A 144,179-nucleotide genomic window follows, 5' to 3' on the forward strand; every position below is an offset into this window, starting at 1 on the left:
ATTACACGCTAAAGGTCTGTCAGATATTCAGTCATTCCAATTAATCCAATAATCCTTGATCTTCCAGAATCTGACTTTTTATCTGAACTGTCACAATAGTTGGTGTAGTGATGTGTTGTGAGAGCAAGGAACCAAGTGCAGGCAGGTGTAGTCGGTGTTGAGTCTTTAATAGACAAGAAATAAACAAACACTGAGCACAAAACACACAAAAGCAAAGGGCTGACTAAAGCAGCAAAAACGACAATATACAATGGAACACGTACTTACAAACAACGGCAACACACACAACATCCAAACACAACAAAAACAATGAGCCACCATGTGGGGAGCAGAGGGGAAACATACATACACATACAAATTAGCTAGATTCGGACCTGGTGTGGAAGATTGGAAACATGTGACAGTCCGGGATGTGTTCTTGAGATATGGGAACTGAGAAACTATGGCACGGTGGCGCTGCTGCTCACCGCACCATGACATGAACATAACCCAGAATCTAATGATGCTTAAGCCTGTTCTGTTATTTGTGATTTATTCATGTTTTTAATTGCTTCATTGTTGAAATTGGCAATTACTCGAAAAGGGTATTGACATTGTTGTATATCAAAATTAAGATATCCCTATCTTTTCGCGCATAAACTCAATCTGCAGTAGTAGATGATTTGCTCCACAACCAACATTGTCTAAATGTTGCAGAAACCTCCGGCATGCGAATGCACGTTTGCAATCGTGAACACCCGCATAGAAATAAGATTTATCCGCGCGAACATTACCTGCGATTATTATGGCTACCGGTGATGGATCAAAATGCAAATGAAATAAATAAACTGTGATTATAAACCTGCACTCTTAGCTTAAAGTAAATGACGTCAGCAGCCAATGATAACCAATGAACACAATCAGAGATTGAAATAGAAGAAGAGGGCAGGAAATGTACAAGTATTTTGATATATTGTATGCTCTAAGTGGAATGTACAGTGGGGAGAACAAGTGTTTGATACACTGCCGATTTTGCAGGTTTTCCCAATTACAAAGCATGTAGAAGTCTGTTATTTTTTTATCATAGGTACTCTTCAACTGTGAGTGACGGAATCTAAAACAAAAATCCAGAAAATCACATTGTATGATTTTTAAGTAATTAATTTGCATTTTATTGCATGACATACGTATTTGATACATCGGAAAAGCAGAACTTAACATTTGCTACATAAACCTTTGTTTGCAATTACAGAGATCATACATTTCCTGTAGTTCTTGACCAGGTTTGCACACACTGCAGCAGGGATTTTGGCCCACTCCTCCATTCAGACATTCTCCAGATCCTTGAGGTTTCGGGGCTGTCGCTGGGCAATACAGACCTCTATATGCTTTGTAAGTAGGAAAACCTGCAAAATCGGCAGCGTATCAAATACTTGTTCTCCCCACTGTATAGCAATCAGGGCAAAAAGAATGCAAAAAAATTATGCAAGTACAATGGCAATTCTAAATGTGCAGTGCAGGCAAATTGAAGGTACAATGTGGCATGTGCAACTGAAATGCAGGTATAGCGGCAATGAGGATCCCAAGATGGCGGCCTAGCATCTACCCAGCTATTTCTGCTAGTTATGTTAAAGCATTGACGTCTTAATCCGAGTAATAGACAGTGGTGTAAAGTAACAAAGTAGTAATACTTTGTTACCGTACTTAAGTAGTTTTATGGAGTATCTGTACTATGCTGTACAAAACTGGAATAAAATACCAGAAGATCTTAGACGTGCCCCAAACGTATCAATTTTTAAATTCAGGTAAAAAACACTTCTCTCACACGCCTATGACTGAGCACTTCAACTTGTTGCTTCCTATGTTTTTATCCCATTTTTAATCTTTATATGTTTTCTTATTCCCCTCCAAGAACTGCCACCTTAACGTGGTGGAGGGGTTTGAGTACCCGAGTGACCGTAGGAGCTATGTTGTCTGGGGCTATATGCCCCTGGTAGGGTCTCCCAAGGCAAACAGGTCTTAGGCCACGGGTCAGACTAAGAGCGGTTCAAACCCCCCTTAATGATGAAAAAAAATATTGAGTACCGTGACGTCGCCCGGTATGGCGCAGCCGGGGCCCCACCCTGGAGCCAGGCCCGGGGTTGGGGCTCGTATGCGAGCGCCTGGTGGCCGGGCCTTCCCCCATGGGGCCCGGCCGGGCTCAGCCCGAACGGGCGACGTGGGGCCGCCCTCCCGTGGGCTCACCACCCACAGGAGGGACCATAAGGGGCCGGTGCGAAGAGGATCGGGCGGCAATCGAAGGCAGGGGCCTAGACAACCCGATCTCTGGACACGGAAACTAGCTCTAGGGACGTGGAATGTCACCTCGCTGGCGGGGAAGGAGCCTGAGCTAGTGCGTGAGGTTGAGAGGTTCCGATTAGAGGTAGTCGGGATCACCTCTACGCACGGCTTGGGCTCTGGAACCACACTCCTTGAGAGAGGATGGACTCTTCACCACTCTGGAGTTGCCCATGGTGAGAGGCGGCGGGCTGGTGTGGGTTTGCTTATAGCTCCCCAGCTCTGCCGCCATGTGTTGGAGTTTACCCCGGTGAACGAGAGGGTCGTTTCCCTGTGCCTACGGGTCGGGGATAGGTCTCTCACTGTTGTTTGTGCCTACGGGCCGAACGGCAGTGCAGAGTACCCGACCTTCTTGGAGTCTCTGGGAGGGGTGCTGGAAAGTGCTCCGACTGGGGACTCTATTGTTCTACTGGGGGACTTCAACGCCCACGTGGGCAACGACAGTGACACCTGGAGGGGCGTGATTGGGAGGAACGGCCCCCCTGATCTGAACCCGAGTGGTGTTCAGTTATTGGACTTCTGTGCTAGTCACAGTTTGTCCATAACGAACACCATGTTCAAGCATAAGGGTGTCCATCAGTGCACGTGGCACCAGGACACCCTAGGCCGCAGGTCGATGATCGACTTTGTTGTCGTCTCATCTGACCTGCGGCCGTATGTCTTGGATACTCGGGTGAAGAGAGGGGCGGAGCTGTCAACTGATCACCACCTGGTGGTGAGTTGGATCCAATGGCGGGGGAGAAAGCTGGACAGACTCGGCAGGCCCAAGCGTACTGTAAGGGTCTGCTGGGAACGTCTGGCCGAGTCTCCTGTCAGAGAGATCTTTAACTCCCACCTCCGGCAGAGCTTCGACTGGATCCCGAGGGAGGTTGGAGATATTGAGTCCGAGTGGACCATGTTCTCCACCGCCATTGTCGAAGCGGCCGCTCGGAGCTGTGGCCGTAAGGTCTCCGGTGCCTGTCAAGCTGAAGAAGGAGTCCTATCAGGCCTGGTTGGCTTGTGGGACTCCTGACGCAGCTGACGGGTACCGACAGGCCAAGCGGGCTGCAGCCCGGGTGGTTGTGGAGGCAAAAACTCGGGCCTGGGAGGAGTTCGGTGAGGCCATGGAGAAGGACTATCGGCTGGCCTCGAAGAGATTCTGGCAAACCATCCGGCGCCTCAGGAGAGGGAAACAGTGCCCTACCAACGCTGTTTACAGTAGAGGTGGGCAGCTGTTGACCTCAACTGAGGATGTCGTCGGGCGGTGGAAGGAATACTTCGAGGATCTCCTCAATCCCGCTGTCACTTCTTCCATTGAGGAAGCAGAGGATGAGGGCTCAGAGGTGGACTCGTCCATCACCCGGGCTGAAGTCACTGAGGTGGTCAAGAAACTCCTCGGTGGCAAGGCACCGGGGGTGGATGAGATCCGCCCTGAGTACCTCAAGTCTCTGGATGTTGTGGGGCTGTCTTGGTTGACACGCCTGTGCAACATCGCGTGGCGGTCGGGGACAGTGCCTCTGGGATGGCAGACCGGGGTGGTGGTCCCTCTTTTTAAGAAGGGGGACCGGAGGGTGTGTTCCAACTATAGGGGGATCACACTTCTCAGCCTCCCCGGGAAAGTCTATGCCAGGGTACTGGAGAGGAGAATACGGCCGATAGTAGAACCTCGGATTCAGGAGGAACAGTGTGGTTTTCGTCCGGGCCGTGGAACACTGGACCAGCTCTATACCCTCTACGGGGTGTTGGAGGGTTCATGGGAGTTTGCCCAACCAATCCACATGTGTTTTGTGGATTTGGAGAAGGCATTCGACTGTGTCCCTCGCGGCATCTTGTGGAGGGTGCTTGGGGAATATGGGGTCCTGGGTCCTTTGCTAAGGGCTGTCAGGTCCCTGTACAACCAAAGCTGGAGCTTGGTCCGCATTGCCGGCAGTAAGTCAGACTTGTTCCCAGTGCATGTTGGACTCCGGCAGGGCTGCCCTTTGTCACCGGTTCTGTTCGTAATTTTTATGGACAGAATTTCTAGGCGCAGCCAGGGGCCGGAGGGTGTCAGGTTTGGGGACCACACAATTTCGTCTCTCTGCTCTTTGCAGATGATGTTGTCGTGTTGGCCCCTTCTAACCAGGACCTTCAGCATGCGCTGGGACGGTTTGCAGCCGAGTGTGAAGCGGTGGGGATGAAAATCAGTACCTCCAAATCCGAGGCCATGGTCCTCAGTCGGAAAAGGGTGGCTTGCCCACTTCAGGTTGGTGGAGAGCGCCTGCCTCAAGTGGAGGAGTTTAAGTATCTAGGGGTCTTGTTCACAAGTGAGGGAAGGATGGAACGGGAGATTGACAGACGGATCGGTGCAGCTTCTGCAGTAATGCAGTCGATGTATCGGTCTGTCGTGGTGAAGAAAGAGCTGAGCCGCAAGGCGAAGCTCTCGATTTACCAGTCAATCTACGTTCCTACTCTCACCTATGGTCATGAGCTTTGGGTCATGACCCAAAGGACAAGATCCCGGATACAGGCGGCCGAAATGAGCTTTCTCCGCAGGGTGGCCGGGCGATCCCTTAGAGATAGGGTGAAAAGATCGGTCACCCGGGAGGAGCTCAGAGTAGAGCCGCTGCTCCTCCACATCGAGCGGGGTCAGCTGAGGTGGCTTGGGCATCTTTTTCGGATGCCTCCGGAACGCCTTCCTGGGAAGGTGTTCCGGACCCGTCCCACCGGGATGAGACCCCGGGGAAGACCTAGGACACGCTGGAGGGACTATGTCTCCCGGCTGGCCTGGGAACGCCTCGGTGTCCCCCCGGAAGAGCTAGAGGAAGTGTCTGGGGAGAGGGAAGTCTGGGCATCCCTGCTTAGACTGCTGCCCCCGCGACCCGGCCCCGGATAAGCGGAAGAAGATGGTATGGTATGGTATGTTTTCTTATTGACAAAAGCAAATGCCAACAATGCATACAAGAAAGTGTATCAATCAACGTTTAGTAAATGTCAAACACTCTGGAATAAATGCGGAAGATCTACTCTAGCAGCCGAAGACATGGAAGACTCTTGGTCCCTCCAGCTGCAATGACCAAATCCTCTCTGTGCAAACGCTCCTCAAGATAAAGAAAGACAAGGGAGAGGTGGCCATGAGAGTTGTTTGTGCAGACTTGAATGTTTGAATTATTAGGTGACTTCTTTTTGTCCTTTTTAATGTATGGTAATGCCTATGTGTAATGGCTTCAGGTTATGGAATGTCCCTGACTCATATCCAATTATTTCATCATTTGAACAGTCATCTAGGAGGAATTAGGAAAAAGGGGGTAATAAGGGATATGGTGGGAACACGGAGAGAGAGAGAGCAAGAGGAGAAAGAAGTTGAGTGATGGAGGGAGAAAATAAAGCATAGTGTGGAATCTGAGCATTAACAATTACAATATGAATGTACGTTTCATTGGAAGTGAATGTGCCTAGATAATGAGAACAACAGAAAGCTCCTTGTTTAGATTATCTCTCTGTAGGTTGTGCTCTAATGACCAAAGGAATGTTTACGATGGCCATTTGGCATGGGGGTTACGGTCTTGGAAACCTGATCTTTGCTAGTTAGAAACGCCCTTAATGTATAGGCTAGCTGGTAACCAACATTACAGTGAGAAGATAGAACGTTCACCGAATGACATCTGTGCTGTAATTTTCCAATAAACGTGAGCAAACTTCTCCCTCGATTTGATACGGGTTCTACATTATTTGACCACTATACGAAACCGCCGATTTCTAACACTTTGGTGCCGTGACCTGGATGGTTGGAGATTTAGATTCTACAAAAATACAGTTTTTTGTTGTCCTGAGACGAAGCTGGTTGCGCGCACCCGCAAGGGAGTCGGTCTTTGTTCATGTTTCTTGCAAACAGCTGAATGGTTGGTGAGTCTGAAATCCACACCATTTAACGAACAAATCGAGTAATTCAAGAGCACAGGTAGTGATAGGAGACCTAGTTACTCCCTGACTAGGCCACGAATTGCAATCGTGTACAATATTTCTAGGGGTGGATAAATTGGAGAGAAGACCTAGTTACTCCCTGACTGGGCCACGAATTACATTGTGTAACGTGCAAAAATCTCTAGGGGTGGATAAATTGGAGATTAGCGCTAAACTGTATTTCGTTGACAATGCGAATTGCTTTAGGCGATAATACAGTGACTTGTACAAGTAAAATATAATGCCGTCCAGTTGTACAAATACGATGGGAAGAGGAGTGCAGCCTCTGGCATGACGCGTTCATATTTAAATAGCATGGCGCGAATAGGATACCATCAAGAACGAAAAGGATGCCTGGACTTGAAATGGACAGAAAGAAAAATAACGTTTTCCGGCTAAACAAGATGGATTCTGAGGAAGTTGTTTATGGACAGATGGAGAGTGTGGTACAGACGAAGAGATAAGACAGAGGAAAGTTAAGATGGCTGAGAATGGACAACAGTCGAAAGGTGGGAAAGGAGATAATCATAATGGACGAAAATTCATACTGTTTGACCACCTGGCTGACCGACAGTAGTCTCAAGATGGAGTCTCTCTTATGGGATCCTGGAATCATGGATGATACTAGAAACTGACGTGAGCTTTCATAAACATTGATTTATAGTTCTTAAATGTTTATTTCCTAAAATGTATCATACCTAACCATTAAATTAAGCTGGAACTTATCAAGGAAACCTGATCACCTTCCTTGGTAACAGCCAAGCTTATTTAAAAAATATTACATGTAGTTTGAGAAGCACTTGAATGTTATATAGCATATCTTAATGGGCATTCGAAATAGCCTGTTTTGTTCTGTCATGCTTGAACATGTTTTAATGGGTAATCAAGAAATAACCTGTTTTGTTGTGCTTTGTCATGTTTATTTATGTAATTTTGAGTCAAACGTTTATTGCGTTGATTTAAAACCGTAAGGCCTCAAGGGGGGTCTCACGACAATGTAGGTAGGCCTTAACAAAGGCCCACCACGTGGTAGCCGACTGTTGTGTGCTGAGCTGTTCTCTAGCACAAGTGGGTACGTCTGAAACCTAGTGATGAATTAGAATTTGGTACAATGATTTTCTAATCTGGTAAAATAGTCTCATGGTTAATATATATATATTGTATAAGTGGTAGAATGAAGAATCCACATGGTGATAGTCTAAAGTTAAGGAGACACATTGTGTTCCATGAGGACTGCATTTGAATCCAAAATAGTCATAGCCTATAAAGAGGGTTAAACAGCCAAAGCAAGTTTATTGCCCACAAAATTAAATAATTAAATAATTTTGTACTTTTCATACTTTTTTACTTTTACTTTTGACACTTTAACACCAGATAAATAATTCTGATACTCAAGCACATTTAATACTTTAAGACTTTTACTCAAGTGATTTTCTTATTGATGATGTTCACTTAAGTCACTTAAGTAAGATGTCTGTACTTTTAATCAAGTATGAAAATCAAGTACTTTATACACCACTGGTAATAGAATACCTATTTTTTTCTCTGCTCGACAAGGTGGTAACAGTTTCTCAGAGGTCAAACTACTATATCTCCACTGATCAAAACTGGAAAGTACACATTTTCATTACCGCCACTTGCTCCATTGTAGTGTCGCTACTTGGTGCAGCTCCGGTGTAAGGTGAGAACTCCACTAGCCGATGGTAGCCCCTTCGCCCTTCGGGGAGTATGCAATACCAAGGCTCTCCACTGACCAATTTTTCCTGTTCAGTTCGTTGCAGGTAACTGCCTCTGGTGTTGAGTACTCCTCCCTGCATGTGTTGCCCAGTTTTTTCCCTGCATAGCGGTGAGTTGCTACCTCCAACATCTTGGACCTGCTATTCTCTGCTGCTCAGGTGGACCAGCTCACTGGATGAGTAGGTAGAGGAGTACAGCCCCACCAGATATATGATATATTTATCTGGTGGGACTGTATTTAAAAAGGACATGTTGCCAGTGTAACTAGTTATATCTTGTGTGTAGCCTATATACAGTGGGGCAAAAAAATATTTAGTCAGCCACCAATTGTGCATGTTCTCCCACTTAAAAAGATGAGAGAGGCCTGTAATTTTCATCGTAGGTACACTTCAACTATGAGAGACAAAATGAGAAAAAAAATATCCAGAAAATCACATTGGAATTTATTGGTAAATTCCTCTGTAAAATAAGTATTTGGTCACCTACAAACAAGCAAGATTTCTGGCTCTCACAGACCTGTAACTTCTTCTTTAAGAGGCTCCTCTGTCCTCCACTCGTTACCTGTATTAATGGCACCTGTTTGAACTTGTTATCAGTATAAAAGACACCTGTCCACAACCTCAAACAGTCACACTCCAAACTCCACTATGGCCAAGACCAAAGAGCTGTCAAAGGACGCCAGAAACAAAATTGTAGATCAGCACTTGGAAGACTGAATCTGCAATAGGTAAGCAGCTTGGTGTGAAGAAATCAACTGTGGGAGCAATTATAAGAAAATGGAAGACTAACAAGACAACTGATAATGTCCCTCGATCCGGGGCTCCACGCAAGATCTCACCCCGTTGGGTTAAAATGATCACAAGAACGGTGAGCAGAAATCCCAGAACCACACGGGGGGACCTAGTGAATGACCTGCAGAGAGCTGGTAACCATCAGTAACACACTACGCCGCCAGGGACTCAAATCCTGCAGTGCCAGACGTGTCCCCCTGCTTAAGCCAGTACATGTCCAGGCCCATCTGAGGTTTGCTAGAGAGCATTTGGATGATCCAGAAGAGGATTGGGAGAATGTCATATGGTCAGATGAAACCAAAATAGAACTTTTTGGTAAAAACTCAACTCGTTGTGTTTGGAGGAGAAAGAATGCTGAGGTGCATCCAAAGAACACCATACCTACTGTGAAGCATGGGGGTGGAAACATCATGCTTTGGGGTTGTTTTTCTGCAAAAGGACTAGGACGATTTATCTGTGTAAAGGAAAGAATGAATGGGGCCATGTATCGTGAGATTTTGAGTGAAAACCTCCTTCCATCAGCAAGGGCATTGAAGATGAAACATGGCTGGGTCTTTCAGCATGACAATGATCCCAAACACACCGCCCGGGCAACGAAGGAGTGGCTTCGTAAGAAGCATTTCAAGGTCCTGGAGTGGCCTAGCCAGTCACCAGATCTCAACCCCATAGAAAATCTTTGGAAGGAGTAGAAAGTCTGTGTTGCCCAGCGACAGCCCCAAAACATCACTGCTCTAGAGGAGATCTGCATGGAGGAATGGGACAAAATACCAGCAACAGTGTGTGAAAACCTTGTGAAGACTTTTTGACAAACGTTTGACCTAAGTCATTGCCAACAAAGGGTATATAACAAAGTATTGAGATGAACTTTTGTTATTGACCAAATACTTATTTTCCACCATAATTTACCAATAAATTCATTAAAAATCCTACATTGTGATTGTCTGGATTTTTCTTTCTCATTTTGTCTCTCATAGTTGAAGTGTACCTATGATGAAAATTACAGGCCTCTCTCGTATTTTTAAGTGGGAGAACATGCACAATTGGTGGCTGGCTAAATACTTTTTTGCCCCACTGTAATACCCCAATAATCACAGCTATTCTATTTCTTTTCTTTTTCTTCTAAGTGGTAAGTGGATAAAGTATGTCGACAGGACTAAATTCACCCTCAGATGAGGTGGCTTTGGGCCAGTCTTCTCCGTTTTCGGCTGTCACAGAGGGTCCTGGGCTAGGGAGAAAGAGGGCTGGGAAATGCAAGTGGACGTAGGCCGTCCCTGACCTCCACATAGCCTTGCTAGAGTTACAAATGCAGGAGATGAGGGAGTTGATGGGAAATATGTCTGCCACTCAGCAAAAGCTCCTTTCCATGAAAAGGAGGGATCACTTTAAGCAGCCACACCCGGAAGCCATGTCGATTGTGGCATCAGACAACCTCGGGCACCTGGGGGAGTTAGAGCAAGGAACTAGCGTCATGTTGGCAACATTAGAGATTCCGTAGCAACAATAAGACTTCCGGTTTTCGGATTCAAAACCCAGGTCTTCATTCTCACTTTACTGACTTATTTTGACCGGGGATACCCTCTGAGTACAGTTGAGTTGGTCTGAGTGCTAACTTCCTTTAAGAAACAAAACAGAAAAGTGTTTTGCCCTTCCAGGACCAACATTTTGCAGTCCTGTAGTATATTTGTCTCCAAGCAAATGTTCTCGTTCTAGACAGACGGAAATAATATTGACTTTTCAGTCATGACAGGAATGTCATGACCGCAAAGAATTGGCCACATTCGTAATACAATGCCCATCCTAAGCATCATAAACTCTAAGACAGCCAAGACGGAAGGAGATCAACTTGGGTAGAAAGTTGAGTAACTGGTTTGATTAACTATATGTACTGTGTACCCTATCCTGTTATGATTTAGTACATCATCTTTTATATTGGATGTTGTTTGATGTAAGTTTGGAGTTGTAATGCCCCATATTAGTTGTATTTAGATAAAACCTAACAGCCCACATTTAGAATTTACTTTGAAGGTTTTAGGATGCACATATTTTCAAATAATTATATATATTTTTTAAAATTAATTATTGGGATAAATCTCTAACTTTCTTTCCTTTTAATTTGTCCTGGTCATTGGTAATTCTCATCTCCGTGCCTTAGTGGATAACATTGTCCCCATGCCAAATCAGATTGATTCCACTGGTCGATCTACCATGGCTTTTGGCTTCATGTCCACTCCTGGAGCAAGAGTTTCACATCTGATGGCAGATGTTCGTGGGGAGGTGTTACCCAGAGGCCTCGTCCCAGTCATAGTATGTCTGATCATTCCTGGTAACAACCTTGAAGCCAGCCCATCCATCTCCCAGGCAATTACCAAGAACTGCTGGCCCTGGAGTATGAAACCCAAGCATGGGATCTGGATGTGACTTACGGATTGGAGACGTCCAGGGCCTTCCAGGCCCTATGAGCAGTGGCTAAAAAGATTCATTTGAACAATGATTTTGAGATGCCAATTATGGCTACCCTGATCAAGGACACTTTGTTTAAGGAAATACAGGTAATTGATTCAACTAGACCTCGTTGTGCTGGGGTTCAAACTCCTCTTTGCAGATCTTCTCCAAGTCGTTAAGGTTTCGAGGCTGACATTTGGCAACTCAAACCTTCAGCTCCTTTCACAGATTTTCTATGGGATTAAGGTCTGGAGACTGACTAGGTCACTCCAGGTCCTTAATGTGCTTTTTCTTGAGCCACTCCTTTGTTGCCTTGGCCATGTGTTTTGGGTAATTGTCAGGCTGGAATACCCAGCCAAAACCCATTTTCAATGCCCTGGCTGAGAGAAGGAGGTTCTCACCCATGATATGACGGTACATGGCCCCATCCATCGTCCCTTTGATGCGGTGAAGTTATCCTGTTCCCTTAGCAGAAAAACTCCCCCAAAACATAAGGTTTCCACCTCCACGTTTGATGATGGGGATGGTGTTTTGGGGTCATAGGCAACATTCCTCCTCCTCCAAACACGGCAAGTTGAGTTGATGCCAAAGAGCTCGATTTTGGTCTCATCTGACCACAACACTTTCACCCAGTTCTCCTCTGAATCATTCAGATGTTCAATGGCACACTTCAGACAGGCTTGTACATATGCTTTCTTGAGCAGGGGGACCTTGGGGTCGCTGCAGGATTTCAGTTCTACACGGCGTAGTGTGTTACCAATTGTTTTCTTGGTGACTATGGTCCCAGCTGCCTTGAGATCATTGACAAGATCCTCCCGTGTAGTTCTGGGCTGATTCCTCACTGTTCTCCTGATCATTGCAACTCCACGAGGTGATATCTTGCATGGAGCCCTAGACCGAGGGAGATTGACAGTTATTTTGTGTTTCTTCCATTTGCGAATAATCGCACCAACTGTTGTCACCTTCCACACCAAGCTGCTTGGTGATGGTCTTGTAGCCCATTCCAGCCTTGTGTAGGTCTACAATCTTGTCCCTGACATCCTTGGACAGCTCTTTGGTCTTGGCCATGGTGGAGAGTTTGGAATCTGATTGATTGATTGCTTCTGTGGACAGGTGTCTTTTGTACAAAATCAGCAGGGGATGAAATATTTTCTTTCCTCACTGTCTCATTTAAAACATGTATCTTTCAATATAAGGACAAATACATATTCTTTTTACAAATTAAGCTAAGGCTGGAATGTAGTTGCAATAACATATATCCTTCTAATAAGTTGACTTATTCTAGTACGTAATAGTTGGATATTGGTTATGATTTGACTCTGTTGTAAAAATTTGTTTGCTAATCTAAAAGGTATAAAACTGTAAATGGTCTTTTGGACTCCCCTACATCTCTAAAGGTGGTACAACAGGTTAATGACCAGTTAATATATGTCATTGACAACTACATTAGATCATTGGCTGAATTGTTAAGTAATCACCAAGTGGTGATAATCACCTCCATTAACAAAAGGAATAATGGATCTAAAGGCTATTCAGCTATTTGGAATGTGGCCAATGGAATGGGTGGAGTAAAACACCAACAACAATTGCAAATACAGAGTGCCCCTTGATTTCTTTGCATATAATCATTCTATAGTCTCCTGAACATTTCCTACAATACATTCACCGCGGCGTGTAGAATAGTTTTTTTTTATAGGCCAATATGTATTTCATATCCATTGAGTTGCATTGTGGCCAATGGGGTGGGCGGAGTAAAACACCAGCAACAATTGCAAATACAGAGTGCCCCTTGATTTCTTTGCATATAATCATTCTATAGAGTCTCCTGAACATTTCCTACAATACATTCACCGCAGCGTGTAGAATAGTTTTTTTTTATAGGCCAATGTGTATTTCATATCCATTGAGTTGCATTGTGGAAAAAGAGGGTGTGGAAATATTGTGTTGCTAGATGTAGCACACTGTTCCCCATGATTAGACAGGTTTGTCTTACTCTACACATTCTCCTGGACATTTCCTACACTGCTTTCTCTGTGGAATATTCAATAGTTTATTAGTTATGAGGCAATATATATTCCATATTCTGTCATTGGCATTGTCTGAATTTTACCCTTGGAACGTGTTTTAACACCCACTAACACCCACTTTTTATCAAAATTACTCTTAAATATGATCATATTTGAATTGTTGTCAATGTTTTGAGAGGTACATGTTCTCAAACAATTAATAAACTCAATTTATCTCAGTTTTTAAGTAATTCGTTGGTCTCTTTTATTTTTTTAAATTCCAGATTTTCGTGACCCGGAAGTGTTTCTTTAATGTTGCTCACAAGACGCAGATGAGCAAGGATCATCTGGTGATGAAGGTGATGCGGACGACAGGGATTTGATGCCCTTAGTGATATGAAAGCAAATACTTTGGATAACACTATCAAAGGAGTTGTAGGCAGCCTCGAGAACTTATGTCCTTAAGGTGGGCCAGACTTTTGCACTCCTTGCAGGTGCCACAGCCTCTAGCGAGCATGTGGTCCCCCAGGACGCACGCCACCTGATCAAAAGGTGTCGTATCACAGACAGCCAGGTTCTGAAGAGCTTTCACTCATCAGCCCTGGCCATCCGTAGGCTGCCCTTGAGAAATCTCATAAGGCAAGGGAGAGGATCTGGGCCATGCAGCAACCCTGTTTCCATAGGGCTGCCCTAGGTGGGGCCCCTGTAAGGCATTTCAATAGAGTCTCACCTTCCTGCTCTTATAGGGGGCAAGTAGTGGAGCAGAGCTCTTCGCAGGTCCACAAATCAGCTTCAGCCTGTCACACAGCAGCCTCCCCAGCATTATAGGCCACAGCCCCGTTCCTGTCCTGTGATCCAGTGTTCAAGCTTAGGCTGCAGCAGCACTCCAAACTATCAAGGGCCTTCTTCTTGGATATCCACCTCTCTGTTTGCCGCCAGTGCACAACCTCCCTATGGGGTCATCGACCGGTTATCGTCTTCAGTTCAGGACCAGTGGTGGTGGTAAAGGTACAAATCCCGTTCAGCCGCCTTGGCAAAAACAAGCAATAACACTTGTGCCCCCGAATGAAAAGAGGGAGGGGTTTTATTTACTTCCTCGTCCCCAAGATAGATGGAGGTTTAAGGCCTATTCTGAAACGCCTCAATAGCTTCCTAAAGCCTCTGTCTTTACAATTGCTCAAGCTCACAAATCTATTTCATTCAATCAGGGATGGCAATTGGTTCACAGCCCTTGGACCTTTGCAACGCATACTTCCATATTCCATTCAACAAAGATCGTTGGCGGTTTCTCAGGTTTTCCTTTAAGGGCCAAGCGTTAGAGTATTCAGTCCTTCCCATTGGGCTGGCCCTTGCACCTTGCACATTTACAAAGTGCATGGATGCTGCGTTGGGCCCTCTACGCTGTTGTGGAATTCGGGAGACAAACTACCAAGATGACTGGCTGATCTGCGCACAGTCAGAGGGCCAGGCCAAACAGCACACAGAGGCTGTGTTGATACATCTTCACCACCTGGGGCTGCAACTGAACAAAGACCATGGCAAACTAACCCCATCACAGAGCACAGACAATGACAATGACAATCAGTTCCTCTCACTCAGGAGTTGAGGGCGGTGCTTGCGGAGAGCCTTTTAAGCATTGCCTCCAAAGAGTTGGTGACAGTAGCAGAGTGTTAGAGGCTACTGGGCCTGTTTGCAGCTGCTTCTCAGGTGGTTCCACTAGGCCTGCTACACACCAGAATAATGCCACGCTGGGAGGTTTGCCCAGCAAGGGACAAAGCAAAACAGTTGAGTTTAATGAGAATGTGCTATGAGACTCTGGAGTGGTGGTCGAGGTCTCACTGGGGCCTGTTGGGGGGCTGTGTGGGAGGGGAGGTTTCTCTGGGGTCGATGGAGCCCTCTCAAGACACGGCTTAACATAAACCTCCTGGAGATGGAGGCTGTGCGTTTGGCTTTGGGGTTCTTCCTCCCTGTCATGCAGGGGAAGCATGTGCTGATCCTGACAGACAACTCCTCAGTAGTGTCATACATCGATCATCAGGGTGGAGTGAGGTCCCCCAGTCTCCATGAAAAGGCTCAGTACAATGCCATATCTCTCAGGGTGATCCACCTTCTGGGTATGCAGAACGTTGTGGACGATCTCCTTTCAAGAGGAAGGTCCACATGGGGGGTGTGGCGCCAACCGCCTCAAGTGGTGTTGGGAATCCAGGCTCGTTTTGGCACAGCAGGGGTTTACCTCGCAGGAAAGCACACACTGCCCCTTGTGGTTTTCCTGGGAATCGATGCAATGAGCAAATGTTGGCCCCAGACAAGGTTGTATGCTTTTCCACAAATTCCGCTCCTATCAGCGGACTTGACAAAGAACAGGGAGTTGGTGGTCAGGGTGTTACTGGTAGCCCCAAGTTGGTCCCACAGGCTGTGGATGGCCAATCTGAGGGAAATGCTGGAGGGGAACCCCTGGGCCCTCCCACTCAGGGCGGACCTACTTTCTCAGGCCCAAGGCTTAATCTGGCATCCGAAGCCATGTTTGGGCCTTGAACTGGAGCGTTTGCAGAAGGTTGTAGATACTGTACAGGCATCTCGAGCCCTCTCAACAAAGATTTTGTACAGATGGAAGTGGAGGAGTTTCCTTACTTGGTGCCATATGGTGGGAGAAGAGCCAGTTTCATGTCCCATGTCATGTTCTTTTGGATTTCCTCCAGTCTTGTTTCCAAGGGGCTGGTGGGGGGCTGGTGACTCCGCCCTTCTGGTAAATTCCTACTTCCGTCGTGGGATTTGAGTGGTCTTTGACACACTTTGCGACCCTTTCAGCCATTGATAGGGATGGGACTAAAAGTGCTCTCCATGAAGACAGCTCTCCTTTTGGCGATTGTCAGCAAAATGAGTCAGTGAACTGAGCGTTAATGTCAGTTAATGAGGCGTGTCTCAGATTTGGGGTTGCTTGGTTTTCCATCCCCCTCCCCACTCATCAGAGAGAGGCTTCACAGGCTGTGCCCTGTTAGGGCTCTGAGACACTATGTTGACTGCACCAAGACACGAGACGGTCTGTCCAGCAACAGCGCACTTCAGCAGAAGAGCAGACTGGAAGATTCTGCTAGCTCACGCATTATGTGATGACACAGGGTGGCCAGACAGGGAAAAAAGATCTCCAAAGGGTGAAGTGGATTCACGAAACAAAAAATATTTTATTCCTACTCGCAGATGACCTAGATCAGATGTAGACCAGACCCCCCAAAAAATATTTTATTCCTACTCGCAGATGACCTAGATCAGATGTAGACCAGACCCCCCAAAAAATATTTTTAGTGCAGAATTACACAATTCACATGGATGACCTAATTTGAAGTAAAAATAGAAAATTTCGCCAAAAGTTGACAAGTTTGCACCCCTGTAAAATGTTTTTTTTATGTCCCCTAGTTTGCTTCCCAGGGGTAGTGTAGTGGTACAAGACTATGTGTGTGTCTCGTTCCATTCCGGTTGTGTGGTGTATCTCTCTTTTTTGTTGAGTTGATCCCAAGGAATGTGTTGCTGCTGTTTTGAGGTATGGTTTTTGGAAGTTGACAGGTTTGAATTCTTAATTCATGTTTCAAATGTCAGTTTCCTACCTTTTAACTTATTTGGTACTTGTGGGGCCGTAAATGTGCAATCTTACTGCAGAGAAATACATAGATGCTAAATACATAGAAAATACTAAATAGCATCTAGATATTCAGCACAGCAAGCATTGGATTTGGTCTCAATCCCCACTCCGGACTGAAGCAAAATTTTTTTAAGACTCCAGAGGGTTTTAAAATTATATTAATGACGTTTTTAGGTCAGCGGACTTGCGTTAACGGAAGTTAAATATAACAGAAGTATATTAGTCCAATAATGATTTTCACAGTTAATTTAAACATTAAATCGTTAATAAAAATTTTAACAATTAATTTACGGTTGGTGCCCAGCTCTGGTTGACACTTATGTTATTTACTTTGTCTGATCAGGTTGGTATACTGCTTGGAACTCCAGGGAACACGTTGCACATCCTACTGGAAGAAAATACTAAATAATCATTGTTTTCCCAGAAGCATTTTACTCAACTTGAAAGGTGATAAGACAGGCTACATGACATTATTCACAAAATCATGAGAGCGAGTGGGTATGCAGTCTTTAGCTCCGAACATAGGCTGTATTCAGATCTCACATCTTCACATCTTTTTCCTTTCCTAGTGACTACTACCCACCCCCAAGGGTATAGGAGCCATATAGCATTATACCAATACACATCAGTCTGTTGGTGAGGGAGTGGAATCGTGAGATCAAACAGGAGTGATCTCACGATCTCACAAAGTAAACCATGAAACACATAAGGTAATATGGGAAAAGGGGCTGAGCAAGACCAAAGCAATGTATAATTGAAAATCCCCTCTTACTGATCTAACTTCCTGTAGAAAAACTGGTCTCTCTAACTACCCAAAATACAGACAATGGTCCTTCCAGGATCTTACCTAGTGTATACAGACAAATGGATTCTGCATGCAGAATGTAAGCTCATGGACATCGTGCATATATGTACTCCCTATGTTCAGTCTCTTCCCCCAGGGATAAACAAAAATAAGGAATGTATGACAAATGAAAATAATTAAACACTGAGTGGTTAGACAGACAAAACAACAATAAGTAGATCAAACACCAGTAAACATAATTGGTAGCAGTAAGAGAAACAACATGTTTTACATAGCCTACCCGCACAAAAGACAGGACAAACTCTGTCTACCAGGTGTGTGTGTAATTTAAATGTTGGAATCTCTATATGTTCTAAATGTTCTGTTTAAAAACAGAAATGAAAAGTTAGAAAAGGAAAGTGTTGTAATGAATCACACCATCCTTGTTTTTTAACTGTGTCACTGTGATTTCACTACGAGAATATGAAAGATTCTTGTCTAACTGGAATGTGCTTTTCTGGGGTATAAATAAAGCACACAACTTTATTTTGAATTATACTTTACCTGTTGTTATTTATGTGTTCAGTGCCAAATACAATGACAAGTGTATTCATCAGTCAAATGAAGACAAGAAGAAGCTTTTAAAAAACAAACATTTCCAAATGTGTATGCTACCTATTATTAACCTGTACTTTGACCTCCACTTGAATGTACAGAATGAAATTCAAGAAGATATCCCAGACGACCAGGAGCGAAAATCTAATATCAACTTTGGAGGGGACAATTACATGACATTTTCTCAAGAGCAATTCTTGAGGGTGAAACTGTTTCAGTTTCCACCATCTGTGTGCTCGCTACTATAGCTTTGCAAATTCAGCTATTGCCTGTGTGAACCCTACCAGCATAAAACTTACTGAATTAACCTCACATTAACTACGTGCATTGAGTGCCTTTCAGACGGTAGACACAGTCACATTGCCAGCTAAGGAACACTTCATATATTGCTTTGCAAGCTTCTCTCATTGACTTGAATTCAAACAGCTGCAAACGCTGGTTGATGAAGATTGCTAGCAAACGTCAGCTAATTGCTAGCTAACCAAGTGTGACCTGTAATTCAATGCAGCGAAAATCATGCACTGTACCTGCACAAAGTGCCACTGCTGAGGGCTGGGGGCAGTGGTTCAAACTGTTGTTGCAAAGGGGGGGGGGGGGGGGGTTTCCGCCTATGCACACGACAAAGCCATCATTTAATATCCTTATTAGGAAGAACAGAAAGAAAAAAAAAGAAAAAATGTCAAGGATCTAGGTACAATACCATACCGGTAACTAGATCCCAAAAGGACAGTTGGTAGGCAGAGTAATAGTTTCCTGGTCTGATGACATAAAGCAAGGGGTGGAATGTGGCCTCTTATCCTCGCCTAGACTACAGAGTGGATGACACCTGCAGCAGGGTTAAAGCAACATAGTTCATACATTTTGAACTTTTACAGGTCTATTTCATTTAAATTTCAAGCGTAAACTATGATCTAAAATATAGGGTGAAATAGGGTACTATAAAGGTACTACTAAAACAGTCCAGTAATAAAACTGTAAGATTTTTTTAATTAAAGAAATATATAGCTTTTTGTGCCAAGCTGTAGGAGCTGAATTGACAAATACCTCAGTAACAAGTAAACATAGGTAACAGAAATGATCAGACATTATGATAGTACACTGTACTTGTAACACAATCCCCTGTTGACACATTCTCTATTGGTATCTATTTCTCATTTAGAGCTGTGGATACTGTGACACTACACGGTAACCAGATCCCAGCCTCTGATTGGCTAAGGTGTTCATCTTACTGAGAAGAGCTGTTGAAGAGTTGTGCCCTGCCAAATGGGCCTATTGTTTCCATGGCAGTCCTGTTTACAGTGAGTGCTGGAATTATTGGCCAACCATAGAAGTACTAGAGTAAATAGTTAACATGCCTGGTGTGTTCTCCAGGTACAGTATATCTAGGAAGCAAAAACATTTCCCTCTGAGAAAAAAAAAATGATTCTACTGAAAATCTAAATAGAACACAATATACAGTAAACTCCTAAAGTATTCGATGAGTAACACTTTTATTAAATCTGTATTCTACCTTTTGGATCTTAAATGACTCAATGATTATGTGTAAACTTTCTTTTATTTGAGGGATTTTTCATACAAATCAAATTTACATTTTAGAAATGACAGCACGTTTTGCTCATAGTCCCCCATTTTAAGGTAAAAAAGTACTTAAGATTACCATTATATACATTTAAGTCCTCTTCAGTACTTGAATTGATTTATTCTGATATATCTGCCTAATTTTGGCCAGCTTGACTTTTATTGACACTTTACTCCTCATGTTATTAGACACCAACACAACTGTGACACTGTCCTAATACTTTTGGAGTTCATTATAATTATTTAGTAACTACTCATTTTAAAACATTTAATAATTAAGCTTATTAGTGGATAACTGATTAGAAATTTGAACAACCTTCTGTCTCATTGCCTCAGACATATTGATTAAAACATTTATTATACAAACTACAATATTTAAATAAGTATACTCAAGTGTTGGTTTGGCAATTTAACACTGAGGGTTAGGTCCAACCATTGTTGAAAAGATGAGTCACTCAACATTATCAGTAATTCATACCTATTTTCCCACAACAGGTTCAGACAAAACCTAACAGAAATGGCCAATTGAGTAGGTAGGTAACAATTTGCTTGGTCTTTATAAAGTCGGGTGTGTCGTATTGGGCAGGGAAAGCAGGTTTTCCAAGTCAGCATCTCTGTTAAGAGGAGCACCTGCACCTGTTTTTCAGTCCATTCGCAGGAGCACAACTATGGCGTCAACTTCAGCAACCATGGGACATTTACCCAGTGGAATAGGAATATGCACGACTATTCCAGACATTCTCTACCTACCGGAGCTTGTGAGTTACAATTACTTAGGTTTCTTTATTTATAGGCATTGACGATTGATTGTACACAAACGTGAACGTGTTTTTAATGATGTCAATTAACTCACATGCCATGATCTTGAATTTTGCGCGCGTTTGGTGATTCAATATTTAGGATCATTGCAACAATGATGTATGGACTAAATGGCGTTCCGTTAAAACACATTTTGTTTAAGGAAGTAATTTTTTAAGAAGTAACATTTAAGAACCGCGTTATGAGTCGGCTCACATCAATCCTGAACTGTCGCGTTATTTGAGTTTCAAAGTTGTGTTGGTCACATACACCGGTTCTTATCGCGGGTGTGGACAGTGAACAGTAGTAGCCTAAAATTCTAACATTTATTAATTAATTCATACGGAAAATCTGCGCGTTTAAAGCCTACTCATCCAAGTGCTAACTTAACGAAACGAAAATATGACGTAAGCTTAATTGAATGGAAATTATTTGAATAAACGCAAAATCCAAAAAGCATTAATTACTTGGGCCAAAAAATCAAAAATCCGCACAATCAAACACAGCTGTCTCACAACATCACGAAATGCGAAGATTCTTCGCAAGGGATATCGAACAATAGCCATCTCAGAGTAAGAGTCAGGTTGTATTAAGTTACGATGGGATTTTATGTAAGATGGTTTTGACAACGAAAGAGTGCAATATTGGTGTTCATTACTTCAAAAACAGGCAATCTAGTTTCTGAAGTAGGCTGAACCTATGGGCCGTAATAACCGTAGGCTAACGCGCAATCTAACAAAAACCTAACAAAGCAACATCTGAATGTGTATATGCGTGGTTGAATGTGTGTGTACGTTGAGTGTGAGAATGAGTGGGATAATAGAACATTATATAGAATAGACGTGAAGAACAACAAATTTGTTCTTGTTTCTGAATGATACTGATACCTGATTGCAATCACAGGTTTACTGTACATCCAAGTATTTACATTAATGCTGGTATCAGACCATCGATGGAAATGTTGCATTCCTACGATAGCATCGCCGTCTTCCTGACTTGGCACTGACACGGTAGCCTGATCACACATCCGCATGTGCTATTATGACAAGGAGCGGCAAGGAGTGACGTGATAGTACAAGCAGGCTGGTTTCCTGGCTCCTAAACAAGGGCTATCAAAACCACTCACTTTAAAACTAGACATTTCATGACTAACTATGGTTTGGTAGAGATTCTACTTATATATTATGTGCATATGAATAACATATTACACATCCAGCTAAATATGGAAGTTTTAAAGAAAATCGTTTATTTGCAAAAGTCCTAGGCTGCATATAGTTAAGTGGCCATCTAGGTTTTCCTGTTTCACTAGCGTATGAACATGACCTGACACACAAACAACAAAACAATGTTCATATTCCACAGCAACCTAACTAAATTTTTCATGCATGTTTGGACCTGTGATCCAATAACTATAATTGATTGAACTCACAGGCGCCCAAGCCACCACAAGGAGTCACAGAAAAGCGTTTTGAAGCAAGTTAACCAACTTGATGACTAATCCTCCCAAATTTAACATTTTTGGTCAGTTGCACCACCTTCAACATGGCCCTCTGGGCTAATCCTTGAGCAGGATTTAAACACTGGTCTTACAATAAATATTTTGAACCTTTGACAAGCCAGCAAATGTGTTACCACACAGACCAATTAAAAAAGAGCATGACACACACATCAGAATTAATTTGCTCCCTATTCACAATAGATCAAGTTTGGGTTGCCTAAACATAGGTCTTCCTAAATGAACTCGGGATGCAAACCTTTACTTTAGATTTGCCCAATCTTCCCTAGGATTGAAAAGTAGACAAGATAAGTGAAATGAATAGAATGGGTCAATACATCTCAAGATAATTAATGACCAGCTGGTTTGGTTAGCAACTACAGAATTTCCGAGAACTGAATATTGTCTTGTATGGTTGGACACAAATATGAAGTATAAATTTTAAATAGAAATATTTTGTATAATTCTTTTAAAAATAAGCTTGGTAATTGAAAAAAATATTTGGCACTCAAAGACAGAAATTATTCTGCAATCAAGTGATCTTGTCATTCCTCCTGTTCTCATGCCTTATTGTTTAATTATGTAGCATGTTATTTTTGTACTCCACCCTAACATGCTCCAGCAATCCAAACAATCTCTGACCTTTTTACACAAAAGGAAGATGTAGGTGTGTATGCAGGTGTGCGTCAGAATCCACCTGCAAAAGGCCTGTTAATTTTGGTATGAATGCATAGAATGTGTGCAGATTACATGAATGTTGTCACGTAGCGCCAAGGCTGGTGAAAATAGTCTATGAAGTTACAACATTTTGATACGGAGACAGATCAAGAATGACAGTACAGTACATTTAGCAGTGGCGAGCCATGACTCTTGGAGCTAGACCCTCAGTAGTGGAAAAAGATCTGACGTCAAGCATATAGATAGAGAACACGGATGCCTGTGTATACAGAGCATTACTTGAGACGGTCCTAAGCCACGTCTCAGCTGTAGCCCACAGATGCAACAAAGTTACACAACGGTTGCAAATATCAATAGCAGGTATCATGTTAGAAGAAAATACAGTTGGGTCATTTCAAAGAAACATTTGCCAAAACAGTAACTCAAATAGTGGCGGAATAAATTCAACGACACAAGTACTCACATTGTTTCAAGACCACAGACAGCATATTCTGTCAGAGAGAAAAGGGTTGCCCTATATTCGATTTCCAGACTGCAACAATAAAATAAAAAAAGCTCTGCAACAAGAAAAGTCATGTACCAACTACTTCTAATTGGAACATCATTACCTTTGTTTTTACCACATCTAATGTTGAAATAATATTTTACACTTTGTATTCAAAATTATATTAATGAGATAGCAACAATAAACAAGCTGTAGATGAAAAAAACATTCCACTCACCATTATGTTCATCATTTAAATACCAAGTCCATTCTCCTGGCCTTTATGAAATTGATAATGGCGGGTTCATGTAGTCTTCTGATTTTGAATCCAAACAAAGTTATTTTGAGATCAAAGCCAGGGCTGACAGCCGGGCCATCCCCATCCTTACATATACTCACTGCAAAAAGCAATCCCGCTAGCTAGGCTGAAGCCTGAGAAAACAAGATAAGGCTCGCTGTTGGCTCTGAATTAGTGATGTATATTTAGGCCCTCTAGAGTGCCTTGAGGCATCATACAATTGTCCCAACTATTACATATAATTTCTACCAAGATACTACAAAAGAAATATTCTGATTGATATATTTTTTTCTCTTGGATATTAACAATTTTTCCATCACAAACTGAAGATATTGGAAGATCATTACAATTAAGACAAGAAAAGGACAACACGGGACAAGATTACTTTTTACCTTGAAATGAAAAGGTCTCCACAAATGGTTTTATTGCCACAAATGTTTTAATGCCATGGCGCACCTGTCTGTACAATCATGACATCCCTGAATCCCAGAGTGCATCTTTAAGAGTTCCTCATGAATGGGATGAACTTAAAATATACAGCTCTGGAAAAACTTAAGAGACCACTACACCTTTTTCTTTCCTTTCCTCATTGATGCACGTGGGTAGCGAAGGCTGGCCCATGTGGTCTGATCCAACAGACGAGCTACTGTTGCTCAAATTGCTGAAAAAGTGAATGCTGGTACTGATAGAAAAGTGTCAGTGTATCGCAGAATGTTGTGTATGGGGCTGCATAGCTTACCAAATTACACTGACTGGCCAAAATGGTCATAGTAATCAAAAGAAATGTTAGTAGTTTTTTGTCCAAAGGGGTTACTGCATCATTTATGTGAGAACATGTGTTTAATGTTGACAATGTTCTAATTGAATAGACAATTAAACACAGTCCTGCAATTATGTGTTTCAGATATTTGGAGGTCTGGTTTGGATCCTGGTGGCATGTACATATGTGGTTCCCGCCAACCCCCAGGGATGGGTCATGTTCGTTTCTGTCTTCTGCTTCACCATGACCTTCATCTGGATGTGCATCTTCGCATGTGGAGTGCATCAAAACAGCAGGGGATGGGCTACCGCTGTGAGTCTTCCCATTCTTTTGCAGGAGCAGCATGTTTTTTTTATCCCTTTTTCCTGATAGGCAATTCAAGTAGAAATGTATTTGTAATATTTACATTTCATGAAAAAAAGAGAGAATCCCTGTGCATATACTGACTTTTAGCTAGGCTTGAATTGAAACAAAAGCTGTTATCCCATTTGGGAAATTTACAATTTATTTTTAAATATTGCTTAAGATTGAAATTAAAATGTCTTAATAATCATTCTCATGCTAGCACATTGTAGTAGTCAAAGAGAAATGCCAATGACATTCTGGGTTTGGTTAAAACAATGGATGGGCTATACCAAATGGATACCTGTTGAGAGATCAACCCTACAGTAGGAGGTACTTCCGGTTGTAGTCTGTGGCCTCTGCACCCTACATCTCCTGGCTGTCTTCCTCCACCTCTGTCATGCACCCCTGCATGATAACATCTTCTATGTCTGCCTCGACCTCAACCTGCTTCTGACAACGTTCCAATGGGAGGTAGCTGTGTAGGGGTGGGAAGATTCTGGAAGCTGGCAGCTTTGTTTGGGGATGTTGGGGGAATGCTGAAGGAGCATTTGTGGGCATGTTTTCACCACCCCAAGCAACACACCATGCCCCGCTGTGTGTGCAAGCTTCTGCTAGGGCACTGCCGGGACTCTGGGTGCCTTGTCGGGCTCTGCTGTTGTGTGGGCCACAGTCCCTTTTGGCCTTCACTGCTTATGCGGTCTAGGCAGATTCTCCCAGTCTCAGCCTTTGCCCGCATGGTATCTGGGTTTATGATGGCCTGTCCAGGATCCAGGCGCAGCTCTGTTGGGTGAGGGCTGCCGTCAGCCAATTGGTGCTCTTCAGTGGATTCTGGAGCGCACCATCAGGCCTTGGTAAGGGTGAGAGGGAACCATCAACCCTGGCCAGAACCTGTGTCTTCAGCCTGGGACTGTGTCCACATTCTAGACCAACAAAACAAGGACAAACAGAAGGAAAGGACACCCTTGTGACAAATCCAAATTGATTTCAAACATAAAACAGATTTAATGTCACATTACATTAACAAAAAGGTTAATTCCACCGTGTTTTGCCCAGTGGGATAGCTCTCTTTGTACAAAGTCCACTATATGCACTATGTCATCATCACCATTGACAAATAAGATAGTGGGTGTGTGCAGTTTCAGAAAGTATTAGAAAGAACCCTAAATTGGATCCATAAGGCTTCCCAATGGATTTTTGGTGGACTCCCCATCATGTACTATTAACATACATGATTAAACAAATCAATGAATCACCACCCTGTTAATCAGGTATGTTAGTGGTGAGTCAGAACAAGTACACAACCCTGGGGCCCTGCCAACAATGGATTGGGAAACACTGGTCTAATTTCCACAGAGAAATTAGGATCTTAAGTTCTTATCTTTGGATAATCTCAGGCTCTAAAAATCGGTCACAGTGAACTGTTACTTTCACCCAACCAGACCTATTTTCTATGATGCAAATGCAATGTATATAATTTCCTTATCTTGCTTTTCTGTCTAACTCAGGACTTTGTATACCATGGTGTGGCTGCTTTCTTCTACCTCAGCGCATCAGTTGCTCTTGCCAAAGTGACCATTGATAAGAAAGATGACACACTCTTCAACTATCGACTTGATATTTCTGCAGTGGTAAGTATTCTACAATATTGAATCTTAGTGCAACATCAGAAAGCACAATACGAAATATACAGAGATGCTAAAACTATAACAACTGTTCATGTCTTTCCCACAGTAAAAATGGTCCTCTTAACTACATTTTAAATCTTACATTGGGTGATAATTCATAATAATAACAGTAATAACATTATCTTATTTCAATATATTTTTCATTATGTTGTAGTTCATTTTCCCTTTTGCTCTTCACATCTTTTCTCTAACTCTAATTATGAAGCGTGTTTATTGTGTCATTTTCTTAAAAGTGTCTGGACTGGAGTCAAGTAGATAAGATCCATAACCTTAGTTATGTAGATTTCATTAAATGCATTAGTAGGCCTCAATTCCAAAGGACAGCCCCAAAGTATCATGTACAATATATATATAATAAGCCATTATAGCCGTGCCTCGTCACAACAACTCTACAGTAGGTACAGGATAGTCAACCACCGGGACGCTTTCTTCAACAATATCCATAAAGCCCATATCCATAATATCCGATATCACCCTCAGAAAAATGTTTAAGTATTAGGTATTACCTACTAGGCTTGGGTACCTTTATGGGTACCGACAGAATTATGTCGGTACTACAGAGTACCGATTCACATAATATCACATTTCGGTACATGAGAGCACATCTGTGTGAGAGAGTTGAGAGAAAGAGAGAGAGCAAGACTATGAGAGCGAGATTAGGCTACCTCACCGATGCCAATAAGGTATATCTGCAGACCGCAAGTCAAGGGCGTTACTTAATATGGGGGTTCCTGAATATTAAGTTACGCCAATGGAATATTAAGTTAAGCCCACTGATGTTTGCCATTTGTCAGTTTGGGGACATCCTGATTTGACACACAGTTGGATGCTAGGTGTCATATGTGGGTATGACATCATTGCACTGCGTGTACTAATGGAGGAAGAACAGTTAACTAACGTTACAACTTTATCTCAGAGTCCATGTGATTTAATTCAATATCTTTTATCAAGATATAACACTAGGTTTAAGCGGTTCAAGCATTGATATAGAAAACAAATGTGTGTTTGCTTTGACTACATGTTGAAAAAGCGCCATAGTCTGATAATGCTTGTACCAATTATGTACAATTAAATGGTATTTTCCAATACCATTTAATTATATTTTGTTTCAGGATAAAAAATGTTGATAACATACAACTGAAATACATTAATTTGAAGACTGAAGTGCCTCTAAAAATAGTTTTAAATGTTTTGGTTACAGTCAAGAATGAGACACTGGTGGTTTAGAAAGCTGCTGCTTAGAAAGCAGTTTTTCTTTGAGTAGCCATTGCTTGGTTCTATGTGATACAGTAGAGGGCCATCATTAGGAGGTTGATGGTTGAAAATGCTGTTTATTGCAGTTACAATATAGTTGATCTGAGCTCTACATGTTACAAAGTGAAACAGGCCTCCCATTTGCACAAGTTAATACAGGATTACAATTTATGCATTTTCCATAGATTCAACATATTAGACAAATGTGAACATGCTGTGTAAGGTACATTGTGCGGGCGACCTGGGAGCAACAACTTGAGTGTCAGCTAAACCATGCAGTGAAGAGCCTTTGCCGAGACCTGTGGCTTCAGCTGTGTAGATCTGACCAGTTTTCATACAAATCATTGTAATGGTTTCTCCTTCCTTTGATTTGCACTGTTAACTATGTCTAATTATATAGCTAGAGGTTGTCATATGGAAGCGCTTACCGAAATCTTCATCATTGACCCTGTAATTCTTCCTGCATAAACGCATGCACTTAATTAAAAACACCACACCAATGGAAACCGTCAATGGGCGTAACTTAATATTAAGGAACCCCCATATTATGTTATGACCCCGACTTGCAGTCTGCAGACATACCCACCTCACCCCTGCAGCTTGTTCAATGTTTAACACCAACAGTACAAATCCCTGTTACCTACCAACACTTTGAATCTCTTAGCGTAACAGCTGGGTGTTGGGTTGACAGTTACTGGATACAGGTTTACCCCCTGAAACATTGCAGTGTTCATATGTTAACTGTTACCTCTGATTATAGCTGATCTTTGTTCCTATTCTCTCAGGTGTTCTCGTACATCGCCACACTACTTTACTTCATTCACACCATCTTTTCGGCCTGGAGGTGGAAGTCCTTCTAAAAGCGATGTGCTTCTAAACTACAATGATGCTAAAGATGTTAGGTGAAGAGAAGAACATAGTTTACTGCTTGAAACCAAAGACGGCTGTGGTGCAATGTACTCGGTCGAAATCCTGGAGAAAGAAGGCATCTACCTGCTCTGTGTCTCGCTTCTCTATCATTTTCCTGAAGATGGCAATCCTCCCTATTTCTGAAGAAGCATACTTTTGGTTGGACTAGAGGGAATTGCCATCACAGGCCTACATTTCCTTTCTTCAGAAATTATCTAAGGGAAGTGCACATTTACTTTTCACTGGTAGAGATTTGAGACACGAAAGAAATACCTGGAACTGTAAAGTTATGATAGGTCAGAAAGTAATTTACATTTATGAAAATATGGTAACGCAATGCAGTTCCTTTATACACTCAAGAAAATGTTAATATTTGATTTATATTAATTGTAAGTTTTTAGGTAGAATAGTTTGATCATTTTACAGGCTCACCATTTTCAGTAATATAGCAATAAAAAGGTTTAGTTTGAGAAAAAAAAATTGTACTTTTAGAATTTTCTAAATGAAATTACTGCATGTTATTGAACAAAAAAATTATGTCAAATGTAATACATGTTCATATTGAAAGTTATATTGGTTTTGGGTGCTTTATCTTTGCTACTAATAGCATTTTTTTAATAATTTTCACTTGATAGATAATTTTGCTATTCTACAATAAATTGCAATTAAGTTAAAATATATATTTTTTTAATGTTTTTTTTAATGGTTTTTGGCCCCTGCTGGGATATCTGGTGAATGATCATTCCAGAGTCTGTTTTGTCAATATCTTCATTTGTGTGTCACACAGTTTGGGTGCATTCTTAACATACAAAAGACGGTGCTGTGTCTTAATGAGCTGCCTTCCCGATAAAGGTAAATCAATCTTATCTCCAGGGACGTCACTAGAAAATCATGGATGGGGGGCTAAGCCTTGTTATGGGGGGTCTGGACATACTCCCGAAAACATATTTTTAGAGTAACAACAGGCTAAAGCCCCCCCCAAAATAAGCCTAGCGACGTCCCTGCTTATCGCTATGGACCTCCCTATTTCTACCGTCACTGCAGTGAATGTGTTTTACTTTTCGCGTGGGCAAATGCTAGACGTTAAATAGATGTATAATAAATACATTTTCAGGGTGCCAAGAATGCACGTCAGCCATGAATGCATGCAAAGACTGGACACATTTAACATGGCTTTCATGTACATTATTATTTTGAAACAAAAAGTTTAAGTTCTTATAACTTTATAATGCTGTTTTGATCATTATAATCTTTGCAACATACCTATTTTGGAATACATAATTTCATTGGAACAAAAGCTAGTTAAATAACCACTTCACTGGTTGTTTTTATGTATAATGTTTAAGTTGTTTTAAAGTATAATGCAGTTAATTTGAAATGATGACATATCCATTGTTGGAGAAAGGTGAAAATAGTTTTGCACATTGAACTTATCAGGTGTACGGCAGAAATATGAATCAAAAAAGAAAATGATGACTGATATGCTCCCATGTTGTGTAAACGGTGCCTTTTCTGATTCTCTGTAGGAACTGTGTTCTGCTACCAACATGGCAAATGTCACCCTCGAGCAGCAATGTTGGCAAACATAGAATAGGGTCTATGTAGGCCAACAATTTACATTAGCCTACAGTTAATTACACTAGTCAATAGTACATTTCATAAAAAATTACTGCTGTAATGTGTTTGCAAATAATATTCTTTTTTTTACTAATGCAACCTGTCTCAACATGACTACATGCTTGTACTAGGTGGTGTGGTGTACCTTTTATTAGTAATAATATGAGAATGTGAAACTTTCGCCTTTTAATTTTGATTGGCTACAGAAACTTCACAAGCTTGCCAAGATTGCAACACCATTTTGTCACAGAAACATGATTGGCTGTGGATCAGTAACAATTCCAAGGGAGTATGGGGAGGGGTGCAAACTATAGTCTGATTTATACAGAACCAGAATAACCTGAACTTGAATGTCCTTGAAGAGTGAATAAACACAGGTAAGACATTTAAATTTAGGGGCAAGTTAGCTTGTGCACTCATTCCATTGGGACCCACTACCTCTTACACAGTAATACATGACATATTATAATTAAGTCATTGGTTATAGCCTTTGTGTTTACTCAACCATTATTTGAAGGTGTTGCCTATAAAACAAATAGAAAGGTTGGTAGAAAGTTCATCTTGAGAGAAAAATACTATCAACTTAAAATTGAAAGGGAACAATAGTCCCCAACATGCTCCTCCATCTGAAATCTCCCCTAATCTGAATGCCCCAGGCTTGCCAAAAAATGTGTTAGTTGATAAGACTACTTAAGAGTGACAACTGATTCTAACTCCGTGACAGAGCGGTCTCCCTCTCCACATAAACTGCTGCACACCTGAACCTAATTTTAATTGGGATTGGTGGTGATTTGTATGTAACGAGGTGAGATTCCTTATAAAAAGTTGTTGGAGTGGCTTGGCCATTTTAAAGAACTGACCAATTTACTAAAGGGAAGCCAGTTCAGACAGAAAACCAGATGGTGCTTAGATCAGGCAAATCAGGGGCTCACATTCATTTTCAAACTCAAACAGTAAATCTAAGTAAACAATTGAAATCACAGGCGTTACCAACTTGTGGGAATTTCATCAGCAACTCATAATGTGTCTCAGTACTGTGTATGGCCTTCACGTGCCTGTATTCACTCCTGACAACGTCTGGGCATGCTCCTAATGAGATGGCGGATGGTGTCCTGGGGCATCTCCTCCCAGACCTGCATCAGGGCATCAGTGAGCCCCTGGACAGTGTATGGCGCTACTTGGTGGCATCGGATGCACCGATACATAATGTCCCAGAGGTTCTCGACTGGATTCAGGTCTGGGGAACATGAGCGTCAGTCAATGGCATCAATGCCTTCGTCATCCAGGAACTGCCTACACACTCTGGCCACATGAGGCCGGGCATTGTCTTGCACCAGAAGGAACCCAGGGCCCACTGCACCAGCGTACGGTCTGATGATGGGTCTGAGGATTTCATCCTGGTACCTAACAGCAGTCAGTGTACCGTTGGCTAGCACGTGTAGGTTTATGCGACCCTTCAAGGATATGCCGCCCCAGACCATCACTGACCCACTGCCAAACCGGTCCTGCTGGATGATGTCTCCAGACTCTTTCACATCTGTTACATGTGCTCAGTGTGAACCTGCTCTCATCTGTGAAGAGAACGAGGTGTTGTGGTGGAAAGGAGGAACCAGGCGCATGCAGGCAGAGTGGCAGTCGATGTTGTAATTTTAATGGAAAATAACACTGAGCACTAACACAAATTGAATCAAAAATAAAGATTTAAACCAAACGAAAATGAAACAATCACCATGTACACAAAACATGCGGCGACAAGGAAGAATGACCAACAAATGAGGGGCGCAGAGGAGCAACATTTAAACAAATACTGATTACTTAACTGGGACCTGGTGTGAGTGACAATTGGAGACAAATGAAGGAGTCCAGGGTGAGTTCATGAACCTTGGGAAACCGGGAAAAGGGGGAGATGACCTGCCAATTCTGGTATTCTATGGTGCATGCCAGTCGAGCTGCATGATGCTGGGCTGTGAGCACAGGTCCCATTAGAGGACGTTGTGCTCCAATGCCACCCTAATAGAGTAGGTTTCTGACAGTTTGGTCAGAAACATGCACACCAGTAGCTCGCTGGAGGACATTTTGTAGGGCTCTGGCAGTGCTCCTCCTGTTCCTCCTGGCACAATGGAGCAGATACCGGTCCTGCTGCTGGGTTGATGCCCTTCTATGGCCCAGTCCAGCTCTCCTCATGTAACGGGACCGCCTCCTGGTATCTCCTCCATAATCTCGAGACTGTACTGGGAGACACAGCAAACCTTGCGACGGCAAGTATGGATGTGCCATCCCGGATGAGCTGGACTACCTGTGCAACCTGAATGGGCTGCAGGTACTGCCTCATGCTAACAGTTGTTACAAAATGCAAATCTAGAGAAGAATCAGTCAGGAAAGATAAGGAGAGAGCAATTGTCTGTGGCCACCTGTCACGGCTTGGGACACAGGACACTGGAGTATAGGGAATACATAATTTTAAGTTTCTTTTAACCAAAGTGAACCGAAAACAACAAAAAGAGAGTATGACCGTAAACTGAAGAGCAGCAACACAAACAACTGACTCAAAACAATGACAGACAACTAAGGAACACACAGGGCAACTTAAATAAGATCTTAAATAAAATCCCCAGTTAGAGACAACAGGCTCCGCCCCCTAAGCAGGATGGGGCGCCGGAGCAGAGGGAGGTGGTGGCGACTGGAGGGGCTCATCAGCCGGCCACTCCAGAGGCAGTGGCAGCAGTGGCTCGTAGTCCCACCCCTCTGAGGGAGGTTCAGGGCAGAGAAACTGTGCAGGAGGCTCCGGGCAGGGGACCGGCACTGAAGCCCTGGTGTGGGGAATTGGCACTGGGGTTGTAGGATGGGGGATTAAGGTAAACCCCTTCAAATGCTACTGAGTGGACAGGTAGGAAGAGTAAGTGCAGAGAGAATAAAAGACCTGCGTGATAATTTAATATCTAATAATTTGACTCCATATTGTTTGTAAACATACGCAAAACTCAATGACCATGATATGCTGGAAGTTCTTAGTAAAGGTAGCTAATCTTTCATCACAAGCCAAACATTTAAAAGATTGTATGTTTCACGACCTACGTTATCCTCAATGCTCCTCATTAGTCAAGTCCAGAAGACAAGGATGGTGTAGAAACCCGGAACGATCAGTCTGGTCACTTTGATGTATGTATGTGAATGTGCCTATATCAGTTTTAATACGCACCCATAAGGTGTAGGTCGTTTAGAACAAACCATGGAGTAAAATGGTGTGTTCCTGGGTCCAAAGAAAGTCAATTATACCCAATGACTCAGTTATGACTCAAAGGTCAAATGTTCCTGGGCCTAACCAAACTGCTTCGAGAATTCCAGGACTCAGGGACTCCAAGTCTGGTCACTGAGACTTAGTTACGTGTGTGTGATTATCAGTCCTATGAGCTTGAGTATGGAGATGAACAAGGAATGCCGTAATAAACTATATTCCAAATAACACAATTTATTCCAATCAAGTAATAAAGTTACAATACAAAACATATTTACATACAAACACAATTCAACGTCCTCCCAACTAGCCTAACGGTCTATTAATTATACCTTAAGTATTTAGGACACTATAGCACAAAGGTGTGCTAGGAGCTTCTGTTAATGATAGACTCCAAGAACAAAGTCAAACTTCCGTATTTCTCCCACCCAGACAGACTGATTACAAACTAACCCATTGCATCTGTAACAGGATCACCTCACCTTGGATTAAACAATGAAAACAAAGAAACCTGCATTCCCAGGTTAAGACACCAGACAACACGACACCTTTACAAACCTTCCAAAACACATCTTTCATTACACTACAGGGGCTCAGGGCTGGGGACTGGCACAGGATGGGTGGCCAGGCTGGATGTTTCCTCCTCGACCCCTGACGGGTCATGGAAACCAGGGCCTCAGACGTTCCCTCCCCATCTGCTTCCGAAGCTCAAAGGCCCCTTCGTCCTCCTCCACTGCCGTAGTGGCGCCCTGGCGCCCTTCCCACCCTTCCGACAGGCCCCATTGTCCCCCGCAAAAAATATTATGGATCGCCAAGCTTGAGCCCGCAGATTCTGTTCAATTTACATCATGGTGCCCGCAGACACTGACACTATATCATTTTGTCTCTGTACGCCACCACAATGGATTTGAAATGAAACAACCGAGATACAATAGAAGTGCAGACTTTCAGCTTTAATTCAAGGGGTTGAACAAAAATATCATATTAAATGTTTAGGAACTGAAACCATTTGCCCCGTCCAATCAACTTCGCTGAATTAAACTGAACCTGAGCAGACAATAAAATTTGTGCTCATAAGTTTGCATACCCAGGCAGAAATTGTGAAATTTTGACATTGATTTTGAAAATATGACTGATCATTCAAAAAAAAAAATATTTAAGGATAGTGATCATATGAAGCCATGTAATATCACAGTTGTCTGGATCCTTTTTAAATCATAATGATAACAGAAATCACCCAAATGTCCCAGATCAAAAGTTTACATACCCTTGAATATTTGGCCTTGTTACAGACACACAAAGTGATACACACAGGTGAAAATGGAAATTAAATGTGCATTTTACACACCTGTGGCTTTTTAAATTGGAATTAGTGTCTGTGTATAGTCAATGGGTTTGTTAGCTCTCACATGGATGCACTGAGCAGGCTCGATACTGATCCATGGAGAGCAGAAAAGTACTGTCAAAAGACCTGTGTAACAAGGTAATTAATCTTTACAAAGATTAAAAAATATATCCAAACCCTTGCAAATGCTAGTCAGTACTGTTCAGTCACTAATTAAGAAGTGGAACATTTGTGGATCTCTTGATACCAAACCAAGGTCAGGTAGACCAAGAAAGATTTCAGCCAAAACTGCCAGAAGAATTGTTCAGGATACAAAGAAAAACCCTACAGGTAACCTCAGGAGAAATACAGGCTGCTCTAGAAAAAGGCGGTGTGGTTGTTTCAAGTAGCACAATACGATGATACTTGAACAAAAATTAGCTGCATGGCCGAGTTGCCAGAAATAAGCCTTTACTGTGCCAATGCCAGAAAAAAGTCTGGTTACAATACGCCTGACAACACCTTGACATGCCTCACAGCTAGTGACACACTGTAATTTGGAGTGACGTGACCAAAACAGAGCTTTATGGTCTCAACCATAAGCACTTTGTTTGGAGAGTGGTCAACAAGGCCTATAGTGAACAGAATACCATCCCCACTGTGAAGCATGGTGGTGGCTCACTGATATTTTGGGGGTATATGAGCTCTAAAGGCACAGGGAATCTTCTGAAAATGTATGGCAAGATGAATGCAGCATGTTATCAGAAAATGCTGGCAGACAATTTGCATTCTTCTGCACAAAAGCTGTGCATGGGATGCTCTTGGACTTTCCAGCAGAACAATGACCCTAAGCATAAGGCCAAGTTGACTCTCCAGTGGTTACAGCAGAAAATGGTGAAGGTTCTGGAGTGGCCATTACAGTCTCCTGACCAAAGACTTTGTAAGATCTGGAGACATTTTGTCAAGACGAATGGGCAGCTATATCACCTGCACGAATTTGAGGCCTCATAGACAACTATTACAAAAGACTGCATGCTGTCATTGACGCTAAATGGGGCAATACACAGTATTAAGAACAAAGGGTATACAGACTTTTGAACAGGGGTCATTTCATTTATTTCTTTGTTGCCAAGCTTGGTTTTGTGATTGTGCCATTCTATTATGACCTACAGTTGAATGTGAATCCCATAGGAAATAAAAGACGTGTTTTGGCTGTTTACTCGTGTTTTCTTTACAAATGGTACATATATTATCAATTCTCCAAGGATATGCAAACCTTTGAGCACAATTGTATTACCAATTCTCCAAGGGTATGCTAACTTTTGAGCACAACTGTTCATGCCTTTTTGTTTATAATTAGACAGATGGCTGCTCAGTTTTTTCTTGGCACAGTGTGTGTTGTTGCATTGTTAGTTCATGCAAAAGGGTAAAGGTGACTCTAGGTGTGGTATTTGCTAGTCTGTTACAATTTTCTCTCAACGTGAAGACCAGAGAAGAATTCTGTAATGCAGGCCTTCTTGAGGCAAACAAACTGGTGGACCACAGATGAGCACTGTAGTGGATGCTTGCAATTGTGGAGAAAAATATTTTTCAACTGGCAAACAGATCAAAGACACACTCTAGGATAAAGACATGGATATGAGTAACATAAAGTGAACACTATATTAGCATAACCTCAGAGGGTTTACCCCAAGATGCAAACCACTGGTAAGCCTAAATAACAGAATGGCCAGGACGCAGATTAACCCCAAACATTCTGCTAAAGCAAAACATAGTTTTTCAGGGCCAAAAAGTGAATGTTCTTGAGAGGCCAGGTCAATCAACTGATCTGAATCCATGCGTTTAACTGAAGGCCAGTCAATAATGCCCTGCAACAAACAGGAACTGAAGATGCAGTACAGGTCTGGCAGAGCATCACCAAGAAATGTACCCAGTAACTGGTAATGTTCCGACAGGCAGTCATAAAATTTAATAGAATCTCCAACCAAGTACAAAATATACCAAATTAATATAAGACTGTTCTCTTATCCAATTACTTTTAATGGCTTAAAATGGAGGGACTATGAATAAAAAGGGCTGTAGTTCCTGCAAGCGTGGAATTTCCCCAATCATGGTTTATGGATGTAAAATGCCTCAAATTCCTTGTGCTGGGGTACTGAGCCAAAACCACAAAACTTGGGTGTCACAGTGCATGTCCACTGATCCGGCATTAATTTGCTTGTAAAGGCACCGTCTTGCCTCACATGGCTGCTTATGGGCGTATCCGCTATGGGTGCTTGTTTTTTGGCAATAGAGGGCTGTGACATTAGTAACCTAATAATTGACATCTCTTTGTGAACTTGTTTTCATTTAACACGAAACCAACCCCCCCAAAAAAATGGGGAATATAAAAACACACGTTATCATGAGCATTATGCTAGCAGGCAGCATGTTTCTGTGGTGCAGCCATATAAAACATACTCAATGCTATAATATAGACACAGCACATTTTATAAATTTTACAGTGCTAATTCACCCGAGGCGCCAACCATCTCTATCACCATCCCCTAAGCATTATTGTGCTTGTCCCCCATTGTAATTAGCTTTTCCCCCAGTTGGTAGCCAAATGTTTCACATGGAACAAATTTCACATGCCATTGCAATACAACAAAGGATCAGCAAAGAAGACCCTTTTTGTATTAAATTATACTGAAACATTTGATTGGAATGGGCCCTGTGTTATCTTTGGTTTGATTTCATGTGTATTTGATTAATCCAACTATATGCCCTGTCTTAATTTTCGTTTATGTGATTTCATTAATTCCATTAGAGGAAGAATCACCCCCTAACTTGACAGGCAATGAAGAGTCACTGAGCACTTTATCAAATGTTATCAGTCTCTTTAGTCTCCTGAGTTGCTCAGTAACACCACTGACACCGCTTTCAGACTGACCATGTCTGTAGCAAACAGTTCAGTGGTTGTATCACTGTGGATACAACTGTGGATAGATTTGGTATGAATTTGAGAGGATACATAACATCCCAATTTGTAACTGGGGCACATTCTGGGGCAGACGTGCGTTAATAATGACTCAGATTTGTGATTTCTGCTGTGATTTGTGTCAAACATATTTTAGATCATTCCACAATGACAGAAATCTATGTGATTGGCTGTCCCTACCCTAATTCCTAACCTTAATCCCTAGCCTTATCCTAACCATAAATGTTTAAAATATTTAAATTGTATTCTGAGTTGGGACATAAGCTCCGCCCTCTATATTGAGTTATAGAATCAATCACATACATTTCAGCCTTCAGGACAGATCTGCCTCCAATACATAATAAGTTAGTAGATGCATGAACATTCCATGTGGTCTTTCAGGTGATATCTGGGTTTGACAGCATGAGGAGTACCTTCACACACATGCAAACAACCTGAATATAGACTTCAATCACCTTTTAAGAATATACAGTTGTTGAATTGGCCCAGGGCCTCCACATCCTTGGAGATTAAAGCCTTACTTGAACCTGACCACATTGATTCTCTAAACTTAACTTGCAGTCTTGCCCTGACACCTCCCCTGATTCTGACTCCTTACTGAAAAAAGATTATATCCCACTGGGTGTTGTCACCGTGAGCTGTCCCTGTGGGGTTTCAGTTACTTTGTTCTAACAAATAAACAAATTTGCTCCTCCCTTAAGACTTCTCTGCTTCCAGATCCTGACAGTGGCAACTGAACTGTCCAGTTGTGTTATATCTCTTCAGGCATAGCTGTAAACTGGGGTTAAGTTTGTTTGTTGGTATTCCAAAAAAACAGTTAGTGCTTCTGCCTTGGGACTCTGCCACCTGCCATGTCTTTGCCTTGTCAGCTTAGCTGTCCATTTGGGTTATATCCCGCCGGGTGTTGTCATTGTGAATTGTCACTGCAGTGTTTGGTTCCGCTGTATAAAAATTCATATACCAGACGCTCTTATCCATATTGACTTACATGGTTTCTCTTGACCAATAGTTTATCTGCCACCCACTCATACAAGTCTTGTACCTCAGGCATGAAAAACCGGTTGACCTAGTAATTAAAGTAAAGCTTTAACCTCAGACACTAAATGTTCAAAAGGTAAAAGCTGTTCCATTCGCATACTCAGAAAACTATTGATAAAATGCTTGTCCCACACAATAATAAGTTTTATGATAAGGTCTCACAATATATTATTCCCTGCTGACATTAGTAACCTAATAAATACTGCGTTGAACACACTGAAAACAAAGAAAATAGTCAGTCTGCTGTGTCCATTAATTCAGTGCATCAATAGAACTCCAAGGGGATCTACAGAGGTTTAACATTCAGTTTTACATAGTAGGCCCATCTGTCTTCCTCCCACATCTGACAAAAATGTTGGATAAGCTTTCTTGAATTATTTCAAGTCATATGGTAAGACTGCTGAATTAATGATGTTCCAAACCTTTCTGATCATTTTCCAGATTATGTACCTCATAATGGCTTCTTCAAGTTCAGTGACACCTTTTTGGTCCTCATGTTAACATACACTAATAGCAGACTCCAAAGGCAAACAGAAACCAAAGAATCAATGGTAGTTATTGACAGCTCTTTTAAGATGATGAAACCCACATGACTAACCAGAAATACAATTCCGCCAATTGTCCCAATACCTTAAATATTGCCCTAAAAATATATATTAAAGGTGTTTATACTTTTATCTTTCTATTCAAATTTTGAATTTGATGCCAGCAATACATTCCAAAAAAGTTGGGACAGGGGCATGTTTGCCACTATTTTGTTTTCTTTTAACAATTTTACTACGGAGCCATGCTTTTGTAATACATTGGATATAAAAAGTCTACACACCCCTGTTTTGAGGTGTAAAAGAATGAGACAAAGATAAATCATGTCAGAACTTTTTTCACTTTAAATGTTACCCATAATGTGAACAATTTAATTAACAACTGAAATCTTCGATGGGGAAGAATAAAACATAAAATCCTTACAGTAACCTGGTTATTGACACCCTGTGAGTTTTTTCAGGTAAAGAAGTGGACTATTCTGCAATGGCCACATCAGTCACCTGATCTCAACCTGATTGAGCATGCATTTCACTCGCTGAAGACAAAACATATGTCAGAAAGTTTTTGTGTTTCTGTAAGCAGTTTGTTATAGTCTCTTAGCAGTGGTGCTACTGCATCTCAGTGATGACTCTGCTCAACACCCTGCATCTAGATACATGCATATACAGGAACCCAATTATACTCAAGCTCACATCCCATTATTACATTTTTTCATCAACCATTGTATATAGTTATTTGTGTATTCTCTCCTTAAATGTTTTCTAACACTTGTAGCACTAACTATATTAAGGAGTAGACAAGGTAAAAAAAAAAAGCATGTTTGATTATTTCGCAGCTATGTATTCCAAGGCAGGTTAGCTGTTTATTGACCAGGCATTCGAAAACTTTAGACAGCCAAGGCAGGATTGAGATTGAGGCTCATAAAAGTTGAGGTCAAGCTTGTGCCCCCTTTGAAAAGAGGAATGGCAGTAGCAGTTTCCAAATTCTGTTTCCTCCGGATTAAAGATGCTTGTAATGAAAGGTTTATTAACAGGCAGGCAGACTAAATCAAAGTAGACTGTCTTAAATAAAGTGATCCAAATTATCCAGCCCATCTGGTTGGTATGTTCCAGTTTTAACACCTTCAAAATCTGAATCAGTATTTGTTAAATGGAGAAATGGGGGAACTCTAGGTGCTAGAGGAAGCAATGCATGCTCAATTAAATATTTGATAATCAGTCAACACAACAAATTAATTTGACTGCTGTAAATAGATACAATTTGGATTTAAAATTTTATTTAGATTTTATAGTGAATTCTTTATGGATTTTGCATTCAGTGCTTTCATTGTCCACTTTAATATTTCTCAATGATTCATACCCAATCATTGGTCATATTTTTTCTATAGAATATAAGTTTAGCTGCTGTGTTTTGCCTTTGTATGTTAACACTTATTTGGCATCAAGTAAACACTTTTCCCTGCGTACATCTTAAACAATACTATTGTCCAACTCAAGCCTTTGAATGCCTAGTCATTTAAAATATTTAAATGGCTGCAATTTGTTGTGTTTCAAGCTTCATAGAAATCTGTGTCTTTGAAACCTAAACATAACTTTGTTGCTCTCAACTTTCTAAACACTCCTCTGAGTTTTGTCTTTTATAAACCAGTTTTTCAAGTTTGTACCCTTTGAGAACACAACACAAATCAAATATGACTGCTTCATTTTGCTGCTTTCATGTAATTCTTTATTCATTGGCCCAGAAACAACAAATGAATGTTCACATTACTACTACAGGTGCCACCAGGTGTTTGCATACACTACTACAGACAAAGTAGTATTGTATGTAAAATTCACTATAACAGACATGTTTAAGTTTCAAGTTTATTGTCAAATGTGCTGAATAACACAGCATCGTCCTGCACAATGAAATTCTTGTGACATGGCACCTGACATCTACGTAGCAAGAATTATGAAAAATATAACCAAAATATACAGCAAAAAAAATATAATAAAGTGATATTATACATAACACTGTAAAACTAGCAGCAATTTAAAAAGAGTACTGAAAAAGCAAATGGGTAGTAGTATTAAATATTACAGATACTGCAAGTATGGCAATAATATACAAGTGTGGGAATAATATACATAATAGACTTAACAATTTAGGAGGAGTAGGATTGGGGAAATGCATTATTGAAATAGTATTAAATATTATAGATACATATAAGTGTAATATGCTTATGAATGTTCAAAGTTCAATAGTTCATACATGCATTTAAGTGCACCCACATTATCTAGTCCTATCAGAATTCATGAACATTTAAATCACTACTTTATAGGGATATAGGATGGTCATTTTGCAAGTTTGCTACAGCAATAAAATTATCAAGAATTAAATGTTTTCAATTTCACAGTCAATTTCCCAGACACACACTTATCCATTGTGAATGGCATGTTTTAAAAATAATCATTACTTACTGTAAGTACTGCATGTGAACCACACAATAGAAAGCATTGCTTCATCTGTCTTCATTAATGTGAAATTACATCATATTGAGTCTTGTAAAATAACCCTCAAGCACCACCATGTGTTAGCCCATCCACATTACATAAAAAAACAGTGATGAAAACCCAGCTTTGAAGTAAAGAGAGTGAAAACATAAATCCCCATTGAAGAACTTTCTTTAACCCATTTTTTAAAGTTTTAGAAGTTTTTTAGCCATGTGTTTTGGTACATAATTGATGAAACCTGTGGGGAGGAATCCACCATTCTTGGTGCCTAGTGCAATTCAGAGGAAGTGTTGGATCATAGAATGTTAACTAATCTTGTGGCTTGTCATCAAAACTTGCAGACTGCTAGTTCCATTTTGCCCTAGGGAACAGGCATAGCCTGTTAGATTATACAAATAATCTATTCCTTCAGTTGTATGCTCTTACTCTGGAGGTCTTCATATTCAGGTCAACCATGCAATGAAACTTCAAATACAAATGAGAGAATAAAAAGTTGTCATCATGTTTATATTTTGAAACGTCATTTATGTAGGATGAATTTCAGTTGAAGAAGTTTGATCAGAATAACTTAGCTTGTAAATACGCCACTTGAAACAAGCCACCAGTTATGCCCAAAATAACTTTAGTGTCCAGAGACAGTAGATAAGGCTATGGGGGTATAAATCAGTAGGTGACTGGGGATTGCCTATATCCACACAACCATTTGTGCAATGTGCACCATCTGCTTTACTGTAACACCACATTAATTGTCAAATCAAAATGTACCCTTACTTTCAGATGTGGTCTCTTTCTGTCACTCAGCATGAGTCATGAGGTGTAATTTCTGGTGACAATTTTATCCCTTAATGAGATATGCCACCGCTCAACTGGAATGTTTCTTCAAGTGCCTGGCATTATTTATTCATCCTGTTAAAATTCCTCTTAAATCCTCTTTTTGTCTCTCTGGCCTTCCAAATGATTTAGACATAAGGACTGTCTTGTTACACAAAATAGTGTTTTTGGGCATCTCCTCACCTCAACTAGTGAATTATTATTATGAATGTTTTTTTTAAAGTGGCCAGAGAGTATCAAGAGAAATTTGAAATGGGTTCGAATTTAGAGGAATGAGGACATTTTTAACAGGTTCTACTATGACGCTCAGGATTCTTCAATGTGAAGTTTCTTTAGCCAGCTAAAAAAAGTTTTACTGATACTTTAACAGATATGTTAGGAACAGTTGATTATTTACAGCAATGACCTGGGATAAATCAGGATTTCAATTTTGTTTAATATTTTTTATTAATGGATACAATGTCTTTTATTTTTTTAGATAAATGGTAAAGTTGTTAAAACTACAGTATGGGGTATTGGAATCTATGTAATGATCTTTTTTATTCTTGGTTAATACACTCACCGAAAGGATTATTAGGAACACCATACTAATACTGTGTTTGACCCCCTTTCACCTTCAGAATTGCCTTAATTCTACGTGGCATTGATTCGACAAGGTGCTGAAAGCATTCTTTAGAAATGTTGGCCCATATTGATAGGATAACATCTTGCAGTTGATGGAAATTTGTGGGATGCACATCCAGGGCACGAAGCTCCCGTTCCACCACATCCCAAAGATGCTCTATTGGGTTGAGATCTGGTGACTGTGGGGGCCATTTCAGTACAGTGAACTCATTGTCATGTTCAAGAAACCAATTTGAAATGATTCGAGCTTTGTGACAAGGTGCATTATCCTGCTGGAAGTAGCCATCAGAGGATGGGTACATGGTGGTCATAAAGGGATGGACATGGTCAAAAACAATGCTCAGGTAGGCTGTGGCATTTAAACGATGCCCAATTGGCACTAAGGGGCCTAAAGTGTGCCAAGAAAACATCCCCCACACCATTACACCACCACCAGCCTGCACAGTGGTAACAAGGCATGATGGATCCATGTTCTCATTCTGTTTACGCCAAATTCTGACTCTACCATCTGAATGTCTCAACAGAAATCGAGAATCATCAGACCAGGCAACATTTTTTAGTCTTCAACTGTCCAATTTTGGTGAGCTCGTGCAAATTGTAGCCTCTTTTTCCTATTTGTAGTGGAGATGAGTGGTACCCGGTGGGGTCTTCTGCTGTTGTAGCCCATCTGCCTCAAGGTTGTGCGTGTTGTGGCTTCACAAATGCTTTGCTGCATACCTTGGTTGTAACGAGTGGTTATTTCAGTCAAAGTTGCTCTTTTATCAGCTTGAATCAGTCGGCCCATTCTCCTCTGACCTCTAGCATCAACAAGGCATTTTCGCCCACAGGACTGCCGCATACTGGATGTTTTTCCCTTTTCACACCATTCTTTGTAAACCCTAGAAATGGTTGTGCGTGAAAATCCCAGTAACTGAGCAGATTGTGAAATACTCAGACCGGCCCGTCTGGCACCAACAACCATGCCATGCTCAAAATTGCTTAAATCACCTTTCTTTCCCATTCGGACATTCAGTTTGGAGTTCAGGAGATTGTCTTGACCAGGACCACACCCCTAAATGCATTGAAGCAACTGCCATGTGATTGGTTGATTAGATAATTGCATTAAGGAGAAATTGAACAGGTGTTCCTAATAATCCTTTAGGTGAGTGTATTGTGACTGTTTCTGGCAAGGAAAAGTTCATCTTCACACTAGCCAGCAATTGCTCAATTCTTATGATTCTCTGAAATCACATTGGTGGTGCGGTGGCCATCCCAGTCGAACTGCCAGCACAGACCACTCAGAGGTGAGTGGGCCCATTTTACACCATTCACTAACATCTCTCCCTCTTTCCACATCTCTCTCCTCAGGCCGGTGATTCCTGGTCCACTGGGGGGATCCGGTCCTGAAGTGAAGCCTTCGCCGCCAATGGAGGTAGCTGGGGTCAGACCTACAAGGTTGAGGCGATTCTGGACTCCTGGCTACAACGGGGCCAGGCCCAGTACCTGGTGGACAGGGTGGGGATACAGCCCTGAGGTTCTGGGCAGTTGACATCTGCAATCCGTCCCTGATGGCCATGTTTCATGCCCGCTGCCTGGATTGGCCGCCCGCTCGCCCCCGGGACCGCCCTGGTTCGTCGGCAGGTGGCATCATCAAGAGTTGCACCTAGGGGAGGTAGGTACTGTGACGGCTGCTCCGCGTGGCGCTGCATGCTCTCTCCCTCTCCGGCGCTCCACCTCACCTGTGTACTAACCGCCGGCTGGAGTAGATGTGCAGAGCACCCATCACACCCTGACAACTGTTTTCAGTTAGCCATTATGATGTCTATTCAGGTTCCTCGTTTTCACCCGCCCCTCACGTGTTATTGTGACTATAGCTGTTAGCAACTGTGTGGTGCTGTGAGCTTTTACTATTCTTCGTGCCAGTGTTGTTTTGTTACTTTTTTTTTTGCACTCGCTGAAATGGTCCTAGGATTGTTTGATAAAGCTTACTATTTCTATGTGTCAAAGAATTTGTATTTCCATTCGTAAATAAAAATGTAGGATTGTTTCCACACATGCTTGATAAATGAGGCCCTGATTTGACGGATGGAGATGACAGTATTAGTTTGGAATGCAAGAAATAGGGGAGAATTCTAGATGCAACTGCAATGATTGTAATTAATAGTTACAAAATAGGATACCTTACTGCCAGAAATATACATTGGCATCAAACCTTTTTGAGTAGATTTTTGAGTGGGTCTCTTGTTCAAACAGTTCAATGAGTGAAAAGAATAAATAGTTCTTTACAATACACTTTGATATTTACAATACCGTTTTAATACTTTATAGGGGCTCCCCCAGTTTAAAAAATAGTATACTGCAAGTACCTTTTCAAAACCCTTTAATGATGAGTAACATTTCGAGCACTGTGACGTCGCCCGGCATGGCGCAGCCGGGGCCCCACCCTGGAGCCAAGCCCGGGGTTGGGGCTTGTATGCAAGTGCCTGGTGGCCGGGACTTTCCCCATGGGGCCCGGCAGGGCTCAGCCGGAACGAGCAACGTGGGGCCGCCTTCCCGTGGGCTCACCACCTACAGGAGGGACCATAAGGGGTCGGTGCGGAGAGGATCGGGCAGCAGTCGAAGGCGGGGGCCTCGACAACCCGATCCCTGGACACGGAAACTAGCTCTAGGGACGTGGAACGTCACCTCGCTGGCGGGGAAGGAGCCTAAGATCATGCGTGAGGTTGAGAGGTTCCGACTAGAGGTAGTCGGGATCACCTCTACGCACGGCTTGGGCTCTGGAACCAAACTCCTTGAGAGAGGAGGGACTCTTCACCACTCTGGAGTTGCCCATGGTGAGAGGCGGCGGGCTGGTGTGGGTTTGGTTATAGCTCCCCAGCTCTGCCGCCATGTGTTGGAGTTTACCCCGGTGAACGAGAGGGTCGTTTTCCTGCGCCTACAGGTTGGGGATAGGTCTCTCACTGTTGTGGTGAGTTGGATCCGATGGCGGGGGAGGAAGCTGGAAAGACTCAAGACCCAAGCGTACTGTATGGGTCTGCTGGGAACGTCTGGCCGAGTCTCCTGTCAGAGAGATCTTTAACTCCCACCTCCGGCAGAGCTTCGACTGGATCCCGAGGGAGACTGGAGATATTGAGTCCGCGTGGACCATGTTCTCCACCGCCATTGTCGAAGCGGCCGCTCGGAGCTGTGGCCGTAAGGTCTCCGGTGCTTGTCGAGGCGGCAATCCCCAAACCTGGTGGTGGACACCGGAAGTAAGGGATGTTGTCAAGCTGAAGAAGGAGTCCTATCAGGCCTGGTTGGCTTGTGGGACTCCTGAGGCAGCTGACGGGTACCGGCAGGCCAAGCGGACTGCAGCCCGGGTGGTTGTGGAGGCAAAAACTCGGGCCTGGGAGGAGTTCGGTGAGGCCATGGAGAAGGACTATCGGCTGGCCTCGAAGAGATTCTGGCAAACCAGCTCTATACCCTCTACGGGGTGCTGGAGGGTTCATGGGAGTTTGCCCAACCAGTCCACATGTGTTTTGTGGATTTGGAGAAGGCATTCGACTGTGTCCCTCACGGCATCCTGTGGAGGGTGCTTCGGGAATATGGGGTCCTGGGTCCTTTGCTAAGGGCTGTCAGGTCCCTGTACGACCAAAGCAGGAGCTTGGTCCGTATTGCCGGCAGTAAGTCAGACTTGTTCCCAATGCATTTGGACTCCGGCAGGGCTGCCCTTTGTCGCCGGTTCTGTTCGTAATTTTTATGGACAGAATTTCTAGGCGCAGCCAGGGGACCACACAATTTTGTCTCTGCTCTTTGCGGATGATGTTGTCGTGTTGGCCCCATCAAACCAGGACATTCAGCATGCGCTGGGACGGTTTGCAGCCAAGTGTGAAGCGATGGGGATGAGAATCAGTACCTCCAAATCCGAGGCCATGGTCCTCAGTCGGAAAAGGGTGGCTTGCCCACTTCAGGTTGGTGGAGAGTGCCTGCTTCAAGTGGAGGAGTTTAAGTATCTAGGGGTCTTGTTCACGAGTGAGGGAAGGATGGAACGGGAGATTGACAGATGCAGCTTCTGCAGTAATGCGGTCGATGTATCGGTCTGTCATGGTGAAGAAAGAGCTGAGCCGGAAGGCGAAGCTCTCGATTTACCGGTCAATCTACGTTCCTACTCTCACCTATGGTCATGAGCTTTGGGTCATGACCGAAAGGACAAGATCCCAGATACAGGCGGCCGAAATGAGCTTTCTCCGCAGGGTGGCTGGGCGATCCCTTAGAGATAGGGTGAGAAGCTCGGTCACCCGGGAGGAGCTCAGAGTAGAGCCACTGCTCCTCCACATCGAGAGGGGTCAGCTGAGGTGGCTTGGGCATCTGTTTCGGTTGCCTCCGGAACGCCTTCCTGGGAAGGTGTTCCGGTCTCGTCCCACCGGGAGGAGACCCCGGGGAAGACCTAGGACACGCTGGAGGGACTATGTCTCCCGGCTGGCCTGGGAACGACTCTGTGTCCCCCCAGAAGAGCTGGAGGAAGTGTCTGGGGAGAGGGAAGTCTGGGCATCTCTGCTTAGACTGCTGCCCCCGCGACCCGGCCCCTGATGAAGCGGAAGAAGATGTATGTATGTATGTATTTTCATTTTACAGTGAACAGAAATAGGATATTAAATCAGTTTTCATACATGGTCCAACCAAGTTTAGCCTTTTACATTTGCCAAAACCCTTTAGAAATGCTGTAGAGCTTTCACAATAAGCAGAACAACACTTTTGTCACCCTGCTAGCTCAGGGATTTAATCAGTAACCTTTTTGTTATTGGTAAGATGCTTTAACTGCAATGTTAACTATGCTACAGAAACAGGACTAACCTAACACTAATGTTGTGTGGTGGGTGAGTGTATTCTCACTTCTCTAGGCCCCACTACACCACTGTCAGAAGTGTTTTTCAAAATCGTATGTTTGATTTGAATAGGATACATTCTAAAAACGGATCAGTTGAGCTAACTCAATTTTGTTGTGGAAATCCGTTACCTCCCATTGATCCCGATGGCCAGTCTGCTACTGTTGCCAGTTAAAAATCATTGGAATGCAAACTGATTAATACTATTTTAGAAATATGTAGGCACTGTGTAAAAGTTGTGTAAAAGTATCTAAAACAAAATCCCTAAATGCTCTAACAACCAGGTCTCATGACACTATTAAGTTTACATAAGTTCATTATTATTAACATTACAACACAGATAAAGTACATTTTACTTAAATATCACCATGTCTGACTCAACTACTATTGTATAAGTAAAAGAAAATATCAAGGAAGAATAACATTTATTTTAGATAGACCTCAAAGTATTAAATAATCATAACTAATACATTTTATATTAGCAGAATGCAAATAAATAAATGTATATTTATTTTTACAACCATCTATTTGTCAATTTATAACCTACTCAAAAATAATAATTGATATGATATAATATTGACATATGATTTAATACCACTTTTATGATTCAAGTTCCACTGACCTTTATAGATGTTTGAATAGTATATTCAATTACATTTTTGAGTTAAGCAGTTTATTGTGTTACATAATTAAATCAGATGTATATAATTAGTTGTATTTGCCACTGAAAAAGTCCATCAAGTGAAATGGAAAAATAAAACATGCAAATGGTTCTAAATGATTTTAAACAGAAATGAAAATACTAATAAAACAGAAAAATATTTGATTGCATAGGTATTCACCCCTGCAATGACACACTTGAATAACCTGTGCCACCAATTATCTTCAGAAGTCAGGTAATTAGTCTCCTTCTCCGTCTCCCACAACATCTCACAGACCTTTTCATGGCTGGTAAAACATCCAGTAAAAGATATCTCAGGCTATACTGATTCCCAATATAGCCAAAGTAATTCCATGGGAATGGAAAATATGAGATGAGTGGGATTCATCCAAATAATCCTCAAAACATTTATTGTCTTGTACATCAGGTTTCACAAAGGTCCCCAGTCAGATAGCCTTGTCTTATTAATCTGCTCTGCAATGTCAATGATGTTATCAGATAACCATATTGCACCTTTTACATTGTGCTGTGTAATAGGTAGTGAAACAGGGAATGGATACAGAGGGTGTGTTCAGGGCCCTGGCTGGAGTTTTATTAACCCAACAGAAGTGCAAGGGGAAGAGGTGAGACAGAAAGCAAAAGCAAAGGTCAAACCCCATTTCAGCTCTGGGGTAGCTTCCCAGGGGGCAATAATGCTATGGGTTGTAGCTCTAGCGGCTGCACTGGCACCCTCCGTCTCCTGGCTCCCTCCAGCTCTATGTTCCAGCCTTGTCCTCTTCAACATCTTTGCTTCTGGCCTACACCCCAAGCTACTCATAAGGACCTCCCCTGATGAAGTATCAAGGGGTGGGGCTTCTGGAATTTTCCTGAAGGTAACTTGTGGGGGTGTTGGTGCGACGCAGATTTGTAGAGTGCGGTCCTGTTCACACCACAGCTGTAAAAGTCATTATTCAATCTTCGGGTCCCCCAATAGTAAGCAAGGTAGGTAACTTAAGTGCTTCACTTAAACAATATATATTATTTCAACAGTAAAATTTAAACATATTCACCACATAAGAATATATAACATAATCCATCAGTTGGGTATGTAAAAAGAAAAAGAAAAGGTTCTTGCATTTTGGAATGTAAAATGATTATGCCAAGAAACTTCCATTGTAACCTATGGATCCCAAGGTAGTAGCAGAGACCATTGTGTGTGAACTGGATAAACTCTAATCCCTGAGGATGGATGACATATTAATGATGTATTAAGACATCCTGCTTAAAAGAACAGGATTATCTCAATCAATACACTGAAAGGTAACCTGATCCTTTCCAGGGGTGCCAGAATAGAGGAGAAAATAGACCAGTGCACTAGGCTAAAATTATCTCTATCCTATAAACAATTGTGTAGCAATACTGATGTAAATTATACTGATGCCAGGAAATGGAAACAAGAACACTCACAGACTTGATGTACTGGAGCTGGTTGACATTTCACACTTGCCAGTTGTAGCCAGATCATAAAAATAAAAAAAATAAAAAAGTGCTCACTAACACAGATTTAGATAGATTTGTTAACAATATTTGAGAGAAATAGGCCTTTTGTGTTTGTTGAGAAAGTCTTAGATCTTTGACTTCAGCTCATGATAAATGGGGGCAAAAACAGAAGTGTTGCATTTATAATTTTGTTCAGTTTAAAACTTTAAACTTGATGCCAGCAACACTTTACAAAAAAGTTGGAACAGAGGCAACAAAAGACTGGAAAGGTTGTGTAATACTAAAAAGACTAAACCTGGTGGAATATCACACAACAAATTAGGTCAATTGAGAACAGGTCAGTAACATGACTGGGTGAAAGATCATTCCTTAGACTAAGGATGGGGAGTGGTTCACCATTCTGTGAAAAACTGCGCAGGCAAATAGTCCAACAATTTAAGAATAAAGTTTCTCAATGTAAAATTGCAAAATGTTTTGGGATCTAATCATCTATGGTACATATTATCATTAAAAGATTCAAAGAATCTGGAGAAATCTCTGTATGCAAGGGATAAGGCCAGAAACCAGTATTGGATGGCCGTGGTATTCGAGCCCCCAGATAGCACTGCATTAAAAACAGACAGAATTCTGTAGCTAAGGAACACTTCCGAAAACATTGTCTGTGAAAACTGTATGTCGCGGCATCCAGAAATGCAAATTAAAACTCTAACATACAAATAAGAAACCGTATGTAAACAAGATCCAGAAATGCCAGTGCCTTCTCATTTAAGATGGACTGAGGTGAAGCGGAAAACTGTCCTGTGGTCTGGCAAATCAAAATGTTAACTTCTTTTTGGGAATTATGAATGCTGCGTCCTTCAGACTAAAGAGAGGGAACATCCGGCTTGTTATCAGTGCACATTTCAAAAGCCAGCATCCATGATGGTATGGGGGTGCATTAGTGCAGATGGCATGGATGACTTGCATTTTGTGAAGGCACCAGTAATGCTGAACAACAGATACAGGTTTGGGAGCAACATATACTGCCATCCAGACGATGTATTTTTCAGGGACGGCCTTGATTATTAAGACAATGCCAAACCATATTCTGCACGTATTACAACAGCATGGTTCTGTAGTAAGAGTCTGGGTGCTAAACTGCTGCACTCCAGACCTGTCACCCAATGAAAACATTTGGTACATTATGAAATGAAAAATACAAAAAAAGAGACCCCAAACTTTTCAGCATGTTGAAATTACAAATAGAGATACATGATTTGCACATCACTGCATTCTATTTTTATTTGCATTTTATGAAGTGTCCCAACTTTTTTGGAAACCGGCATGTACAACCAATGTATGTTAAGCAAAACTGATTTTTTTTTAATTCTATAATCTGAATAATGCAATAATCAGTATGTGGAGGCATAAAAACGTAGAGGGAAACAGATATCTATGATACTACTGTAAGAATTATGACTCAGAAGCAAAGGTTTGGTCCCAATTGCAGAGCGGGCTGATTAAGTTTTGATTTAAGATCCAGAGACGGGCAACAAACTTGGTCAGGAATACAAGCAGAGGTCAGTACTCAGAAAGACTCAGGCAAAAGTACAGACTAGCATTTGGCTAACTAAAAAAATAAAAAGGCAGGTTAGGGTCAATAATCGTTATGAAGCTATCACACAACTTTAATACAGACTTAGTACATACCTCAGACAGAAAGGTGTATGGACCTAGGCTCTATCCAGAAGGGGTGATGAGGAACAGGTGTTTAGAATTCCGGTTATTGAGAGTGAGGAGGAATGGTGCGTTTGTGGGAGCTGGAATCTTGGAACTCGAAGGCTGTGTCATCCTGTTGAGGTGTTTGCGGCCTAGGGCAATATGTAGACTTTACAACCACACTTCTCATTTATTTCATGTTGAATATTTGAAAACATTTGTATTTCAATATTATATATTATACTTTTTTTCAATATTCTACTTTATTTGAAATAATAATCAGAAAAACAATTAAAAAAATTATAATCATGGTTGCACGGAATTCTTTATTATAGGAGAAAATTTGAAAAATCCTGTAAAAAATTAAAAATTTGGAAAGTAATGTATTTCAACAAAACCTGAGAGAGCATAGGTAACACTCAAGAGAACATAAAAGGTTGTATATCTTATTCAAAAGAAGCCTTTCAGTAACTTACCTTGTTTACTTGTTTACTAACCTACCTTGTTTTACAAAACATTGTTGATTGTATGATTTAATAATGACTTTTACAACACAATGTTAAAAGTTTTCTACGGTCACATGATCCCTATGTTGATATTATCAAGCTCCTCCAAAAACAGCTGGTCTCTAACTTAGCCCCAGGAGAGGTTATAGAACCACTGGGCCTAGCTCAGGTTTATCCCCAACAATCACAATCAAAAGGAGGTTCAGGTACGTAGCAAATGTTTTGGAAATGGGAATGAACTGGTTTGTCTTTTTCAAAATGCTTCTTCTTGTAAATCAATGAGTAAGGTGGAAGAAAATGTCACTTGTAACGAAAGCATGGATTCATTTTCTGCATCAGTTTTTGATAGAAAGTTTAACATTTTTGCAATGTTTAGAAGATGAAAATAAGCAACTCTTGAGACATATTTTAAATGTTCTTCAAAGGAGAGGTCAGGGTCAAGGGTAACGGTGAGGTTTTTTACAGTTTTTTGGGATACGACCATGCAGCCGTCGAGGTTCACAGTGAGATCTGCTAACAACGCTCTTTGTTTCTTGGGTCCTAAAATGAGCATTTCTGTTTTCTTTGAGTTTAAGAGCAAGAAATTCTCTGTCATCCACTTCCTAATATCAGAAATGCATGCTTCCAAAGTAGTTAATTTAGGGGCTTCTCCATGCTGCATTGAAATATATAACTGTGTGTCATCAGCTTAACAGGGAAAGTTTACATTGTGATTCCAGATTACATCGCCCAGAGGGAGCATATATAGTGAGAACAATAATAAGCCCAGAACCGAGCCTTGAGGAACACCAAAGCATACCTTTGTCAGAGGATATGCCATCCACACTAACGAACTGATATCTTTCAGATAAATAAGATTTAAACCAGGCTAGAACATGTCCACGTAGCCCAATATGGGTTTCCAATCTCTCTAAGAGAAAGGAGTGATCAATAGTGTCAAAAGCAGCACTAAGATCAAGAAGCAACAGGACGGATGCGGAACCTTTGTCTGAGGCCATTGGAAGGTCATTCGTTACCTTCACGAGTGCAGTCTCAGTACTATGATGGGATTTCATAAATGTTATTTGTCTTTAGGAAGGCATTCAGTTGTTGGGAAAGAGATTCAGGTTGGAGAAATAAGCTGATCGAGCAGACGTGAGTGATTTTCGGGTTTGTAGTGTACTGTCTATCCAGGCTAGTCTAAATACTTCCAACTTGGTGGAGCGCCACTTTCGCTCCAATTTTCTGGAGGCTTGCTTAAGTGCTCTAGTATTGTCTGTGTACCAGGGAGCAAGTTTCTTGTTGCATATTTCTTTTGTTTTTAGTGGTGCACCTGTGTCTAATGTATTTCGTAGTGTTGAGTTTAACATGATTGAAGCTAAGAAGATTAAGGGGATAGGAAGCAGATTTGGATATTAAATGAATTCATAATGAGTATGTGTGCGTTTGCGCACTAGCAAATATGAATGTGTGTTCCTCCATATGCTTGCATGCATGCAAAATCGAAAGAGATCTTAGTAATAATAATGGACTTTATGAACAAGGTTCACAATTCATTTCATGCATAATCGAAATCGATACCCTAGATTGTTGACACATCTTCTGCAAGAATAGGAACCCTGTCTTGTTATAAGAATGGCTTGTCACCAGTAATTGGGGTACAGTACTTCATAAACATAAATGGTATAAAGCATGCAATGAAAGCGTTAAAATATAATTGAAATCATTACTATTCAATGCCTCATAACAGCCCAGCCTAACAACATGTTGCCTGGAGTTTTTCATGGTTCTTTTATATGTACATTTGTTATTCATTTTTGTGGTGATCCTTTCTCTGACAGATTGTCCTATTTTTTTAATAGGTCCTTCAAATATTTGGAACGTGAGACTTTTTCCAGAGCATGTTTTTCTAAACAGCCCAAACAAATCCATTCAAACACAGAGATCCTACATCACTTTACAGGTAGCAAGAATGAGATTGCACAATTGGTTCATTCTGATGATGTCTATGTCTGTTTGACTGTCAGTTGAATGAAGCCTGTCTGTTTGCCTTTCGCGACCTTCTACACAGTGATATTATGTATTTAAGAAAAAATCCTTGTTCTCCCCACTGTAAATTCTTCATGTGCCTTACAACTTCAAGCCCAGGATAGAGGAAGTTATCTTACCATTATTCTAGTCTGTCTCATCCGTTCCATCTTTCAAGATTACCTTTTTGCAGAACTCTGCAAGGATATTTTAGCATTTTTTTAAATCATACTGTTTTCAAAGCCAAATGAAATGGAGCTTGGGTGGAGATTCAGTTCCACAGACAGGGAAGGTAAGGCATATTTTTAAGGGAAGCATCCAGCAGGAAATACATTACTGTTCAAAAGTTTAAGGTCACTTAGAAATGTTCTTGTTTTCCATGAACATACATGAAAGGAGTTTGAATAAGAAATATAGCTAAATGAATAGGAAATATAGTAATTGACAAGGTTAGAAATAACTTTTAATTGAAATTAATTGTATCCTTCAAATTTTGTTTATGCCAAAGAATCCTCAATTTACAACCCTTGGCATTCTAGTTGTCAATTTGTTGAGGTAATCTGAAGAGATTTCACCCCATGCTTCCTGAAGCACCTCCCAAGTTGGATTGGCTTGATGGGCATGTTTTATGTAACAAACAGTCAATAGGGTTAAGATCTGGTGACTGTGCTGGCCAATCCATTATAGACAGAATACCATATGACTGCTTCTTCCATAAATAGTTCTTGCGTAGTTTGGTGCTGTGCTTTGGGTCATTGCACTGTTGTAGAAGGAAATTGGCTCCAATCAAACACTGTTCACAGGATATGGCATGGCATTGCAAAATATAGTGATAGCCTTCCTTCCATCACATTGCCTCCTCCATGCTTGACAGATGGTGTCAAGCACTCCTCCTGCATATTTTCATTTGGTCTGCATCTCACGAATGTTCTTCTTTGTGATCCGAAAACCTCAAACTTAGATATGTCTGTCCATAACACTTTTTCCAATCTTCCTCTGTCCATTGTCTGTATTCTTTTGCCCATCTTAATATTTTCTTTTTATTGGCTAGTCTGAAATATAGCTTTTTCTTTGCAACTCAGCCTACAAGTTGATGCCTGGCAATGTGGGTGGATTGATTTCCTGCCTGTTTTGCCCTGTCTGGGGCCTCCCCCGGGTAGGGCCACAGTGTCGCCAGACCCCCCCGTCTCAGTTCCAAGGTGTTACACTGCTATATTATTGTGCTGGGGGATATGAGGAATGCACTTTCTAACTTTTCTCAGTCTCCTCCAGTTAAAAATTTTAGGAGGAGATGAGGTCCTGGTCCACACCTGCGGAGTACCTGGTTTGGGGGGCCCGTTGCTGTCCCTGTCCTTGTCCGCCTGGTCATACTTTTGACCTAGTCTAAAATCAAATAGACTCTGGATTAAACACAGAGAAATGTATTCATTATTCCAATTGGACTCTTAATATCTCACCCGGCACAGCCAGAAGAGGACTGGTCACCCCTCTGAGCCTGGGTTTCTTCCTAAAATTCGGCCTTCTTAGGGAGTTTTTCCTAGCCACTGAAATTCAACACTACTGTTGTTTGCTCCTTGGGGTTTAAGGCCGGGTGTCTCTGTAAAGCACTTTGTGACAACTGCTGTTGTAAAAAGGGCTTTATAAATAAATTTGATTGATAGAAGGCCAGCATTCACTGGTGTTTTGTGGGGACTATTTAATGAAGCTGCCAGCTGAGGACCTGTGAGGTGTCTGTTTCTCAACTAGACACTAATGTATTTCTCCTCTGGTTCAGTTTTGCACCGGGGCCTCCCTCTCCTCGTATAATATCTTCAGTTTCTTGGCAATTTCTCACATGGAATAGCGTTCATTTCTCAGAACAAGTACATAGTGACAGAGGAGAGTTCTTTAAACAAGCATTTTAATATGTATTATTAGAACAAGCACCACACTTTTCAGCTTTGCTAACATAATTGCAAAAGGGTTTTCTAATAATACATATTAAAATGAATTGGAATTAGGAAACACAATGTTTCATTGGAACACAGGGCTGATGCTTGCTGATAATGGACCTCTGTTTGCCTATGCATTCCATAAAGAATCTGCCCTTTCCCATCTACAGTAGTCATTTACAACATAAACAATGTCTACACTGTATTTGTGATCATTTTGATGTTATTTTAATTGTCAAAATGTTGCTTTTCTTTCAAAAACAAGTACATTTCTAAATGACCCACAACTTTTGAATGGTAGTGTAGATCTCTGCAAATACTTTAATGCAGAGTAAAGGAAAACAAAACAGTGTTGAACTTATTTTTTATTTAAATCCTGTTAATAGCCAAAACCCTTTTATGCCTGCTACATCTCCCATCAATTTCTCTAATCTGGCATCCCTAACACTAGACCAAGTAGAAGATATTTGTTATCAGTGTCCTCATGAGACAGACAGAGATACATAGTTAGGTGTGCCATCTTTCTGAAATAAATTTCTGTCTGCCTCTTGCCCCTGTTTATATTGGGAATTTGTTGGTTTCATGCTAGAAAAGTGAGAATCATCAGTCAGAATAAAATGACACTATCATGAATTAAAATGTGTTTGCCAGCAAGTGGTCAACTTTCAACTAACATGAATGTACTGTAGAGAGTAACATTAGAATACAATCATGTCAAACACATATTGGGTTTACTACATTTGGACAAAAAAAAAAAGAATTCCTATCACAGAAATCTACCTTAAGCCCTAACCCTAAACCTAACCATAATACCTAAAAACAAACCTTTTTCATACCAAATGACCTAATTTCTTCAGACACACATGCACACTAAAGCTAGCAAGTAATGGAAATCCATCAACCCTTCCAAATGTATTCATAAATCTAAACCTTTAACAAATTAATTTCAGAGAACTGAAACACTACATCAGTGTTTCTCAACCTTGCTCCTGGACACCCCCCTGCCCTGCATGTTTTAGATCTCTCCCTGCACTACACAGTACAACACCTGTTTTTCACCTGTCCTCTTTAGATCCATCTCGAATTCCCACAATCCCCTATATCCCTAATTTGGATATCAATACAGTCAGTAGTGACATCTATCTTCCACATATTACTGACACAATCTGAGTGCCTGGGAACAGTGGAAAATCACCCTGGAGGGAAACACTTATCCAACACATTCCTCCTTTGGGAATGGGGGGAAGGGGCAAAGTTGACAGAAAAAGGTCCCCGCTATTGAAACGCTCCAAACCCTTTATCTTGCACGAGCTGGTGGCGACAAGGAGCTGCCAGAATGCTGGCCTACTCCAGAAACCCTGAGTGACAGAGTCCATCGACAGAGTCCTTGTATGGCAATGGATTGGGCTATGGAAGACGATAAGCAGCAGCCCGCCCAGCTATGCGGCCCATGTTTAGAGAGACTCCATGGGACTGGGAGTCCACAGAACAATGTCTGTTTCTGTTAAATTTAGAGTGGCTATCGTGCACAGTTCTTCCCACTAGGCAGTCCATCTTTCTCAGAGCACCACTGGGACTAGCAGGGGTGAGTAGAGAGATTTTTTTTCGGTTGGTCATCCTGTTCAGCTATGGAAAGAAATCTATGAAATGTATTGGTTGTTAATACAGTCTTCACAATGTCGACAGGTTTAGGTTGAGCCTCGGGTTGGCTTTGGTTTTGACTATGTGTGAGTTGGATAGATGGTGGGATTTTCATGAAAGTCAGTCACCTTGGGAAGAATGATGGTGGGGGTAAAGTCAAGTAGTATAGCTTGTACCTTTTTACTGGATTTTCTCAATGAAATTATAGATTTGTTCAGGGCAGTGAAAAAGATCCATTATACTATGGAACATTACAATGAATAGGAAAACCACACCATGAGTTTCTTAATGACTGTTAGCCCCTGTATCCAATTTATTGCATAAGCATCTATACCAAAATCTTTTACGTGCTTTGCATTTCAGGAAATTTTACATTTCAGGGTTTTGGAGAATTCTCATTATTTAGAGATAATTAAGTGAGCTCATACACTAAGTAGTTGTGGGAATGTTAATGACCATGAAAAAACAAACATCCATAAAAAGGAAATACGAGTTAACATTTAATGGGATTTTTCACTTAAATTCCAAATGTAAATAGTTTCCTTACCTTGAAAGGAGTCTGCAGAACCGCACAACTGCAATTCCGTTAAGGTAACAACTGTCAACAACATTTTCATTTTCAGCATTTTGACGTCAATGTTTCCCAGTTAACATGAATGCAATGCCATGCAGTTAACAGACTAACTCTCATTCTGATGAATTATTGATTGGACTGTTTGGAAAATTATTGGAAGCACAATTGAGGGAGACGCTCATCCACCCACCCAAGTTTAGCACCCACTTGGGTGAAGTACGGCAGCCAGTGGGGCACTCAAATGCTCAAATCACACATCTGGTAGAGAGGTGAGAAGTGATATACTATGAGAATTAGAAAAAAAGGGGATGATTACATGGCCATGATGAGAACAGGGTCATGTTGAGAATTTAGACACAATACTGGGGTTACCAACCCAACTCTAACAATAACTACCAGGGATTTTTTTTAATGACCCATAAGAGTCAAGACACCTGTTTAATATCAAATTTCTAAAAAGGTGCTCTACACAGGGAGATGTTCTCATCACTTCTCTAAGGCTATGTGATTTCAACTTTAGACCAGAGGGAAGACAGCATCCTACTGGCCGGCCTGGCAGCATTTGATCTCCCATCCAGGGACTGACCAGGACCGACCTTAGCTTCAGACACCAGGCAAAAGGGTTCATTAGAAAATACTATAACCCTATGTTTTCTAATTTCAAATATGAGCAGCAATCATTTCAGAACCAGTGAAGATTGAGAAGGAAAACCATTTTAGTGGCTAATTCCAAAATAGAATATTTGATATCTGCAGTATATAGGAAGGGTTATAACTTGTTCCATTTAATCCATTTCCATATATTTAACACATTTATTTACATTTGTCACACAGTTCCAAGGGTTGTAAGAGAAGGCATTGATTGTTAAGAGGTTAGTTCAAAACAGATTCCAAGAAGCTTTTGATGGACATTCACAAAGACGGACACACAAAGTGATACAAATTAATCCAACAGTATGGTAAACTAAAATTATAAAATATGAACTGAAAGGATCAAGTCAAAAACTGTTGCTCTACTATGCATCTGAAACAATCAGTTTCTAATGCAAATCACTGAAACCAGCCATAGCAGATTAACCCCTTAAAATAGTTTCTAAATAAATATATCTATTGCCAGATGGTGACAAAATAACAAAATACAGGGACATTTTGTAATAACAGCTTCCATAACAAGAAAAATAACAACAAAAGATGTCTACACAATTGTATTTTCTGCTAAAATGTCTCTAAAACTAAATTAGAGAAGATAATGCTGGTCCAAGGTTACATGAATACAATATGTGTTGTAATTGACTTACATTCCTATCAGCCTGTTAAAAGTGTATCTCATCTGAATTAGGGAAACCTCATCGCTTATGTCCGCAAATGTATCACTAACTTTGAGAAAGCAATATAAATTAAGGACATGGACCCATGGGCCAAACATCCGCTCAGACTGATCATGATTTGACTAATTGATTTCTGTTCCATGCAGGCACCAGTAACAAAGTACCAGTCGGCATGCTAAAATGGAAGAGTGGGCAAACTTGCCAGTGGTGATTTGGGGTAAATCTGTCCATGCATGGCCAAGATTGAGTGTATAACTTCAGTTCCCTCTGAATATAATTGAATAATGCAGATAGCTAACATGGAAGCTTTTTAACATGAAATTATCTGTAAAACTGTCTGCAAACTTAACTGATAGAAACAAAATGCACATGGCTATGTGTCTGCTGATGTGTAAGGGAATGTATTGTGAGCAAAAAGCAAAAACAAGACTTACTCAACTGTGCGTCACCCGCATTGAAGGGTATAAAACTCACTTTTGCTATGCTGAAGAAATCTAAGATTCCCACTACCGCAATATCATCATTAATACTCTGCTGACTCAGAATAAAGTCAGGTTTATCTGCATGCGGTTTAATTTGTAGGGACAAGCATCTATAGTTCAACAAAAAAACAAAATGTATATACCATGCAGCATATAAGCCTATTTGGGGAAACGTTAACATTAATGGAACCATATCAGCTGTCGCCGCTTCCTTGAAGATTAGGCGAGCCTGCCATAACATTTCCAAGCCGAAGCATTAAACAGTGAACAGGAATGTGTATGTGTTGTGTGTATTGCATGCAGAGCAGTAATTCAAGGAGTGACTGTTAAAACATGAGCAGCTATTAATTTAAAGAATGACTGTTATAATTTGCCTGATCTGTTGGCCTCAACTGGAGGCTATGAGACAGTGTTAACATGGGGAAACAAAAGATCTCTGAGAATAACATGACTTGGCATTGCAGTGACTCAGGTTATTTGAAGAGCAGCAACCTCCTTTTCCTTTAGTGAATTATTGACTTAAGGTCATCTAAGCTTCTCTGTAAACCATCTACCTTATCCAGCCAAACATTGATGATTTTGTGTAAAGGTGAAATGCATTCTACAACAAAAGGTTGAAAATATTGTGACATTCTTTACAAAATGTTTCTGCAAGTGTACTTCCAAAAGATAGTGCCCATTTGATGAAATATGGCTCATGTTCAACTGTTAGTGGTTCATATACATATACATTAAATGTTTATTCAAAACAGCAAACCAAATTCTCTAATACATGAAAAGGAACCTGATCTCTTAGTTTCGATAAATATTAACGCTTTACTTGAGAGACAATGTGCAACGACAGATAGATCTTCCTGTCGAGAGACTAGATAGTGTGAGACAACGAGCGAGTGAGAGCGAGAGAGACAGAGTGAGTAAGAGAGATAGAGTGAACGAGCGACTAACAGTGAGAGAGAGGAAGAGCCAGAGACCGCACTAGTTTGTTGAGTCGATCGGACCGCAAAGTCTTGGTTAGGCTAATGCGCCGAACCAATTAGTGGTATTTGAATGGAGAGTTTACCTAAACATCAACATAACTCAAGATTTTTGAACGATGACGCAACTTACCTTACTGTTTTATAAAGGGTTGAGAATTTCGCAACGACTTCTGTATCCTATCTGCATCCACAAATGATTTTTCAGTAGCCTATACATTTCGTTCTCTATACGTGTATTTAAAAGGTAAGTTAGGTTTGCAGTTGGGCAACCAGTTTTTCTCTTGTTACACATCAGGGAGGCTATATATCGGCTGTAAATTCAACCTTTACGGATGAGTTAATATACCTTTAGAGCATGCTCGTATTAAATTGCGCGGGCTTAATTGGTTTAACTTTTGATTTCTACAAAATGATTAGCAGTTTGGATCTGGTACAGAATTGAACATTTCGAATTCATGTTTTTATAGTAAATCTGAATCATCACTAATGAGTGCTGTCTAGACTGGAATTACTAAAATGATAACGTATATGTAAAGAAAGAAAAAAGTAGAACTCACATTTGACTAAATGCACACGTTTTTGTGACATTATTTCTTGGAATCTCAAATTTGTATTAATTGTTCATTTTTTTATTCTAAATTATAGTTTTTCACGGCAGTATGAGAATTTCATCGAATTACTGACTTTTTGTTATGGTAAGCCTAGTTAAACGGACACATTAGCACATAAGCATGCTAAATCTGGTGTCGAAAGCAAACAGGGATTTTTTTTTTTACTAAGCCATATATATTCTGCTTATTAATGATATGGCTAAGAAAATGCTTAGATTTTTGTTCAGATGGGAAGTGGGTCTTTGAAAACATTTACTTGAAAAAGGTTTTAAAATGTGAATTACATAATACAATACTGTTTAAGTAAACTAATAAAAACTACATTATGTTTTGTATATAATTTCCTTTTTGGATCTGCACTCGTAGGGTAGGCTACTTGTGCTTGTTATTGCTTTTTTGTATAGATGATGGAGTGATACTTTTCAGAGCTTGGTTTTAAGTAAACCACACTCCACTATTGCATAGTTTTTTCATCAGAAACAGTAAGTTAGTCCTCTTCTTGATTGAACTGAGCCAAACAACTATGTGTCGGTCTACGGCGAAACTAGACGAGACGTCACGTAATCGTCGGCTCATTATGGTTATCTTGTGGTCCTGCGCACAGCTACAAATCAGTGAAGCAAGTGAAGTTGGTTGCCCCTGCTCTGTGCTGTTGTTAAGCAATGGAATTTACAAAAATGTAGCAATCATGCTCATTATGAGGCTAATATGTTTAAAACAAATACACCCGTGAACTGTGCGTTTGTGATGACCTCTAAACCTTTAACCCTAATTAGCACAATAATCTGTAAACATATGTAGCCTATATATAGCTTAAACTGTTGGGCAGAAAGAGAGAACGCAGCTCTAAAAACCGATGGTGATGTATAGCATTTCAATATGCCTACAGGGTAGCAAAACGGTAGGAAAGATTTTGTAGTTTTAACTAAATTGCAGTTTATTGTTCCTTAACTAATTTGCTTCACCAGAAGCAGAGATTAAACAGAATAAAATTGGTGTCAACAAGAAACAGTCATAATATGGATTTATGACAATAATCATATGGGCAATTTAAATATGTAGTCTTCCACCGTCTACAACAAATAATCACATAAAATTATAAACATTTTAGTTTGTGCAGGGTGAATTTCAGAATCTGCCTATGTCATTTTATGATTATTAAGAATGTTGTGAATTTATATTGGATTACAGTTTTTGCTGCATCTGTCTTCTCTCAGCAACGCTTTTGGAAGCGTAAAATGACGCTACATTGGTCGAGCCTCGCCTAGCAGACACCGCACTTTGGTTTGCGGCGTAGCACGTATAAAGATCATGATTAACTTAACCCAGCCACGCGGTGTGGAAATGGCACTCCCTTAATTTCCAGTGTAGAGTCGTCAAGCGATCTGTGCTGCGGGAAGCGGAGCGGCAAGAATCAGAATTGGAAAGCAGTTCAATATTTTAACAATTAGGCCTACATGATTTCGCTCGGTGATAACCAATAACTGGTGTTGAGGTCTTGTTTTGGTGGAATCTCATCCATTTTGGACGATCCCAAATCGCCCTTCACCATTTTCAAGCAAACGAATGCTCAGTCTGAATGAACACTTGGCTGCCCCTGTCATATTTGGAATGAATGACATATGCACTGGTTTGGAGCCAAATTGAGCTCCAATGTATTGACTGTAAGAAAGTAAAAATGGTGAACAAAAAAAATGTCATTATTAAATTTCAGCTTCAATCTTTTAATGCTTTCAGTTTATCAATAAGTGGTTCGTGTGGGGGGGTTGGAGCCTTGAATCAGTCACTCCAAGAACGCGCACAAAGCACACTATCGCAATGACAATATCATAGGGTTCCATACGGCTAGACGTTGCTTGTCGTAGTTGTCTACTTAACTACAATATAGTTGTCCATAGTTTTTTTTCCCCCAAATGACTCAACTAATGGACGAGCCGAGTGTTGCCGCAGTCTAAATTTAAATGTAGGCTACTTCAAAATGTACATTGTAGGCCTATTAAAATATTGGCCTACATCTAGCATACAGCCGGCTATCTTGTGTTAGCAGCCAAAGCAGCGGCGACGTCTGGTTAAACTTACCATTAAACCGGGGAGTTACAGTAACGCTGAAGGGACAGCTATGTGTTCATTCAGATTGAACATTTGTTTACCTGGAAATGGTGGAGGGTGTTTTGGTTTGGGACTGGTTGTCCAGCAGGCAGAGGCGTCGCTAGGACCACAAAACATTTGGGGTTTAGCCCACACCCTGCACCGCCCAGGACAGAAAGTACAGGGTTATGAATGTACATGCGGAACATTACGATGTACACGCTAGCGGCCTACACGTTTACATTGTCATAATGCGCGATCGGAATTATAGATGAATAGATCAGGGGCAATTTGAGATCCCTGGCCATTCATAAAAGATTTAGGGCTATAGCCTCCAACGCCCAGGACTAACGAGACCACTGCCAACAGATTCTAGTAAAACATGACAACAACCCCGGTGACTGGTTATCGCCGAACGTAATCATAACGTTCTTGAAACAGTTAACTGCTTCCCAAACCTGAAGTGCGAAGCTTATTCTCTTGCTGCACAGATTGCTGGTCGACGCTACAGTATATATCCATTGGAAATAAATGGGACTTCCACTTTCACGGTGTGTGGTCGCAGTAGCTGTATCATGCCCACGAGGCTTGTAGATGTATAATGGGCTTCAGGGTTTGTTAATATTACGCAACATTCTCCTTAGCTAGCTCGCTGTTGCTAATAATGTTACTGGTAAAACAAGCAAACTTAACATGGTCTGAAATAAACAGCTTGCTTAACTTGTTTTATTTAGCATAACGTTGTAGACATCCTGTACATTATTGCAAACTGTTATTAGAAATCATTTTGTATAACAACATATTCATTATACTACTTTTGATCAGCTGTACAGGCTACCAGCAGCTGACACTAGGGTCTAATACTGTACCACATTACAGTAAGTGTTGTGGCAACAACAGGCAACTGGTATCATGAGTATGTATAATAATGTTAGCTGATAGCTACTATCTTGTCAACAGTAGTTTTATGGAAATTTTGAACTAATGTGCATTTGAGAAATGTCTGTTTTTCTATTGCCTGGTATGTAACTATTTTCTTTGATTGTGACACACGTCTGTATAAATATCAGCATCACTAGGTACTTTGACCATCTGTTCTTCTGCCTAGACCATTAAGGGTATCAGTCCTTTGTTCCTTAGGAATGTGGCCTTTGGGGAGAAGTAGGGGCAGTTGGCCCTTTTAGGTAAACACAACAATAAACATTATGTCAGGAAGGATAATGTGGGGAGACAGCCCGCCCTTTGGGTAAAACCTATGTGACACAAGACAGATGGGCAGCATCTAACCACACCCCTTTTCCCACTAATAGTACTGATGATTGTCATGTATTAAGTTAGAGACTCCTCAGATTATTATTCTGTAAGCGTTTGACGCGTGTCTCTATTTGCAAATAAACTTGTAATTGTGCCAAGAGAATTTTGTCTCTGTACTTACTCCTTAGAAAGTTCTGACCAATGGAATTGCCGTCACAAGTAGCTAGCTACCTGGTGAAATATGTTAATACTTTTTGGCACCATCCCTTCCATATAAGTTTCTTGCTTAGCTAATGTTAGCAAGTTAGTAAATCATGTTTGCTTTCGCAGCAGCATCAGACTTAAATACTGGTCGTTGACTCTGGTGCTCAAAAATCTATTAAACTGGTAATTATGCAAATGTGTGCACATTAGGTTTTTCAGAGTCAATACACATTTAAGCATTTTGAATTTGTAATAGCCTAAACCTATTAAACAGAGTTTGTTTGGTCTGTCTAACTGGAACCGTTCAAAATATGCTATTGTTAGGTTAATTAATGCTAATTATGCAAATGTGTGTTACAAGTTGGGACAGCCTTAACATTTTAAACCAAGTTTTTTTATAATCTAGAGTAAGCGGTTCAATAAATATTATTTTTGGGTTAATTCATCTTAATTAAGCAGAATTATGCTTATTTAAATAATCATAGACAAAACACATTTAAACATTTTAAGTGGGGATAGCATTAATACAGTCGATATAAAAAATATACACACCCCTGTTAAAATGCCAGGTTCAGTATTGGAGCGATCTATCGCAGATGATGTACCTATTTAACCAATGCTGTAAAGCAATAAATGTGAAAATCTTTTTGCCATGCCCCTCTGTACTCAACAAAGAAATGTGTCTATAGATACATGCTAAATAAGTTATAAATCAAGTTAAGCTCAATAACAAGGTATTAACCAATTTATATAACTAGGTACAGTGTTCAATGTTGTGTTATTCCCTCCAAATTATTCCTCCCCGAAGCCCATAATCCAGACAACCTAAGACTAATCTTGTTTAATACATTTGCATGATGGATGCTGTATTTCACACAGCCACCAAACACTTATTGAGTGTAAATTCACCTTTCTTGCGGCCTATACTTTTCATCCTCGCCAGCAGTATTGTGTAGGTCCCCGAACGCGCGTTATGAAAATGGGGTAAATCCTGGCAATTAGCAAATGATAAAAATTCTAATAAAATTACAAACCACACAAATCTAACATGGCACTGTAGTTAAAAGTTCAACATACTGATAATATATGTTGTCTTGTTCGAGAACACCAGGCCCCGGGCCTTCCGTCGAGCAAGCTGTTAGAAATACAGTCAATAGTCTGGCTAATTTGCTAGGTATGTACAGTGGATACAAAAAGTCTACACACCCCTGTTAAAATGCCAGGTTCTTGTGAAGTAAAAGAATGAGACAAAGAGAAATCATGTCAGAACTTTTTCCACTTTTAATGTGACCTGTAATGTGAACAATTCAATGGAAAAACAAACTGAAATCTTCGAAGGGGAAAAATGAAAAATAAAAACCTTACAATAACCTGGTTGCGTAAGTGTGCACACCCTCTTATAACTGGGGATGTAGCTGTGTCCAGAATTAACCAATCACATTCAAACTCATGTTTAATAGAAGTCATTACACACCTGCCATCATTTAAAGTGACTCTGATTAATCACAAATAAAATTCAGCTGTTCAAGTAGGATTTTCCTGACATTTTCTTAGTTGCAAGCCATGGTCCGCAGAGAGCTTCCAAAGCATCCGAGGGATATCACGATTGAAAGATATCAGTCAGGAGAAGGGTACAAAAGAATTTCCAACGCATTAGATATACCATGGAACACAGTGAAGACCGTCATCATCAAGTGGAGAAAATATGGCACAACAGAGACATTACCAAGAACTGAACATCCCTCCAAAATTGATGAAAAGATGAGAAGAAAACTGGTCAGGGGAGGCTTTCAAGAGGCCTACAGCAAGATTAAAGGAACTGCAGGAATTTCTGGCAAGTACTGGCTGTGTGCTACATGTGACAACAATCTCCTATATTCTTCATATGAATGGGCTATGGGGTAGGGTGGCAAGACGGAAGCCTTTTCGTACAAAGAAAAACATCCAAGTCTGGCTGAAGTTTGCAAAAACAAACATCAAGTTCCCCCAAAAGCATGTGGGAAATGTGTTATGGTTTGTTGAAACCAAGGTTGAACATTTTGGCCAATAATTCCAAAAGGTATGTTTGGCACAAAAACAACACTGCACATCACCCAAAGAACACCATACCCACAGTGAAGTATGGTGTTGGCAGCATCATGCTTTGGGGCTGTTTTTCTTCAGCTAGAACCGGGGCCTTAGTCAGGGGGGAGGGAATTGTGAAAAATTCCAAATACCAGGCAATTCTGGCACAAAACCTTCAGACATCTGTCAAAAAGCTGAAGATGAAGAGGAAGTTCACCTTTCAGCACGATGAAGACCCAAAGCACACATCCAAATCCACAAAATCATGGCTTCACCAGAAGAAGATTAACATTTTGGAATGGCCCAGCCAGAGCCCAGACCTTAATCCAATTGAACATCTGTGGGGTGATCTGAAGAGGGCTGTACACAGGAGATGTCCTCGCAATCTGACAGATTTGGAGTGCTTTTGCAAAGAAGTGTTCAAATATTGCCACGTCATGATGTGCCATGCTAATAGACTCCTACCCAAAAAGACTGAGTGCTGTAATAAAATCAAAAGGTGCTTCAACAAAGTATTAGTTTAAGGGTGTGCACACTTATGCAACCAGATTATTGTAAGGTTTTTATTTTTTATCTTTCTCCCTCAAATATTTCTGTTTGTTCTTCAATTGAATTGTTCACATTATAGGTCATATTAAAGGTGGAAAATATTCTGACATGATTTATCTATGTCTCATTCTTTTACATCACAAAAACCTGGCAGTTTAACAGGGGTTTGTAGACTTTTTATTTCCACTGTTGGTGAAATAATGTTGGTTTGTCTGTGCAGCTTACATGGTTTAAGAGAAAGAGATACTATTTGTATACTATTAAATTCACTGAAGAAATCCCATTCAAGTAATTTAAAGTTTTTAAAGTGTAATACAAGTTTAATATTTAAAAAAGTATAAAACAGATACAAAAGTTGAATAACAACACAGCACTTTAGACCATTCTGTACCTCATAAAGTTTGAACACGTCTCTGGTTGAAAATATGTGATAGGGGTAGTGGTCCAAATGTAATAACAAGTATGCTGAAGATTCAGTCTTAAATCTGACCAAGAGTATTTTTTGAGAGAATGTAAATTAATTTTGCATCTCTTTCAGATGTCTTATTTTTCAGTGTTTGGGTTTTTAGTTTTGTTCTAATCAATCAATTATTTCTTTTTTTTTTAGGTGAAAGGAAGTGCTGGAATATAACACTTCAATAGAATCATGGGACAAACTGGGACATCATATGTCCTCTTAGGCGCTCTGCAGTTCACAGTGTTTTTTGTATTTTTTTCATCTGAAATTACATTTATTGCAGCTGGAAGTTCACACCCAAGTCTTGGAAAAAACTCCTCCATTATTAATGAAACTAACAAGAAGTGTGACTCAGCTGGTACTGAATGCAAAGTTGGTGTCATTCTACCAATATGGTTACCAGAGAACCCCTCCTTTGGTGATAAATTGGCAAGAGCCACAGTTTACTTTGTGGCTTTGTTTTACATGTTCCTCGGAGTCTCTATCATTGCTGACCGCTTTATGGCATCCATTGAGGTAATAACATCTCAAGAGAGAGAGATCACCATCAAGAAACCAAACGGCGAAATTATTACAACCACTGTGCGTATTTGGAATGAGACTGTGTCAAACCTAACATTAATGGCTCTGGGTTCCTCTGCACCTGAGATATTGCTGTCTGTTGTTGAAGTGTGCGGTCACAACTTTGATGCAGGTGACCTTGGCCCAAACACCATCGTTGGCAGTGCTGCCTTCAACATGTTTGTTATCATCGGCCTCTGTGTTTCCGTCATTCCAGACGGGGAACACCGGAAAGTGAAACATCTGAGGGTGTTTTTTGTTACTGCCACTTGGAGTATATTTGCATACACCTGGCTTTACCTCATCTTGGCTGTCATCTCTCCAGGAATCGTGGAGGTGTGGGAGGGCCTTGTAACCCTGTTTTTCTTCCCCTTGTGTGTGGGGATGGCCTACATAGCGGACCGCAGACTTCTTGTCTACAAGTACATGTACAAGCGCTACCGCGCAGGGAAGCGGGGAGGGGTAATCATTGAAACGGAAGGGGAGGTTCAACTTTCTTCAAAGATGGACATTGAAATGGATGGGAAGATACTGAACTCAGAGGGGGTATTAGATGGAGCAATTGGTTTTGATGAGAAGGAATTGGACGAGGAGGATGCCAGGAGGGAAATGGCCCGGATCTTAAAGGAACTGAAGCAGAAGCATCCAGAAAAGGAGACTGAACAGCTGATAGAGCTGGCCAACTACCAGGTCTTGACACAGCAGCAAAAGAGTCGCGCCTTCTACCGATGCCAGGCTACCAGGATCATGACAGGAGCAGGGAATGTTCTGAAGAAGCATGCAGCAGACCATGCCAGGAAAGCTGTTGGCCTGCACGAGATCCACTCTGAAGCTTTGGAGAATGACTTTTCATCAAAGATCTTCTTTGACCCTGGTACATACCAATGCTTAGAAAATTGCGGAACAGTGGCCTTGAATGTGGTACGCCTTGGTGGGGACTTAACCAACACTGTTTCAGTGGAATATCGTACTGAAGATGGCACGGCTAATGCAGGCTCGGACTACCAGTTCACTGAGGGTGTTGTGGTGTTCAAGCCTGGCGAGACGGAAAAAGAGATCCGGATAGACATAATTGATGATGACATCTTTGAGGCGGATGAGCATTTCCTTGTCCACCTAAGCAATGTGAAGGTCATATCGGAGGGCACTGGCTACAGACAACCAGGGTTTAATCACACGGACTCTTTGGCCGGCCTTGGTCTTCCCTGCTCGGCCACCGTGACTATATTTGATGATGACCACGCCGGGATCTTTACTTTTGAAGAACCGGTAATGACTGTGAGCGAGAGTATTGGCCAGATGGAAGTGAAGGTTCTTCGTACCTCAGGAGCACGAGGGCTAGTGGTCGTACCCTACAAGACCATAGAGGGTACAGCAAAAGGAGGGGGAGAGGACTTTGAAGATACATATGGAGCACTGGAGTTTCAGAACGACGAGATCTTGTAAGTTTAATATTTGCTTTTTATGTTGTCATGTTTGTTATTTTATCAAGTGTGTGATTGAGAGGAAATGGCACATTGAAGTTCCATTTGGGCAACTCTGATAATTCTGTCAATGTCCCTGATTCGAGTTTGGCCTCACAAAGGAAGTTACTTTAGCAGTTAGCATTTAGAAATGACTTTCTATGGTCTGTTGAACATTGTCTCAGATTCCATTAATTTCAGTGTGCTGTCCATCGTTATTATATTAGGTACGTTTTCTTAGAGGACTAGAGTGTCTGAGGCTAAAAAAGGAATTCCATATACCTTTCCACTGTATTTTATCCTTTCTGCTTCACTGTCTTCTATTCCTTTTCTTTCAGCTTTGCCCTCACTGCTTATCTTGTATTGTACATCCATCAACCTCAGCATGACTAGCCTCACTCTACAATCTAACAATTAGATTTTTTGCATACCATTGTAGTGCAATAATATTTCATATATGTTTATTTAAAATACACAAGGCTATGCAAGTTAATCAAAACCAAGTCTATTCAAGAAGTTTATTACTCCTTATGGATAATGGATGATTTAGAGTATTACATTGTAAAGGTTTTGCTTCCATCCCTCTCCTCAGCCTAACCTAGGGGCGACGCAGGGATATTTTGAACATATATACATACAGTGGATATAATAAGTCTACACACCCCTGTTAAAATGCCAGGTTCTTGTGATGTAAAAGAATGAGACAAAGAGAAATCATGTCAGAACTTTTTCCACTTTTAATGTAACCTATAATGTGAACAATTCAATTGAAGAACAAACTGAAATCTTTGAGGGGGAAAAATGAAAATGAAAATGGAGAAAATATGGCACAACAGAGACATTACCAAGAACTGGACGTCCCTCCAAAATAGATGAAAGAAAACTGGTCAGGGAGGCTTCCAAGAGGCCTACAGCAAGATTCAAGGAATTATGGACAGTTCCAAATACCAGGCAATTTTGGCACAAAACCTTCAGACGTCCGTTAGAAAGATGAAGTTCTGGTTATTGTTTTTTATTTTCCCCCCTCAAAGATTTCATAATTTTTTTAAATTTTGAATTGTTCACGTTATAGGTCACATTAAATGTGGAAAAGGTTCTGACATGATTTATCTTTGTCTCATTCTTTTACATCACATGAACCTGGCATTTTAACACAATAATGTATATCTGCAGACCCCAAGTCGGGGGCGTTACTTAACATGGGCGTTCCTGAATATTAAGTTACGCCCACTGAATATTAAGTTACGCCCACTGATGTTCGCCATTGGTCAGTTTGGGGACATCCTGGTTTGACACACGGTTCTACGCTAGGTGTCATGTATGGGTATGACATCATTACGTGGAGTGCACTAATGGAGGAAGAAGAGTTAACTAATGTTACAACTTTATCTCAGAGTCCATGTGATTTAATTCAATATCTTTTGTCAAGATATAACACTAGGTCCAATACCATTTACTTGTATTTTGTTTCAGGATTAAAATTGTTTGATAACATGCAACTGAAATATATTAATTTGAAGACTGAAGTGTCTCAAACAATAGTTTTAAATGTTTTTGTTACAGTCAAGAATGAGACACTTGTGGTTTAGAAAGCTGCTGAGTGCAGTTATAATACAGACACATGCATACATACACATGTAATGTCATACTCACTATGCCTGCCATGGTCAGTTTTTGTTTGAGTAGCCGTTGCTTGTTTAAATATGATAGGTCTCATCAGGCAAGTTTATACAGGATTGCCATTTATGCATTTTCCATAATTCAACATATTACACAAATGTGAACATGCTGTGTTAGGTACATTGTGCGGTGGACCTGGGAGCAACAACTTCAATGTCAGCTGAACTGTTCTGAAGGTCTTTTACTGAGATCTGCGGGTTCTGCTGTGTAGATTTCACCAGTTTTCATACAAATCATTGTAATTGTTTTTCCTTCCTTTGACTTGCACTGTTCAATTTAACAACATTGTTCTAGAAAGTTGAATCTAGTAACTGGAAGTGTTGAATTTTCTATAGCCTGTTGCAGAAAGGAGGCAAGAAGAGGCATCATGTAGAGCTCAGGTCAACATCTGTTTACAGAAATATTTTTTCTGTGGGTGCCTGGAACAAGCACATTTTTTATTCTAGACTAATGATGTGGTTATGGACTTAACATTGTTGGGAGGAATATAAGTGTTAAATTTCTTGGAATTGATTATCTGAGGTCTAATTTAACCCTTATCCTAAAAGTTGATTCAATAGCATAAATTACAAATAGAACAGGTCCAAAAGAGCACAACAGACATTACTGAAAGTCAGTGAATGTAGCTCAAAATCTTACAGTTAATGGCATAACCTAAAAATACAAAACTAAATGATAGGCAAGTTAGACAATTAAACATTCAATAACTAATTTAATCAATCATATATTCAAAACATTACATTCCAACACTGACAAAACTAAACTGTTTCTTTATGTACTGTGTATTCAGCTTTATCCAGATTCTGTAGGCTTTGGTTTCATCCTATCATGTTGTATGGCCAGGTGAACACTTCCAAAACACTGTCCAGTTTACTCTTGCTACACAACTGATGTTTCTTGTCTCTTTGTCTCGTCAAACTATATTGTGTTTTCTGAATCTTGTAATTTTTGTTGTGTGGAGACCAGCATTAGCTGATGGTTTAAAGACAGCTAATAGGTATCCTCATCAACAAACATTATTAACAGAGAAGCTCAAAATGATCACTAAGTCCTCTTTTGTCTATTTCATCCATGAATGTTTCAGTGTCTTCAAAATTATTAAACAAAAACAAGATCTGCACAGCACCCTGTATTTCCTCATCATTCAGGGGTGAGGACTTGTACACTGTCTCAGAAGAGGCACGTGGTGGAATTTACCCAGGCAACAGCATCCCCCAGGTCAACAACGCATCTTCGCAACTGAAATGAAAGATCACAACAATCACATAGAACTAGAGGTCTACAAAGTGCAAAGTACCCAACTGGGTTCAGCTGTGTTAAAACCACTTCAGGGAAGAATCTAATTAAGATCTAAGTAACCAGGTAAAGGGAGTTCAAAACAAACCAGTGATCAAAAAAATAAAAAGGAAGAGTGTAAATTATCAATTAAGGTCATTGGTTAGTTATGAACTCTGTTCAGGTAATTTAGCTAATCTTTAGCAACTTTCCAAAACTGGTGAACACAAGCCAAGTACTTCTACTTTTTACACCACTGCATAGATTGCCATGACAAATTATTATTTGGTTTACATTTCTAAATAATGACAACATAGTGTACATGATGCTAAACAATTAATTGATCTTGCCTGCTTGCATATAGTGACAGGTGCATCATGCATCTTTAGCTAGTTATAACATAACCTAATTGACTAGAGCTGGTTAACAAGTAGCCTACCTCGTCGCGTAGCTAGCTATCTTTAAACGTAGTTATAAGGGTTGTCATGTTTTCTGTGTTCTGTCACTGGCAAGCTATTCGAATCTCAGATTCAAAGAATTTAGTAGATAAGATTATATAGCTAGAGGTTGTCATATGGAAGCACTTACCGTTATCTTCGTCATTGACCCTGTAATTCCTCTTTCATAAACGCAAGCACAAAAACACCACATCAATGGAAACCATCAATGGGCGTAACTTAATTTTAAGGTTATTAGGTTATGCCCCCGAATTGCGGTCTGCAGATATGCCCTCCTCTTTTAACAAGGCTGTGTAAAGTTTATATATCCACTGTGTGTGTATATACATAACTCAGTTATGTTATGGCTATATACAACTAGCTTAAACAGTGCATTTGGAAAGTACTTCACCTTTTCCAAAATGTTTTGTTAAAGCCTTACTGTAAAATGGATTAAATATATTTTTTCTCATGAATCAAAACACTGTACCCCACAATGGCCAAGCAAATACCCAACAGTGGCTATGGTTTTTAGAAATTTTAGCAAATTTATTAAGACATCACAAATATCACATTTACATTCAGGCCCTTTGCTGTGGCACTAGAAATTGAGCACAGGAGCATCCTGTTTTCATTTGTGCGTTTCCAAATCATTTCAATTGATTGAATTTACCACAGGTGGACTCCAATGAAGTTCAAGGAACATCTCAGGGGTCTGAATACTTTCCAAATTCACTGTAGATGTGCTTTTGAAGAAACCTGTCACACTTAATTTGATTTAAAGAGAAAATTGTAGAAAGTATTCTCAATTTGGAAGCTAGGTCGATGATAAGGCCTCTAGTGACACTGATGGGAAAGGTAGAGAGAGCATTAGGGAAATATTGTCCAATCTAAATAACTTTTAAATGAATAAATGTAGCTTTTTACAATATCATTCTATTGATCCAAAGAATAGGTAAAAATTAAAGTACTTCTTTGTTGTTTGTTGTGTTCTTCTCATGGAGGTTTAATTGCTGTGAAACATTGTTAAAAAGAAGAAATGCTGGTCATATGGAATGGCTTACATTGAGCACTATTAAGTGATATCACTAGTCTTAAAGTTGAATATTTAACCAATATTGTAAAATTACTAATTTAATTGTAAATTGTAAGGCAACTTTCAGCATTTACAATCTCCAAATGTAGTTCAACTTTTGGTTGTTATGTTTCTGATGTCATCAAATGGCCCTTGCACCATTTGGAAGCTGGAAAAGTGTTTATAATTATATGCATTTAAGTCATATTAACAACAATATTCTTATTTTCAGTTTCCTACTAAAAAATATATAAAAATAAAAAACGTAAATGATCAAAGTGACAAAAACATATATACAAAACTAACAAAGGGAAATGTATGTCAAGTTTAGTTGGTGTAGGATTAGGGGTGTACAACTCATTCCAGGGCCTACTGTCTGCTGGTTTATAGTATATCTTATCAGTTGCTGTCCAACTAATATACTCACAACCAGGTGAGGGGAGTTCTTAACTAAGTTGGTGTAGTAGGTGATCAGGAATGTGTAATTCACTGTCTGATGGCATGGATATTTGTGCAGGAAGCCTACATTACATTTTTTAAGTGACCTAAAACATTTAAACATTGGGTTGAGCAATAGCTGCTTGTATTAGTTAGGATGCCAAACTCACGTTAAGCTTTGCCAAATAACTGTCTGCTGGGGGTTTAGGCCTATGTCCTGACTATAAAACAATTTAAAATAATTATGATCAGAAATTAAAAGCACATCAGCATCTGACGTAAAAATACATCTTGCTTTTCTAGACATAGTAATTGGTCGAGTAGATGCACAATTAATCCAAATATAATAAATGAAGGTCTTATTTTGCAATTCGTCAAATTATATTTTCAATCCGCTTTATACTTAGAGAACATTAATTATAGAATGCAGTTATTTATTGCAACATGGTATTGTATGCCAGTAGTATAGTGCCATTGTCTCAGGACATGATCAAAAGAGGAGGTTTTTGAGCTGCGTGTCTCATACCTTGACTGATCTTTCATATTCACTGACACACCTAGTCTCTTCACTGCCTATCAGCAATTCCTTTTTATTGTTGTGGATTTATATGGACAATTGGTGCAAACTTAAAAGATTTTGTGTGTACTATGAATGCTTGATCATCTTTTGAAGGTCTACATAGCACACAATCCACCTTCAAATAATTAAACAATGTGGAAAGAGGGCAGCATGGACTGGGAGACAGGACTGGGAGACCATATCGTTGGTCCTCGATTCTCCCCTCTGGTACCCCTAGAAGTTTGAAAATGTTGTTGCAGCTCTGAGCTCATTCACCTGAATCACCTACACAATTGCTTATTAATTGCTAATTTATTAACACTTAATAATAAATGCTCACACACACCACCACCACCACCACACACACACCAGTACATTTTGAACTGTAATTTATTTTAAACTCCAAAGAAACTTCTCATTCATTCGACGTCAAATACAAACTTGGCATGTCACATATATTATTTCAATCCATATCATATTAAAAACAACACAGCTGCTATCGATTCAGATTTTAAGAAAGAAACACCCCCTCCACCCCCCATCGAACTGGAACTCTAAATGATATACTGATATGGCAGTTGGGCCAAGACATTTTCCATGGGTAGAGTGGTAGGGGATATAATGACAACATGTAGTCCTTGGAGGATAAACATTCCACCAGTGTGAGTAGAGCACCAATGTGTTGAAATGGAAAAGCCCCTGTGCTTGTACTTTTAAACGGATTAATGACAAGACATTTCATACACAGGCAAACTGATTGCTTTGAAGTGAGCAATATAAATCGGGCTCCGTGTGCTTTGCATGGAGAAACAGTTACCTTATATAGACAGGGCACTGTCCTCTGTTAGGAAGTCTGTTCTGACTTTTTCACTTGGAAAGTGCCTCAGGCATCAGCATTGACACTTTTGAGAGGATGCAGGTTAAATCCAAAGATATCTTTTTAGGAGGCATGTAAAATCCATTACAATGTAAATATGTCTTGATGTTTCTGAGTGTACCATCCACCGATGCGGCAAATAGAATGTGATTGTTGGTGTAATTCTGCTGGTCACTGGAGCGATACATTACTTTCAACCCTGCTATATCATGTAGATGCAAATAAGGATGGTTGAATTGTCAGAGAGGATGTAGTCATATTCTTAAAATAAGTTATACAGCAGGGCCATGTTCTTTTGCTTTGTTAGTAGTTATGAAGAAAGTGTTGTGATATTGTGAGACTTTCGTGTGCTTAGCTTCCTTAGACTTAGTGCATAGCCCGCCAAGGACCTGTCAGGTACCTTTAACTCCCCTCAGCCTGTGAAATATCATACCATATAGCCAGGATTTCTCCTTCATGTCCTACTGTCTTTATCAGACAAGATAATATATGCTGCATTCAAACATAACAAATTAAAACTGTACCTCCTTTTTAATTTCACAAGACCACCCACTCATAGATGTTATCAATGCAGTCTGTATGCTTTGCTTTGAATACACATGTTGACAAGCATAAAAGTTGACTACTTTTGGCTTTAGGAGGAGATGCTATTCTTGTTAATGAAATCGTTGTTGAGCCTACGCTAATTTGGACCTCTTGGATCTGGCCTGGCCTCTCATGAGGACAGACAAACACTCGGCCGATGACTGTCATTATCCAAGGCTATGGCGGGTGCCCTCTAATGCTCTGGCCCAAGGGTCACACGACTGGGGCTGTCAATGCCGGTTCATCGGACTAGCAACAGACAGGGGCAGTGGCCTAAGGAACCAAGGACCACAGGGGAGCAAGAAGACCAAAGGTTGAAATCTTTTGTGCGGTCCAGCAGTCTAAGCTGCTGCCTCCAATGCTGCATTGGTGCTGTTCAACCCAACTGCTTATTCAGTACACTCTCTCTTTCAGCTTACCCACTTCATCTCCTCTGTCAATAAAGCATAAAATACCCCAAATTAAATAAAATTACTTAAGCTTTGCATGATTGCAGATACATGGTGCAGTTAAGTCAGTCTCAAAAAGAGTCTCAAAACGGCAAACCGTGTAAAACTTCCTGCAGGCTCTTTTTCAAAGATATCGAATACTCTCCCGAATCAGGTTTGGAAGGAATTGGGAAGAAGACACATAAAAGCTTGCCTATTTCAATGACTCTGATTCCATCCATTTTCAGGGGTTAGTCAGTAGGCTGTGCATGCTATAAGCATCAGGGATCCTGGACATCATCTTTGTCTTTTTTTCTGCTGGCCAAGAATGCCTGTAACAATGTAGTAAACTGTGAGTAATGTAATCACTGCAAATAATGTCATATCCCTTATATTTAGAATATACTAAATGTTGATAATGTATTACAATATGAATACCATAAATGAGTTGCATTTATAATGTAATAATGTTTTGCGCATAATATAATATTTACATTATGGATGATTTTTACATTATAAAGTTGGTATACTGTGTCATCAACAGTGTAATTATATAAACCAATTAAATAACAACCTAAAAGAAGTCTTTCTTTAATACCTTAAAAACCTGTTTTTACCTGTTTTCTGACTAGGGCTATAGACCTATGAGACATTGTCTATGTTAGACTAACCAACAGATCTCACTCATGGACATAATAACAATTCTATAGTTCCCTGTATGTTCCTGGATATCACTGGATATGTCAATAATTGTTTAGAACATTCTCCGAAGTGTAATTTTACTACCATACTAACCAAACAACGTGACAGGACATCTCCAGAACCACAAGAAGGTATCTGATGAACATCCAACATTTTTTAATGGGGACATCTTCTGGACCAACCAAGAACAAGACCACAGTAAACCACTTCCACATAGATCTGTCTTTTTATGGCAGAGGAATAGTAGTTTATTGGGGAATTTTTCTTACAAATTCTAAATAGAGGTAAATTCATCATGGTGGTGAATTTATTGTGTCCTAAAGCAAGTGTATTCCTTTAAAAAAAAAGAAGAGCCCTATTTAACACTTTTTATGACTTGAGGTTAAACAGGGTAGGGTGTGAACCTTTACTGTTAGTGTTAAGTTTATTATGCATGTGATAAAATATTCAACTGTGAATATTTAATACTTGATTGGCAGTTATTATATTATCAGTTGCTACAAGGCTGTCTGCTGCCTAAAATGTTTATCAGGCGTTCCAATTGGCTGAAACTCTGTTTGTCAGACTTTGTAACTGGGTTTAACAATGTTTATTAGACCTCTAATTGGCAGAGACACAGAGGGGATGATGGCAGAAGTGACTTGCGTAAGAATAGCAAAGGTTAAGATGAAGAGAAGCTATAAACACATTCTGATAATCAAGCCCACCTCGTCTCTGATGACTGACTATTTTAGTGTTATATTGCTTTTGTGCAAAAACCAAAATTACTGACGGCCCTGGCTGCTGCTCAAGTAAGCCTACATATCAAGAAATCCTGAAATAACTTGGCAGAATATATGTATTTCTGTGGAAAGCAACGTTAAGAAACAGAATTGTTGTAATATTCCTCTCAGCCCCTTATGACCAGTTGATGGCCTCTCTAATTACATTTCTGTACACAGATGCAGATAGGCTTATGAGTAGCTATTGAAAATACTATGATTAATGACACTTTGTGGGAAGATTTACAAATGTTTTGGTAGCCTTGTAAATGTAATGCCATGGGACTTCCTCCTAGCTAAGAGGAATACTTCACTTGTGCACTGCACAACTATGGGAACCAACATCTTAAATAAAACAAAAAATAACAAAATATTATTTGGTGACAGGAAATCTATGAGAAATAAAGAACAATAATGAACTTGAGTGGCTTACACTTGATATACAAAAGGAAAAGGCTTTTTGGGCCATTCAGGATGGGAAACTGTGAGAGGAGTCTTGCATTTGGTGCTGTTTGGAGCCTCCTTTTGGAATCTTTCATGCTCCTGCTTCGAACATGAATACCAAATACATTGTTAATGGTAGGAACTTTTGGACTGCCAGATACTTGGGCAGCTTATAGCCACCAGTGTGCATAGAAATATGATGTACTGTAAGTGGTTGGAAGGTTATAATTGAGAAAGCCACAAAGGAGGAATAGTTTTGTTGAGGAATAGTTTTTCTATCTGTGATTTTTCCTCTTTCAAAGTGACTGACGATGGAGTTGGAAAGTTGGGCCTTATCAGTTTTTTACAAACACTGGCAGTCCAGTTGAAAAGGGTGTTGGAACAACCTTTTCAATACATATTTTAAATTGGATTGAGGTTTGTGAGTTCTTTGACTGGGCCACTCACTCCAGGACATTGACATTTTTTTAAGCCATTGTGTGGCTTTGGCTGTACTGTATGTATGGGGTCATTGCCAAGATTTGATGTAAGTTATTATCAACAAAGGCTTTCTTTTTGCCATTTTCCTTCAGTATGAAGCAAGCATGTTTATTTATACAGCACAATTCATACATAGAAGCAATTCAATGTGCTTTACAAAGAAAAACAAACATATATAATAACATAAAAACAAATACTCAAATGAAAATATCAAAACAACATCATAATAATAAAACATAGAATAAAAACAGGATGAGAACATAGGAAGATATAAAAGCTGTAAGGCTAAACAGTGTGGTTAAGTTTAAGCGCTCAGTCATAGGCGCATGAAAAGAGAAGTGTTTTTAACCTGGATTTAAAGTGACATTTGGGGCATGTAAAAGATCTTCTGGTAGTTTAATCCAGTTGTGTGTAGCATAACTGCTAAACACAGCTTCTCCATGTTTGGTTTGGACTCTGGGCTCTACTAGCTGACCGGTGTTAATGGATCTAAGAGCCCTGCTCGGTTTATATTCTTCAAACATATCAGAAATGTATTTGGGTCCTAAACCATTCAGTGATTTATAAACTGAAAGCACCACTTAATTAATTCTGTAACTGACTGGAAGCCAGTGCAAAGATTTAACAAGATTTATCTGTTCTCTTGGTCCTAGTTAACATATTAGCAGCAGCGTTCTGAATGAGCTGCAGCTGTTTCACAGTTAAGGGGCCATTACATTAGTCAACCCTGCTATTGATAAAAGCATGTATGAGTTTCTCTTGGTCTTTTTTGGACACGCCCTTGATTCTCGCAATTTTTTTAAGATGATAGAATGCTGTTTTGGTGACCGCTTTGATATGACTGTTAAATGTGAGGTCTGAGTCTATCAGAACACCAAGATTACGCACTTGGTCCCTGGTTTTTAGGGCCAGAGAATCCAGCTCTTTACTAATACCGTCTTAGAAATTTTCAGAATGGAAGCAACCTGACGCTCACTGTATCCCTCTGCCAGTAAAGCCAGAATTGAACCCTACTTTTCCTCACTCAAAGCTTTTCTTTTCAACTCTTTTGTCATGCTGAATAGTAATTTTTTTATTCAAATTACCTTTGAGTTACTACACTGTTTTTGCCATCCAGCTGGACCTATTGTAAGAGGATAGTGATGACCATAGCAGTGGGTTTTATACTGTTCCTCATTAAATTAGATTTGGTTCAGGTAATCACCTAATAAGTACCTCATTAAGTAAAATGAGGTGTGCCTGTGTTGGAATTTAACACACACTCGAATGGAATGGCTGACATACATATTGAAATTTAATTTAAGAAAAATTAAGAGTGGTCTCTTCATTTTTTCCAGAGCTGTATATTTAAGTATCATCGGCGTAGCTATCGTAGTTAATGTTGTTGTGCTGTAGAATTTGGCCAGAGGTAGCATATAGAGATTGAACAGAAGCGGTCCGAGAACTAATCCCTGGGAAACTCTGCATGTCATAGCCATCCTAGCAGATTCATGATTAGCAATGGTGACAATGTAACTTGCTTTGTCACCACTAAAGGCCACTTTTGTGAAGCCTTGTCACTGTTGTGCTCCTCTCACCAGGATATTCTGTTTTTGAGCATGTTCCTGACAGATTTACTGTTGTGCCTTATTCATTAGATATTTTAATAATGGTGAACACTGCGATATTCAATGAGGTATACTAAGAGATATTCAATGCCTTGGAAATGTTCTTATATTCTACCCCGATTGTAACAATCAACTTTTACATTATGGACTTTTTTTGTGTTGATCAGAAGCACAAACTTGATTAAACCCATTTGATCCATTTGTAACGCAATAAAATATGGAGAAGTCCAAGAGGGTTGAATTATTTTGAGTGCCACTGTAATTCTCATGTAGAACATGCCTACTGCATATTAAGTTACGCCCACTGATGTTCACCATTTGTCAGTTAATATGAGCGTTCCTGAATAAGAAGTTATGCCCACTGATGATCGCCATTGGTCACTTTGTGGACATCTTGGTTTGACACACGGTTCGATGCTAGGTGTCATGTACAGTATGGATATGACGTCATTAATTTGAGTGTACTAATGGAGGAAGAAGAGTTAACTAATGTTCAAATTTCTGTGTGATTTCATTCAATATCTTTTGTCAAGATATAACACTAGGTCCAAGCGGTTCAAGCATAGATATAGAAAACAGAAGTGTTTTTGCTTCGATTACATGTTGAAAAAACGCTCTAGTCTGATGATGCTTGTGCTTGTCAGTTATGCAAAAGTAATTTTTTCCAAGATCATTTGAAGAGACTGAAATACAATTCAATTGTATTTTGTTTCAGGATTAAAATTTTTGATAACATCCAACTGAAATATATTAATTTGAAGACTGAAGTGCTGGTTATAGTCAAGAATGAGATGCTGGTGGTTTAGAAAGCTGCTGAGTGCAGATACATGCATACATACACATGCATACATACACATGCAGTCATTTTCACTATGCCTGCCATGGTCAGTTTTTGTTTGAGTAGCCATTGCTTGGTTATATGTAATAGACAGCCATGACTTGGAGGTTGATGGTTGAGAATGCTGCTTATTGCAGTTACAATAAAGTTGATCTGGGCTCTACATGTTACAAAGTTAAACAGGACACCCTTTTGCAGTTTATACAGGATTACCATTTATGTATTTACCATAGATTCAACATATTACACAAATGTGAACATGCTGTGTAAGGTGCATTGTGCCGTGGATCTGTGAGCAACTATTTCAATGTCAGTTCAACTGTTTTGATGGTCTTTTGCCGAGTTGAAATTGTTAACTGGAAGTGTTGAATTTTCTATAGCCTGTTGCAGAAAGGTGGGAAGTTTCACTTTGCCCCATGTAGAAGTTAGGTCAACATCTGTTTACAGAAATATTCATTTATCTAGGGTTGTCTGGAACAAGTACATTTTATAATTCTAGAGTAATTATGTAGTTATGGACTTAAAACATTGTTGGGAGGAATATAAGTGTTATGTGACTTGGGATTGATTATCTAAGGTCTAATTTAACCCCTATCCTAAAAGTTGATTCAGTTGCATAAATTACAAGTAGAACAGGTCCAAAAGAGCACAACAGACATTATTGAATGTCAATTAATGTAGCCCAAAAGCTTAAAGTTAATGGCATAACCTAAAAATACATGATTTGTCAGTTAGACCATTAAACATTTAATCACTCCATCAAATATTCAACACTTACACTACCACATTGTTTCTTTATGTACTGTGTATTCAGCTTTGTCTAGAGTCAGTAGACGTTGGTTTAATCCTATGATGTTGTATGGCCAGATGAACACTTCCAAAACACTTTCCTGTTTACTCTGGATCTTGTAATTTTTGTTGTGTGGAAACCAGCTTTAGCTGACGGTTTAAAGACAGCTCATAGGTGTCCTCATCAACAAAAATAATTAACAGAGAAGTTCTGTTAACACAAAATTTACACTAAGTCCTCTTTTGTCCATTTTATCCATGAATGTTTCAGTGTCTTCAAAATCATAAAAAAAACATAGATGGGGTGAGAGCTTCTTGTTCTTCCTCTAGAGTTGAGGCCTCCCTGTGCATCTGCTCAGCACTCTCTATTTCCTAATCATTCAGGGGTGAGGACTTGTACCCAGTCTCAGAAGAGGCCCATGTTGACATTTTCCTAGGCAACAGCATCCCCCAGGTCAACAACGAATCTTGGCAACTGAAATGAAGGATCACAACAATCACATAGAAGATGGCTATGAAAAAATTATTATTTTGTTTACATCTCTAAATAATGACAACATAGTGTAAATAAAGCTACAAAATAAATGGATCTTGCCTGCTTGCATATAGTGACAGGTGGATCAGTGTAATCATGCAACTTTAGCAAGTTATAACGCATCCTAAATGACAACAGCTGGTTAACAAGTAGCCTACCTCGTCACGTAGCTAGCTATCGTTAAACGTAGCTATAAGGGTCGTCATGTTTTCTGTGTTCTGTAACTAGCAAGCTATTCAAATCTCAGATTCAAAGAATTTAGTAGATAAGTGATCTCAGTGAACATGTTAACTATCCCTAAATACATAGCTAGAGGTTGTTAAATGGAAGCACATACCAAAATCTTCGTCATTTTTATAAAGTGGACTAACAATATAATTATATGCCACCATTGAAATTCAACTTGCCACCCATCTGCCACCCCATGTAAAAATTTCTAGAAATGCCATTGTATTATACACATAAAAACTATATAACACAAACATCCATATCAAAATGGGCAGTATAAAAAAGTTAGCAAAATCCCAGACTGCATCTTTAAGGCAGACACAGGTAGCATCAGTCTTATGATATTGTGCTGCCTGCCTTTGCCTGGTTCCTGGTCACCTCTGACCACGTCATGAAGGTTTTCCACCTTCAGTCTCTTTATTAATGATGTTTATGTTTTTAAATTACTGCTTTTTGTGGATGCTGTTCTGCACTTTGAAATGTATTTATGGAATGAAACTAATAAAAGTTTAAATTATTGTTATTATTATTAATATGATATTATTTCCATCAGATAACAATAACAGCTTTTGCTTTCAAGGTTATTTTATTAATATTTCCAAGGTACAGATCAGTCTTAGGCAGAACTGAAAATGGAAAATTACATAATCTGCTGTGTTAGAAATGTATGCAACCTGCCATTTACTCTTTGTCAAACCCAATTTATGGATTCATCTGCAGACAAACCGTTGAAGGAGGTTGTACAGAGCATGCATAACAGAGCCAAAAAGAACATTGCCAAATGTCTGTCTGGAACATTAAGAAGATGCTTTGTGTTTGCTTGCAGGCAAAGCCAACCGTCACACTTAGTAATTTCATCCCTTGTGTCTTTAGATGGTGGGAGATTTTATATCGGGGGGAACCCTACATGGCTCTGTTGGGAGTGGCATACATAATCTTTCGAAAATGATCATGGGTGGTCTTTTAATGCTACTACTTGTGTTTATCATGGAAGGTCATGACCATCCCCTAAGGTCACGTAACTATCTTATGCACTGGTCAGGACACGAGGAGGATAGTCCGAATTTGTACATCAAGGAAAACACAGGCTTAGTCATGATGCACACATGAAAAACAATACCTCACAAAAGAAATGAGACACAGACCTGAACTAAATAGGGAACACAGAACAAACACAGATGGTTAGAATTCAGGTGATTCGATCTGAGGGGAGAGCTATGTTCAAGGGCACCCTGGCGTTGTCCACGTGATTGCGACCTGAGGGGAGAGTTGCATTCACGTGCATCAGGCCAGAACCCTAGAAGAACGACATCACATTATGGCAGTAGCCTAAGGGATGTTTTTAGATTTTTCCATAACAAGATTGGCACCCATGATAAAGTTGAGTAAAAAAAGACTGTATAAAGTGATGCATTTGCAACAACATCTTGAAGTTTATTTTAGCCCAAAATGTGTCTACCTCTGCCCAGTGGAAGTCAATTGGCTTCAAGTGGATATAGCAAAGATACAATACACTTGAAAACCCACAACGAGGTTTAATAACCACAAAAGTTGGACTTGAATAGTACAGAGTGTAGAAGAAGGATGTCAAGATCTGGAAAATTCTGTTTTTAGTAATGGCCTACATTATAAGATCATTACTAATGTCTTTTCCATTGTCAAAAAACATTTTGGAAAAGGCACAGTCCCCTTATCCTCACAAAGCCACTCTGTGACTTATGTTTGATTAATGACATTTCCTCGCCAAAATCTCTCATCTTGTCTCTCATCTTCATCCGCTTATCCGGTATCGGGTCGCGGGGGCAGCAGCACCAGCAGGGGACCCCAAATGTCCCTTTCTCGAGCCACATTTGCCAGCTCTGACTGGGGGATCCCGAGGCGTTCCCAGGCAAATATAATCTCTCCACCTATTCCTGGGCCTACCCCGAGGTCTCCTCCCAGCTGGATGTGCCTGGAACACCTCCCTAGGGAGACGTCCTGGGGGCGTCCTTACCAGATGCCTGAACCACCTCAACTGGCTCCTTTCAATGCAAAGGATCAGCGGCTCTACTCCGAGTTCCTCACAGATGGCTGAGCTTCTCACCCTATCCCTAACAGAGAAGCCGGCCACCTTTCTGAGAAAACCCATTTCAGCCGCTTGTACTCGCGATCTTGTTCTTTCGGTCATGACCCAGCCTTCATGACCATAGGTGAGGGTAGGAACGAAAATTGATCGGTATATCGAGAGCTTTGCCTTCTGGCTCAGCTCTCTTTTTGTCACAACGGTGCGGTAAAGTGAATGCCAAAATAATGTTTAATAATTCATTTTCATTTACAAGAGATTTTCTGCAAACAGAATTTAAATCTAACTATTAATAGTTGTCTTTTACTGAAAAGAATATGGTTAAAAACATTTACTGACATCAACAAAATCACTGGTGTTGACCTTCAGTGAGACCATTGACACTTTTCTTTTGCTGGATGGATGTCTTTTAGTAGGAGTTTGGATAGGGAAAGGATGCAGACTGGGGCGATGCTGGATGACAGCTAGTGGTCGGCTTTGATTCAAACAGAGCATTGGCTGATTCAACTCTGTTGAAGGGCTGGCTCACAAGGATAGGACTGACACAGGGCTAAAGAAGCCCCTTCACTATTTGTCCTCTCTCAGTCTCACTCTCTTTTTCTCTCTCAACCATTCTCTCTGTTGTTTGCTTTGCATTTACCCTTCATGTCCTCTATGTCACCCCCCCATCCATTACCCCTCTTTCTCTCCATTACTGTCATTGTCATTCACTCACTCTGTCATGACTCATCCAGTATCTGTCAATCTCTTTCTCTCTTTCTCTGGGTTAAACTTCATGTAGGCCTAGACTTGGCTTCTCTAAAAGTTCCATCTGGAAATCTTCTTTGACAAAGCCGTGACCAAGCCGGCATGTGTAATCCTGATCAGAGCTCATGCATTGGAAATGCCCCCTCATTTTTTGAACCAGCTTTATATTCGTTGTTCAGAAGAGTCACTTTGTTGCACAGACTTTAAAAGGGATGGCTTATCCCTTCAAAAGCTAGTTGAAATCTGGAGACAGTCCAATCCCAAGTGTTCTGTGCTTCAGTGAGTAACAGTGGTTTGGTCATGGGTCTCTCTGATAGTGCTGTATTTGTTGGCTTTTGCTGATCAGAGCTACTAAAAAAACATGGGCACTGTTTTTTTTTCCATATTCGCGAAAGGAAATGTCTCAATTTTAAAAAGAAAGTCGTTTGCAGCTTCTCTGCTAAGCACTCCAAGCCCTGATTGTAAGGCTAATGGAGAAGGGGGAAAATATGTAACAAACAAAGAACAGATCATAGCATTTAAGCATACCATCTCCAACTTTTTGAGAGACTAATTTGAGAGTGTGAAGATTGTATAATTAAAATGGTATATTCTACAACATTCTGTGTGTGTCATTGCAGTGAAGGTTGTGATAGTAATTCCATCAAGTAGAACCTTTTGGAAGTAAGTATAAAGACAAAATTCTCTTAACACAATTAGAATTTTTTATTTACTTGCAAGGAGAGAGGCGTCCAGGACTACAGAATAAACCATGAGGCATCTCTAGAGTAACACAGAACAGTCATCAGTACTCATACAGTAAAAGGGGTGGGGAATTTGATATTTCACAGCTGTCTTAAGTCAACAATGCATAGGTTTTACCCAAAAGGGGCAAATTGCTCCTACTTCCCTCATGGGGATAGAGGAACATCGTAAATGACAGTCGGCCACATTCCTGAAGAACGAAGGACAGATACCCTTATATATTTAGGCAGATTGACAGATGGTCAGAGGACCCAATGATCCACTGATACAGTGTGGCAAAAAAGTATTTAGTCAGCCACCAATTGTGCAAGTTCTTCCACTTAAAAAGATGAGAGAGGCCTGTAATTTTCATCATAGATACACTTCAACTATGAGAGACAAAATGAGAAAAAAAATCCAGAAAATCACGTTGTAGGATTTTTTATTAATTCTTTGGTAAATTCCTCTGTAAAATAAGTATTTGGTCACCTACAAACAAGCAAGATTTCTGGCTCTCACAGACCTGTAACTTCTTCTTTTAGAGGCTCCTCTGTCCTCCACTCGTTACCTGTATTAATGGCACATGTTTGAACTTGTTATCAGTATGAAAGACACCTGTCCACAACCTCAAACAATCACACTCCAAACTCCACTATGGCCAAGACCAAAGAGCTGTCAAAGGACACCAGAAACAAAATTATAGACCTGCACCAGGCTGGGAAGACTGAATCTGCAATAGGTAAGCAGCTTGGTGTGAAGAATTCAACTGTGGAAGCAATTATAAGAAAATGGAAGACATACAAGACCACTGATAATCTCCCTCGATCCGGGGCTCCACGCAAGATCTCACCCCGTGGGGTCAAAATGATGACAAGAACGTTGAGCAAAAATCCCAGAACCACACAGGGGGACCTAGTGAATGACCTGCAGAGAGCTGGGACCAAAGTAACAAAGGCTACCATCAGTAACACACTACGCCGCCAGGGACTCAAATCCTGCAGTGCCAGACGTGTCCCCCTGCTTAAGCCAGTATATGTCCAGGCCCGTCTGAGGTTTGCTAGAGAACATTTGGATGGTCCAGAAGAGGATTGGGAGAATGTCATGTGGTCAGATGAAACCAAAATAGAACTTTTTGGTAAAAACTTTTTGGTAAAAACAAATACTTATTTTCCACCATAATTTACCAATAAATTCATTAAAAGTCCTACAATGTGATTTTCTGGATTTTCTTTCCTCATTTTGTCTCTCATAGTTGATGTGTACCTATGATCAATAGTGGGAGAACTTGCACAATTGGAGGCTGACAAAAAACATTTTTGTCCCACTGTATCATTCAGATGTGTCACAAAGACCAGAGTTACATCCCAGGCAATAGAAAAGCAGACCATTTTAAAATGTCCATAACAAGGTCAACTGCTAACATTATGGTGATTGCAACACCAAGGTTATTTGCTAAATTTCCAATGGGATGCCTGTATGAATAAGTATAAAATGAAATGCAGACACTAATTTAGGCTACTCTGGATGATGCATCAACTTAAATATGAAGATACAAAAATCACATCAAGAGGTAATAAATAATGCAAAATATATTTTAATTCAAGGAGTAAACTACATTACTTAAATGTAAATGTAATAATCAATTACACCAATGCAAATTCATTGTAGAGTCATAAATGGAGTTGTTTAACAGTTAACTGTATAACAGATTTAAAACATAATTTGTTTGATCTAACTAATAACATGTCTAAGCAAGACGATTTCAGGATGTGTGCATTGAAACTACAATATTTAAGGGTACAAATCCGAGTATGTAGCCTAAGATGAGTCCAGTAGTCTAGGTTGCTGCCTCCAAGGCATATGAATGATCTTGAAATATCTGAATTTAAATGTTTGCTTAGTTAATTAGCTTAAGGACAAATAATATTGATTAATACATTTATTATTATACTTTATGTCTAAATATATTTATTGGTACATTTATTTATTCATTTATTTCTATGTTTTGTCCTTCATAATTGTCACATATGAAAAGCACACAGCTAATTAAGTCGTTTTCTACCTAATAGTGGATTTGCTTGTGGTGAATGAGAATCCATTAAAATAAAAACATGTATGGTAATTACCAAAATAGTTTTTGGGTTAGGCATGTTAGTGTTTTTTGCCGTGAACAACTTGCAGAGCAATTAGCCTGCCTTGTTAACTCTCAGGGACAGAACGACAGCTTTGATTAAGGGAAATGCTTTTCCACTGTAGACCTGTTTGACTGGTAGGCAGTGTTTGGGTGAGGCAGGACTTGAGGTGGGCCAGAACTAGTCTTTCGAAGCACTTCATGATCATGGGGGTGAGTTCGACAGGTCAGAAGTAATTCAGGCTAGATGCAGAAGACTCCTTCGCCACTGGTACAATGATTGCGGTCGTGAAGCATGTGGGGACCACCGCCTGGGCCAGTGACAGGTTAAGAATGTCAGTGAAGACCTCGGCCAGCTGACCAGCACGTCCTGAGCACGCCAGGGGACTCCATCAGGAATAGCAGTCTTGCGTGCATTCACCCTGCTCAGTGCAGACAGCACATCTGCGAAGGATAGACTGAGGGGAGGGGTGTCTGGGGGGAGTTCAGCTTTGATTGCTGGCTCTTTGTTGTCCCTGTCGAAGCGAGCGTAGAACCTGTTTAACTCGTCGGTGATGGAGACGTCACTGACTGTGGGGGTGGAGTTGTTTGGCCGGTAGTCTGTAATGGCTTGGATGCCTTGCCACATGTGTCGAGGATCAGAGTTGTTGTTGAAGTGCTCCTCGATTTGCAGTTTGTGGTCATTTTTTGCGTCGCGTGCCTTTGGTAGTCGCGTGCCTTTGGTAGACATCACTGTTCATCCAAGGCTTCTGGTTGGGGAAGGTCTTCATTTATGGGTGATGACGTCATTGGCACAGATTGGACCAGGAGAAAGTCATCATGATAACAGTAAACTGTGACACATAGCTCTGCATAACTAGATCCTGCACCACGAATGTCTAGCTTTCAAGACAGGAACATGGAAAATCTGGTCAATCAATAGGCAATGCGCTTTAAACCCAGTGTTTATCTCTTGATCTCTGCATCCGAGTACCTCACCATAATCATGGCTGTGGAATCTAGATCAAGATAGACAGTCCTTGAACCCAATGAAGAAAATTATTAATCTTGGACTGGTTGGATATCTCCATTTTGAATTAAACAAATCATGATTTATGTTTTACTAATGCACCGCCCCAAAAAACCAAATGGTCAGCTTTTGATAAAGATAACAACACTCACATACAGTAGAGTGTTGGGAGGATGCATAGTGTACAGATAGCATTGTGGTATTAGAGGATAACATGACTAACAATACATATCTTTGCCATTTATGCAAAACAAATGTAAGAATAGTAGGCAGTTTACAAAATGTCCAAAGCCTCTTCACTGCTAAAGCTGGAGAGGAAACGGTTGCCGGGCAACTAATCAAAATAAGAATTTCTATTCAGGACAACAGCAGCAAATCCCACAACATATGCCAGTGGTGTTTTTCAGATTGCAAGAGTAAAACAATCATTAATTACACTTGATCAGTGGAAAGCTAATGTAAACAATGAGCAGGAAAACATTCAGACAGCAGGCCCAAAATAAATAGAAGATACCATGATTCCCCATCCAAAACAATTTTGACATTTGGTTGTGTGTCAAAGTTAACAAGATTCAGAATGTTTGATTAGCCTACATTTACTGTGGGAAATACATTTTGGACCGTGGATGTTTCTTTTATTAGCTGTAGTTAGCTGTATTAAAATGTTAATCTTGTCGGGAAAAATGTGGTAAGCAAAGCATTCTGTGGGAAGAGTTCATAAAAAAAAGCTGAATTGCCTGGCACAGATTCCTATGAGAAATATTTGCCACAAAAGCAAAGTACAACAAAAATAATACTAACACTGAGCTTTGCACTACACGGCCAGCTATGCTATTCTGCTGCTAGTGTCCCACCATTATGACATGAACTACAATAGTTTTTGTGTGCTAACTGCAATCAAGAATAAAATATTACCTTGATATCCTATCATGGTTGCATTTGATATGAGTGATTTTAGATAGCCGTGATTGTTTAACAAGATATCACCAGTCGATAATCTAGTAGTTGTTCATCTCTGCAATAGCTCTGTGGTGATAGAAAACATGTTCAGACCTAAATGTTTACCTAGATGTACCCTCATCCCAGATATGTTTGTGCAATCTTGTCAACTCCTATAGGCACTGTCATGAGTTGGCTAATGCAACACAAACATCATCTGGTTATATCAGGCTACATTTTTCCTCTAGTGTTCTTTACAAAGTATTTGCTGGAGTGTGTCTTCAATCTACGGGTGCACAGTATGTGCCTCTGAGTGTTGTCTTAGTTTCCATATTTGGGTAGCATAACCATTTGAAATGTATAGACTCCCAAGACTGTGTCTCATACTTAGCCAAGCCAAGCAAAATGTACATTTCAACCTGCTGTTGTGAAGAATATTCAATGCTATGAAGGAAAAGCATTCCACCATTCTAATGTGTACATTACATGTCTAAAAACAAGAACATATACATGTTTAAAGTAAGACTTCATAGGATAATCAGTAAAGCCCTTCATAATCATACTGTGAATCCTAAACCAGCCCTCCGTCGTCACGTGTTCCTGTGATAAATAGATCCATCAACCTGGCGACACATTTGTAACTTGAATTATGCAATTGATGTTCCACTTTTAAATAATAAAACCAGCACAAATGTTCACTCCCTCAGTTTTGGGCCAAATGCCGGGGGCATGCTTGCAAACATAGAGCGGAAGGGGAAGGAGGTTATTCGGAATTTAGCAAAACTTACAAATATTCTTGTATCTTGTTATGAATGTGTCAATCCTACACTGTACAACTCCTTGACTTATTTATATTACTCATATTCACAACCTATATACAGTGTTTTAGATTTTACAAATAAAGAAATCAATATTATTTTTGGACTCCACTTCCACTCATCTTCCAGCCTTGTTTCTGTGCTGTTGCTTTTGTGTCATTTGACGATGCATGCTTCTTACTGTTCTTCTCCCTTCCACTCCTCACTCTCCATACGCTTTTTTCTCTGCAACCTTGTGTTCTTTCTCTCTCTTTCTCTTTCCCTCTGTTTCAGCAAAACTATACAGATCAATATTATCGATGACGAGGAGTATGAGAAAAACAAGAACTTCTTCCTTGAGATGGGAGAGCCTCGGATGGTGGAGATGAGTGAAAGGAAAGGTGGGGTAATTCCCTTCCTGGGCTTTGGTCCCTCCCGTACCCCTTAACCCCCTCTTTCATTCATCATGTCTGGCTCCCCCTACTGGATCTTTTAATTACTCTGTGCTCATGCGGACCTACTGTATTCATCGCGGGAGTGAAGTCATATTTTACCATTCCTCATAGTGCATTATTTTCCTCTCTGATCCAGGAGCAGCACACTAACAAGCACTTCTTTTTGGTCTAGTTTTACTGTCACCTTTAATTCACATTTATGTAATGGTGAGGTATTTTTTTTTTTATGTGAACCCCGAGATTGTATGAAGCTGAGTCCAACATAAACAGTGGTTTCCAGGGCCATTATAGATCCCAAAAAAGTATGAGTTCAAAGTACTAGTCTTTGCTGTCACTCAACCAGTGAATTTTTGCTGTCAATCAACCAGACCTAGACAAAACAATATCAGTGTACACAGACATAACAATATTTGTATTGTGATTAAAGGTGAAGACAGATAAAGACAGTTAGAAGCTTTTATCTTGAATGTAAATTACTTAATAGGGAAAAAACAAAGTGAGTACTAAATGTTTCTGCCAATTCAATCTGGTTTCCTCCTTTTGACAAACTGTTCCATCAATAAATCTATCCATAACCCAGGGGATAGGTTAATATCAAAAGGAGTCTGGTTTTGAATAGTGAAACGAGCCCTTTTTAGGATGTGTTTGTGTGTGTGTGTGTGTGTGTGTTTGTTTGAGGAACGTGCACAATCTTCCCTCCCCTCCCTTCCCCCACCTCCTGCCCATGTCCTTCACCTTTTCCTTTGTATTGTGTACCTCGTCTTGTGTCCCCCCCTTGCAGGAAGACCATAGCGGTTAGAATACTTGACCACGACGAATATGAAAGACAGGCCAAATTCTACATAGAGCTGCAGGAGCCCGATTGGAAAAGGCGATTGACAGGTGTGAGAGTTACTTAAGAGAAGTAGCTCCTGACCTCTTTCATCTTTTGTTCCTGCTACTCCTTACTGCCATCTTCTTGTTTTTCCCCCACCTTTTTCTGCTCTTTTGGTTCTTTTCTCTGCTTTTGCGAGATTACCCTCTTCTAGTTTCCTGGGGCTGGTTTTTCATGATTTTTTGTGGCCTGGGGCACGTTATTCCACACTTCTTTAGCGATCAGAATGATCCAGAATTCCATATTCCGAAAAACATTTATATGAAAAAATCTGATAGGATCATTCTGAATCAGATTCCGAAATCTTATAAGTATCATTTTGCGCTTCAGTCTCCATATCGCCATCTACTGGGATAGTTATGTTATAACATTTTGTAAAACATACAGATTAAAAAAATTATTCAATCAAAATGTACAGAATCTATTTTGTCTGTGCTATTTACAGGTTTATACATTGCCATCTATTGGAAATGTTGTGGTATATCGTCATAGTTAACTTAAATGAGTAATTCTTTTTTTTTGTAGCCAGCATATCACTGTATATGAAAATTCTCGATTAACTTTATCACCTATGTAACATGGTTATAAACATAGATGTTAGAACTATGCAAGAACATTTTAAAACATAATCATGATGCTTTGAGAATGTCTTGATTAAAGTGTCTTTAACCTTTATAATTCCAAATGGATATACATTTCTAGTAAGATCAAAATAAACATGATTTTTAGAAGTAAAGAAACAATAACATCAGCTTACAGTGTGAGGTCCAATAATTCCATAAACAAAATTGAGAAACTTTTTTTCTTTGTATCTGAGGCCCTGTCTCTATTCACATGCTTTTAGCACATACTGCTCACCTACTCTGGTCTGTGCGTTGGGCAGGAAGGGAACAGTAGTTTACCAGCAAAGGATAAAGTGACAGCAGCAGCGCACCAACATATACACTCCATCAATGCTACTCACATTTCATATAACATATTTAACAGGCCAATAGATAAAAAAATAACTGAATACTGAATAAACAGAATTAAAAACCTCAAGTTCACTGGATGTGAATAATTAAGCCCCAATCATGACAATAATAAACATTTCCAAATTGAATTAAAAAATCACTTCCAATTGCAATCATCTTTTAAGTTCACACATAGTTAATGAAGTTTAGTTAAGTTTGAATGCAACCCTGATGTACAATTAGTTCCAGAAATATTTGCACACTGACACAATTTAAGGGGCTCAAATGTAATTGGACAAATTAACACAGTCATAAATAAAATGTAAATTTGTTATACTTTGTCAAGAATCCTTTGCAGGCATTGAGTTACGAACACATGGAACACATGGACATCACTCAACGCTGGGTTTACTCCTTTGTGATGCTTTACCACATCTTTACTGCAGCTGTCAGAGTTGTTGTTTGTTCGGGGGTCTTTCTGCCTTACGTTTTGTCTTCAGCCAGTGAAATGCATGCTCGATCGGGTTGAGATCATGTGACTGACTTTCGCAGTATGTTTTGGGTCATTGTCCATCTGAAATGTTTGCTGAATTTGTCCAATCCCATTTGCTGAATTAGTCTGAATCTGAGCAGACCATATATCCCTATACACTTCAGAATTCATCCAGCAGCTTCTGTCTTCTGTAACATCATCCATAAACACTAGCGTCCCAGTGCCATTTGACGCCATGCATGACCATGCCATCACACTGCCTCCACCGTGTTTACAGATGATGTGGTATGCTTTGGATAATGAGCCGTTCCAAGCCTTCTCCATACTTTTTTCTTCCCATCATTCTGATAAATGTTGATCTTAGTTTCATCTGTCCAAAGAATGCTGTTCCAGAACTGGGCTGTTTTTTTAGATGTTCTTTGGCAAAGTCTTATCTGCCCTTTCTATTTTTGAAGCTTATGAATCATTTGCACCTTGTGGTGAACTTCTGTATTTGCTCTCGTGAAGTCTTCTCATTATGGTAGACTTGGATAATGATATGCCTACCTCCTGGAGAGTGTTCTACACTTGGCTGGATGTTGTGAAGGTTTTTTTTTTTATGATGGAAAGGTTTCTACGATCATCCACCACTGTTGTCTTCTGTGGACGTCCAGGCCTTTTTGTCTTGAGCACTCACCAATGTGTATTTTCTTTAACCAAACTGTTGATTTGGCCACTCCTAATGTTCTTGCTATCTCTCTGATCGTTTTTCTTTTGAAGCCTTACAATGGCATGTGTCACTTACATTAAGAGCTCCTTTGACGGCATGTTATGGGTTCACAGCAACAGCTTCCAAATGTGAATACCACACCTGGAATCAACTCCATACCTTTTATCTGCTTAATTGATGAAGAAATAACAAAGGAATAGCCCACACCTGTCCATGAAACAGCTTTATAGACAATTGTCCAATTACTTTTGGTCCCTTGAAAAAGAGGGGGCTACAATTTAAAGAGCTGTAATTCATAAACCCTTCCTCCAATTTGGATATAAATACACTCAAATTTAAGCTGAGAGACAGCAATTTAAGCCTATATTCATTATTTAACTGTAACTTGAATATATTTTGATCACAAGCCAAAATAACAAAACTTGTGTCAGTGTCAAATTATTTACAGACCTAACTGTACATCTCCCAACATCACATATTCTACTATTTTCGTAGCTAATATCAAGCAAGCTGCAGTTAAAGAAAAACAGAACTGTGGCACTTACCAGATGACAATCCTTTGAAACTAATATCTTGTTGAAAGTTTATATTTTTATATTAACAAATTAGGTGACATAAATGTTAATAATGCCTGCTAGATCTGCTGCCACTCAAAAGTGTGCGCCAAGGACACTGCTAAGTGTTCACCCTTAATTAGTGATACTGTATGTCTGTGAATCATCTAAAAGGCCAAATCATGTCATTTCCCCCTCCAAAACAGTCCAACCCATTGCAAGTTAAATTGAGACTGATCAGCTGATTCTACTGTCATTCTGAAATATTGCCCTAATATAGTTTTTGGCATTCTATTGGGATCCTGAAGACTTAGCTCTAGCCAATACTAGATGGCTGAGCTTCCTAGATACCACCAAAGAATAATTATCTTTGGTATCAACCTTTTCCTCTTTCCAAACCAAAATGAATCAGAAGTCCTCCAAAAAAATTTACCAATATAGGAAATAAATGCAAAATGATAAAATAAGTATGTATATACTGCATCTGTATATAAAACATTTAAAATAAATAAATAATATAAAGTTATAAAATAAATATAAATGTGTATTTGTATCAATCCTCAGTAATGGGAGGGACAAAGGTAACCAACACAGTGCCAGGGTTCTGGGGCCTGGAGGTATTTCTTAACAAAAAGTTGAAGAAAGTCAATCATTGGAAAATAAAACCTTGCGGTGGTGAACACCATCCCATTCTTTCTTCTTAGGCTTAGAGTAATGTTTTAGGTTAGTGTAATGGTTGGGTTAGTTGAGCGATACATTTACTAAATGTACTGTCTTAATATTTGATTTTGAGCATATACAAATAGACATTTTTCACACAAAATCAAAAGCTATCATTGTTTTTTACTTACCAATTTTATTCCTATTTTAGTTTACCATACAAATCTTAATGATAGTAAAATGCAATATGGGATTATGGGATTGCCTCGTTGCAACAAGTCAAAGATTAAAACATTTCATATATCCTGCCAAGCCATTCTGCTTCTTATACTCAATCAGGAAATATTTCCATCACATAGGCTGAAAGTGAACAACCAGCAGCCACAATTAAGCTTGCTATGCGTCCGACCTACCACAAGGAGTTGCCAGAGTGCAATGAGATTAGTCATCCTGGTCTGACACCCAAGTCAGTGCTGAGCCAGTGTGCAACACCAGATGCTGGACCCCTGGGCATTGTCAGTATGCCACAAAGAGGATTTTTGAGATGTTCTTTAGGCCAGTCTAATAAGCATAAGTTGTTGTAGAAATGTATACCTCCACATCTTCTACCCTTTGTGCTCTTGAGGTCTTCCACCAAGCAAATAGTCTGAAATTCCCCTTTTCTAACCACTCCCCTTGATACTAACTGTGTTTCAGTGCACTTACAATAACACGAGATTACGAGTTTGTAGTATGCCTGTTGGTAAAATATTAACTCTTTAGTGATTAACTTCATGACATGATATTAAATATACACACAATACCCCTGTTAAAATGCCAGGTTTTTGGGATGTAAAGGAATGAGACAAAGATAAATCATGTCAGAACTTTTTCCACTTTTAATATGACTTGTAATGTGAACAATTCAATTGAAAAACAAACTGATATCTTCGAGGGGGACATTTTTTAAATAAAAACCTTACAATAATCTGGTTGTGTGCACACCCTATTAGAACTGGGGATGTGGCTGTGTTCAGAATTAACCAATCACATTCAAACTCATGTAAAATAGAAGTCATTACACACCTGCCATCATTTAAAGTGACTCTGATTAATCACAAATAAAGTTCAGCTGTTCTAGTAGGATTTTCCTGACATTTTCTTAATTGCATCTCTGAGCAAAAGCCATGGTCCGCAGAGAGCTTCCAAAGCATCAGAGGGATCTCATTGTTGAAAGATATCAGTCAGGAGAAGAGTACAAAATAATTTCCAAAGCATTGGATATACCATCGAACACAATGAAGACAGTCATCATCAAGTGGAGAAAATATGGCACAACAGAGACATTACCAAGAACTGGACATCCCTCCAAAATTACGAGAAGATAACTTGTCAGGGAGGCTTTCAAGAGGCCTACAGCAAGATTAAAGGAACTGCAGGAATTTCTGGCAAGTATTGGCTGTGTGCTACATGTGACAACAATCTCCCGTTTTCTTCATATGAATGGACTATTGGGTAGGATGGCAAGACAGAAGCCTTTTCTTACAAAGATAAACATCCAAGCCGGCTGAAGTTTGCAAAAACAAACATAATGTCCCTCAAAAGCGCATGGGAAAATGTGTTATGATCGGATGAAACCAAGGTTGAACTTTATGTTCAAAAGGTATGTTTGGCACAAAAACAACACTGCACATCACCCAAAGAACACCATACCCACAGTGAAGCATGGTGGTGGCAGCATCATGCTTTGTGGCTGTTTTTCTTCAGCTGGAACCGGGGTCTTAGTCAGGGTGGAGGGAATTGTGAAACGTTCCAAATACCTGGCAATTTTGGCACAAAACCTTCAGGTGTCTGTTAGAAAGCTGAAGAAGAAGAGGAAGTACACCTTTAAGCACGACAACGACCCAAAGCACACATCCAAATCCACAAAAGCATGGCTTCACCAGAAGAATTTCCCCTCAAAGATTTCAGCTTGTTTTTCAATTGAATTGTCATTATAAGTCACATTAAAGGTAGAACAAGTTCTGACATTATTTATCTTTGTCTCATTCTTTTACATCACAAGAACCTGGCATTTTAACAGGGTTGTGTACATTTATATCAATTCAATTACTGTATAGTTAGGTCCTTAAATATTTGGACACTGACACAATTTTCAAATGTTTGGCTCTGTACGGCACCACAATGAATTTGAAGTTAAACAACTGAGATGCAATTGAAGTGCAGACTTTCAACTTTAATACAGGAGGTTGAACAAAAATATATGAAATGTTTAGGAATTGCAACCATTTTCATACACAGTCCCCTTATTTCAGGGGCTCAAATGTAATTGGACAAATTTACACAATCATAAATAAAAAAAATTATACTCTGTCAAGAAACCTTTGCATGCAATGACTGCTTAAAGTCTGGAACGGAAGAACATCACCAAATGCTGGCTTTACCAGGCTTTTACTGCAGCTGTCTTCAGTTGTTGTTTGTTTGTGGGTCTTTCTGCCTAACGTTTTGTCTTCAGCAAGTGAAATGCATGCAGAATATTCCACTTCTTTGCCTTGAAAAACTCCTGGGTTGCTTTTACAGTATGTTTTGGGTCACTGTCCATCTGTAAAGTGAAGCGCCGTCCAATCAACTTTGCAGAATTTGGCTGAATCTGAGCAGACAATATATCCCTATACACTTCAGAATTCATACAGCTGCTTCTGTCTTCTGTCACATCATAAATAAACACTAGTGACCCAGTGCCATTGGAAGCCATGCATGACCATGCCATCACACTTCCTCCACCATGTTTTAAAGATTATGTGGTATGCTTCGGATAATGAGCCGTTCCAAGCCTTCTCCATACTTTTTTCTTCCCATCATTCTGATAGAGATTGATCATAGTTTCATTTGTCCAAACTGGGCTGACTTTTTTAGATGCTTTTGGCATCTTAAGGCCATATTAATTATTTAACTGTAACTTGAATATATTTTGATAACCAGCCAAAATAACAAAACTTGTGTCAGTGTCCAATTATTTCCAGACCTAACTGTATATTCAGCTGTCATCGAAAGCATTAAAAGGTAAAACATTTGTTATCAATTCAACAACAATGGCTAAAGACACTCAAATTGTTTAATAGTTTTGAATTGTTTAAAATCTATGGCATATACAGTCTCCTCCATAAATATTGGGACAGTAAAATGGCATTTATTTTACTCCAGGCATGTGGTAATACGATAATAGAAGAATATGAGGAGAAAGACAAACCTTTTATTTTGATCCATTTCAACACTTACATGTTTTAGCAATTAAGAATAACAGTGCTGTAAGTGTTCCATTCCCCCATTCATAGTGAGCAATTTGTATTTGGTTTCTAATTGATCAGGTATTTCCATTTGCATTGTTTTTTTCACACATAAAAGAGCTGCATTATATACTTTTCTTTTGCCTTTGGAGTCTGCACTGGTTTCCACTGGTTTCTTCAGCAACAACCAAGGATGAGACCAAGGTGAAACTTTATCAACGTGATGGGAAGGCATAAGTGTGGAGAAAACAAGGAACTGCAGATTATCTAAAGTATATCACCACATCTATGACACAAGACGGTGGTGTCATGGCAGGGGCATGCATTGCTTCTTCTAGAATGTGCATCTTTATTGATGATGTAATAAATGATGACAGAAGCCGAATGAAGTCAGTGAGCAATGTGTACATGAAGTGTACAGAAGCATCTTTGCTACCAATGTGCAAGGAAATGCAGGCAGACTCACTGGCCAGAGCTTCACAATGCAACACACCAATGAACCAAAATACACTGCCAACACAACCAAGACAATCATCAGGGGAAACTATTAAAAAGTTTCTGTCTGGCATAATCAATGTCCTGATTTAAATGTGATTGAACATGCATTTCCCTTGTTAAAGAGGAGACTGAAGTCCCAAACTCCCCAAAACAAGCAACAGCTCAAAATGGCATTAGTAAAGGATTGGCAAAGCATCTCAAAGGATGAGTCCTTGAAACAGCCTGAAATAAAAGGTGACAGTCTGCCTCAGATTCATTTTCTTTTTCTTTGAGTATACGGCAAACATTTTGACTTCCACTATCCCAATACCTATGGAGGGCACTGTAGTTTGACAAATAATAATGAGCTGATGTTTCCACTGTCAAGTCTTATCCACATTTGCTTGGGCAAATGTTATTGTTAATGCCAAGACCACAGACATGTTTGTATACGACCTGTCAAACACAACTTGGTTATGGCATGGCTAAAATAGGTTCAATGGAATTAATTGGTTTAATCTAAAAATCACTAACTTGTATAATGATTCCATTACATGGATATTATGTCTGATCTTGCAAACAACTGAGATTGGTTTTGTTTAGAGCCGATAATTTGTCAATGCATGGGTATCCTTTAAATCATTTATGAATTATGTAAGTGAAAAGTACATGTAGGACTAGAGAGAGCATGTCTTTGGTGGATGCTGCCCTGTTCCACCCCTTAAATGAAAGTAATCAGTCTAAACACAGGAAATTGGCTGAAATGGAAAGGCCCCTAAGGTGGGTGGTCATGTGCATTGCTATTTACATCTTCACTGTATGGAAACGCAATGTATGGACATAACTTTTGTATTTCAGCTGTATGTGTCTTCCAAATTAAGCTATTGCCATGTTTCCTAAAAATGAAAAAATGGTGCATCATTAAAATGGTGCATAATTAAAGTACTTCAGTCACATTTTCGAAAAACGGGACCCAAAATGTTATGCTGTAGGGTAATATTATCACATCATTTTGATGATAATTTGTTGTGACTTATTCAGTGTACACTTAGGCATCATTTGTCATTATTTAAACTTCCATCCAGGGAATTCATTTAGTGTGTAACAAAGACCTCAACAAAACCCGCTATTCTTCATTTGCATTTCCACATATATTATATTTTCTAAGACAGGCATTGTATATTCAGTTGTGTTTAATGTCCCCCAAAACTTGATTCACCCAAACGTTTTATTGGCAAATGTATAATGCTGTAAGCCCTACAAGACAGATGAGATATTAAAGATCTTTCATGACGTGTAGTATGTAATGAACAATATCCTAAACACGAAAGCTATAAGTCACTTGCCTGACAGCTATACATTTTTTCTGCCCCCAGCCTGACTATATTCATTCCTCTGTTTTCCTTGTTACTTGTTTCCATTTCACTGGTTTCTCGTCTCTCCTTCCTGTCGCATCTGTTTCCCTCCAATCAGCTGTGTTGCTTCAGGAAGTTGGTAAGCAGTCTACTTCTTGTTAGTCAGCGTCTTGTTTGCTGTCACACTCTTTATTTTCCTCCCTTCTGAAGTCCTAGTCACGTTATTACTTGAAATGTCCATCATTGTCTGTTACTATTGTTGTTATGTCAAATTTGCACACACTGACCATCATTGTACATGGTAACCTTCAAGTTAAGACTACATTCATTTCAGAATGTCCTCGGTCCAAAGAAAACAGGAATAGTAGTAGTTGTTAATTATTGAATGAGTTGGAAGTAGGACAGAGTAATATTAATTTTGAGTATAAATGTTGTTCTTGTTTAATTTCAAAATTAGTCATTAACCAATGATGCTATTACTATACATCATATCCACTGACTATATCTATATAAAACAACAATGCATGATTTGATTTTCCTTTCCTTATTTTCTATGGTTTTAGGTGGATTCATGAAGACAGGTATGGTATTGCTTTTGCAATAAATATTTTATTATTTTTATATTTTGTTTTGATTTAATGTACACATTAAATGATTAATTAATTACTTTATCATTTTTATTAATTTTAATAGACAAAAGGCTGTATGGTAAGAGACAATTCAGTGTTGTAATTGATTGCTTTAAACATTTAAAGCAACTCCAATTCAAGTAATAGATGTGTCACCTTTCTGAGAATATTGTGTTCTCCTAGCCACTACTAATGGCACAAGCTGTCCAGGCTGCAGTTTCAATGTTTAGACAATATTTTATTTAGACATGGACATCATGAAAAATGCACTGAATACATTGTGAAAGCTTCAACAGATGGCATGGTAATAATGAGCATGGTATATTTTCCAGCATTAGAATGTATGAATTTCGTTTATTATTGTAATATTAATATTGCCCTTTTTGGGTAAATACTAGACACTCAGTTGGTTTGTTGAGCACCTTGATTTGTGGCACCCACTGGCATTTAACATGTAGGCTTATCCTATCACTGATTAAGTCACACTTCAATGTGTGTGAAAGAGTGTAAAAGATGATCAAACTGTTTGTGAGACGTCTCTGTGTGTCACTTGCATGCCATGGGGGTTTATGGAATGACTCCAGATTGAACGATGCAGTACCATGTCTACACTGGTATCACTATGCATTTCCATGGTTGGGTTGTGGTTAGGGTGACTTTACTCACCAGGGTTCAGTCAGGTTTCTCGGTAGTGCAATTCAGCCGTATACCATTAGGTAATGGCATGGTGTAAATAGGGGGACTTGCAAAAGTGTTTAATCCCTTGAGAAGTTCTCTCATTTTACTGAATTACAAACAGTACATTGACATTTTGTCATGTTTGATATGTAAAAACACAGACACTCAAAATCAATTATTGTAAGGGGATATTGGTTTTATTTGAGGAAATGTTTGAAAGAAAAAATTTAACTAACATTTTTGCTTACATAAGTATTCAACCCCTGATGTGTGGAAGCTCCCAGTTAAATCAAACAAATGAAATTACACAGGTGAAAGAAACAACAAAGCCGTAGTTACCTAACATTTGGCCCCTGTCTGTGGACCATTCATTTTTCTTTCCAATGTTCTGGGAAAAAGCTCCACTGTTGAAGGTTCACTGGTCATGTTGTGAATCTGAGGGAAAATCCAAAGAGCACTTGTCAAAGGTTAGAGATAATAGAAGTAAAACAATGTATGGATTAGGGTTGGAGCATCAGAGATGGTGCATAGGTCAGCTATGTCAAGAGCTCTGCAAAAAACTGACCTGTACTAGAGGGTGGCAAGAAAGGATCTGTTGCTGGAAAAAGTGCCATCTGAAGGTATCAGAATGACCCAGCCTCATTGTGGGATAATGATTTGCGGTCAGATGAAACCAAGAAAGAATCTGCAAAGAGTGGGTAAAATTAGAAAACTCATCAGGGGTTTGAACACTTTTAAAAGTACTGTGAGTATATCAAAGCAGGGATTGTAATTCAGGATTTTTAAATTTGGAGTAATTTCCTACTTTCATAGTGTTAGACGAAAGTTGATGTGTTACAATATGAGCTTAGTGCAACTGCTGGTTGTTAATGAGTAGGTACTATTTTTTATCCCATACTACACATTACCTTGATTTGTATACTGTATATTCATTTGTATACAAACCCACACCAAGTTTTGCATGAAGAGAGCGCAGACAACCCAAAATAGACAACCCCAAAAAATCACCATCCATAAATGCGGAAGTTGATGAAATCGATTTGTTATGGTGATCTGTAAGCAATCTGATTTTACAGATGATTATGTATAGTTCTATAATACTAACAAACCAGCTTTGGAGTGATAAGCTACATTTCCCTGCTTTTGAGAAGAGCTGGCATTTTCTTTAACAACCAGCAATTGCGCTAAGCTAATGATATGCTACACTCAACTTTCCTCAAAATGCATGAAGAGAAAAAATTTGGTATACATCCATTCATCTTAGTCTGGGCAAGTACTGTAAGCATATATCCCAAATCTCAAACCCCAAATATTCCTTTAAGTGGAATTAGCTTTATATTGGTTCAAATTAGATTGCTGTTCATTTCATATACCAAGGAACTTGAGTTGAACACTTTTTAAGTATGCATTCATAAAGTGTACAATGGTTACATGCTTTCATTTGTAATACAGATATTACAAATGATTCATACACAATTTTATGATTGTGTATTTGTTATGGTGTGAAGTGTGACTCACTGTATACCCATGTCCCCTAAAATGCCTGGCTATTGCTGTGCTACATTGTTGGGCACCAACATCGCTGAGGTTACCTAGTGGGGGTGCATTCTTTTGTTCCAGCCCAGCACTAACACACTACCACACCTGATAGCTCTTTAGTCTCAGGCATAATTAGTTGAATCAGGCGTGTTTGTTTTGGACAGGAACAAAGGTCTGTATGTCCAGTAGCTCTCCAGGAAGTGTCTGGGCACTGCTATGTTGTATGAAAAACAATGTGGCCACCTGAAGTCCTTGAGGCCCATTTAACCAAACACTGTCACGGCAGAGTGCCGGATAAATACAAAATTGATTGAAACTACTATCATAAGCTAAGTTTCTAAATAAATATGTAAGTAATCTTTTCTGCCAATAAATCTCAACTTCTTTACAAATAACTAGTGCTTTCCTCCACCAAATCATTGTGAAATATTATCAATAGTGTTTTTGAGTTATCCGGAGACCGGGGGATGCAGGATTTGAAATGATAGAAAATGTGTCTCTTTGTGCAATTGAACTGTGAACTTTTCCCTTAGGCAGGGACGTCTACCGGAAGGTACAGAGTAGGGATAACCCTGTCCCCTCCACCATTATCAGCATTGCAGGTATACATCCTCTTTCGGTCCTTTATGTCATCTATCCTTTTTCTCTTTCAATATCTTCTGTCCACTCCAACTTTTCCCTATTTCTCTTTATAATATTTCTCTCCCTACCTTTCTTTTTCATCCCTGACTATCTTCCTCTACTTCCCTTCCTCTCATCCTTACGTTCCCTTCATCTTTCATCTCTTCACAAGTCTCTCTCTCCACTTGAAATCACTCTGTTTATTCCATATATTCTCATCTTTTCTATTTTGGTTTCTATTCTCTCACTCACTTTTCCATTCTCTGTTTTTCTTCTAGCTCGATCATATTATTTCCCAAATAGGGCCATGCCATTTAAACACATGATTGGTATTGTGTCAAAAGTCATGTTCCACTGTATGATTTATGAGTTCTCTGTCACGACTGCCTCAATACTGCCTCGGGCTGTTACGGTTCTATGAAATAGATCTGCTTTGATTTTCAATCATATTAAATGAATTAACTTTCCTATCAGATCAATATGTCTGTTTCTGCGCCAGGGCCATTCAAATTGATAGACTGTCCCTGCAAAGCTATCACAGTCAGTATTGTGCTGTGCATTAAGGGGTACACTTACCTATTTCGTAGGCTTTGTTGGATTGTCCTTCCTTATCTTTGTTCTGTGATTTGATCTAGCAACCTTTAGGTAGGCTAACCACTGTACCTGCCGTCCCTGAAATTGAGTTTCCTTCAAATGCCAGTATGTCATATTATACACTAGTATGTACTGTATTCCCTGCATACTACCGCAGGGAAAGCAGTATATTATTAGACCTACATGTCTTCAACAGCACCTGCCAATCTGATAAGAGGACAGGCTACTCCATAATGAACGAAAGTCACCTTGGACTCAAGAAACCATTTCCCACTTATGAGCCTAGCTGTGTTAAGGCGAGGGGAACTTTACTGCTCTCGCCTGTTTATGCATCCATCACAGCGGCTGGACATTTGCCAGAAAGGATTGTGTGTAAAGAGAATATACAAATCATTAGGTGTTGTGAAGTCCACAGCTACCCTGACCACCCACAGACATAAATGAAAAGCCTCTTATGGGTGGTCACTTCATCATGGCCACTACCACCAACATGTGTTTTTGACACTCTCTCCCTTTCTTCCTCTCTCACTTTCTGCCTGACCATTTCTTACCACCTATCTCTCCCCTTTCTCTCTCTCTGTCTGTCTGTCTATCTGTCTCTCTCTCTCTCTCTCTCTGTGTCTCTACTGCTCTCATCCCCCTTATCCTTCTTTATCTTTCTCTTCTCTGATTATCCCCCTCTACCTCAGAGGAAAGGGATGAGGAGGCACTCTCTAAGAAGGAAGAAGCGGAACGTCTCATTGCCGAGATGGGCCGGCCCACTCTGGGGGAGCATGTCAAACTGGAAGTGATCATCGAGGAGTCATACGAGTTCAAGGTAAATGAGTGCGTTTCCACTTCGGGCCATTTCTTAGAAGCTTTATTTAACAGGACTGCAGCAAACATGACGGTAATATAAATATAATATCCTAATGTCACCACGATATAGTTAATTCCATGGGAAGACAGGAACATGGCAAGTCTCTGGCGCTAATGTTAAGGTTAAGTTATATTAGCATTTTTTAAGCAGTTGACACCTTGTAATGTCGTATACTTGCTGGTCCCACTCTTGCGATATGTGTTACAAGAAATTAAAAGTTTTCTTCCATAGAACAATATATTAAGCTAGCCTTGTTAGCTTCCCACATCTCTATGTGAAATAATTGTCATTGGGAGAGTCCTCTGGTTCTAAAGACCTCTGGTTCTAATCCCCAAGCCAAAAAGTTGAAAAATCTCTTGTGTCTCTGAGCAAAGTGGTTATAATAAATTGCTCCCAGGCTGAAAATAAGATTTAATTCTCAGTCATAGTTACCTCTATAATGGTATAGACAGTATTAGCCCTAACCAATGTACTTGTTAGATGATACCTCCCATGTCTTACACATGGAGGTCCCATCATGTATAAGACACAAGTTGTCATCCTTCTTGGATCTTTCCACGTTTTGTGTTATAAAAATAAGTTTTGCCAATGATCAGCACAAAAATGTCCATAATGTCAAAGTAAAAAGAAAATCAGAAAATTGCTGTAAATTATAAGAATTTCAAACATATTGGAGAAAATAATTGATTGTATAAGTATTCATCCCCTTTGCTATGATACCTGAATGACCCTGGTACCACCAGTTGTCTTAGTTTATTTGTAATTAGTTGAATTGAGTCCATCTGTGTGCAATTAAGGTGTTTCACATTTCATGTTAAATTCATCCATCTCTCGGATGTCCCACTGTTACACAATTTATAACAATACACAGTTACAAAATTTATAACAATACACAGTTACACAATTTATAACAAAAACTACATCAACATTTTAAACAAATCTGGAGCTTTATGAACATTTCAAAGGCATCCCCAGAGAACTGTGAAGTCCATTATAGAGAGAACACTGAGGATCTGAGCGAAGGGGGAACTAGTCACTGAGGTTCCCAACTGGCATAGGTTAACTCTAAAGGACTGTCTTCCACTGCAGTAATAGCTCAGATGCTTCACAAAAGTGGCCTTTAGGGGTGAAAAAAATACTCATCAAATCTTGGTGATATTTTATAGTTACACTAGATTGTTGTGGTCCCAATTCCATTTGTAGACGTTTTATAGATATTTCTTGGAACGTTTGTTGAAAGTATTACTATCTGTTGATAACTGCTTGCTAAGGTTTGATTTAGAGTAAGGGTTAAAGTTAGGGTTAGGATAATGGTTAAGGTTAGGATATAGGTATAGAGTTAGTAGATAGTTAGTTAAAATGTTATTGATAGTCAGTAAACGTATCTGTAGAGCATCTACAGACATACTTTTGTGACTCTCAAAGTAAAGTGTTACTGAGTTAGCCAGAAAGCATGTGAGACACTGAAAGCAAGTGGAAGAAAATTATGTGGTCTGATGATAAAGCTATTTGGACTAACACCACACATCATCCAGAGAACACTATCCCTTCCGTGAAGAATTGTTAGGATAGAGGGTACAATGGAGTCAGCAAAATGTAAAGAAATACTGAAAGCATCCCCATAGCATGACCCCAAACGTACAACCAAAACCAAACTGGAATAGCAGGACAAAAAGGTAAATGTCAGTGCCTGGGGCTGAATCCTATTGAGAAAAATTGCTGTCAACCAAAGGTCCCCATCAAACTTGACTGAGCTTGTGCAGTTTTGTCAAGAATAATTTCTGTGTCCACATGTGCCAAGCTGGTAGAGAATTATCCAAAGACGTATCCAAAGCCTCATAGCTGTAACTGCTGCTAACGGTGCCTCTACCAAATATTTACTAAACAGGGGGAATACTTACTACAGGCAATAAATTATTCTCTGTTATGGGCTTTTTTCTGTTGATCGGGGTCAAAAACTACTGATTAAATACATTTGTATTTTATATTGTAATACAATAAAAAGGACAAGTCCAAAGGGGTGAATAATTTTGAGGGCCACTGTATGTGGTACTTCCAATGTCAAAAGTAGTATCCTAAATGTCTGAGGTGGTAACTCATCAGTTTAGTGGGGTCATATGAGTAATTTCAATGTTTTATTGCTTCCAAGCCACGGGACATTTGCCAAGCAATTTCAGATAATTTTTGGTGTATATAGTGCAGTCCATAAGTATTTAGACAGTGACACAAGTTTTGTTGTTTTCGCTTTGTACTCCAGCACATTGGATTTTAAATGAATAAATGAACCAGACATCCATAAACCATTACATCCATAAAACAGGAAACATGTAGGAATTACAGCCCTTTATATGCTGATAGTCTCAAATTGGACAAATTAACACAATCTTAAAGTTGGTATATTTCAATCTTTTAAGTGAATGACTGCCTGTGACACCTATACATCCCCGGGTGCTGGGTGTTTTCCCTGGTGATACTATGCCTGGCCATGAATCTTTCCTCATGAATCTATGCACATTATCCAAGCATTTAGTTTTTCTAGAAATATTAGCAAATGTATTAAAACAGAAATATCACATTAACATAACTCCTCAGACCCCTTGACTCTTTGTTGAAGCACATTGGGCAGCTCACAGACAGTGTTGTCTTGGGCTGTTGTGCTAAGGGTTGTGGTCCTAACTGGAAGGTGAAACGTAGTGCTCTGGAGAAGGTTTTCATGAAGTATCTGCCTGTACTTTGCTTGTGTTAGAAATCAGCTGTTTCGTATAGTGATTGAAATAATGATCACATACCCAGTCGTTAAGGGAGAGAGTAATTCAATTATTTATTGCAGCATTTGATAGTCTATTGTTCATGATGTTACAGACTCTATACTCTGTCTTACAAACTGAGCTCAACTCACTCAATCTCAATGAACTTCAGGCTGTCCTCTGTTTTATAGACATCACAGGACAGAGTACGCATCAGCCCATTGGCTATTTACTGTTGCTCTTAGACTGAACGTGACTTCCTGTGTACGGATATTATTTTGTTATCTAAACATAACAAGCATACATTCATACACTTCAACACTTGGATAACCTTTCTCTCAATCCTGACTAGTTGCCCAGTCTGTGCCACTGATAAACATCCCGACAGAATTATGCTGCCAGCACCATGCTTCACTGTAGGGATATTATTTGCCAGGTAATAAGTGGTGCCTGGTTTCCTCAAAACGTGAGAATCTTTTGGTGCCTTTTGGCAATTTCCAAGTAGGCTGTAAAGTGGCTCTGAGAAGTGGCTTGCGTCTGGCCGCTCCATTGAGGCCTGATTGGTAAATTGCTCATTGTTTTCATTTTTTGTTCACAGAACACAGTTGATAAACTGATCAAGAAGACTAACCTGGCTCTTCTGATTGGAACAAATAGCTGGAGGCAGCAGTTTATGGAAGCTATAACTGTCAGCTCTGGTAAGCATATCAATCATGTAATTGGAAGCCATCAGAGATTTTAATAAATGTTTTTGTCTCAAAACCCTTACCCAACCCTAAAAGGGCAAAACAAATTACAGTGGAGAGAACTTCATATGCCTTGAATGTGCTGTTAGAAGAAACTGTCATTATTATAAAAACATTATAAACTCACTGGTTCTAAGGGCTGTATCCAGGCACTCAGCATTGTTTCTTACTTCTATCCTACATCACTGCTTAAGTATACTATGATTTCAGTTCTTAGTATTACTGCTGTATATCAATATAACAAAATATAAATAAAATCAAAATGAGACAACGTTCTGTTTAGTTCCCTTCAAATCATATTTTTCTCGTTTGACTGCTTGATCACCCTAGTCACAAAGTAATCTGCCCAAATGTCATCTGGAACTCTCTATTCACATATATCATATATGAAATTCTCTTTCACATATAGCAGAAACAGTAAAGTTGCAGTAAATGCGCTCTAAGAACCTCATTTCAGACACAGTTGATTAATGAACAGTGATGAGGCTCAACGACTTCAGTAACCATGGTACTGTAATGGAAATGAGCTGATGCTGAGAAACCTTATCTCTACTCAAGTGACTGGTAAGACACCATCTCTATATTTAGTATGTGATTATAAACTCAGACCGCTTACTCGTTTTAATGATACTAAGTATGTCAAGGCTTAAATTAAAACCCAAATGCAGACTCAGGAGGGGAGGCAGGAGTTTGAATCTCAGGCAAAGTTTCAAAACCTTCAAAAGACAGAGGCTGGTTATAGGCAGCTGGAGTTTTGGCACACGGAAGGTCAACAGGCTATTTACAGGGTAGGCTCTGGAAAAACACTAGACAAACTGGCACAGAACAGACAAAGAACACAGGTTAAATACACTAGGTAATAATGGGAAGATGGGAGTCATCTTGTGTGGGTGGAACACAAGACAACAGAGGTGATTTGAATCAGGGTGTGACAAAGTAAACAGATTTTTTATGCAATAAATATTTTGCAGTTGTTGCAATTTACAGGGTATCCCTAACAATGACTTTTCATTTTAAACAGATGAATCAACAAAACACTAATAGCTTGAGACCATTGCATATTTTTATGCATATGTCCCTCTGTACAAAAACGTTGGAAATTTTTTTGCAGAATGGCTACTATGTAATTAAAAGTGTTAACTGGGATACTCTCTGTCATTGGGAGTCAAAATTATTCAAAATAAAAATTGTCAGTGCACTGTCACTTTTACTCTTTATTTCAACATGTTTGTGAATACAAACATATTCTGGGAAGATGTTTTGGTCACTGGGCAATCACACACATCACTCACAGACACTACCGTGCAAACACACACACAAAGTTCCACTGAAGGCTAGATTGGAGCTGACAAACCTTGTTAGTCATGGGAGTGCATCACATCCCAACTCCAGAGATTCCTCCAGGGCTAGTAATGAGATCATTAAAAAGTCTGTGTAATAAATGAGGCTGCTCGTGGAGTACTGAAGTGTGTGTGTACTTATGACTTCAGATCTGTGCTTACATCCAAGCAGTCCCTTTCCAGAAGAATAGGCACAGAGATTCTGCTAGACAGCAGTGGGTCTATGGTTGATCTCACCCCTAACCTTTGTTTACCGTAATTAGATTTGAAACAAAACCGGACAGGGCATGGTCAAGACATGCACGTGCACACACACATTGCACCAAGTTGCAGTATGTGTAAAAAGGTGATTCTGATGTGTACTCTCAAACAAACATGCGCTGAAATGCAAGCCCATGTACAGTAGACATGACAGACAGATACAAACTGTCAGATACACACGGTAAAACATGAAGCTCTGAATTTTTTTTAAAGACCACAGCAAAATTATCAGTTTTTCTGGTTTTACTATTCATAGGTTTGAGTAAAATTAATATTTTTGTTTTATTCTGTAAACTACTGACAACATTACTCCCAAATAAAAATATTGTCATTTAGAGTATTCATTTGTAGAAAACATTAACTGGTCAAAATAACCAAAAAAATATGCATTGCTTTCAGACTTCATATACATTTTTCAACAACAAAATACTAATGTTCCAACTTGGGAAGAGTTTAGAAATCAATATTTGGTGCAATAACCCTGATTTTTAATCACAGCTTTCATGTGTCTTGGCATGCTCTCCATCAGTCTGTCACATTGCTGTTGGGTAAATTTAAATAAAATTTAAGTTTGATGGCTTGTGACCATCCATCTTCCTCTTGATCAAATTCCAGAGATTTTCATAGGGGTTCCTGTCTGGAGATTGGGCTGGCCATGACATGGTCTTGATCTGGTGGTCCTCCATCCACACCTTGATTGACCTGGCTGTGTGGCATGGAGCAAACTATTCTCAGAGTTGGGGAACATTGTCAGAGCAGAAGGAAGCAGTTGTTCTTCCAGGATAACCTTGTACTTGGCTTGATTCATGCATCCTTCACAAAGACAAATCTGCCCTGATTCCAGCCTTGCTGAAGCATCCCCAGATCATCACCGATCCTCCACCAAAGTTCACAGTGGGTGCGAGACACTGGGGCTTGTAGGCCTCTCCAGGTCTCTGTCTAACCATTAGACAACCAGGTGTTGGGCAAAGCTGAAAATTTGACTCGTCAGAGAAGATTACCTTGCTCCATTCCTCTACAGTCCAATCCTTATGGTCTTTTGCAAACTTCAGCTGCTGTTTGCCATTCTTTTTGTAGGTCACTTGATGTCATCCTACGGTTGTTGAGTGACATTTGAATGAGTTGATGGTCATCTCGGTCAGTGGACAGTCGTTTTCGCCCTCTGCCAGTCTGTAGCTTTGTTGTCCCCAGTGTCTGTTGCTTGACCTTGTTCTTATGAACCGCTATCTTTGAAATGTTCTGGATGGAAGCAACCTGACGCTCACTGTATCCCTCTGCCAGTAAAGCCAGAATTTAACCCTTCTTTTCCTCACTCAAAGCTTTTATTTTCAACTCTTTTGTCATGCTGAATATAATTTTTTTTATTCAAATTACCTTTGAGGTACAACTTGCTCTGTTTTTGCCATCCAGCTGGTTCTATTGCAAGAGGATAGTGATGACCACAGCAGTGGTTTTTATACTGTTCCTCATTAAATTTGATTTGGTTCAGGTAATCACCTAATCAATACCTCATTAAGTAAAATTAGGTGTGCCTGTGTTGGAATTTAACAGCCACTGGAATGGAACGGCTGACATACATGTAGAGATTCTGATTTATAAATTTGGAATGGTCTCTTCATTTTTTCCAGAGCTGTGTTTCCATGGTCCCTCATAGAGAAACACATTCAGACAGATTTTGCACATCAGCTAATTAGATATTGTGTCTTTTTGTTCTGACATTATGTGATAGGATAATGTAAAAATATATCTCCACACAATCTGTTGGGAGTGAGGAGACTGTGGCTAACCGCTAACACTACAAGGATAGCATGAGCCTCTGTTTCACATTAAGGCTGAAGCAATGGAGGCAGGAGGTTTTCCCAGTCTGCTCACAGTTTAAATCGGGGTGTCCAAACCATTCCACGGAGGGCCATGTGTCTGCAGGTTTTTGGTTTTTCCTATAAATTGGATCCCAGTTCACACCTAAGAAACCAGGTGAGGGTAGAATCTATATCAAATCAAATACAAGGAGAGAGCGAAAACCTGCAGACACTCGGCCCTCCGTGGAATAGTTTGGACACCCCTGGTATAAACTGTTAGTATTTAAAGTTCAACATTTGACTAAAAACGTTAAGGTTCAACATCTCTTCTCTCCCCCAAAATGTTTAGGTGATGATGATGAGGATGAGTGCGGTGAAGAGAAACTGCCCTCCTGCTTCGACTACATCATGCACTTTCTCACTATCTTCTGGAAGCTTTTGTTTGCCTTTGTGCCACCTACTGACTACTGGAATGGCTGGGCCTGCTTTGTGGTCTCCATCACCATGATTGGCCTCCTCACTGCTTTCATCGGAGACCTGGCCTCCCATTTTGGTTGCACAGTGGGCCTCAAGGACTCTGTGACTGCTGTGGTGTTTGTGGCGCTTGGGACATCTGTGCCAGGTGCGTTCCATACATGCTGCTATAGGCAGACATGAATACATGCAGACAATCCAAAATGCTTCTTTTTAGCACTGTCATCAATCCTTCTCACTGCATTATATATATCAGCCATAAGATTATGACCACTGACAGGTGAAGTGAATGACATTGATAATCTCGTGATCTTGGCACTTGTCAGTGGGTGGGATATATTAGGTAACAAGTGAACATTCTGTCCTCAAAGTAGATGTGTTAGAAGAAGAAAAAATGGGCAAACGTAAGGATCTGACCGACTTTGACAAGGGCCAAATTGTGATGGCTAGATGACTGGGTCAGAGCATCTCCAAAACTGCTGCCCTTGAGGGGTGTTCCCGGTCAGCAGTGGTCAGTACATATCAAAAGTGGTCCAAGGAAGGAAAAGCGGTGAACCAGCAACAGGGTCATGGGCGGCCAAGGCTCATTGATGCATGTGGGGAGCGAAGGCTGGCCCATGTGGTCTGGTCCAACAGACGAGCTACTGTAGTGCAAACGCAGATGCCAGATACCACAGCACACCTTCAGAGATCTATTGGAGTCCATGCCTTGACGGGTCAGGGCTGTTTTGGCGGCAAAAGGGGGACCTACACAATATTAGGCAGGTGGTCATAATGTTATGGCTGATCGGTGTATATATTTATGACAATCTGTCAAGGTTTACAATATTGTAAGGCATTGTCACTGCTAAAAGCAGTGTTATGTAAGGGTTTTAAAGAAGTACTCTTAAACAGAACATTCACCATGTCATTGCTCTTTTCATCGTCTGTCATTTTGTATCCATATCACCCTCTCACATTTACAATTCATTTTCTCCTTACTCTCTTCCTTCCCCAGATACTTTTGCAAGCAAGGTAGCTGCCATCCAGGACCAGTATGCCGACGCCTCCATCGGTAACGTGACGGGCAGCAATGCCGTCAACGTCTTCTTGGGCATCGGTGTGGCCTGGTCCATCGCTGCCATCTACCACAATTCCAAGGGAAACGACTTCCGGGTGGACCCAGGCACTCTAGCCTTTTCTGTCACTCTCTTCACCATCTTCGCCTTTGTCTGCGTAGCTGTGCTCATGTACCGACGCAGGCCCGAGATTGGTGGCGAGCTGGGCGGGCCTCGGGGCCCCAAGATCGCCACCACGTGTCTCTTCTTCAGCCTGTGGTTAATGTACATCATTTTCTCCTCCCTTGAAGCATATTGCCACATCAAGGGCTTTTAACTCCTTTAACAATATCTCTGAAAGCAAGATTCAATACAGAAGAATTGAAATATCTTTGAAAGTTTCTAATATAAGCGTTAAGAAGCTTCTATAAGATCTTTGTGACCTTTGAAGTCTTTAATATCTTCTAGAAAGTATTTGACCCTTTCTAAGTAACTTTGAAAACTTCTGAAACGACTTGAAAAGCTTTGTAAATGTCTTTTAAATCTTCCTAAAAAGGCTTTGAAATTTAAAATTTAGAAATTCTAAGATTTTCACCTAGCTTTTGTATTTTCCTTCACCAAACTGTTGAACACCTTTATTGCTCTCATCTAAGACCTCTGAACTGTAAGATTCTATCCAAGGTTTTGGCGGCATTCCTGTCCAACCAATCCTGTCCAAAGCCATTGACTAATACTACGAGGATATGGATCCTAAATCGAACATCCATTACAGTATGTACCCTTCTATAAAATGAAATGCTTAGGGCATTCACAGCCACATCTGAAGCATCCAAAACAAAAACTAAGACCTCTGAAACAATTCCATCAGGATGTTTCAGAGATGTTTCAGATGTTTCAAAGATCTATAATAAGTATTGAAATTTCTGCTGAGGATATCTTTTTGCACAGTTTTACATGTAATTAAAACATTTGGTGCAATATATCCCTAGTGAAAGTAATTTCACAAAAACAACTCATCTCTAGTTGACTTCATTTAAGAATGTTGTCAATAGTTCACAGTCCTACTATGAGTACTGTTTACCAGCGACGAGGGGCTAGATTTTAGATAAACATCCTTTGATTTGGCTAAATAAAAGACAATGTGTGCTCGATAGGCCCCAAAAAACTGCTTAAAACTAAAATGTCATTGTGGTCCAGCGGTGTAGACAAGCCGTCCAGCTGGCTGCCTCCACTGCCCCACTATTCTGTCCAATAAAGTGTGAAAACAATTTTCACCAAATGTTAAATACATTAGATGTGAATATGTATTATGTAAATTCACTTGTTTGGCCGGAAAGCATGTTGTAAACTGTTTTCTGGCCAAACAAGTACATTTACATATTACTGTTAACTGTGAATCCATTTTGTTTTTCAGAAATAAAGTGTGCATTTTTGGTTGTACAAAATAGGGGCTTCTGGCTAGAACCAATAATATCTGTTCAGTGTGGGAATCGAATCGAATCTACAGAAATATATAATAGTGTCCAGCTAACACCAGAAACATGTGAGTGGTTGTTTCAAAGAACATCTAGGTAATACAGTGGCTTTGGATAATATTTACACCTGTTGAAATTATCCACATTTTGTTCTTATTTGTTTAATACATACAGATCCAAGGCACTAAATTCAGTGAGTGCAAAGTTAACATAAGTAACTGTTTTAAGATTAATTTGGCATAAATCTTTTCATATTTTGATAGGGAGTTGTAGGAGCTGTGTAGCTTTCCGGAAAAAAAATATGGAAAATTATTTGATACAATAAAAGTGTTTTTGTGCATCTAAGCAGATTCTACAAATGTACCAATTTATGTACTGCTTTGTCTATTTTGTACTTAAAAGATGGGGGATTTTTTTTGTACCCTCAATGTCCTCTGGGTGTCTGAGAGCAAAACTAAAATCACCTCTTGGTTCCAGACTAGTAATTTTTAACGAATTTATTTGTAAGTACACCTGATCAGGGTGATTTTCCACTGACTCTTTAGCTTTTGGTTGATAGCATGGCTTCTGGGCGTCTTACAGGAAAACTAAACAAATTCATATTTTCCAGAGAGTCTCCTCATTCGAATGGAGTTCCTTACTAATTTGTCGCTTCAACCATTTGGACAACCACCACTGACAACTCACAGCCTATGTATCTCCTTTCCCTGGCTCTCCCCTTTTAAATAATGTATACCACGCATTTGTCACAAATTTTAATTGATATTTACAGACGACTTAGTGACGTCTGTCTAGTTAAGGCATTCCACCTCCTCAAAAAGACAAGAAATGTTGCATTCTATTGAAGCATTTACCATAATGGCTTGTATTGCCTAGTTAGCAAGATTTTGCTGAACACGGTAAAAGAAAAATGGTGCAGCTAGCACAAATACAACAGATATCACCAAATTCAATCATGCCCACGGAATAAACTCATGGATTAAAATTATAATTGCATCAATCTACAAACAATAGCTGGTAATTATAAAGCAAATAAATTTTTTTAGGCATTGGTGCCAGTATATTGAAAATTCAAATGTGAAACATTTCATGTGAATAAGTATTCTGCCCCTTTATTCAGTACTTTGTGGAAGCGCGTTTGGCAGCAGTCACAGGTTAGCATTGTCTTGGGTCTATCTCTACCAACTCTGCACACCTGGAATTTGGGTAGTTTCTCCCATTCTTCCTTGCGTCTTCTCAAGCTCTGTCAGAGTGGATGGGGAGTGAAGATGAATTGGCTCCCCAATTCATCTTTAGGGCACCCCACAGATGTTCAATGAGGTTAACGTCCAGGCTTTGGCTAGGCCTCTTAAGTACATTCACAAATTTGTCCTAAAGCCACTCAAATCATTGTCTTGGCTGTGTGCTTTGTGTCATCACTGTAATGAAAGATGAATCTTTGCCCCAGTCTGAGGTACAGTGCGCTCTGGTTCAGGTATTTACATCCTTCATCCTTCCCTCATTCCTGACCAGTCATCCCCATAGCATGATTCTCCCTCATTTAGAGCACAGACACCTGTTCATTGTTGTTATTAAGGGTGTTATTAATCTTGTTTTTGCCATACATAGTACTTGGCATTAAGGCTTAATAGACCAGACCAGAGAATATTTTACTCTGAGTCCTTCAGGCAACATGTCACATGCCTTTTACATAGGAGTTGCTTGTGTGTAGCCACTCTACCATTAGAGCTGATTAATGGAATACTGTAGAACTATCTGTCCTTCTAGCAAGGTCTCCCATATCTGCAGAGAAACTCTGTTGTAGTGGGCATTATGTCCTTCCTGACCTAGGCCCTTCTTACCTGGTTACTAGATTGCCTGCCAGACCTTATAAAGACAGATGTGTGCCCTTCTAAATCATGTAAAACCAATTTTATTTCTTAAATGACAGGTGGACTTGAGACAAGTTTTAACAACATCTAAATTGTGGAGGACATCAAGGGGTTTGAATACTTGCCAAAGCCACTGTATATGTGAAGTTACTGGGGGTAGAGTCTATTGCAAAAATGTTTTCTTGTTATGGTACTGGGTTTGTGAAATGTCTAAAGCTTTATGTATACTGTACATATTTATAACCACATTTAATTAACTGGGATATTTCTGCTAGCATTTTTCTTTTAAAATCAAAAGATTTCAATACACAGAATATTTTGAAAAATATTATCTTAGTTTTCAGTAAGAAACAAAAGTGGGATATGTAACAAAAATACGTGACAAATTGAAATCAACAAGTTAAATTATATTATTTGAAGAAATAAGGGGGAAATATTTTTAACTGTCCTATGATATTTTTCTCAGTCCACCTCAGTCTACAGTTGTCTCAAAAATATACATTGTGCAAGTTATTACATTCTCAGATATAGAGACAGCCAATCCATCTATGTGATGTGCACACCACTAACGGTCAGAACAACCACAACCAGTAAAATTGTGATTCAAAGAATTTATTGTGTGTAAAGTTTGTCATACATCGTTGATTCTTTGTTCAGATGGAGAGTGCTGTTCACATTATCTCTGCGATAAATAGTGTGCTTGTGCTATCAATTTCAGTTGGGTTGTCAATGTGTTACCTATTAACTGTGTGCATGAGTGTAAACATAACTGTATATAAAACAAGTTGTGGCAATTATTAACATAATTTAATTAATAGTAATGTATTTGGGTTCATTACATTTTATGTGCGTGCTTGCTCCTAAAACAATTTTATTTTAAAGACTACAGTTTAATGTCAAATGATTTGTATGAAAGGCAATAACTGATACTCTTGTGCTGTTGGCTAAAATAGTCCTTCATACTCTACAAAACAGCCTTGCTGTTTGAGTTTGCAGATGTAAAATTTCAGTTTTGTTGAGAATAATGCAGCAGTTCTTTGTGATATTTTTTGTATATAGTGTACAGTGTTGTCGAAGTGAGGTTGTTGGCCTCAAAGTTGAAAATAGTAGATTCAAGCTATTTACTACAAGGGAACACAAGAATAGCATTTGTCGCCTTCCAAGGGGACACACATTTGAATTGTCTTTCACAATTATTTTCCTCATGTACTGTTCCCTTTTTCTATGAGTCTAGGTATTTCACACGTCCTTGTTGAAGCTTTTTATCCATTCTTCAATGAATGTTGTCTTCAATACATTCAGGGGCCAAAATGCATACTACTATATAATGAATCTAGTCAAATGTCTTTATGAAAGATATCACTCTAACATTGTTGCGTGAATGCATGGTATTATAACTTCTTATAATGTTTTGACTGGTTGACACAACAAAAGTTGAATTGAGACATATACAGCTTATGATTAAAAACATGGCTTTGCAATGTTCCTATGCGAGATGTTACACAAATTAATTTAGTTTTCTTCACTGGTAACTGCGTTATACCCAACTCTTCTGACCTCCTTGTATATGCTACATTGTGGTTTGACAGGGGATGAACACAGAGAGGAGTTAGCTAATGCCAAACAGACTGGATCACCAGGCTAGGTAATACAAGCACTATATTTAATTCAGGAAGCATTTTATATAGCATACATTTCTTTCTTTAGGTTTCATTAACTTTGTGCATTTTATTTATCAGGGTTTATAGTTTGAAAGTATTTGTTTGCTGTTATAATATATTTGAATGTTATCATTTTCATTGTGCACACAATAGGAGAAGGACGCAATCTATTCTGTCACAGGAAATAAACATTTAAAACCTTGTTTCAAGAATAATAGGAGTGTTTTATTGGTGTGTGTATGGTTTTGGATGATTTAAGGTTTTTGGTATTGAGTAAGAAATATATTTCTGATTGACAGTAACAGTAAGCTGGCTTCCCTTTATGGAACATTAAGCTGATAATGTATTGACAAAGAAATGATACATTGCTGTGTTCTGGTAAAAATTGTGGTGTATAAAATATACTGTCAACTCCAGATATATTGGCACCCCACAAGAAAGTGAGCAAAAACATTAATATAATATGGTGGATAACACATATAATGATTCAAATTTTCCTCAAATGTTCGGAGAATTTGCTTTTAGTAAAAAACATTCCTGCAAAAGTTTATTCTGGCAAAAACATATGTAGCAAAATTAGAGAATACCATAAATAAAACCAAAGGAATTTGGATCCTTCAACATAAAAACAAAGAGCTCTCAACTCAAATTAGAAAAGAAATTGTTGAGCTGCATAGATTGGGGAATGGCTATTATAGGTAGGTATTCAGTTGAAATTACCAGCAAGCACAATCAGGGCCATAGTAAAGAAATTTGAAAAGCATGGAACTGTTGAAGATTTGCCAGGAAGGGGACGCATCCTGTATTGCCCCCCCCCCCCCCCCCCGCACAGTGAGGAGGATGATAAGTGAGTCAAAGAGGAGCCAAAGATCCCAGTTTCACAACTGCAAAGTTTGGTTGAATATTGGGGTTTCACCGTTTCATAATCCACAGTGAGACACCTTCGTGTCCAGAAGCTGTTTGGATGAGTTCCACGAAAGACGCCCCTCCTGAGACCAAGACACAAATCCCAGTGTCTGAACTTTGCAAAGCAACATTGGAGTTACAACTGGACTACTGACTACTGTGGTCAGATGAGACAAAAAATGCGCTTTTTGGCCACACACACCATCGACATGTTTGGCGACAAAGGGGACGGCATACAAAGAATGCCACCTCATACCCACAGTAAAATATGGTAGTGGTTCTTTGATGCTTTGGGGCTGTTTTGCTGCCAGTGGTCCATGGGCTCTTGTTACGGTCAGTGGCATAATGAATTCCATTCAATACAAGAATATTTTAGCACAAAATCTGGTTGCCCCTGGAAGAAGGCTGAAACAGGGCCGTGGTTGGGTCTTCCAACAAGACAATGACCGGAAGCACACCTCAAAATCAACAAAGAAATTGTTGCAGCAACACAAAATCAAGGTTTTGCAATGGCCCTCAGTCTCCAGACTTGAACCCAATTGAAAATCTGTGGTCTCAATTGAAGAGGGCAGTTCACAAGAGAAAACCGAAGAATCTCAATGAATTGGAAATGTTCTGCATAGAAGAGTGGTCCAAGATACATCCACAAGTGTTCTGCAACCTTGTTAAACACTACAGAAAGAGGCTAAGTGCTGACATCCTCACCTGGGGAAGCTCCACCAAATACTGATAATTGGGGTGCCACTATTTTTGGAATCTGCATTTTCACAGCATGAAAGCATGAGACTTACCCATTTGTTTAAGTGCAAAGTATCACTCATTGTAAGTGTGGTTCTTTTTATATATTCATTTTAGCTCATTTTTATGAAGGGTGCAAATAATTCTGGAGTTGATTGTATACAGTGGGGAGAACAAGTATTTGATACACTGCCGATTTTGCAGGTTTTCCAACTTATAAAGCATGTAAGCAAGTCTATAATTTTTATCATAGGTATTCTTCAACTGTGAGTGACGGAATCTAAAACAAAAATCCAGGAAATCACATTGTATGATTTTTAAGTAATTAATTGGCATTTTATTGCATGACATAAGTATTTGATACATCAGAAAAGCAGAACTTAATATTTGGTACAGAAACTTTTGTTTGCAATTGCAGAGATCATACGTTTCCTGTTGTTCTTGACCAGGTTTGCACACACTGCAGCAGGGATTTTGGCCCACTCCTTCATACAGACCTTCTCCAGATCCTTGAGGTTTCGGGCTGTTGCTGGGCAATACGGACTTTCAGCTCCCTCCAATGATTTTCTATTGGGTTCAGGTCTGGAGACTGGGGATGCTTTGCAGAAAACATCCCCAAATAATGATGTTTCCAATAATGATGGTTGGGATGGTGTTCTTGGGGTTGTGCTCATCCTTCTTCTTCCTCCAAACACGGCAAGTGGAGTTCAGACCAAAAAGCTCTATTTTTGTCTCATCAGACCTCATTACTTTCTCCCATATGAAATACTTGTTTTCCCCACTGTATATACATATATCAAATTGGATTCCATTTTCCTTAATCTGTGGATGCACATGAAATTTGAGTTTAAAAAAGCAGTTTAAAAATAAAGATTGATTTGACCCGAGGTGCTTTGGTTTGTAGTTTCAAATCTGTCTGGTGCCAGACATTAGAGCAGTCATTTCTAGAAAATTGCTTGACCAAAACACAACACAATGGAACGTTTATCTAGCCTCAAATCTATAACCAAATCTAACACCAATCAACAGTTAATTTTCAGCATGGCTCGCAGTTATCGCTTAATTTAGAAAAACTGACAAATGCAGCTGAAAACAGGTGAAATACAGCTTGCATTACGGACCAAAAAAGCTCTCTTTCATTAATGCTAGCTAGATAAGTTTCCTCTCGTTTCACTGCTCAGAAAGACACAATGTTATTTTGTGGATTTGACAATAAGAAAACGTTTACTTTGTTGGTCATGCATGTTATTGCACAGTCCTGTGTTCCAAAATAATTTAGGAGGTATGTGCAAAATGGGCTACCTTCAACTGGTTTACGATCTGTTTACACCATGGACATTAAATGGCACCAAAACTGGCTTCTTCATTGAGATTATGTTTAATTACTTCACCCTACCAGCACTGCATTTAGCTGACTAACCATAAGTGTATGTATGATACATTTATGGTATAAAAAACAAATTATTATAGTTCAGTTAAAAACAATGTGCATAGTAGAAACTAACTGAACAATTAGCATTATGAGGACTGCGTTTATGTGACTTAATATCCCAATAATTAGAGGAGCTCTGGGGGTACGTTAATGTTAGGAGAGAACCATACTGTAACTTTGAAGGCAAGGAGTAGCTAGCTGTTTGAAGGGAAGGAGTAGCTAGCTGGATGGGAGTGTAGGTGGTAGTTTTAATGAAGTAGGAATAATCCACAATTACAGAGAACATGAACTTTGTTTGGACATATAACCCGAAAGGGTGTTTGGTCAATGGCCATTGGAGTGCAGGGAAGGGACAATTAGTCTGTGCACCTAAAAGGCCGGCAAAACCGAGTGGCGAAGGAGGAGCGCCGGAGGAGCAGACGCAACACATAAAATCATGACCATAAAATTCAGTTTCATTTAGCTAACATTCCCAAAAACTAATTTCATAAAATGTTGGCATCCATTTTATAAGCCCTGGGAATATATCAGTGGTTGAAGTCACTCTGCCTTCGGCTTCTTTGCTTCTCATTGTGCAATTATTCCCGGGCAGTACACAGTCTGTCGAGTGTTAATGGTGTGGCTTTATTTTGACCCAAATGTGAGGAAATGTGTCCCATTCCACATAGTTTCTCAAGCCAGGCTATTTCTGCAATCCTTGAACAGCTATGCTATATGTATTTTTACCTAAGGTCTGGCAACGAGAGATTAATATTCATACTGTTTGAATGCCGATAGGAGAGCTAAGGCTGCCACCATCTTATCAGTGTTTGACTCAGAGCTGGACCATATGCCTTCATTTGAAAGCGATTTACAGTAGGGGAAATCTAGACGTAAACATCTTAAAAACACAAAAACATTTAAAGGATTGTAAATCCAGAAATGTATATTAATATAAAAGAAATGTCCTAATAACCATAAAATTGCACAGGACTAATACAGGTGCTGGTCATGAAATTAGAATATCATCAAAAAGTTGATTCAGTAATTCCATTCAAAAAGTAAAAACTTGTATAATGTATACATTCATTCCACACAGACTGATATACTGTATTTCAAGAGTTTATTTCTTTTAATTTTGATGATTATAACTAATGAAAACCCCAAATTCAGTTCATTCATTCATTCATTCATCTTCTTCCGCTTCATCCGGGGCCGGGTCGCGGAGGCAGCAGTCTAAGCAGAGATGCCCAGATTTCCCTCTCCCCAGACACTTCCTCCAGCTCTTCCGGGGGGACACCGAGGCGTTCCCAGGCCAGCCGGGAGACATAGTCCCTCCAGCGTGTCCTAGGTCTTCCCCGGGGTCTCCTCCCGGTGGGACGGGACCGGAACACCTTCCCAGGAAGGCGTTCCGGAGGCATCCGAAACAGATGCCCAAGCCACCTCAGCTGACCCCTTTCGATGTGGAGGAGCAGCGGCTCTACTCCAAGCTCCTCCCGGGTGACCGAGCTTCTCACCCTATCTCTAAGGGATCGCCCAGCCACCCTGCGGAGAAAGCTAATTTTGGCCGCCTGTATCCGGGATCTTGTCCTTTCGGTCATGACCCAAAGCTCATGACCATAGGTGAGAGTAGGAACGTAGATTGACCGGTAAATTAAGAGCTTCGCCTTGAGACCGATACATCAACCGCATTACTGCAGAAGCTGCACCGATCCGTCTGTCAATCTCCCGTTCCATCCTTCCCTCACTCGTGAACAAGATCCCTAGATACTTAAACTCCTCCACTTGAGGCAAGCACTCTCCACCAACCTGAAGTGAGAAAGCCACCCTTTTCCGACTGAGGACCATGGCCTCGGATTTGGAGGTACTGATTTTCATCCCCACTGCTTCACACTCGGCTGCAAACCGTCCCAGCGCATGCTGAAGGTCCTGGTTTGAAGGGGCCAACACGACAACATCATCCACAAAGAGCAAAGACGAAATCGTGTGGTCCCCAAACCTGACACCCTCCGGCCCCTGGCTGCGCCTAGAAATTCTGTCCATAAAAATTATGAACAGAACCGGTGACAAAGGGCAGCCCTGCCGGAGTGCAACATGCACTGGGACCGGTGACTTACTGCCGGCAATGCGGACCAAGCTCCTGCTTCGGTCGTATAGGGACCTGACAGCCCTTAGCAAAGGACCCAGGACCCCATATTCCCGAAGCACCCTCCACAGGACGCCGCGAGGGACACAGTCGAATGCCTTCTCCAAATCCACAAAACACATGTGGACTGGTTGGGCAAACTCCCATGAACCCTCCAACACCCCGTAGAGGGTATAGAGCTGGTCCAGTGTTCCACGGCCCGGACGAAAACCACACCGTTCCTCCTGAATCCGAGGTTCTACTATGGGCCGTATTCTCCTCTCCAGAACCCTGGCATAGACTTTCCCGGGGAGGCTGAGAAGTGTGATCCCCCTATAGTTGGAACACACCCTCCGGTCCCCCTTCTTAAAAAGAGGGACCACCACCCCGGTCTGCCATCCCAAAGGCACTGTCCCCGACCACCACGCGATGTTGCACAGGCGTGTCAACCAAGACAGCCCCACAACATCCAGAGACTTGAGGTACTCAGGGCGGATCTCATCCACCCCCGTTGCCTTGCCACCGAGGAGTTTCTTGACCACCTCAGTGACTTCAGCCCGGGTGATGGAAGAGTCCACCTCTGAGCCATCATCCTCTGCTTCCTCAATGGAAGAAGTGACAGCGGGATTGAGAAGATCCTCGAAGTACTCCTTCCACCGCCCGACGACATCCCCGTTTGAGGTCAACAGCTGCCCACCTCTACTGTAAACAGCGTTGGTAGGGCACTGTTTCCCTCTCCTGAGGCGCCGGACAGTTTGCCAGAATCTCTTCGAGGCCAGCCGATAGTCCTTCTCCATGGCCTCACCGAACTCCTCCCAGGCCCGAGTTTTTGCCTCCACAACCACCCGGGCTGCAGTCCGCTTGGCCTGTCGGTACCCGTCAGCCGCCTCAGGAGTCCCACAAGCCAACCAGGCCTGATAGGACTCCTTCTTCAGCTTGACAACAAAGTCGATCATCGACCTGCGGCCTAGGGTGTCCTGGTGCCATGTGCACTGATGGACACCCTTATGCTTGAACATGGTGTTCGTTATGGACAAACTGTGACTAGCACAGAAGTCCAATAACTGAACACCGCTCGGGTTCAGATCAGGGGGGCCGTTCCTCCCAATCACACCTCTCCAGGTGTCACTGTCGTTGCCCACGTGGGCGTTGAAGTCCCCCAGTAGAACGATAGAGTCCCCAGTCGGAGCACTTTCCAGCACCCCTCCCAGAGACTCCAAGAAGGTTGGGTACTCTGCACTGCGGTTCGGCCCGTAGGCACAAACAACAGTGAGAGACTTATCCCCGACCCGTAGGCGCAGGGAAACGACCCTCATAATTCAAATGTTCCCAAATTCAGTATCTCAGAAAATTTGAATATTGTGAAAAGGTTCAATATTGAAGACACCTGGTCTATAATCAGATAATTACCCCAAAACATCTGCAAAGGCCTTTAAATGGTCTCTCAGTCTAGTTCTGTAAGCAACACAATCATGGGGAAGACTGCTGACTTGACAGCTGTCCAAAAGACGACCATTGACACCTTGCACAAGGAGGGCAAGACACAAAAGGTAATTGCTAAAAAGGCTGGCTGTTCACAGAGCTCTGTGTCCAAGCACATTAATAGAGAGGTGAAGGGAAGGAAAAGATGTGGTAGAAAAAAGTGTACAAGCAATAGGGATAACCGCACACTGGAGAGGATTGTGAAACAAAACCCATACAAAAATGTGGGGGAGATTCACAAAGAGTGGACTGCAGCTGGAGTCAGTGCTTTAAGAACCATCACGCACAGACGTATGCAAGACATGGGTTTAAGCAGTCGCATTCCTTGTGTCAAGCCACTCTTGAACAAAACAGAGCGTCAGAAGCGTCTCGCCTGGGCTAAAGAAAAAAGGATTGGACTGCTGCTGAGTTATGTTCTCTGATGAAAGTAAATTTTGCATTTCCTTTGGAAATCAAGGTCCCAGAGTCTGGAGGAAGAGAGGAGAGGCACAGAATCCACAATGCTTGAAGTTCAGTGTAAGGTTTCCACAGTCAGTGATGGTTTGGGGTGTCATCTGCGGGTGTTGGTCCACTGTGTTTTCTGAGGTCCAAGGTCAACGCAGCCGTCTACCTGCACACAGTGCCAAAGCTACCAGTACCTGGTTTAAGGACCATGGTATCCCTGTGCTTAATTGGCCAGCAAACTCACCTGACCTAAACCCTATAGAAAATCTATGGGGTATTGTGAAGAGGAAGATGCGATACGCCAGACCCAACAATGCAGAAGAGCTGAAGGCCACTATCAGAGGAACATACATATATACAAGTTTCACTTTTTGAATGGAATTACTGAAATAAATAAACTTTTGATGATATTCCAATTTTATGTCCAGCACCTGTATATCACTTTTCAAGAAACCAAATTTAAATGATGTGATGTGGTTATTTGTCTTTAAATTGACATTTAAAGCATGGGCTGACAGTGAATACTAGTGAAAAAAGAGAATAATTAATAATATTGTATGCATAATCAAAATAAGTGCTGGTCCACATGGATGGAAACAGAAAAGTCAGAGCCATTTGCTTAAAACAGCAGATAAATCATGTATGGAAACAGGCCATTACAACACACTGTCTTTACAACAGCTACATCATTCCACAGTAGAATGTCAAAGGAGGATCAAGAAAGAAATAAAGTGTCACATTCAAGTTGTTCGTATGTCAAAATATTGGTTACATTGTTTATCACTAGTCATGCTACTTGCTATCTGTAACTTCTAAGGTTCCTCATTACAGACAATGGACCAGGATGTGATATCTTGCAGAATGTATGGCTTTGGTTGGTAAGAGCATCTGCTAGATAACTGAAATGAAACATGGACCTTTGTTTGCCTGTTTTGTCATGTCTATCGTTAAGTTCTTGTGTTTCTTTTTATGTGTTCATGAAGTCATTTGTCTTTCCATATTGTTAATTAGCAATAAGTAGAATAACATGAAATTTACATTTTAAATGTATTTTTAACATAGTTTTACTAACGTGTTTCTGTCACTGAAACAAAGCCATTGATTTTGTTTTAACTTCTATTTTTGTTTGAATTGACTGCCCCCTGCTGGCTCATGAATGAAATTAGTCCTTAAAAGCCAATTTAAGCAAATTGTGCCAAATTGTGATATAAAACTGTGAATATTTTAATAATCTTTCAAAGTATAGACCTCAAGTGTTTGATTTTGAGTGTAGGTGATCAGTTCAATGATTTTGAGTGTAGGTTTTCAGTTCAATGCTTCTCTGTGAAAACATTTGAAATCAAACAGAAGATTCCGATCAAGGCCGTCCCTCAGTGGCTTCCAGAAAATGTATTGGGACATCTGAATAACACTGGTACATGCCTCCACATATTTCAGTGCACTCTTTGACAAATCTGGATGCCGCAGGGCCTGCAGGATCAACTCAGGATCCGACATGACCTTCTGAGTGTAGCCCAAGTAACCAGCCTTTCTGAGGATCATCATGATTGTTGAAGGGTGTCTGGATTTGTCACAAAGGATAATCTCCCAGAGGATGTTGACTTTGCACTGGTCAAGACAGCCAAGAGATGGAGCTCTGGTCAGGTTTTTCTCACCATCTGAGGATAGAGACGACTGGTAGACCTCCGTAACTATGAAGTTGGATGTTCTCAACAGAGTCCAGAGCAAAGAAAATGTGTTCTCTCTTTGGAGCAAAAATGACAAATGTGCCCTAAAATATGCCTTGGAGGCATTTTGTCTCTGAGAGTAGTATTTACTTAAAATCTGTAAGTCAGTATGGATGACAGTCTTCTGAATGTACCATACCATAAAGTTCTCGTCCATCTTGTAGTCCTATTATAATTTTTCCTGGTAATGTAATGGATTACTGTTAGTTTTTGTAATCTATTGCATCTGACCCCTGGATACCAGCCATGTAAAATTATTAATGAACTAAGGGCCATTAAAAGTTTTTTGCCCCCTCTGCGTTGTGACACTAGGCCCATGCCTAGGTCAATGTTTTGGCACGTCAGAAACACAGAACATTCCTTTGTGTTTATAGTTGTTTATTTACAGCTCAAATTAAATGTAGAGAAGAATTGAAGCTCACATTGTTCCAGAAATGTTGCTAGGCTTGGACATAGTTAAACATATATATCCGGCAAGATCTAGACAATTTGTTTACTGTAATGTCCCCAGAAATATCCCAGGTCCTCCGGTGGCATCAGATGGAGTTGTTGCAAAAGCCATTCCTTACTGTTGTCTGTGCAGAACATGTCAGAATTGTCCAAATGAAAATGTGTACCTTTCAAGCTGTGTTGACATGATCTCATCCGCCCCCCTCTTCTGTGCAGTACAATCTTGCACCAATTGTGTCCATGTTTGAAAAATGACTGTCCTCAACTTGGTAAGCTCTACAATTTTTCAATATGTTTGCTTATTTGTGCAGGGACTTGTTAATGGGGTTTCCAAATACTTCTTTAATCGCCAGTACTGATATTAGCGATGGATTAAAACCGGATTATTGCTCTCACAGCATTTCTACGTAGTGTCCATTTGATTCAATATCGCAGAGCAACCGATAACAATCCATATCATGTGGATCTACCATATATATGGTTACACTATATACACACGGTTTAAGTGCATGTGGTATACCCCCTGCACATTTCATGTTTTTTACACTGTCCTTGTTCACCATGTCTTGGAGACAGAGAAAGATTGCTAGGGTGTGTGTGTGTGTGTGTGTTTCTTTGTCTACGTACGTGTGGGTTCACATGTGTGTGTAAGTTTCCCTGTGTGCACCTATCACCACAAATAAATAACACATCATAGCACCTGCACTTTGCATAACACCTCGATAAAGGACAGCGATCATCTACAAAAACGACCAACAAGATTCCCACGTCTTACTGAAACACGTCTTTTTATTGGTCTTCGGACACCAATGAGGTGCCAGGGTCAAATAATTCAACTTTCGAAGCTTTGGGAGGGGGAGACTGGGGTTGGGGCTCAATCTTCTCATGCAGCGCATGCCTCTCATACCGAGGACTCCCGGGCGGTTTTGGAGCGCAGGGCCTTGGTTCGGCTGACCAAGGGGTAGGTGGTGCAGAGGCAGCCAGATGCCACGGTCAATCCCAGGCTGACCCAGGCGCAGAAGATGGACCAGCCGTAGCCATGGTCGACGTCACTGGGCAGCCCGTAGATGAAGGGCGGATTTCGGGAGAGGTCATAGGTGACGCTAGCGGCGTAGGTGCAGAGGGAAATGGTGCAGAAGATACCTGGAGGGGACAAATGAAAACGTTTATTACATGGGCAATAGAGGAATTGAATCACGGCAAAAAAGTGATCCGGCAGTTAAACTAAGGTCTGTATACCACAAGAGAGCACACCCTAATTAAAAAGAATGCAATTTACAAAAAGCAATTAGTTGAAAAACAAATGGTTAATTTTTTGAAGAAATGCTTGATGCAATCCTGTAAGTGTGCACACCATTTATAATGGTGTATGTAACTGTGCTCAGAATTAACCCATCACATTCAAATTATGTACAAAAGTAAATTGCTATCACCTGACATCAGTTGAATATATTCTGATTAGAACTGAATACAATAATCTGTTCCTGTAGAATATGCTTTAAGGTTTGGTTGCATACTGCAGCAATAGCTGTGGTTCACACAGAGCTAACAAAAGCTCTATGGGAAAGGTACCAATCAGATGATAACATCATTTTGTATGCATTACATGTATCATATAAGATGGCACCACTAGCACATTGCAAAGTTCAGGCCAAGGAGAAAGCTCATCAAGGTGGCTTCCAAAAGGCCAACGTAACCATAAAAGAGCTGCAGGAATTTCTGGCAGGAACTGGGTGCTCCCTGCATAATACAACCATTGTGCATATTCTCCACAAGTCAGCTGTGTGGTAGGGTGGGAAAATGTTAAGGATTTCTCACTAAAAAAGAGCATCTAAGACATATTCACCCGAAACCATGTGGGAAAATGTGTTATGGGCTGACAGAACTTTATGGCATTCATTCCAAAATATATGTTTTGAACAAAGCCAACAGTGCTCCTCAAAACGAAGCACACAGTATCTATAAAGATACAATCAAGCATTGTGGTGGCAACATCAAGGTATGGGGCCTTTTCTCCTCAGTGGGGACAGGGGCTCTGGTCAGGATAGAGAGCACAATGAATATCTCAAAATATAAAACTATTTTGGCTCAAACGCTGGTGCCCTCTGCTAGAAAGCTACATTTAAAGAAGAATTTCTGTTTTCAACATGACAACCACCAGAAGCACAGAGCCAAATCAACTGAAGAAGGGCTTCGTTCAAGGAAGATCAGTGTACAGAAATGGCCATTGACCAAAATAATTACAATATTTTTTAAATATAAACTTTTTTTTTTAATTCTGTATCTTACAATCATTTTCACCTTTAATTTCAGAAAAAACATCTGGCATGTGCAGAGCCATAATCCAGTGGTAACATCCACAGCTCCCCGCCGGAGACCATTGTTCAATTCCTGTCTCCACTTTACCTTTCAACACCAGATTCTTACTGTCAATAAAAGACCTGCCAAAAATTGGTAGGAAGTATAGTAAGTATAGGTTCCTTTATTTCAGCCTTTTTTTCAGTATCCTTTTCAATAAGGATGTGTAGACTTCTTATATCCAAAATAAGACATTTGTACATTAATGTATATACATTTTACTGTACTATCAGCAGAAATACATGCATAAATGAACAAAAGACATCTGCATTAAAGGTTTTAAGTTAATGTTTCAAATAGTTATTTTCTGAATGAATAATTCATTCTGAATGCCCAGGATGTTATGCAGTTACATTTTGTTGCCGGTCTATCTATCAGTTTGCATTGACTATTAGTCTCATACTCGCTTTAGACACTAGTACTATCTTCCTACCCTAAACAACCCTGGAATAGCTAATACCATTCCGGTCTTGTTTGGTAAAAAAAAAGGAGGAGGAAACAATTTGTGTTATTGTTTAAATTCAGTCTTGGAAAACTTCTACACAGTGCCCCCTAAAAGACCAAGATCAGAGGTAACAATCCCAGATTTCCCCTTTAAATCCGACATCCACAGAAGGTGGACATGTGGCACTTGGTCGAGCAGGTCATTTGTTAGGAAGAGCATTACAGCAACGTCGTGAAAAACAAGGCAGCAGTAAACATGTTGAACCTAAGTTGCCATGCAGCTTAGGCCAATTTGTGACAGCAATTAATTAATTCCATTAAATTAGGAAATAAATAAAACAAGTTTGTATCAATTTAATTATGCTTTAAACTTTCCTCATGTGCTGTGTCATTTTATCATGTGTACTGTGCACAGGCCATTGATGGAATGTATTTTTCTTAATTCTACTTTCAGATTTTAGTCATGTAGCAGACATTGTTATCCAGAGTCTTACCATTCCCCCATATTTCATCAAAAGCAGCTGTGCCTGAGATATTGTGTGTGATGAACACAGAGGACAGATGGAGACTGATGCATAGTCCAGTCCCTGATATCAGTGTGGCATACATAGTCTTCTATAGCGCGTGTCATGATGTGCAATGATGCCTTGGAGAATACAACAGTGATCACCGTTTTGAAGTAAAATAGCGTGGGAGTGTCAGCGCAACATATTCCAACTTTGATAACCACCCACATGGCAAATAAATTAATGGGTACAACATCCATGAATAAATAACAAAAGTTGAAAGGAAAACTAAAGCTAAATTACTAGTATGCAATAGGAGGTGGGGGAAGATATGCTGCGTATAGGTCAGATGGTAGAGCATTGTGCCTATAATGCAGGGTTGTGGGTTCAATTCCCACAGGGAGCCAGTATGAGAAAATGTATTCACTTGCTCTGGATAAGAACATTGGTTAAATTACTTAAATATCAATGTATGTAAGAGCCAATGCATTAAGTAATATTATGTGTTACAGGAATACAGTGAGGGGATTTTTTTTTTTGCCCACTAATTTTGTACATTTGCCCACTGACAAAGAAATGATCAGTCTATAATTTTAATGGTAGGTTTATTTGAACAGTGAGAGACAGAATAACAACAAAAAAATCCATTGTTGTCTAAACTCCACTCGCCATATTTGGGGATGAGTACAACCCCATGAACACCATCCCAACCATGAAGCATGGAAGTGGAAACAGGTCTGTGTGGAGGAGTGGAGCCCCAGACCGAGGGAGATTGATAATTATTTTGTGTTTCTTCCATTTGCGAATATTTCCACCAACTATTTTCACCTTCTCACTGCTTGGCAATGTTCTTGTAGCCCATTCCAGCCTACAATCTTGTCCCTGACATCCTTGGACAGCTCTTTGGTCTTGGCCATGGTGGAGAGTTTGGAATCTGATTGATTGCTTCTGTTGACAGGTGTCTTTTATTCAGGTAACAAGCTGAGATTAGGAGCATTCCCTTTATGAGTGTGCTCCTAATCTCAGCTCGTTACTTGTATAAAAGACACTTGGGAGACAGAAATCTTTCTGATTGAGGGGGGATCAAATACTTATTTCACTCATTAAAATGCTAATCAATTTATAAAATTTTTGACAAGCGTTTTTCTGGATTTCTTTGAGGGGAGGATGGATGGGGCAATGTATCACGAAATCTTGGCCAACAACCTCCTTCCCTCAGTAAGAGCATTGAAGATGGGTCGTGGCTGGGTCTTCCAGCATGACAACGACCCGAAACACACAGCCAAGGAAACTAAGGAGTGGCTCCGTAAGAAGCATCTCAAGGTCCTGGAGTGGCCCAGCCAGTCTCCAGACCTGAACCCAATAGAAAATCTTTGGAGGGAGCTGAAAGTCCGTATTGGAGAAGGTCTGTATGGAGGAGTGGGCCAAAATCCCTGCTGCAGTGTGTGCAAACCTGGTCAAGAACTACAGGAAACGTATGATCTCTGTAATTGCAAACAAAGGTTTCTGTACCAAATATTTAGTTCTGCTTTTCTGATGTATCAAATACTTATGTCATGCAAGTAAATGCAAATTAATTACTTAAACATCATACAACGAGATTTTCTGAATTTTTGTTTTAGATTCCGTCACTTACAGTTGAAGAGTACCTATTATAAAAATTACAGAATTCTACATGCTTTGTAAGTTGGAAAACCTGCAAAATCGGCAGTGTATCAAATACTTGTTCTCCCCACTGTACATGCGAATGCATCTCTAGCCATATGGCATTTGAAAATGCTGCTAAAAAGTGCCTTCAGCCTGTGTTTGAGGAACGCTTGGGAAGATTTGGATGAGAGAGAAAAGGAGAAAAGCCAAGAGAGATAGAAGGCGTAAAGACAAAAGTTAGCACCAGACACACACACACGCACACACTGGTTGCCCCACCAACTCACCCACACATACACATGCACAGTGACATTTCCGCAGGAGAGGTGGGTTGGGAGCGCGAGGGTGTTGGTAGTTGGCAGGCGTCGTACCTGCCATCAGGAAGAGCAGGCCGGAGACATGCTGGGTGAGGCTCTCCTCCCAGAAGAAGCCCACTGTGGCCACGATGCTGCCGCACAGCAACACAGCAGCCGCCATGCCCAGGAACCCTGCCGTGATCCGACGCAGATCTGGGACACACACACACAGGGATTTATGCAGACACATACACAACCAAGCACACACAGATAGACGGACAGATCGAAGCTTAGTGTAATCGTTAGCACACCATTTCCATGACAACCACCGCCTGATACTAACGAACCACAGGAAATATTTTTGTCTCTACTTATCAAATTCTCGAGGCCCATTTTGTGAGTATGGCTGTCCTTCCTCTCAGCAACTCCCAGAGGGCTCAGGACAGTGTCCTCTTAATCACACCATGCCAAGCCGGTCTGCTTGTCATACCACTGGCTCAACCAGGATGTTTCTGCCCAAGCCTACACAAATAGTGGAGAGCATATATCCTGGCAAATGTTGAGCTTGCAGGCATTCAAACTGCCGAAAGGAGTCACCAGAGCATGACGAGGCATGGCAACCTTGTCCAAAATCCCTATCCCTGAAAGTTATTGTACTTTCATATATTTTTCTTTGTAAAGCACATTGAATTGCTACGATGTATGAATTGTGCTATATAAATAAACTTGCATGCTATGCTTGCTTACTATCAAACATCCCAGACAGTGAAGTGTTGAGTCCTTTACACTATTAAAACAAAGTGCTTTGAAACCCCCAAATGTATCATATAATCCCCCGCAGAATTTAATCTGTTGTCCTAGCCTCAAGGGAAAGTTGGTGTCTTTGGGGTGCAAGAACAGAGACAAGTATGGATTAGGCAGAACATGGGGTGATATTGCCAAAAGCTCAGAAGTAGTTATGAGTATTGCCTGGAGGTAGTGTGGGGCTGTTCCCCTTGCTTCTACAAAGGAAAGTACCAGGGTCTTGTAGTCAATGTAAGCTTCTGCTGGAAGCCAGTGGAGTGCATGGAGTAGCGGGGAGACATGGATGAATATGGAAAGGTTGAAAACCTGGAGGGGTGCACACTTCTAGATGAATTGCAGGGGTTTGGTGGCACACTGTGGCAGCCCTCCCAACCGATGCAGTAGTCCAGGCATGAGATGACAAGTGCCTGGATTAGTACCTGTGCTGCTACCTGTGTAAGGTAAGGTCATACATTTTGAATGCTGTACAGCATGATCCTGGAGGGACGAGACACTGCCTAGATGTTTGCAGAGAACAGAAAGTTGTTGTCTAGGGTCTTGTCAAGGTTCTTTGCACTCTGGGCAATGTTGGAGATGTTGATCATGAAAGGCATGTCTTTGAGCAGACAAGACACTCTCCAGAGGAGTTGTTGATCATGATAGACAACAGTCGAGGCTGAGCTTCAGGTGGTGTGCAAACATCCAAGCAGAGATGTCAGCCAGGCATATAGAGATGCGTGTTACCACCTAGGCACCAGAATTGGGGAACGAGAAAAAACATTCTGTGTCATCCACATAAAAATGGCAGGAGAGACAATGTGAGGATATGACAGAACGGCCCTGAAACAGAACCTGGGGAACACCAATAGTGAGGGATCACGGGACATACACCAATCCTCTTCACATACGTAGGGGCAGCCTGGTAGTGTTGGCCTGCCAGGTAAGATGCAATCCAAAAGCGTGGACAGCCTGAGACATCTAGCTTAGACAGGACAAAGAGAAGGATCTTGTGGCTCACAGTGTGAAAGGCAGTGGATAGATCCAGGACAATGAGAATTGAAGAGTCACCAAGGCAGTGCAAAGAGCATCAGTGACACAGAAGAGAGCGGTCTCTGTTGAGTCACCTGTTTTGAAGCCTCTCTGGTTATGAGAGATAACCAGAGAGTTGTTTGGACGTAGCACACTCAAGTTTTGGAAAGGAATGTCAAAAGGGATACTGGTATTTTTTCATCTCAGAGGGGTAACATGGTGGTTTCATTAGGAGAGAGGTAGCACTGGCCATCTTGAAGTCATGGGGGGGATGCAATCAGGGGTCTGGGATGAGTTGATGTAGGAGGTAAGGAATGGGGAAAGGTCTTGGGAAATGGTCAGGAGAAGGGAGGGAATTGGGTAAAGTTGGCAGATTCATTGGGTAAAGTTGGATTCATTCTGCAGTTGCTGTCACCAGTTACATCATCAATAAAGACCAGTGAGTCATACATGCCTAAAATATAACACCCCTCCCAAATATTTCACATATGATGTGATATGTTGAGGAACCATAAGTTAATCTTTGCCTCTTGTGTCTACAATACATTTTTTTCCAGAACTTTGCAGGCTCCTTTAGGACTTACTTACCTGGCCATCATGTTTTTAAAGCTAACTAGTGTTTGAACCTTGCCATGTAGCCTCTGTAGTTCTGCATAGGTCTTCTGCAGATGGTTGTGCATGACACATCCACGCCTACCTTGTGCACTTTTTGGTTTCTTTAATTTATTATTGTGAACATTATTTTTGTGATGATGTGATGGAACACACCTGATGGAACACACCTGACCAGTTCTCTCTCATAAACAGAAACCCCAGTCAAGCCAATTGTCCCAATACTTTTGTTGGCCTGAAAGATGAGCACTATGCATGAAAACTGTTTTCATTTATAAATGGCGAAACCAACCAATGTAATGGTTTGATTTCAAATCCATTTGGAGTATAAATCCAAAATAAGAAAACATTCTTCACTGTCCCCACATTTACAGACCGCACTGTAGAAACAAAAGTTTGTAAGTCTTAGGTGAAAACCTTTTCAGGTAAAAGGCTTTGCTGAAAAGAAATGCTTTCCCATTTTGCTTCAGAGATCATCGTTATTGATGTTTCCCCCTTCGTTGTTATAACAGACATCAAAATCTTAGAGATATCTTGATCCAAATATATCATAACCCATTTGCACATTTTAAAATATGCAAAGGCAGAGAACCGAGTTTTATTATTGCATTATTACAACTAATGGGAATATTATACACAGTGAGTCTCCATACCCTAACATGTTATTTCTATCCTTACATAAATCAAAATTAATATTTAGATACAAATATATTATTTTTTCAAAACCAAAATATATTTTACTGTGGATTAAGTAAGCACATTTTGAGCGACTTCATGAAGGGCTTTGTGGGTTTTGATGGTGCTGTAGGATTGGTGGCTGCTGCCACTGGACTCACGGACATCGTTTTGTTTTTATTGCCCCTACATGTGTTCTCTATTGAAGTTTCTTCCTCCCTGGTGTATGTTGTTGGTCATTATTTGGATTTGGTTTCCAATGTAACGTTGTTTCTGTTTTCTTGTTGCAGTTTCTGTTTTGTTTCTGTTACATTAGTTTTTTATTCTTAGTTCTTTATTAAAAGTCCACCATTCTTCTTGCACTTGTAGCATGCCTCCTACCTGCAATGTTACAGAGGGTAGAAACATTTGTGGAAAATCCCCAACATACACTCACCTAAAGGATTATTAGGAACACCTGTTCAATTTCTCATTAATGTAATTATCTAATCAACCAATCACATGGCAGTTGTTTCAATGCATTTAGGGGTGTGGTCCTGGTCAAGACAATCTCCTAAACTCCAAACTGAATGTCAGAATGGGAAAGAAAGGTGATTTAAGCAATTTTGAGCGTGGCATGGTTGTTGGTGCCAGACGGGCCGGTCTGAGTATTTCACAATCTGCTCAGTTACTGGGATTTTCACGCACAACCATTTCTAGGGTTTACAAAGAATGGTTTGAAAAGGGAAAAACATCCAGTATGCGGCAGTCCTGTGGGAGAAAATTCCTTGTTGATGCTAGAGGTCAGAGGAGAATGGGCCGACTGATTCAAGCTGATAGAAAAGCAACTTTGACTGAAATAACCACTCGTTACAACCGAGGTATGCAGCAAAGCATTTGTGAAGCCACAACACGCACAACCTTGAGGCGGATGGGCTACAACAGCAGAAGACCCCACCGAGTACCACTCATCTCCACTACAAATAGGAAAAAGAGGCTACAATATGCACAAGCTCATCAAAATTGGACAGTTGAAGACTAGAAGAATGTTGCCTGGTCTGATGAGTCTCAATTTCTGTTGAGACATTCAGATGGTAGAGTCAGAATTTGGCGTAAACAGAATGAGAACATGGATCCATCATGCCTTGTTACCACTGTGCAGGCTGGTGGTGGTGTAATGGTGTGGGGGATGTTTTCTTGGCACACTTTAGGCCCCTTAGTGCCAATTGGGCATCGTTTAAATGCCATGGCCTATCTGAGCATTGTTTCTGACCATGTCCATCCCTTTATGACCACCATGTACCCATCCTCTGATGGCTACTTCCAGCAAGATAGTGCACCATGTCACAAAGCTCGAATCATTTCAAAAGAGTTCACTGTACTGAAATGGCCCCCACAGTCACCAGATCTCAACCCAATAGAGCATCTTTGGGATGTGGTGGAACGGGAGCTTCGTGCCCTGGATGTGCATCCCACAAATCTCCATCAACTGCAAGATGCTATCCTATCAATATTAGCCAACATTTCTGAAGAATGCTTTCAGTACCTTGTTGAATCAACGCCACATAGAATTAAGGCAGTTCTGAAGGCGAAAGGGGGTCAAACACAGCATTAGTATGGCGTTCCTAATAATCCTTTAGGTGAGTGTATATCCTCACTGCAGAAACAATAAATAGTGAGGATAGTGCATCATATTGGTTCACACACATTTTTTATTCTACAATACTTAAAGTGAATAAAACAGGAGATTTAATGGACAAAATGTAAGCTAGTAAAATTTGCATTTCCCAATCTGATGTAATGTAGTCTATATGTTTGGGGTCATGCATAGAGTCATGTCTATTTTGTATGGTTCCTGGTTAATGCATTGAGTCCACGCACATTTGTTTAAGTAACAATAAGAACAATTGTGATATAATTTTTATGGTTCCTGGTCAATTTTGAGGTATTTTGAACAAAGAATCATTTGAGAGTAATAAGATTACTCTTTTAGGTGAATGGAGCTGCAGGAATCTGCACAAAAGACTTGGAAAGCACATGACTATTGACTTAAGTGATCTTGACTCTCTTTGAGGAGAGTTAGCAATCAATGCTCAAACCCCCTGGTTTATAATACAGAGCAGTAGTATAAAATTATACAGTATAAGTACAAATATAAGTTTGTTACTTGTATGGATGTCAACACCAAAATATGTTTTTTTTTTATGTTTTATTTTTATTTTTATTAATTATTGTCAACAATCCACTGCATTACAGCTAAAAACAACTTTGACTAAAACCGCCAATTTCTTTATGTTAACTATCTTACCAGCTGATTCAAGTTGTGTGTAGCCATTAGCAATTATTTCCCAAATATGAAAAGGACAATTCTTTAATTGGCAGCAAAAATAGCAAAATATATTCATATCAGATTCATGTCATTCTATAAAAAGCCTGTTTGAATGAAGAAATCATAAGTGTTTGACAAGTAATAATTTTGTTAGATCAGAGTTTTTGACTGTGTATCAATGGCAGCATCCTAAGGTTTTCCACCATGAGTGGCTAATCCTTCAGCATTCTATTGCATTACAATAACCTCTTTACCACATCTATACTCCAGAATTATATTTTCTATTATAAATACAATAATATTCTTTAGTAATCTGTTTTACCATGGGAACAGCATATTTCCATAATTAAAATTGAGGTAACGCTGAAAAATGAATTAGTATAGGAAAATTAGAATTGTTTGATGGCATTGTTCTTTATTTCAGAGTACAAATGTAGTACATTCACTCAACACTCAATAGCTTTATGGTGGGTTATGTTGATTGCAACTACTTTTATTATAACAACCTAACACTCTGGGGTGCTTGTCATAAATGTGTCAGATAAAGATGAAGTGGGACATGAAAAGAAAGTCGCACTCTGTAAAACACCAGCGTTTTGGCATCAACATGCCTTCTTTCCCAAATAATAATCTGTCTTTTTCCCAAATAATAGCATATTCCACACATTGTGCAGTCCACACTCATGAGTAGGAAAAAGTGGTTGAAAAATTGTTCATTGAACAGACATAAATAAGCACAGGCATGGAATCATGTGAAAATACCAGCCCCAAATTAAAAAGGGAATAGGTATTCATGACAACTCCATCCCCAGCCCCCGAAGGTATGTTTAAGGTTAACTTGAAATATTATGTATCTTGTAATATATATTAACATTAATTGCAAGATAGGTACATGCTTCGGGGGAAATCTTAAAAGGGAGATATTTTAACCAAAAGGGATCAGAAAAGTAGTAAGTGCATTTAAGAGTTAATAGGATTTCATCTGGAATGGAAGCAATATATAAAGGCAGCCAGCCAACATGGCAAATCAGCAAATCAATCCAATTCCGATTTTGATTAATGTTCTCCCCTGGACCAGCGGTGCAATAATAGACCCTGTGGAGTTAATACATACTTTCTACCAGCTGACATTTACATCCTCTGCAAGAACATTATGCTTATGTAATAAGGGTTGGGACACTGGATGAACAATACTAGCTTTTCAACATTAGAAAAGCATATCCAGGTTGTCTGAAAGTAATAAGCTTATCACAGGTTATAGTTGCCTGAAAGAATCCCTATGTCTTAAAATTTTAATCCAAGTAAATATGGAGGAATATCATTCTTCTCCTGTTATTTCATTCACCAAGACTACAGACATGTTCAGAACTATGTTGAAAACACTTTTTTCATCCAGACCACTGCTCTTTCAGCAAATATGATCCTCTAAAGTTTAACAATGCATAAAATAGAACACAAAAACGAGAACAAATACACATAATACTAATAAGTATTATTGCATGTAACAGAAAACAGTCCCTAATAGGATAGGTAGAGAAGGTAGAAGGTAGAGAAACACGGTCATTATTTTGTTTGAGTTAGAAATGTGGGCCACATGTCACTCAGGTGGCAAAGTGATCTTGTGCTAAATGATCCACCACAGTCTAGGTCTGAGCCTGGACTGTGCTGCTGGGTGGTTGGAAGCTCCGTTGGGCAACACATATTGGCAAGCTTCACCCAGGGTAGGAAGTGGCCTTGTCAGCAGAGGTTTCCTCGTGTCATCGTGCTCTAGCCTCTCCCAAAAGTGGGGTCAGTTGCCATTGAAAGAATGCTGTAACCACACAGGGTTGTAGGTAGAAGTGGAGAGAAACGGTGGCGAACAGAGAAAAGTGAAAGGTCGGGGTGGACAACATAAACATAACTTGACAATAAGAAATGTGCCCCCAGGCCTAGGGTTGTTTAGCAGTTTAAAGTAATGCCTCTGGTGTACGTGTTTCCACAGACACGCTGTCTTCATCAGGGTACAAAGCGTGTCTGTCGAAACGTTGGTCTTATTAAAGAAATTATATGCATTTGAGTTTAGGGTGTGTGGCTTTTTCATTCATTTTGTTTCCATTCCATAACCTTTAGCCAGCACCTCGTCAACTAAGGTGTGCGTTTCTTCTACTTTTATCTGGTGTACATGTAACAGCTCAGCATTGGTTTAAAATATATATTTTTTACATAAATATGTTTTAGAAATGTCCCCCAAATACGTAGCACTGACATTTGGGTCGATACTGTATATTATTCCACCAATCAGTTAATGGAAAAGCTCATCACAATGGACCCCAACACAACCAATATGACAGATATCTGGCCATATGATCGGGAACCTGTCAACATGGATCATACTGAAATCAACCAACATCAATATGAATCAGTCAAAGAGTACCTGGAACCAAGTTTCTAACATCACAGAAAGACCAGCTAACCATAGTTCAACAGCTTCAACACAGGCCAATAAATTACAGCTAGGCATAGAAGCAGTTTTATTGCAGTTGGTTTGGGAAAATCAAGTCTGCAATACTTACGTAAGAGATGCCATTCATCTTGCTGAATGGTCCTCGTCAGGTTGAGGGGGATGTTTCTGAGCCGAATAGGCTGAGAGAAATGGTACTTGACAGTTGTGCATCGGTCAGCAATACCTGTGGAGAAACTGGATTTGTGAAGGCTCTACATTTAAAGTAACTGCCCAATAAAAATCTCTCATCTGTTTAAAAGTTAATACTCTGTTAACTAATACAAAAATGATGTTGTTGACTTCTATACTCATACTTGGGGTCAAAGCATGAATTGGAGACAAACATAATAATAAACATCTCAAAGTGAACATAAAGTTTTATGCAGTCTAGGGGAGGGTGAGTTGGCCAATCAGCATTCTACGCACACTTATATTTGTATGACTGGAATACAGTGCACCACCACGCGTATGTTGTTGGTGGAAGCCTACATCATTCTTACATAGAAAATATGCTTTTTAACATATTGAATAAAATATATTTCTTAAGTAAAACAACTTTAATCAAACTGTAGATAATTACAGGTCATAGTTAAAGAATTGGGTGAAAACTGTGAAGTTATTATGAAATAACAAAATCTATTTTGTGTTAAGCTACATAACTGCCTTACTACATTTTCACATCTTCAGTGTAATACTGAAATACTGTAATACTTCCCAGTTATCCTAATGTGTAACGGCGGTCCTATACACCCGTAATCACCAATTTCCCAAGGACACCAATGCATCATCCCCTAATCTCGTGCCCCTGTCATGCCTTTCCCTTATTGCAGTGGTTCCCAACTACGGTCCTCAAGTACCCCCCACAGTACATATTTTCACTGTAGCCCCAG

The 144,179-nt window shown here is 40.2% G+C and overlaps 3 protein-coding genes and 1 long non-coding RNA gene across 13 annotated transcripts in view; 2 read left to right on the forward strand and 2 right to left on the reverse strand.

Moving 5' to 3' along the window:
- The first annotated feature begins 20,474 nt into the window (after nucleotides 1-20,474).
- Nucleotides 20,475-29,208, forward strand: LOC105026819 (myelin and lymphocyte protein). Its single transcript, NM_001310846.1, is given in 4 exon segments — nucleotides 20,475-20,582; nucleotides 24,482-24,649; nucleotides 26,188-26,310; nucleotides 28,407-29,208. Coding segments are annotated over 4 exon segments (456 nt in total). The 5' UTR covers nucleotides 20,475-20,492; the 3' UTR covers nucleotides 28,482-29,208.
- LOC105026818 lies at nucleotides 25,045-58,979 on the reverse strand. 2 transcript variants are annotated; one of them, XR_829220.3, is made up of 3 exons: nucleotides 58,529-58,979; nucleotides 51,888-52,048; nucleotides 25,045-25,602 (listed from the first exon to the last, which is right to left on the reverse strand). It is a non-coding gene; the product is annotated as an uncharacterized LOC105026818 (long non-coding RNA). The 2 variants fall into 2 exon arrangements; XR_004576195.1 differs by lacking the exon at nucleotides 25,045-25,602 and adding an exon at nucleotides 49,448-49,653.
- Nucleotides 57,801-121,069, forward strand: slc8a1a (solute carrier family 8 member 1a). Of its 6 annotated transcripts, XM_020049626.3 has the most exons (12): nucleotides 57,802-57,925; nucleotides 60,030-60,100; nucleotides 68,720-70,572; nucleotides 93,034-93,140; nucleotides 102,654-102,674; nucleotides 103,099-103,116; nucleotides 103,229-103,243; nucleotides 105,915-105,983; nucleotides 107,286-107,413; nucleotides 110,801-110,900; nucleotides 114,698-114,970; nucleotides 115,820-121,069. In XM_020049626.3, exons 3-12 carry the CDS (start codon nucleotides 68,759-68,761, stop codon nucleotides 116,194-116,196), a joined length of 2,922 nt encoding a protein of 973 aa, XP_019905185.2. In that variant the 5' UTR covers nucleotides 57,802-57,925; nucleotides 60,030-60,100; nucleotides 68,720-68,758; the 3' UTR covers nucleotides 116,197-121,069. The 6 variants fall into 6 exon arrangements, with proteins under 6 accessions (XP_010896855.2, XP_019905185.2, XP_010896852.2 ...); XM_010898550.4 differs by lacking the exon at nucleotides 60,030-60,100; XM_010898551.4 differs by lacking the exons at nucleotides 57,802-57,925; nucleotides 60,030-60,100 and adding an exon at nucleotides 61,327-61,586.
- A 9,844-nt stretch (nucleotides 121,070-130,913) lies between these two features.
- Nucleotides 130,914-144,179, reverse strand: part of tmem178 (transmembrane protein 178) — a 20,368-nt gene continuing 7,102 nt past the window's right edge. For 2 of the 4 annotated variants that reach the window (XM_010898556.4, XM_010898558.5), the window contains exons 2-4: nucleotides 143,360-143,473; nucleotides 135,476-135,613; nucleotides 130,914-131,292 (exon numbers count right to left, since the gene is read on the reverse strand). In XM_010898556.4, coding sequence (XP_010896858.2) covers nucleotides 131,051-131,292; nucleotides 135,476-135,613; nucleotides 143,360-143,473 — 494 coding nt within the window. In that variant the 3' untranslated portion in view covers nucleotides 130,914-131,050. Of the gene's footprint in view, nucleotides 131,293-135,391; nucleotides 135,614-143,359; nucleotides 143,474-144,179 lie in introns of all 4 variants that reach the window. The other 2 variants (XM_010898555.4, XM_010898557.4) reach the window with 2 other exon arrangements.

Source organism: Esox lucius, chromosome 9, assembly GCF_011004845.1.
Source record: "Esox lucius isolate fEsoLuc1 chromosome 9, fEsoLuc1.pri, whole genome shotgun sequence".
Taxonomy (NCBI): Eukaryota; Metazoa; Chordata; class Actinopteri; order Esociformes; family Esocidae; genus Esox; species Esox lucius.

Bases quoted from the DNA above. Each gene is read 5' to 3' on its own strand.
- slc8a1a (XM_020049626.3), top strand. From the start codon at position 68,759: ATGGGACAAACTGGGACATCATATGTCCTCTTAGGCGCTCTGCAGTTC. The intron at 70,573-93,033 runs GTAAGTTTAATA...CCTCTGTTTCAG, and splicing joins TTTCAGAACGACGAGATCTT to CAAAACTATACAGATCAATA. The intron at 93,141-102,653 runs GTGGGGTAATTC...CCCTCCAATCAG, and splicing joins GGAGATGAGTGAAAGGAAAG to CTGTGTTGCTTCAGGAAGTT.